At 42.5% G+C, this 144,179-nt stretch overlaps 2 protein-coding genes across 8 annotated transcripts; both read right to left on the bottom strand.

Annotated features, from left to right (window-relative positions):
- Window positions 1-42,579: 42,579 nt before the first annotated feature.
- On the bottom strand, window positions 42,580-49,670 carry gata6 (GATA binding protein 6). Of its 4 annotated transcripts, none has more exons than XM_049598515.1 (7): window positions 49,534-49,670; window positions 48,002-48,907; window positions 47,295-47,467; window positions 46,297-46,422; window positions 46,083-46,170; window positions 45,881-45,978; window positions 42,580-44,765 (listed from the first exon to the last, which is right to left on the bottom strand). In XM_049598515.1, exons 2-7 carry the CDS (start codon window positions 48,846-48,848, stop codon window positions 44,604-44,606), a joined length of 1,494 nt encoding a protein of 497 aa, XP_049454472.1. In that variant the 5' UTR covers window positions 48,849-48,907; window positions 49,534-49,670; the 3' UTR covers window positions 42,580-44,603. The 4 variants fall into 4 exon arrangements, with proteins under 4 accessions (XP_049454472.1, XP_049454471.1, XP_049454470.1 ...); XM_049598514.1 differs by having other exon boundaries at window positions 45,881-45,921; window positions 48,002-48,868; window positions 49,534-49,616; XM_049598513.1 differs by having other exon boundaries at window positions 48,002-48,868; window positions 49,534-49,612.
- A 32,200-nt stretch (window positions 49,671-81,870) lies between these two features.
- mib1 (MIB E3 ubiquitin protein ligase 1) lies at window positions 81,871-143,919 on the bottom strand. 4 transcript variants are annotated; one of them, XM_049598477.1, is made up of 22 exons: window positions 142,996-143,919; window positions 141,983-142,154; window positions 137,072-137,201; window positions 131,634-131,738; window positions 130,520-130,586; window positions 129,879-130,083; window positions 128,718-128,901; window positions 127,295-127,439; window positions 127,038-127,171; window positions 126,082-126,189; window positions 125,722-125,919; window positions 125,435-125,586; window positions 96,809-96,941; window positions 95,657-95,743; window positions 95,002-95,160; window positions 92,064-92,245; window positions 89,945-90,134; window positions 89,765-89,843; window positions 89,506-89,652; window positions 86,315-86,386; window positions 85,463-85,563; window positions 81,871-84,175 (listed from the first exon to the last, which is right to left on the bottom strand). In XM_049598477.1, the coding sequence occupies exons 1-22, from the start codon at window positions 143,222-143,224 to the stop codon at window positions 84,035-84,037; spliced, it is 3,120 nt and encodes a 1,039-aa protein (XP_049454434.1). In that variant the 5' UTR covers window positions 143,225-143,919; the 3' UTR covers window positions 81,871-84,034. The 4 variants fall into 4 exon arrangements, with proteins under 4 accessions (XP_049454434.1, XP_049454435.1, XP_049454436.1 ...); XM_049598478.1 differs by having other exon boundaries at window positions 86,315-86,383; XM_049598479.1 differs by having other exon boundaries at window positions 89,566-89,652.
- Window positions 143,920-144,179: the final 260 nt, after the last annotated feature.

The following is a 144,179-nucleotide window of genomic DNA, read 5'->3' as shown; positions in this document are numbered from 1 at the left end:
ATTAACTGTTCTGACAAAATCATGGAATATAGCTCTCACTTGGAGAAACTCCCTGTCAGTGACGTACGATTAGCGTCTCTGGTTATCGTGCGCCTGGGAAAGGTTTCACCTCTTTGTTTTTTTGCACCAATAACATTTTGAGCCATTGCAGGGTAAAGCAATTAAAATGCCTGCCAGGCTATTTCAGGGGTGCTAATGTCGCTGCTTGCCTTAGTTGGTCTTGCTGGGACACACTCTTTACATGCATGACACATCACAGGGCCAGGAAAGCGTGACAGCATCACCTATAGAGTGCCTTAGCTCCTACTGCACCCAAGAAACAGAGCTATACCACACAAATGCACTGCACAGCACACTACAGTATCCTCCCTGCAGCGTAGTAATGAAATGGTTTGCTATTGTTTGATTTCTGACACTGAATTCTCCCATATTCCCCAAGGGAGAATCAAATCTATCAGCATTAGCAGCCGTGGTTAGATTAGGTGTGTGTTGATGAAGGATTTAGATAAGAGCGAGTGTGTGAGGCCAGCGCTGAGCTCTCACACAGGGACGGCTCGTCTTAATGGGACCAGGGTCTTATCAGAGGAATCAGAGGAGCTCCCTGAAGTTCACCTCAGTTTAATCACAGGCTTTCGGATGACACTTATACAGCCCTGTGATGTACTGGAAAGTGGAAAGGACCATTCACTTTCATAGGAGGGGAGATTGTGGGTAATGAATCCAGTGACAAACAGATGAAGAAAAACGTGTTTCTATTCTGTCCAGGGAGCGCTGATGAGTCAGTCTCTGAGGCGGCCCAATCGCCAGAATAAATGTTGACACTGTATGTTTCTGCAAGCTACGCGTGTGTAACATTTGTACACATTATTTAGTGGATATGTTGACATTTTACGCTTCTTTGTGTTTCAACTGTGCTGCAGTTAACATGTGGTTATATTTAGGCACGAAACCATTTGGTTATGGTTAGGGAAATGACCATGTTTTGGCTTGAAATACTCTGTTGTGGTGGCCCAATTACAGCTGGAGATGCCGCTGATGTCTTCCTACGAAACAGACAGCTCTGTTTTTCGTCTTCGTCACGTTATCCAGCATTAATTCGACATGTTGATATGATACATATGAAATGTACAAATGTATTGGTTTGCAGAAACCTTTGGGACACGTAGTTGCTCCTTTGTCGGGAGTCACATGAGAAGATTGACACAGGTTAGCTTAGCTTAGCACAGAAGCAGGAAACGGGAAAACAGCGAGCCTGGCTCTGTCAAAAGGTAACACAATCAACCTCCTCTAAAGCTCACTTATTTACACATTATATCTCATTTTATTTGAAAGGTCTTAAACAACACATTGTGGTTTTACAGGAGGTTATGTGACGGACTGTTTCTTGGTTGGGAACAATGACTTTCTGGAGTGTTATCATCAGTGAAGTTGCCAGGTAACTAACTCTCTAATGTCCATACACACAAGCATTTTGGCACAGTTTCAGAATTAATCACCATCTATGCTAACATGCCTGAAAATACACATCACATGACCATTCACATACACACGGCATGCTGGTGTAAATAGGAAGCAGAGTGTTGACTCTGTGATCGGTTGCTCAGTTACAGGGAACACTACAGAGGAAAACTAAGACCAAAGATTTCAATTCGACAATGAGGTGGAACTGGTACTGAAAGTAACACATGAGCATGAGGTGGTCACGGCGGTGGAAAATATAGATTGTGAGTTGCTGCAAAACAAATATGGTGACGTATCAGAGCGGTGCCAGGAGCATTATCCAGTTCCAGAGAAAGACATGGCAACAGTATCCACACAAGAAGGATGAACTCACAAAAGGTATGTAGCCGTATTGTTTCGGCTTGACTAATGAGACCCAGTTCCTGCACATTCAGACTAAAACGCAAATCCTGTTTTCAAACTAAAATGGGATCAGCAGCTTTTTCAAACGTCTCTGTTTTAGGGGTTTTAATATGCCGAGATAGTGAGGATGCTAGGCATTAACATAGCAATAGTTTTAAACCAAAAAACATATCAGTGTGGATGTGGCCGCTCTGCAAAAAGGTGAATGACCTCATGTCCAAAACTGTTGAACTATTCCTTTAAAAGTGGCGCTTACATTGAACAAGGATGTGTCTGCGTATCAGACGCTTGCCAGCCCAGACTCTGCCTGTTTGTGCCTGACTCACACAGATACGCTTATCCTGGTTGAGTGTTCGTGCTCTGTGGTCAAGAGGGCAGGGCTGGGTTTGGTGGGGTCCACAGTTAGAGGGGGAGGAGGAGGAGGAGGGGACAGGAGGCGTGGAGAGGTGGTGGGGTCTGCAGTTGTGGCCTGGGATTGATGACTCTGTTACAGGTCGTGGAGAAGGAGCCCACCCGCGTGCCACAGCCCCCCAACATCAAACATGCCGTATTATGTTGATCTATGGAGATGGCTGGGCAGCACTTTCAACTGAGTCAGGCCAGGTCCATCAGAGGATTTATCTCTTCACAAGATTAAAGGGGGCCAAGGCGTCTGCCAAACAAAGGCTAACTCAGAGGGTCAGCTCAGGTCCTGAACTGAGAGATTTACACAGAGACAACCTTCAGATCGCAGAGAGATCCTGAAGAAGACTGTGACATCTGCCTTAAATCTGACAACTTGTAAATTAAGTTAGCAGTTAGCTCGCTGATACTCACATCATGATTGTCCAACATGACTGAATGCAAAATAATCCACAGATATGATCTAGTCATACACATCTCCGCATGTATGAATTGTAAATGCTCAGCAGTATCGTCCGACGCTATAAACACATTAGCACATACTTTCTGTCAGACCGTGGGGCAGGCAGAGTTTAAGTTATTCAAAACCTCCTTTATATTTCTGACATGTTCCTGGCATCTTTCAGGATTCCAAAGTAATGACAAAATCACTTTTTGGGAACATTAGGTCAGTTATTTTTTCATATTTCCTTTTAAAATAGTAAGACGGGATCTATTGTTAATGTTGTGCGTGGAAATCCGAACCACTTTTGTACAAATCCATGTCACATCCAGTGACTTGTTCCTGTTGCTTTGACCTTTGCGCTCGTTCCTATTAGTCACTGTGTAATGTTTTTGGTCTAGGAATGTAGGCCTGTTTCACTGTGCACTCACTGTAAGATGCTCTGTGTAATTTAACAGCCAAATACCAGAAACAAAATTCATAGGATTTCATGCGGAGTACAATGTGAACATTAATTATTAACCATGTGTCTCATTTGACTCTTAATGCTCTTCCTCATCTGTCTTTGGTCCTTCGGCAGTTTGCACACCAAATGCAGACATGAAAAACAGTTTGGCCACAACCTTTTTTTTTTTTTTTTCTTGCAAGAATTTCCTACTTTTGTTTTCTTTTAGACGATTTTCCTCCTTTTAAGAGTATTGGCCAGTGTTTTTGGTAACATACTTTGCTGTTTTCGTTGTGTCTCACAATGAAAACACTCATTTATATTCATTTGGAATCGAGTGGGTGAGAGACATAAAGAGGACTGGTGGCAAGATACGATCGGATGACGCAGGCTCACACACATGAACACAGGGGTTTGAGACAAGGCTTGAACTTGGGCAAGAAAGTCTTAAATCAGGGTAAAACATTTGCAGGAATGCAACTTCACATACCTTGCGATTCATTTCACATGGGAATATTTGTCTCACTTATAAAATCTGCAGTGGAGAGTGTTGGGTGATGTTAATGGAGGAGTGAGATGAAGGGAAGAAATGACTTTTATTTGAATTCTTTTCGTCTTCTAAAGCAGTCAATCCATAATAACTATAAAGCAGAGGTGAAATGTGACCTGTGCTGACTTTTTTTACACCTTGTTATTAATAAAGCTACTACGCTGTTTTGACTGGCAGCCAGCTAGCTATTGTCTAGTTCCTGAATAGCAGTATGTATGCTGACAGAGTGCAGCTGAGCTTCTTGCTACAGTATTGGAGAAATAAACATTACAAAGCGGAATTCATTTCTGCAGATTCTGAACCTTGAATGTTTTTATGCAATGAGCAAATACTGCAGTCATTATTCTTTCAGTGTGTGTAGGTGTGTGTGTCTGTCTGTTGGCCTATCTTTGTATGCACATATCAGTATTAGCACAGTGTTGCTACGTGCTTCACCACCAAGCCTCGCCCATAGTAGGAGGAGAGTACAGGGCAGGGTCAACACTGTGTGAGCCAGAAGAAACGCTGTGCCTGGCACCACCACACACTCACACACAAACACACACACACACACACACACACACACACACACACACACACACACACACACACACACACAAACACACACACACACACACACACACACACTAGACAGGCAACCTTGGGAATCACAGCCAAAGCAGAACAGAATGTACATTAAGGAGGTCGTCTCTCCTTTGCACTTCTTCTTATTTCTCTCCCTGCACCCTCCATCCTAAATACATGGTGAGGCTAAAAAAAGTTCTCTGAAGTGAGGTGCAAATTGGAGGGTTGACTCAGCTCTTGTTCATTTATGTTACATCCTATTTGCTTCCCAGTTGTGTAAGTGAAATCAGAGACATTTCGCCACCCAAAAGTACGGCTCAAAGAGCACTGGCTCTGTTTTACTGTGGTGTTTGTGTCTTAACATCAAGAGCGTTTAAAGGTTGAAGAGCAGTACGCCATAATCTGGCCCTCACCCTGCTGCTCCCTTCCTCCTTAAGTCACTGTCAAGCAGTTTTAGCCTTGGAGGTCACATGGCTAAACTTTGCCTTGTAAACACCCATCGTATGGTTTTACCTGTGTGTTAAATGTCCTGCTATAACAGTGCACCCAATGAGTAGCAGATGAGGGGAGTTGTGCGTGTACGGTTTATAGGTGTGCATGTGTCTGTGTCGGGTGTGCTGTCATCTAGGACTTGGAGGATCTATTGCATGTTGGGAATTTAGAATTAGTATAGGGGGGAATAGTTCGCCGTTTTACAGGCTAAATGTGAAACGTTACCCTTAAAGGTAAGTGACCCACAGACCATAGAGGAATCAAAGGAATCAGGAAGCTAAAAAAAAAAGAAATTCAGTTTTGAGGGTTGTTTTTTTTTTTTTGTATGAGGCAATACGGACGATTTAAACTATAAAATACACACACACACACACACACACACACACAATTCTGAGATGATAATTAAAGTTTTTTTTTCTTTGCTGATTTAAATGTTCATTTTAGCCCAACTTGGATCTTCTTTCTGTAGTGTTGTCCATCATTCCTATTGGTAATAATAATTTTAACTTAAAATAATCCTGAGATCTGAAAACACAGTGACATTGTTAAAGCTGTAGTTGGTAGCCTTTATAAAAAATACATTTTCGATGTATTTAATGAAACCATCACCATATCCTGACAGTAGTGCACAAGGCAGAATGTTCATCCTCCATCTACTGCTCCTAATGGCATTTGCAAGAATCTATCGCAGCTGAATGAAAACAACCAATCAGAGGGGAGGAGTCTCTAATGCAGCTATAAATTGTGTCTTGGAAGTAGGAAGTAGGCAGCATTACTGCCTTGCCTATTTTCTGCCTCGAATGTTTCCAGAAACATATTTTAGCGTGGTATTAATCTGTAAAATGAGAATATGTGACCTGGCTATCTTGCTGAAAACAGTAGAGCCTAAACCAAGCAAAAGGCCACAGCAAACATACTCATATTAAAGCTAAACACTACACTAAAATGTTGCTGAAAACATTTCAAACAATAAATAGACAATGCAGTAACAGAGTCTTGATTTAAAGCCTCAGTGTGTAAAAAAGGCGAGTAACAGTGACATCAGCAGTCAGATTCTAGATTGCAGGGCTCACTCGAGCTCACTCGCTCACCCCTCCCGTCAGGTAAGTGACGGTGGCCTCATAGGACAAAAAGCCTTGCGCCAACAGAGATGACATCATCCACGAGTTTTTCAAGTTTTTCAGGAGCAGGCCTATCTAGTGATGAGGTGAATATTTATTTAGGAATCTAAACCATGTTACGATATTGTAGCGACCCTGCTGTAAATGTTCTGTTATAATGTCAGTGTTCTGTGAGTTAATGGCATGTTTGGGATTGAGTGAGTATAGGTAGGGGGGCGGGGTGCGAGTGTGACGGGGATGAGAGCTGTGTGAGTGCGCATGCTGGTGTGTGTATGAGCGAGCTGGAGGAGAGAGCAGGAGTGCACAGTTGGAGTTACAGCTAAGTTCTTGTTTGTTGGTTGTTTTGGCGTAGTTACGGCCAACAGCACACAACAGCAACCTGTACTGTTCAGTAATAAACAGTGGTTTGCCGTTTTGGTAACACGAGCAAACATTAGCACAGTGATGCTAAAATAACACATTTTATGTGATAGTCACGGCGCAGTGCGGCAAATATAGGTTGGTACGATTATAATATATGCGTCTCCAGAGTGTTCTTCCACAGGAGTTCTTTCCACCTGGAATAAGCAACGCCGATATTCACTTGCGTTTTGTTCCGTCCTCGCTTATCTGATCTTTTTCTTTTATTTGGTGGCGTGGTTTCCCTCTTACGGGGCAAAACATATGTGTGGTCCTCCATTTAAAGTGCGACAGAATCATAAAACTACAAAACAGGTTCACACAGAAGCGCCCTGGATTGAGCTTCACCTTCTCCAGTGACGGCAAGTTCTAGGTAAATGCGAAAGGCGAAGCGCGTGTATCTCTTTCGGCCACTGTATTCAAACATGGCGACGCAAGAGTGCAGCCTCCAGCAGACCGCACCCTGTCTGTGTATATATAGAGAAATCATTCTAAGCCTATGAGAAAGCTTTCATTTGTATGTGAATTGTATTACACTTTAGTATATATATATTTATGAAAGCAATAGTTGATATTTGCTCATAAACAACCACATAAATTACACATTGTAACTTTAAATTTGATCAGCGCTGCCTTGATTAACAGTCAGCCCGTAGTTCACGAGCAGAGAGTGACATGATTTACAGCTGTGTGAGAAACTCCTCGGCTCTGATTGGCTGTTCTCCTTAAGGCGTGGTGGATTCTTGCAAATGCCATTAGGAGCACTAGGAGGAAGCAGAGGAATATGATTTTTTTTTCACAGACTATCTGTTTCATGCACTACTATCAGTTTCAGCAAAGATAACTTTTATTAAGGTTTCCAACTGTAGCTTGACAAGAAGCCGGACTGGGTAAGGAACAAAATCATCATCAATTTACATCCAAAGTTCAGTTCACTTGAGTGTGCATCACATAACTTAACCACCAACTTTCCGTAATCCTAACTTTACCTTAACTATAGTTTATTTGCAATATTCACAAGCGTTTCTTTGCTTTATCTTTACAGTAATTTCCGTGCACAGATATTTGAGAAAGCAAGAATTTTTGAATGTTTTCATTGAACATAATGCTGTATTTGTCAGCCTTGTTCAATGCCTATGTTCTTGTCACGGGATGTGATTGGGAATTAAACAAAAAACACTAGTTTAGCAAAATTATTTGGGCAAGAAAACCAAGGTTAAATTCTTATACTATATTATACCATTGTAAACGCCCATTGCAGTTTACAGACTGACTCCCTGGTTCACCGGTGACCTATGCCTTATTGTACTTGCCCTAGTCTTGCAAGCACATAGTTTGCAATGACTGATAACATTAGGAGTGTGCTCACTTTCTACTTAGCTCTAACAAAAGTTTAGATCACCTCCCTAAACTGCTGTTTTGTGTAATGCCTGTCTGATCTGTTGTTTCTTTCCCCAACAGACTTTGCTGTGGCGATGTCACCTTGTTCCCTGATCGCAGCATTTCAGTCAATACCAGCAGATTTAAACGTTCCAAAAAGTGTAATAAAGTTATTTTCAACCTTTTAAAATGTAAGTGATGGTGTGTCCTAGTAGCCTAGTAGTTGAGACATGTACCATATAAGTGATTGATTCTGCCTTTTGCATGTCACACCCCTCTCTTTCACTTTGTTCCCCCTCTGCATCTACACTGTAAACTATCATGTAAAGACAAAAGAGCTAAAAAAAAAAAAAAAGATTAAAAAAAAATGCAAATGATGTGTTACTGATGTTATTAAAGGGTTTCAAAGTGCACACATTTCAGTTCTGTCTTGACTGCAAGCTCACCACCTCGTCCCAACAGCTTCCTGTTATAGATCCCTGTTGCTGTTGATGAGAAAGGGTTGAGGGAGAGAAGAGAAAACACAAGCAGCAGATTTCAGGCATTCTACAACGCATTAGGTCATGAGAATTGGATCTCGCGCTGTTTAAATGATGAAATGGCTCACCAAAGGGACCTCGATTGAGGTCCACACAATTGGTCACCAAGAGGTCATCTCCATCCGACAGAGGAGAAGGAATGATAAATACGCTCGGCTCCACACAATTATTAAATTTCTGTGTTCCTTTTTCCCCCCTTCTCAACAGTAAATGAAGTCGTTTTGGAGGGCTGTTTAGGTTCGAACATGAGCTTTGTCTTTGTGTGGGAATTTGCATGTGACAGACACGCAGAGAGCGACGAGGGCCAGAGAACAGAGGGTCGTAGCCAGACATTGGAGCTATTTTTGTTTGTAGAAATTCAGAAGTGGTCCTGTTACCCTGGAGGCAGCTCGTGTTTTCCATATAGCTCAGCGACTTGGCAGGCCTCTGAAGGGGCAGTTTCACATTGAGCCCCCTCCCGTTCCTCCCTGCCTCAAGCTCCTCTCTCCCCCCTGCATCTCCCCCACCCTTCTCCCTTCCTCCCTCTATCCTCCCACCATCCTCCTCTCACCCCCAGCAGGAAAACGCTCGTGGCCCGCAATGGAGACAGCCTGACTGCGCAGGCGGCCCGGCAGATGCACTGGAGATAAGTTTGTGTGCGTAAGCTGGGCCGCGACCCTTGGCGGCAGGACATTGACCAGATCCTGTCAGTGAGAGGGCAAGAGCCGGCCTAGCACCTCTTCTGCTCATTTGCTTCTACACTGGCCTCCCCCTCCCCATCCTACTGTCTCCATGCCTGGCTTCCCCAGCAGCCCAGCAAGGGCCAGAGGGGCGGACAGGCCCCCTGGAGCCAAGACTTTCCTCTGGGATCCCAGACTCCAGCCCCGGTCTCCCGACACCTCCTGTATGCACAGTAGAGGTGCCACAAACACACAGTCACAACTCCACCAAGCATACAATAGGTCCCCAAGATAACTTCCCCTGTCCCACGAAAAGATAATGGATAGTGGTGTGTGGCAGGTTTTGTGACAGAGACGCCGAACCACTTATGAAAACACCATCCTTCATGCTACATCAGCACTTTTTGGTTTCTTTTGTCCGTGAAATGGTTTCGGAGGAAACGCCGAGGCTGGAAATGTGAATGATTTGTCATGTGAAAGCGTAGCTGGTGGCACCAAGTGGTGACTATAAGAGAAAGCTGCTTAGGTTTTTGTATAGTCAGGGTTTTCCCCCAGCAGCAGCAGTATACAACAGGATTTCTTCTTGCCCTGAGTCATTAATTCAGAGAGTCAGTGAAGCTGAGAGCAGAGTTACCTCTGATAAAAAGACCCTGTTAGATCATAAAGTACAGAAACAAGGTCTAGCTGAGTAAATGCTCCAACAAAGATGATTGTCTCTATATACTATACAGTGTTTTGCCTCCGACATCACAGTATGCCAAGCAGTGCCAATAACTTCCTGACTCCATCTAAGTGCCTGGCCCTGAAGGACCATGGGCAGAGATGAAAGAACTGGCACAACTTGAAATGTCATGGGGAAGTATTGACGATTTGGCTGCTTTGAAGTAGAGATAATTGAGCTTTCACTAGTTTTTATCTCCTCCTGAGACTATATTTAGACCAGTGTGCACTGCTCAGCGTCATTTAGATCTTGCCAGAAAACTACTGGCCAGAGCTCAGTAGACACAGATCATGTATAGCACACTTTAAAGGGCCATATCAGAGGTTCTGCATGTGTCAGAGCAATACAAATCCAGCTAATTATCTTGCAAACAATCCTGCTTTTAGGGATTTCAACCTATTTTTTCTTCAGTTACAGATTACCAGAACAGTGATTCAATGCGGAGGTCCCAAAACAATTTGCACTTAAACTGCTCTACCATGCAGCGATAATATAATCTTGACAAAAGACTGCGATACCTCAACATAACCAAGCTTCAAGAGTCTGTTAATTGATAGCATTATAATAAAATACACACTCACACACACACACACACAAAACCCAAACTCTACCATGCATTTGATAAGAGTAAACATAATTGTAAATAAAAAGTAAATTGCGATTAGTGTTTAGTGCTAATTAGCAAATGCATGCTGGCACACAGCCCAGTTGACAGAAGAATATGTTGGACACATTTGCTCGTTTCATATCAACATTTTTAAAGTGATGTATTATATGAGCAGACTTTGTCATGTGCCAAGATGCAGATGATTGTAGTGAATCGTTCAAGACCAATAAACAACAAAATCGGTTGTTTTTTCGTGAGTCATTGCTGCGTTTCCAGCGGCTTTGTAGGCACCTAACATGGATTATTTTTTAGCGATCCATCACTGTGGTTTGTGGGATAGTGCCATGAAAAGTGGTTGTTTTTGGCACCTAGACTCACAAGATGGACCTGATCTAAAGTTATCAAAAGAATTTTGCCCGGTCAAAAAATGTACGAATTATTGACGAACAAATTTTTGTAGCTAGCTATGAAAATGCAAACTGTAACATATCTTTGCCACATTAACAGTTATCAAACCCAAACCTAAGATCCTTAGTAAGTATGTGACTGTGAGGGTGTGAACCGAAGTTGGTGAACATTGGCCATGAGGGGGCGCTATAAACATGGGAAGTTTATATCTCCTAGCACCACTTTACGGCCTCGCAGAGCGGCTAGCAAGAGTGATATCCATCCAAATTAAATAAAAAAAAAGACCTCTCAGCTGCCGCTAAATCCTAAAACTCTGTTTTTAAGCATCACAATAGCCTTAGCGTTATGTTACCTCTCTCGATGACAACTTAACACACTGGCTTATTAACGTTAATTTTTAGCTTGGCTTGTTATTAGCTGGTAACTAGCTTCTAGCGGAGGGAAGGATGGCGAGGCGTTAAGGTGCCGTTTACTAACAATGACCTTATTGTAGTCTTCACCACAAAACACCGAGCACGGCCTTCTCATGAGGTTTAACAGCAGCCCTGAGCTCATCTAGACACTTCATTCTGCTGACTATCATCACTCTTTGCCACCTGCCGTCTTCACAGCGACACCCAGAGAGAGCTGTTCTCTCCATACACTTCTGAAGCACACGTCACACCCTCACAGGTTACCCACAAGGCCACAGCACAACTATAGCCACTTTCATCGACCTCACAGAGCTGCTAGTAAGAGTGTTGTTATATTAACTATGGACGAAATCACAGTGTAATATGAAAGAGAGTTACAGATAGTCATCATCAACTTTGCAGTTCTCTTTAGTTTTACGCAGTGTTTTCAGAGGAAAAAAGCGCCGATAAACCGACTGTACGCCGACTGTTGAGCACCAAATGTCAGATAGACACAGTTAGCAACTAGCTGGCGAACAAAATAGAGAATTTAAGCTAAGGGGTAATTTCCCTTAGGAGTTAGTCCGAAGCTAATAGGACAGTGAATATTGGACTCACATTTATCAGGTGACCAGAAATCTGATTCAAAATAAAAGCTAATGTTGCTCTACATCTACTGGATGTGTAACACATTCAGCAAATCATCTTTATAAACTGAGAATATGTCAGTGATGTGTTTACAGATTAATGCACTGCCCACAAGTGGCCAAAAATGACCCAAGCAAGTTTAAATTTAAAAGAATGGAGAAGCTCTCAATGCTTTTCCTTGAACTCAAGGTTTGCAACTTTTGCTTTCAAGTAGTTATAGTGCAGAAAACAAGAAATCACAGTTTTTGTTTCTCAATCTGTTCACATTTTAATTTGCAGAGTCATTCATATGTCCTTGTCTGTTACAGTGAGCTTGAGACTCATATCACATTATGCTGGAAGGAACCTAAATCCATACCTCCTTCTGCCCTGAATCATGACTCATTACTAGAATTCATCTCCCACCAGACGAGCGACTCCTCCACACGGAGCAATAAGAAGCTGAACCCAGCTACTCATAGCTGGGAGGTTAAACCTAGTTTGTCATCAGATTCCAGTGGGAGGGAGAGATGAACACATAGAGCAAAGAGCAACCAGGCCCGTTCACAGGCAGGATCTGACTCTTACCGACACCTTTTCTAGGAAATCTCATCAGAAATTCCCTTTGAGACCAGAAGCTTCGTGTCTTTCGACACTCTTGTTGCTTAGTTTTCCTGGGAAGATTGACTGTGTGGCAACTCGAACGCATCATCTGTCTCTACCGACAACGTAGAATAAGCTGATTCTTTGAATCATCTATTTTTAAGCACATTTTACATGACAGCATCTTATTACTTAGAAAGAACGGAGTGATTCTCAGTGATGACAAAAAGACAACTGTAAACACACCCTTCACACACATCGCAATTTGAAAACTTCATCATTTCCAGACATTAATACGAATTGTCCCAGCCAGCTGCAGGTATAGGTGTATTTTTTTTATACTCAAGCCCTTTTTAGACAGGAATGTTGCAAATTTGCAGGAAAGCCCAATCAGTCTTTTTTCAGCATTGGCAGTATAAAAACAGCATCGTGGAGTACGCCAAAATGCTGCCTACCTACTTTTGTTTATACAGAATGCACCTTTTTCAGGGCAATGGGGGGCGTGAGCAAGTAACAAAATGTGTAGCTCAGCGTGTGACGTAAACAGTGACGTGGGAGGGAAGCCGCGGCTGGTCAGTCCTTCAGCGATTCTCTCATAAGTCGGCCCATTCTTCACCATCCCCGTCATCTGACGGTTAATGGCCTCTTCGTTTGCGAGGACGAGGAGGGCGTGCAATTCCTTGTCTCCCCAGTTGCTCATCTTTACAGTGTCTGTCAGGTTTGTGTTTCCCTCTTGCTACTAGCTGCTCGCTAATTCCTGCTATCAGATGTTTCCTGTTTATCCACCGCCAGTGGGTCGCACGTGCAGCGTCATCAACAGCTCCTCCCACAAGTCTTCAACAGCCCCTCCCGTTGCCCCTCCCGATCAGACGATGTGGAGCCAGACGTCACAGTTGCTTGTGTCATCCCATGAAGTGGGTTTTACAGTCTACATAAAACAGTTGCTTCAAATCAAAGTGACAATGCGCATGACTAAATTTTGCAAAAGTTGTATATTTGGCGAGTCACTACTTTAACAAACACCGTCATCATCACACCCACTGCATGTCAACGAGAAAGAGTTGTTGTAGTTCCTGGAGGCACATTAAGAAGACCGTGTGGGACTGCCAGAGTCAGTGACGTTGCTCTTCAGGGGCTGTGGTCTAAAAGAATAATGTAATGACAGACAAAACGTTGCATGCAGCCACACTCCCTGCTGTCCCCCAGTGAATTTCCTGTTGCATTGCACAACATGTGAAGGCTGCGGTCCAAGGTAAACATTGTCATAACATGATTCACCCTCACATTATTAAGTGCACTGGCGGTATTTTGACTAAAAAGGATGGCTTCATCATCAGCGTGCCGCTGTCACAGTAACACCGTGTAAATATTCTGGGTTTCTTCCTTAAAGGTGAACACCACCTAAATTAAGAATTGCAATATGTTATTTGCCTGGCCGAGGAAAGTTTAATCAGTTCTTCTAAAAGCCAGAAACCAGAGAAGTAAGTCTCGAACTTGTCATGTCATCAAGGATAAAGTCTGGAGCTGCTCCATAGATAATGAATGAGAGACCGATTTTGTACACCTACAAAATTTTGGTTTCTTTGTCAGTGCCCAGATTAATTTGGTAATCTACCCACATACTCAGAACATTCCCCTGAGTATTCTCAGTGTAATCTATAACAGTGGCTCTTTTGTGATGCACACATTATTACTGAAATATTCAACAGGGCCTATACAAAAAGTTATGAATGATTTTTTAATTGACTGTATCAGTATGTTGTGTGCACCCATTTCATAATAAAGATGCAAACTCTAAACTCTAAACACTCTAAAGATGTCATTTAATTTAATCTAATTGAATCTAAAAAACCTTCATGGGGAACCTATTTGTCGGCATTCACGTGTGGGAATTATTAGTGTGTGCGCTGAGCGTGTATGGATCGATTTATTGTGCGGCGCAAATTACAACAAAGCACCAGTGAAGACGACCTACCACTGAAAGAAAAGACAAAAAAAATGTTAGTAGAAATGTCAGGTGTCGTTATGACAGCACATGTTATAGAAGCTATTGTGCACAGATATAAATACAGGTGTGCCTTGAGATTTTGGCACTTTGATGCAGCCTTGGGCACAAAAGTTTGAAAACCACTGATCTATAACATATTTCCAGATTCACTGTCAGTGGAGCAGCTCCAGACTTTATACTTGATGACATCACAAATCTGAGTTTTAGCACCTTAGTTTTTGGATTTTGGGAGAGTTGTTAATGTTTACTAATATTTCTGGACTGTCTTAAACAAAAGGAATGACATGTATGACTTCTGAAAATAGGCGTAGATCCCTTTTAATGTCACTATAGGAGTACATGTCTTGTCAGGGTCAAGACTTGTATTGTACTTCAGTTCAGTTTATTTTAGGACCAGACGATACAATTCCTGATATATAATTCTGTACTTGAGTATTTCCATTTTATTTCTATCATTACTTGATACATTGCTGTACCCCTCAGAGGAAAATATAGGATAGTTATAGTTATTGACTCCGGACTTTTGAAAGTAACTTAAATTGTATAATCCATCAGTGTACATGGTAATATAGTTTAAATGCAGATTGATTTGTGCAATAATAATATACCAAAGTAAAATCGATGCAGACTTGGTGTGCATTGTGATGGATGGCATAACTCAGGTAGTGAATGTCAAGAGTCTGCTGATAGATTTTTATTCTGTACAGAAATTAATAGAACACAGTGCCTGTAACAGCAGCAAAAAAATATATATTCCACATTTTAACAAAAAAAAGTGTTTTGCTCATGGTATGTCTTGTAACATATTAAAAAACATGTTACCATGGTTAAAAGATTTTAAAATAAATCCGAATTAGCTCCACTTCAACCTGCTTTGACATTAAATGTATTTAAGTACAGTTCTAAATGCAGGGCTTTACTTGTAATGGATTACTTTTACATTTTGTTGTTGCTCTACTCAAGTAAAGGAACTGAGTCCTTCACTGTTGGTGGTCTGCCGCAAGAAAAGCACTGATTAGATCTGAATCTTCTTTAATCAGTCCCTTTGGGGGATGTGCATTCATTGTCCATTCACTGTGAGCAGCAGATTTCTTCCTGAGAGACGTTTAAGTTTGGTGTGTTTTCTGTTGTCACAAAAATTAATGGTGTTTTTTATGAGACATTTTTACGCCATAACTCATGTACTTCAGTTTCAATTAGCGTGTGAATGACCATGTTCTTAAGGGAGTGTCTTGTTACAATTAACATTTAAACAGCACCATTCCTGAGCACGGTGCTCAGCGATCGAGGGAATATGTTTTCTGTTCTTAAGAACTCATCTTTCAGCACGAGCAAGTTTTTGTAACAAAGCTAAAAGGTTGAACGAATATTACAAACATGTTGGGTTACTTCCCAGATCAGAAGATCAATGATGTTGAATTTGTTTTTCCCAAACTCTTCCCGAGACCAAGACAGGAACGTTCATGTGGTGGTTATGGCTGAGTTATGGTAGGTTTAAATGAAATACTAATGTGGATAAAAGGTACCATCAATGGTTGCCTCGAAACATATGAAACCAGAAGGCACAACAACTTTGCAGCTTCAACACAAACCACACCTCATGTGTGTTTGGATGATACTGAATAAAATATTATTGAGGCTGTGAGTTTATGATGACTATCAGTGTGTTGGCTGGGTGAGCTGTGGTCAAGCACTTTCTTTTTGTGTGTGTGATTAAAATATTTTATTGCATTTTATTTCTGAATTCATTTTCAGTTACTTGAATAAAACATCAGATAATCAATGCAAAATATTATTATTAATAAAAATAATAATAATAATAATGACTTTATTAAGGACACAGAGAAAGGTCCATAGCATGCCACATAAAAACAACAATTGTCAATCAGTCTATACACAAAATACAATATAATAGATACAATATATATGCAACCATATTAAACCATTATCTTGGTTATATAAATCAATATGTGCTTTCAATTTTATGGCTCAGGTCTATTTAAAAGAGAAAATATTATAGGCAGAAAATCATAAGAACCACAAACCCAAAAAATATACACATGCAATTCCCCTTGAATGCACCATATTAAAGGAATACTTCACCCATAAAATGACAATTTGTGTATCAATAACTCACCTTGTGTTACATTGAATCTGTGAAGAAAATGTTGTTTTTCTCACATTCCTTCATGATGAACAAAGAATCCAAAAACGGAGAAACCTCTTGATGAACTGGAGTAAATGGGGGCCGCGTTTAACAGCAGCAAAACTATATCAAAACATCCATTTACGAACTCTCACACAGCTCATTCAGTATAATCCAAGTCTCTCTTATCTAGTCTAATGCTCATGGGCCAGCATGAGCATGCACAAGCAGAGTTTAAATTAATTCAATTCAGTTCAATAGAAGTTTGTTTAACCCGAAGGAAATTGTTGTGCCAGAGAATGCAGATTCACAACCAGTAACAACCAGACAACAAGTGGGTTCCCGGGTCAAGGTCACTCATTGGGCCCAGTTTTAGAACAATAGAGTAAAAAATATTTGTCAAAATATACAAATATACAAGATAAGAAGTGTTTTCAAGGAGCAAAAGCAAAAACCAGTGCCTATTAGAGTAACAATGGGACTACAATAAGTACAAGAGTTACTAAAAATGAACTAAAATGGTCAAAAAAACACCTGATAATCAATGTTACATTGAAAAGCATGTGCCCAGGAGTACTTCTTATTTGTGCCTTTTTGTGGAAGTTTTTTCAATAGTAAGGTTTTAGTTAAAAATGAAGGTGTTTTCAAAGTACTGAGCACACGATGGATAAATGAGACTGGGATTATACTGCCCGAGTTGTGTGAGATTTTGTAAGGGGATTCTTTGATAGAGTTTTGCTGCAGTCCCCTTTCACCCCAGTTCATCAAGAATTTTGGGATTCTTCATTCACCGTGGAGGGATGCAAGAAAAACAAAATTTTCTACACACGCTCAATACAACACAGGGTGAATAATTTATACACAAATTTTAATTCAATGGGTGACATATTCCTTTAATAATATTAAAGAAATTGTGACAGATGTCAAAGTTACTACCATTAACCACTGACTATAAATTTATATGAGGCAATTCTTGCAGCTGTAACGTTGCCAACCATCATTAAAGACAGTAACATATGCAACATGTATTCCTATACTTAAAAATATCCTTCATCTTGCCACTTATTTTACGTCAAACAATAAGAAATCCATGTGACAAGTGAAAACAAGGAAAGAATACACAGTCTTGGCAGCCACCAGCCTTTCAGTCAAACATCAAGTAGAAAGAAAGTCGACTGACATCAACATCCGCTGACTAAACGTGGAGTGGGTAAAATATTGTTCTCTGCTGTTTACCTCACACACTGGCTGCCCTTTAATCTCTAATCCCTCTCTTAGCCCTCAGACAACACAGGCCAGCGGACCCATTGTATGGAATTCCACGTCGCTCACTCAAGGTGTGTGATTAACCCCTACTGTACATAGGAGCAAACACCACATCAAAGGCAGCCGCAGAGGGTGTCTGCAGGTGACGGGTCAGCGGGAGGTGAAGGGTCAGTCGCAGGCTGGCAGAGCAGCCAGTCTGAGCAGGGATGGAGAAATCAATCAAGGAAAAGACCAGGGTGAGAGTTTCTTTTCTTATTGAACCCCGCAACTCCTCCACCTCAGCTGAAATCAAACCGCTGCCCTTTAAAACCAAATAGTCCCAAAGTGCCTGATGAAAAATGAGCCAACACACACTGCCGCTGCTCATAATGCGATAAAGTAGACACGACATATTCATCAAAGGATTGGCTGAGGAATCTGTGAGTCCGAATTAGGCAGCGATGTTGATGTTGTTCTTGTATCTTATTTGTCTAGCTTTCAGACGAAAAAAAAAATATATAATACATGTACCCATTATATGTAAAGTATGTAAACCATATCCAGTATCAATATAAATTGCCTGTTATGTTGAAATCACAAGAATGCACAGGAAAACATGATGTAGCTGTAACATGTGTTTCTGTTTCCATAACTCTCCAGGAATGGTTTTACTTTTTAATCTTTGCTTGTTGTGGTGCGCCCCTATTTTATTTCTGTCTTCATGCCCTAATTTAGGCTTACATGCATCTCTGGTGAAAAGGTAAAAATCTACTTTACTTAAATAGTTTAATTGCGGCTTATTACAGCTTGGGTCTTTTGTGGTGAACAAGAGAGTTAAAACTTAATTTCCCACTGGTTTTGCGCGTTCACGTGAGGGGAAGTGGTGTCCCAGTTCTCCATCAGGTAAAGAGCTAACCTGACCAATGGGAAGGGCCAAGACAAGGGCTAAGGGGAAGAAATGGAATTGGTCCTAGGTCTGTAAGGGCTTAGGGCTTGAGTCAACGAGTCTGTAAGGGATCCATTTGGGATTGGGGGAGTATGATGTTTTTTGGTGGGTGGGGCTTAGCTGGAGGCAAAACAATCCTCCACAGACATTAGCTCGCAAGTTCTGTTTGTTTTAGACAGCGGAGGAAGATGATGCAAGTGATGCATTCAGAAATACTCATTCTGAGTGTCGGAGCGCACTCTGACACAAACTGGACCACTCTCAGCACTCTGTCTGTGGAGACGGAGCAGCAGAGTAAATGTATGATTGACTTAAATGTTAATTAATTCATGTAGAAATATAACGCTCTGTTTCTTCCACCAACAGGGCTCTCATTTTAGTGTAGAGCGTCAGACTGAATTTACCAACGCACCATGTCAGGTCACTCACTCTCCGGGACCGCCAGTGTTACTTGAATAAGTAAACACTGACCAACGGGACCAGACTGGCCGACCCGTATGCTCTCACTCAGTGGATGGATGATGTCACAGGAAGCCAATCTTACAAAGGAGGACCACACTTGTTTGTTTTGCTGTGGAAGCTAATGTTAGCTAATGTGCTAAAAAGTTAGCGTTGCAGAGAAATCCAATCTTCCTCTTAATCCCTCCCCAGTTTCTGATGAGGTGGACATGATAACCCTTAATACACATGACCTTATTCATCCCTACAACAGGAAATACTTTTTCCCTAACCTGATATGAAGTGTGCGCTGCACATGTGAGCATTTTTGATGATGGCCTCCGTCCAGTCCTTTGGTCTTATCACATTTAACCATCTTTGTTTTTGTTGACGGGCAGTGGCGGCTGGTTTTGAGCCATGACTCCTTCTATTCTGGCTCCCAATAACACAACAAGACAAACACATTTTAAGACTCCTAAGTAGCCTACAGCCCTGTGGGGGAGAGGCAGGTTTTGCCTTCAGCTAACAAACTGACTTCACTGTGACGTCAGCTCTAAAAGGCTCTATAGTACAATAGCTTGCAGTGTGCAAGCAGTGTAAGGAGGAGGAGGCAAGTATTAATGTTGTGTTTACAAACAGTAACTGAGAATTCCTATATTGCACACCGTTAACCTCTTCCCATTCTTGTAAAGTTTGCCTGAAAAACCAAACCAAGGCATACTCAAAGTAAATTAAAAGGGTGCATGCACATACATTGTCTCATTTGAAAGGTAATGTTTAAGTTTTTTCTCAAAAGTCACCACAGAATTCCACAGTTCGTTGACTGGCACAATTGATAACATCTCAGTCTCCAAGTTAAAGATATAAAAATAAAAGTATTAAAATAGAACAGAACAGAATTAACCTTGAATCCTCTGAAATAGCTGCAACAGCTGATTTGGATGCCCTGTTAGTAATGACAGTACAGCATTAAAGCACTCACTGCACTCCATGATAACTAAGCATACCCGATCCACTGATGAAGACAGTGAAATGTGTTTGAAAGCCCTGGAAAAAGCTTGTTAAATAACCTTAAATTAAGATGATTTTGTCAAACACACTGAAACTTTAAAGCGTTTTTGTACACTCAGCCAAACCTGTGTTATTCAGTGCATCATTATTATAGTTAAACTGCACATAGTGGACATTACATGCAATGGTATGTTAATGATATGTAATACAGCTCTTTAGAAAATGGCTAATGTTTATATAGTATCTGGAGCAGAGGGTAAAGTACATATTTTCCCAAGTGTATCCCTAACAAGCACATTCAGACACACGTATGGTTGAATTCATAGTAGGTTGACCTATCTTTTTAGCAGGTGTTGGCACCCATGTGGCGTCAGGTTGTGAAGTGTTACCCTCTATAAACACAGGCAGCACAAACACACACAAACACACTCACACCTCTTCCCACCTACCGAGAATTCACCACAAGACCACACAAACTGTATTTACACCTTGCATTTTCTTTGCATAAACACCGCTGCTATTAATTGTGCTCACGCTGTTTGTGCACCACTCTGGTTTTGGAGAACAAAGATATTTCAGACCCCTCCTCCCCTCCTCTTCCCCCTCCTCCTCCTCCTCCTCCTGCTGCACTAATTGAGTGATTCAGAACAGGGCTCAGACACGCCGCCCCTGTGACTCTATCTGACTGGGATATTATCGGAGTGGCTGTCAGACGAGGGTCCAGAGCGGCTTGAGAGGAATGCAGCCTACGACTGTGGGCCAGCAACAAACCCTCTACTGCACACTGCAGACCCTCAATTCTCCCCCTCCTTATTCCCCCAACCACCTCAGGCCAATCAGTCAACAGGACCCCAGGGGCCATTTTCAAAAACAATCACTCTCTCTAAGTAGTCAAGAGGTGCCAAGGCTAATTATAAACAAACTATTGATGTTCTAGCAAAGGATTGTGCTAGACCGTGCCAGCGCAGTAAATGTTTGTGTGTGCGTGCAAGCACGTGCATGTGAGAGCGTGTGTGTTAGGGTCACAGGAAGGTTCTGCTTGACAGAGCATCCAATTGGCCATTTAACAGACCTCACCCGAAGTGAACGCACCATGAAGACGGCCACGGACTCCTAATCAAAGTGCCTGGGTTCTTTTAAAACAAATAGGAAGAAAGTGTAGATAGAAAAAAAAAAATAAATGTCCTGATCTTGATACATTTTTGTCAAAGATCAGTAAACTCAGAGCTAAATTATAAATTTAAATGCACAGTTATAGAATAAGCATACAATTGTCAGTCTAGATGCTACTGACCACTTTACAAAATAAGAAAAAATAAACATGACAGAGATGGGTGTGAAAGGGCATGTATAGCAAATGGCATGTTTTTTAATTCAACTTAGAGTTCTTCTTTAAACACAGGCATATTTTCAAGGTGGCAATCACTCATAAACGTCTGTTCTCCACACATTGTTGGAGGGCCCACTTTCTCTATATTGGCCCCCACCTGATGGGCCCTAGTGCACCACACTGCCTGCACTGTCTATATTTATAATTATGATAACCAAGTAATTAAGAAAACACAGTATTCAGTATGTAAAATAAACGTTTCTAAACGCTAGGGACGACTATCCCTAAAAATGCAAATATTCCAATTATTTTTTACTAAAATTGAAGCTTGAAATTGTAAATATATGCAGTAACCAAGAAAAATGGTGCATCATATGGATAGTTGCCCTCTAATAAGACTGAAATTAAATATTTTGAATTAAAACTGTAAATACGAACAGCGATGTGAATTTGTGACCATTGCAATAGGTCCACCTTTGTCGTGACATTTTGATGTGGCATCCGCTCTGCACAACGTGGATGGCTGATGCATTTATGTGCGCTGCGAAAACTCAAAAAAATCTGAGGCTAGCATTGCAGCATGCTCGCAAAGACGATGCTAACGTGCTGATTCACCAGAAAACATGCTGAGGTTTAGCAGGTATAACGACCCTTTCATCAGAAAAATGTTGGGATCGTAAGTTTTGACAAAGCACGGTTATGTTACAGTTTCATATTATCATGCAGCGGAGACGTTGAAACTTCACTTTGTGACAATTACAACAGGTCCACCTTTGTCGTGACATTGTGACATGACATCCACTCCGCACAACGTGGATGCTTGATGCATTTATTCGCAGTGTGAAAACTCAAAAAAATCTGAGGCTAGCATAGCAACATGCTCACAAAGACGATGCTAACGTGCTCGACCGTTTCTGCAAACCACGGCTATGTTACAGTTTAACATCAATATGTAGCGGAAGCATTGAAACTTGCTGTCATCAGTGCTTGGTCAACACTGGTTAGGAGAAGATCAGGTTTTGGGCTCAGGAGCACAATCCCGAATGTCTACCAGATTGCATGGTAATCTATCAAATAGTAATGTAGACATCTCACTAAAAGGCACATATATCATCCTCATGGTGGTGATAGAGGAAAAGTCAGAGGATCACCAAGTCATTAGGATTCATCTTCTGGGTATCATCAATGTTTATGCAAATTTTCATGGCAATCCATCCAATAGTTTTTCAGATGTGTGAGTCTGGAACAAAGTGGTGCACCGAGCAACTTTGCCTTCTGCAGAACTTTGCTCTGGTGAGGCTAAAAAGTTGTGTAAAGAATATAAAAGTGACTGCTTAAACCAAAAGCTCAGTCTCAGGTCATTAACTTCAGAGTGACACCCAGTGAATCTGGTTTCACCGCTGAGTGTTACCCACTTTAAAATAATGTATTTAGGTCTAAATCATGCGATAAGAGTGCACGTTGCTGGTCTGTGCTGTGTGACGGAGACAGAGAGCAGAGTGACAGACGCTCTGCAGAGCCAGAGAGTTCCATCCTCCTCCGGTTAAAACAACAGCCTTTTCCTAGGAGCTATCGCACTATGACACATGGTCTGATCCAAGAGAGCCGTATTTATTTTCATATGGGCTACATTTCTTTCCTTTAAGTAATGAATTAAGAAAACACAGAGCCTGGCGCTGGGATGTGGAGATGTGTGGGAGAGAGCTGTGTGCACTGTCTCACTGCAAACGGGGAAGGAATGGAGTTGGGGTGTAAGGTATCTGAGGATGGGAGCATTCTCTTCATCCTTTCATCCTCTCATCCTTTCATTTCTTGACCCCGCAACCTTTCTTTCTCTGCTGAAGTCATGTTTTCAGTTCTCTGTCTCACAGACGCCGCCAAACTTGGGAGGACTGGATGGAGTGGGAGACGGAGAGCAGTGGAGTTCAAGGGAGTGGGGGGGTGTCTTGCGAGCAGTCAAAAACACTTTATGGCAGAGAGAAGACAGCAACTGGGTGTCTCTACACAATAGTGTATGAATCTGCATGGCCTTGTGTGTTTAGGATATCGGTTAAGGTTGGCAACAGGTCAGCCAAAGAGAGTTGGGAACAGCTCCCTCCCTTGCACACTCTCTACTGAACACCTTCTGCAGAAGGGTTAAATAAATGTTAGTGATGTGATAACCAGCCTGTTTATTGAGGGGCCTCAGGCAGGAGAGCTCGTAGGCCTGCTTGGGTTTCCTCTTTGATGATGTCATACCGCCAGTCCACCAAATCAGGCACCCGTCTTTCTATCTGTCTGTTTTTGTATGTTGCTTCAGAATGTGAAAGAATCGACTGAAAGGACACAGTTTAAGGGTTTTACTTGTATAGTGTTGTATCAATGGTGATGCAAGACGTTAAAACCACAAGTATTATTTAGGTGTCAGCTATTGCGACTGAGACCTGCAAAGTGTCCAGTTTTGCAGAAACACATTGTGACAATCGTGGTAGAATGACTGAAATTCAACACTTGACTTACTCTGGATCCAAGGCCAGGATCCTCTTAATGTGCCAAATAAGTCATAAGTCAGTAGGCCACTTTCCCCTGTGCTTAAATTCACAGATTACAAGTATGTTTTCATTTTCCTCAGACACTGAAGAATGACAGGAATTCAGCCACTTGAGGAACAATGTGAAACCAACATGTTTTAGCTGCGATATCTTTTGTCCGTGTTGCATTGCACAGCAAATGCCATCTCTGAAGTCAGTAAAATAATCAAACCGCAGGAATAAAAACAAACAAAACCAGACAACCTGGGGCTGAATACGATATGCAGGTTTAGTGACAGCTATGAGTTTGCCACCTTGGAAATAGCAAACAGACAACAATGATGCTGATGAGCAACATGTTTATATATAAAAGAAAGGAATAATTAAAATCCAAGACATCTTTTATTTCATACAAGTAGAGCTTAAATATAACTATCATTATGTGCGATTTTGCGAATACTTTATAGTAATATAGAGGAGGAGGTCAAATTCAATACATTTTATATTAAAGCACACACAAAAACCAAAACCAAATTATGTTAATAGTGATAGTAACTCTTTTGATATCAGAAATATTCTACTTCGGGGTGTCGACAGGTATCAGACACTTAAATTCAATGCCTTTAAAGACTGTTTCAAGATACATTTTTTAAATTTATGACTGATTTCTGGACAAACCTTTTTTTTTTTTAATTCAAGCATTGCAAGTATAATGTTAAGTAACATATATATGAAGTCCTGTGCAGAAGAAGGTTTTATGTTGGAATATGTTCATTAGAGTGAGTTAGATTAATCTATATTTTGCCAACAGGTAAGTAAAATGATAGAGTAGAAAGACAGTATTAGGTCATGTTGTTGGTTTAAATTTAATACCATCAGAAATGAGGAAGAAGAGACTGACTCATTCTGATAAAAAATAAATAAATAAATAAATAAAATAATATAAATATAAAATAAATCAAATAAAAATAAATTTAATGAATGAATGAATGAATGAATTAAAAGTTGGATAAATTAGATAAAATGTGTGTGGCAATTAAAACCTCACAGTTTTAATGACTTTTACATCCTAATATTTATAAAATTGAATTTAAGACATCTTAAGACTTTAGATTTTAAGGTCCCAGTTTTAGAAAATGAAACAGAAAGTAAATATCAGCAATTATGTCCATTTTATCAACTTCCATTTTAGTGTTGTATTTTTTTAGATTGTCATTAAAAATGTAAAAATTATAAGTTATGAGTTTATTTGTATGTGTACAAAGGTTACACACGCAACACCAGTACATCATAATACTTAAAAAATGAAATAATAAAAAGCTTAAAATGAGATTCACCTTCTCTGTCATTCACCTCTTGTACATGAATCAGTGTCTATATTTTAAACATATATACATGAATACATTAAAACTGATATACTACTAATATACTGTTAATGTTGTGAATCTGCAGTGTTGGGGTAAAACTGGTTTATTAATGATATATTCTACTCTTTGATGATACAAATCCACAGTAGATTCACCTCACTGATGTGTCACAAAGATACCACAGCAGAGAACAATAGATGGTATTCACCTGATATGGCTAATAAAATAATCTGTCACTTCCCACTCTGCTCTGTTCTTAAATGAGGGCACAACTCCAGATTTTTTTAAAGAAAAACTCCACGCAAATTCCCCCTTTTAAAATGTTCCAGCTCTGGGTTTTTTTTGTTTTTGTTTTTTTTCATTTTCATCCACGTACTACGTCTTCACTTTCTCCTCCTTTTTCCTGTTTCCCAGTGAAAAACACGGAGGGTGAGGCCTGGAGGTGAGTTTCAGTTCAAAGTTGAAAAGGGCACCTCTGAAAAACACTGGCAGGTGTTCAACAACACTCAAGTTGACTTGGTGCCTTGAACACTGGCTGTAGATTTAGTGTAACTGGGAAAAAAAAGGCAGAGAGAGATATGAAGTGTGTCTGCTGTCAAGGTCAGTGTGTAAGTTTGTGTTCAGGCTCCTTCACTCAGCTTACGTGGCAATAACGAGGCCGTACAGCGAAGCTGCAGCAAACAACACAATATCTGTGCGTGGACTGTGGCCGGCCAGTTGAATTGTGCAGTGTAAGTGAAAGTTTGACCTCATAACTGCTTAGTGTTAATACTACAGGAATTCACTGGAATTTTGTTTTCATAAATGAGGACAGGAAAGGGTAACAGTGGAGGCATAAATCAGGGATTTTTTTTCTCTCTCCTCAGAATAAGTGACTGCATGAGTGTAATAATAAACATCTCGGGCAGAGACTGATGTTAGATGGGCCTGACTGAGGGCACGTAGTTAGTAATCTGTGCACGGGCTGTGCCCATGTTGGGCACCAACTCTCCTCACAATTCCCACATTATTTGGAGGCGAAGCAGGAAGAAATGACAGACATAATTTCCCTGTGATCAAACATTGTTGTACGTACATTAACACGACCGATGCAATCTGTCCTGGGCACAGAATAATTGAATGTGCTGAAATTGGGAACTATTTTGAGGTATTTCCTCTCTTTAGAACAGCGGGGCAGATTGGCTTAATTAAGGAGGGAAAAACAGGAAGTTTTAAAGTCACGTCTATAATTAATTGGTTGCCTCAGCCAAAGGGTCTGCCTGGTCAGGGGAGCATGAGGAAGCAGCTCTGTTGTTGTGCTCAGTCACTGGGTTCACAAAAGACTTGATACAGTCAGTGCTACTGGGGAGGATTCAAAAAGGGAAAACTATATTGTTTGTTTCAGCCTAGTTTTATTTTTGTAGGTCCGGTCATCAGTGAAAAGTATTTGCTGTCATCTTGGAATGCAGCAGCATAGCTAAAGTAGGTCCAAAGGGGCGACAAACACGAGCAGTCAGACGGTCACACCGGGTGAAAACAAGATTGTAGGACGTAAAACTAAGAAACTGGTAAACGCACACTTGCTTATCATTCTTTATTGCACAGGAAAACCATAAGTGTGCACAAGTGTAACCTGTAACCTGTGTGTCTGCCCAGGGGCGTAACACCAAATTCTGAGCCCTACACCTAAGCAGTTTCTGTGGGGCCCCCCTCGTCCTTCTTCTCTGCATTCACATCTCATTCTTGCACCTTCAAGTTCTTTTACAAAGTCGAATTGCTTTCGCGCTCCAGCAGCATTAGCTCACTCACTCGGCTCTGGGTGCATTTAGAGATGAATCCTAAAAACCATTTTGTGCCTCAGAGAGCTTCCACTGTATTTTGATTCAAAGGTCAGTCTTTGGAAACAAAAGCTAACTTTTCATTTCAGGCTCTTCTCGCCCCCGCCCTCCCAATGGGCCCTGGGTAATCAGTTCCACTTTCCCCGCACTACAACTCCCCTGTGTCTGATGACAGATGAAAACATTCAGAAGCGCTAGTGGGATAGTTTTCAGTAGCCTTGCTAGCTTGTGTACACGCACTGTAAGAAGATAACCACTGGAGAAACACATGACACAACTCTTCTTGGAAAATCAATCTGCTGCGATTCTTTATTCTTTTGCCTCTAATTATTTTTTGGCGCAACAGTGTCAATGCAATCAGTACAAACATGTTAAGTGTAAAATCAGTCATGAGAGAGACAAACTTAAGACTTGTAAAAGGTTAATATCCCTCCAAAATACTTTACCCAAATATTCAAGCAAACATAACTTATAGTTAATTAGATTTTGAGGACTCCTCTGTATCACAGCTCTACACTGAATTGTCCCTCAAATTCTTTAAAGTGTAGAATATTATAGATATAATATGTAGGTATGTAAATATCAGAATATTCCGAAAGCATGTTATAATGAAGAGGAAGCGGCTCAGTGCTATCAGACTGATAAAAAACTGTGTTTAAAATATCGAGTTCAAAGACAAGTTAAAGATAATTGTTAAATATAGATTGCAGGTGTATGGTGGCGAACTGTCCAGGGTGTACCCCGCCTCTCAGCCAATGACAGCTGGGATAGGCTCTTCTTTGCGGTGCTAAGTTTGTTACAATCTAAGGTTTAATAATGACCAACCATTAATGAACCGGTTTAGAACACCTTTAAAGCAGAGTGATATAATGAAAAGTCCCAGTGATGTTACACTCTACATCAGCGCTAATGGAATTCCCCTGGTCCAATCAGATGACTTGGTCGGAGCTAACTGTCGTATAATGTTTATTACTTCTGATTTGATGGAGACCATAGTAAACATTACCTGCTAAACACCTGCATTGTCATTGTGAGTGTGTTTGCATGCTGCCATTAGCTCAAAACACAACTGCCTTAGGGGCCATTGTTTTCATGCTCAAACACGAGAGTGATTCAATCGTGGCGTATACCTATAGCACCTATTTTTCAGAGCGCAACGGCTTCTCTCTGAGATAAACAAAGTTCAACTTTTGGAACACATGCAGCACACGCTTGTCTGTCTTGTGTCTCAGTATAGTTGTACACACAGTACTGTTCGTACGGACGTGTTGCTACAGTGTTCGTACGCGCAAAATACAGTAACAATGGCTAACCTGGCTGCAACTGGTATTGTCAACATCTTAGTTTTCCAGCTTGTTGTACTGGAACACAGTCAACTCGGGTGTGACATCATTCCCCAGCTCCGTCCTCCAACTTCTGACTTAAATGAAACGCAGCATAAATATGCTAGCTTACTAATGGGAGTGCTAGCACGGCTACATGAAATTTGCTAAGCAGTTCATAGCGGCCCCTCTTTCTGGGTTGTGAGTCTATGGTTTGCCTACGTCTTCTTTCCAAATACATTTGAGTAGCTTCAGAGTTTGCTTAAAGGCCCTGACACACCAAGCCGATGGTCGGCCGTCGACCAAAGTCGGGCCATCGGTGAGCGTCTGTCGGCCTAGTTTTTGTGGTGTGTCCCGCACCGTCGGCACTTTGGCGGCAGCGGCGGTGGCTTTTTCGGCCGGGGCTAACCGGTGCTTCCTCCTCAGGCTCCACTTCACTCAGCTGCCTGACAGATCCGCTGCTTCTTCCCACTTTAACCTGAATAACAAACCCGGGCTAGCTGGGAGCAGCTAGCAGAGTGTTAGCCGCAGCATGATAGGAGGGAAGCACAGCCAGTTAGCCTCTGCTAGCCTCCCAGCTAGCCCTGGCTCTCCGTTTGGATCCAACCGGAGCACCGAGCCCTGGTTTGTTATTCAGGTTAAAGTGGGAAGAGGCAGCGGGTTTATCGGGCAGCTGAGTGAAGTGGAGCCTGCGGAGGAAACACCGGGACCGTCTGGATGTAATAGTCCGTGGAGGTGCTGCGGTGCTCGGCTGCACAGATAGGAAACCCCTCAGCTGACAGGATGTACCACTCTCTCACTCCGCTACTTTGTTTATCTCATGCATTTCTCGGACTTCCGGTTTCCCTTTTTGCGTTATTTCCTTTCACGCAGGCGCAGAACGTACGTGCTACTTGGCCGTTGGATGTAGTCCGTGTAGTGTGTTCAAATGCAACTGACACAGGGCGACATGGGGCGACGTAGACGATGCAACAGTTGGCTTTCATCGCCGCTGGTTCTTTGATCTTGGAGTGGTGTGTCCGCACCTTAAGCTTGTTGCTCTAGTTTTACCCTCTTCTTTTCCAGTGTCTACTACTGTACTACTATGGTAAGTACAGTGTCATCATAAAGGACAGCTGAAGCTTTATGATAACACTTGTGATAGTTTTTGTTGGCTTTGTGTATTCACTACACAATTAATAGAAAATATTCATGTATTTTTGTAGATATTAAAAAGAGGTTAAAAGAATCTGACCTCAGTGGCTGTTGAGATTTTAATGAGCAGCTGTATCTTCTGTTTGGGAGCCTGCCATGCGTCAGCCTGTTATTTATTTTAGATGCTCATTTGGTTATCAGGAGTGTTCGCAAGCGGTCTCCGTGGAGGGATGCCCAATCAGCAGGCAAGAGAGGAGCCTCACTGGGCTCTTCTGTCAAGCTGCTGCATCCTGCAATTCATCCCCCGTCTTCACTGTGTGGCTGCGCTGCTATCTTGAGCCCTAGATGAAAATTTATTACGTTTCAAGTCTTCAGTGAGCCAAATGGTGTTTACACAAGCATACCTCGTTCTGAAGTCCTAAAGTCTGAGACGCTGCGTTGCATTCTGGGTAGGAGGGGCCAGTGAAATCCCACCAAACTTTACAGCCCTCGGTTGACCCAAATGACTAAAGCTATGACTCCATGCAGATTCTAGAGAAGCTTGGAGACTCTGAGCTAAATAACTGATACCAGTCAGGAAGGCACCATTTCCCCCCACCTCCTCATCCAAGTCAAACAAAGACGCACAAACACAAACATACAACGTACATCATGGAGCATGGAAAAAAGAAATCCCCTAACTTTATTGTTTTGTCTGTTTCACACCAGATCTGAACAATGCAGCCAGTGACAAAGTGAAAGAAAGATTTTTACCACCTAGTTACAAAAAAACAATAAAATGAACACATTACTTTTTTTTTCATCCTTTTAAAACCAAACCTAGTTTTGTCTGTGAGTCCTCTCAAAATCATGATTGACTTCTGATCATACATCACCAGGGGAGAATTTGCTCTCCCCGTCGACATAATGATTAGCATATTGCTTGTTGACATATGCTTAATTGATTAAAACAGGCCTGCTGTGATTTCACTGTGTTTTGTTTTTAAAGGCTGGGGTTCTGACAGAAATACTCCGGGAAGTATTGCATTTGGCGGCGAGCTCGGGTTCCCATACACAAGAGCGCTGAACTTAATTCAAAACGCCTTGGACACAAGGCTGACTGTTGGGCTAGTAGGAGAGGAGAGATAGCTGTAACCTTGCATTGAACTCCCAAGAATCTCAGCGTACTCCTTGGATCGCTGCGGCAGAAAATACTTACACGAGTTACATGATTTAGTGGCTGAGTTTCAAAGCTCAGACCCCTTTAGGCACAGGGCTCGGTAATTAAATAACTTTTCCGTTGGAGAGTCACAGAGCTCTGACCTGACAAAACTGGCGTGGCATTTTCCAAAAATAGGGGATCATTTGGTAGGCAAATTGTGCTGGGCCTGTCACAACCACACTGTACACTTTGTTTCTGCAAATATACACAGCATGAAAAGAAACATTTCTGCCATTAAAGAGTTGACTGGTGAGGAGACCAGAGGAGAGGTAGCAACAAGGTTTCATGGCAACATCTGCTCCTTTCTAGCTATAATGTTAAATATCCATGTGTTATTATTTTTAGGGTGTCATTTTGTGTTTTAAACGTCCCATAATAAATCATGTTTTAATCCACATGTCACTGAATCTACAGTAAGTGGTTCATTGAAATGAGTGAGTGGACTGAAATGAAGTTTCGTGCACATATTCATGGTCTCCAGAGGATGAATTCAACTTACTTTCACTTTGGTGACCTTCTCACTTTTCCTCTTATGCCACAATGAGATTGTAAATGGACTTGTCTGGCGCCTTTCTAACCTTCCGACCACTCAAAATGTTTTTACACTACAGAGCCACGTTCACCCATTCACATACATTTATACACCACCATACAGGGTGCCACCTGCTACTCTGTTAAACATTCAGACGCTCTCAAACACTGATGACACAGCCATCTGGAGCAATTTGGAGGTCAGTATCTCACCTGAGCACACATCAACATGATTCTCCTATTAAGGCCCATTTATGCTCAACGTTAAATACGGATCTGGATACGGACGGAACCTTCTGTCCGTGCTCCGCGTTCATTTCATCCGTATTTCTGCACGTTTCCATAAAGCTTACGGATACGGGCCAAACGGAGCAGTACCACCGGAAACCGTGGGGGCAATGTTGCTGTCACTACCCGATACGTAGCTCTAGTGAGACACGAAGAAGAAATAACAATGGCGGTTATCGAATGCCCGGCAGACATCCTAAAGTACTGGAAATGACGCTCGTCGTCAATTTCTCCCATCGGCAGTACTACAAACTTTGTCTTTTATGCAAGAGGTACATTATCAATATCTCCTCCACAGTCGCCATGTTTGTTTTGGAGTTTGTTGTTGTCATAAACTTTTGACTCTAGGCTGCCTCCTGGTGGATATATTGGTTAACATCCATGCCAACATAAAGGACGCATGGAAGTATGTGGGCAGTGACGGTAACATGGTTTAAAACGGACGTATACATTTTTGTACGTAAAGGGAGCATAAATGGGCCTTTAGTAGAGGACGCACTCTACCTCCCGATGCTCTTTCTTTTCCTGTGGCGCAATGATCATGTCAGTGTTTACATTTTTCCAACATAGCTCCACTTTGGTCTAATGCTAATTAGCAAATGTTAGCATGATTAAAAAATAACACCAAACAAAGATGGAGACTGTGGTAAACATTACCTGCTAAACACCTACATCATCACTGTGAATGTGTTAGCATGTTGGTGTTTGCTCAAAAACACAACATGCCGCATTTTTTTACGTCCTCAAATTTGTTGTTCTCATTGTAGACGCATGTCTAGAGTGATGCCATCGTGGTGCAGACCCGTTGCCGAGCGGCTATTTTTCAGGGCGCGATTGCTTCACCCTGAGATAAACACAGCTCAACTTTTGGAACGCAGCAGCACACACCGCATTTCATGTGATGAAGAACAACCAATTGCACCCAACAGACATCTTTCCCTTCTTCTGAAAATATCAGTCAGACCTTTACATCTGTCTCACAGACAATATTTTTGGCCCAATACACACTTACAGAACAGCGCCTGGAAGAGGATCAGCTCTGCACTCAGGATTTGGTTATGGTGGCTTAGCAACCTCAGACGCAATCTGCCTCCGCGCCCTTGAAAGTTGGCACAGAATGGGCACAAGCGTAGTGCTCAGCGCTGGACCTCGTGTTTTCCAGGTGGTTGAAGACATCACATGTGTTCGGCTCCATAGAGAGCCGTTGTCAAGAAATTGAAAAAGAACTGGTTGGTTAGCATGAGCAGGTTTAACACAGTGAGCACACAAACACAGGGCAATGATCAGGGCTTCAAAGTTCAACCAACGGTCCTCGGACAACTTGTACACTGACACTGGAAGCAGCAACCAGCTCACTGGGTACTCTGTGCAGTTGCCATCTGGAAGCCAAAACCACGCAGACAAGAAATCAAAGGACAAGAGATGTCTGGGAACAACAGTGCAGGCAGAAGTGTCTTCCATAGATAATACAGTCTTACCTTACCTACCTTGTGCCATTAGAAGCATTTGTTCCACTTCCATTGTCTCTTTAGGTTTTGTGAAAATCCAGTCTGGTTCAAGCTGAAAGTCCTATCAAAGAGAAATGATTCAACGCTGCCCTAATTTAAAAATAAATTCTCTATAACTCTGCTTTACAGTGTTTCCTGTTTGTCTGTTTGTTAGTGGCAGTTTGGCACAGTATTCACAGCAGAAAGTTCCCAGCAGTCTGCACCTTTAAGAGGAACAACAGATTGAACAAACACGAAACGTGACCAGCTTTTTCACTGGCAGGTCATGGCATTTAATTCCAACAACCTTATGTTTGTTTTGAATGTTTGCATATCAGAGTAGAGCTTTATTTACTGTGTGCGCAGTCCCAGACACTGAAATACTCAAGTAGAGAAATATTTTTCCCACTATACACGTAAGTAACAACAAAATTGTTTGATGTAAGGCCACAGAGTTTCTATCAACCAAAGGACAAATGTGTGGGTCTGCCTTTCATGAATGGCTACCACAGTTAAAACACGGACCTTGAGTCATACACAGTCTACATCAGGTGAACAAGCTGGAGTAAAATGTCACCCGTTCACAAAAAAATGTGAAACCCAAGGCCAAACATTCAGCCACCTCCTCAACTTGTCGTCACTGTGGGATTGTTTTTCTTGGGTGACTGGGTGCAGTGAGGTCTTTGACATGGAAAAAACAGCCTGAACATCAGTCTCTCCTATAATATCCCAACTACATATACAGTTATAAGGCCCAGTGTCACATTTAAAGGGATAGTGCACCCAAAAATGAAAATTCAGCCATTATCTACTCACCCATATGCCGAGGGAGGCTCAGGTGAAGTTTTAGAGTCCTCACATCACTTGCAGAGATCCAAGGGGAGAGGAGGTAGCAACACAACTCCACCTAATGGAGGCTGACAGCGCTCCAGATTCTAACGTCCAAAAACACATAATTGAAACCACAAAATATCTCCATACTGCTCGTCTGTAGTGATCCAAGTGTCCTGAAGCCCCGACATTAAAAGTTGTTTGGAAAAATGTCATTTGAACTCTGTTTTTAGCCTCATTGTAGCCTGTAGCTCTGACTGCCTCTCTGGGCACCACGCTCACGTGTCCAAAAAAACTTTCTATGTCGGGGCTTCAGGACACTTGGATCACTACAGATGAGCAGTATGGAGATATTTTGTGGTTTCAATTATGTGTTTTTGGACGTTAGAATCTGGAGCGCTGTCAGCCTCCATTAGGTGGAGTTGTGTTGCTACCTCCTCTCCCCTTGGATCTCTGCAAGTGATGTGAGGAATCTGAAACTTCACCTGAGCCTCCCTCGGCATATGGGTGAGTAGATAATGGCTCAATTTTCATTTTGTGGAGCACTATCCCTTTAAGGTTGTATTGTTTCTTCATGTAGCTTTACAGTAAAGAAGGCAACAGGTGCTGTTGAAGTGGGAGATACATAGATATGTTATTTTATATGGCAAAATTTTATGTCATGGTGTAGAAACCCTGAGAAACTGTTTATGAAGGAATGTTTGTTTAAAGCAATATTAGGAAATAAAACCTTAAAAATCAAGATCCGACATTGCATTGATGCCAAAATCATATAAAAATCGAACATCTCTGCAAAGGAAAAGGCTTTTTTTCCTAGGCCACCCCAGAAGTTAGCATGTTTGTGATAACTTTTAAGGCATAGATACAATTGCCAGAGGTAAAAAGCATAGTCACGTGACTTCATTGTCGCCACCACCAAGCAGAGGCAGGACCATATCATTGTTTTGAAAGACATGAGCAAGAGCCAATTCATAGTGTCCGTGTCTGTGTGCCTGCGAGGGTCTGCTTTGGTCTGTGTGACGCAAATCTTGTCATCCACCCAAGTCGACGAGGATCCTCACTGATCCCTATCCGGACATCCGTGTGCAGCCTCTTATTTGTGACCTTACAGAATGTGGGCACAACAAGCACACCGACTGTGCATACTCCAATCTCTTGCTCTATATGCCAGTCCAATCCAAAACACTGCTGTCAAACCAGCTGAAGCTGCCTCGACACAGTGGAGTTAGTTTTAAGTTGGATATTCCACAGGCATTCATTCGGGACCCAGCAGCACCTTCTTGGTTTAAGTTTTACTCTACGCAGAAGGAGGTCGTATAGCTCACCTCCTAGCCCTCCCGTTTACTGCTGGGGGCTATAGCAGACTGTACCATGAATAGTACCACATGCATGTTCGTGTAACCGCAGCTCTTCATTGCAGAAAGTACGTCCGAGTCCATATCTTTTTTGATGTCCTCGAGTCTGAAGTCATTAAGTTTGTGACCTGAGTCTGGCTCAAGTCCAAATCATGTGACTCGTGTCCACACCTCTGGCACCAAGTTTTCAGATTTGCGGGATTTTATGAGAGCTTTATTGATAGTTTAATGAATGTCTTGTAGATGTGGGTGTGGTTTAGGCACATGGTAGGTGACAGGTCAGCATTGACATCTTACTTAGACTCATTAGCCGCTCTTAGCTGCACCTGAATAGAGAGCTGGAGAGGCCTTTAAGTTGGACGGGCATGCTACGAGGAAGATGTCGGAGGCAAGACATTCTGAAGACAAAAAGAGACTGAGAAATTATCCATGTAAATACACATTTACTCTGAACGACCACAAAGAATAGCAAAGTGGCCGACTGGTCCAATGGAACTGCACTCACAGGGTGTCCAGCGGAGTCGCCCGGTCTGAGTGAGCTGGTCACGACGAGCAAAAGCGGCAGCCCGGCGGTGAGTCAACCCCTCCACCCCCATTGTTATCAGTTGCCTTCTGAAGACATGTTAAAGCTTCAGAATTCACGATTGGGGTATTTACTGACGTGTCATATAACAAAAGCTTTGGTAAACAGCAGACCTTATTTCAGGCATCGAACCAAAAACCACATTGACTTCAAGATGAGGAAACTGGATGTAGAAAAACATGAACTCATTGCTGGATTTTAGGACTCATTAATGGAGATCTAGCGAAAGTTCAGTCAGGAGGACAATACATGCTCAGGCTGTAAGTTTATCACTGTCTCGAGGTGTCATTGTCTGGGTAGGTCAACTGAGTCATCAGCTGATTCACAATCAACCAATAGCACAGCGACACACCTTCTCTGTCAGCCTATCATCTTAGTGCTCCTCATTTTAAATATGGTTCTTTTTCTGCCATAGTTGTTTTTTGCTGCAGTCGTGCGCCACCTAGTCTGTACAGATTCATCAGCCTCAGCAGCGTCAGAGTCATCAGCCACCATCACCAGTGTCTGGACTCCATGGGGGGATTTATCCTGCTGCCGCTCAGATGTCCCTCAATCACAAAATTGTTTTGGGCATAGACGTATCAGGTGTGTATTCAGTATCAGCGTTGAGGTGTCAGAGTCAATATTCGGAGAGAAAGGGTTGGTGAGTTAACAAATTTAAATGATATATCCATTAACAGTTTAATCAATAATTTGATTAATAAACTGTCATCTCCAGATGTTTCTTTAATTTTGACAAAGTTTTAAAAAATAGAATTTCTTGGCGGTGATGTCATTCATGGTGACTGTCTGTTCCACCATCAGTGGTGGAGCTTTTCTCTCTCAGGTTAAAGTTTTGTAGGTTGTCAAGGAACTTTTCCTTTTTCATCATAACAAAACGTTTCCTTTCGTCTTTTCCTCCACTTTCAACCGTCACTCACATCTCCTCCCATTAGGCCCTGGTCCTATTACAACTTCCTGGAATTCCTAACAACACACCTCACATGTAATACACTTCACTCTTCCTCAACAGAAGTGTCATTCGTTCCAACACCCAACATTCCCTGAACACACTCCCACTGTTTCTGTAATAAGTAACACTGACTATACACACAGTGATGTAATCGCCACACTGTGTGGAGCAAAACACTTCACTGTCATTTAGTTTTTAACTTCTGTTTTATTATTAGAGAGAGAGAGGAGTTGAATTTCTCATCATTACTTATTACTTTACACTGGACCTTCCCCTTGCGTGTGACAAACTTCCTGTGAGTAAGTCTGTGTGAGGTCATGACACGCAGGGGAGGAAGTGCCTTTCTTCTGTCCTATACAGTTGTGGATATGTTTGCTAACTGAGAAGGCAAAATGCTGTGTGGACATAGTTTTGAAAACAAAGTTTGGCTTTCTATGAACCTGACAAGGCGAATAAATCACTGAATAATAGCTTGCTTGCAATCATGTGACTATTATGATGGGTGTAATTCAGATCAAGGACAGGATGTGAAAAATTCATATACTGCGCAAAGCGGAAATAGAGGAAAGTGACTATATAAAATGTTTGGATGAACCTGCACGCAGCAGGTATCATCACACGACTGAAACTCATGCTGGATGTGAAACATACAAAACGAAGAAAAGCAACTCAACACATCGCACAGTGTGAATGTGACCATCGTTCCAAATGACCTCATCCTTCAGGAGAATGTGAAGTTGACATCATGCTGTATTGATTTTTTTGGATGGGGACACCACTGTGTGGGGACCGTGCAGTGTTGCCTTTACCTGTTCAAGTTGTAAATCAACATTTTTGGACAAACTAATCACGATAAACAACAAAAGCAGGTTTCCACCAAGCACTTTTGGTATAGTACCCTTAGATCCTGCATGTAACCTGTAGGACATGTACCTAAACCCTAGATCTGTTTTGGGTTTCCACCACAGACAGTGCTCTTAACAGTAGGTGGGGTTGTTACGGGATAGTAGTGGCCATGCCATTGCTTCATCCAGCTCTTGATGTATTTGTCTTCATTTGACTCAGAACATCTGCACCTCATTGATCGTCCACAGAACAGGATTGCACACTGATATTTTCTGGACAAAAAAGAGCAGACTGGATTGTTTAGAGTCTCTGTTGCAATCAATTAGATATATAGAAATAGTGTGTTTGTGCATTGAGTCCTTGTCGAGCAAGAGCAATGAATTTCTCTTGACCAATCAGCAGACTGCAGAGTTTCTAGCTCCACGTTTTGGTGTCGGATCAGTGTGCAAGGCACCCTAGACACCTCATCTCAACATTCTATTGGTACCATCACCATCTTTTGACAACTGACATGTAAAAATAACAATTCAAATGTGTAACACACTGAAGTGAAGTGAAGTGAAGTGAAGTGAACTGACGCCGCCGCCGCCGCCGCCGCCGCCCAAGGCTGGATTACATACCCAAATGCACTACCTCCTCTCACATACCCAGACAAACTATCTCCTTTTAGGACATATTGTATGAACTTCACTAATAGAGATAACAGAGTGGTACCTTCACAAGATGGCGTCCCTGTCCTACATGGAAAAGCGTACCTTCTCATTCACTGTAAGCGGCGGACCAGATGAAAAAGCAAAAGAGCTGAGTGGACTATAATTATTTTGTGAACGGTTTGGTCCACAACTTGGGAACCAAAGTAGTGTTGAACAACTGCCATCTTGTTTTTGACCAGGTGAGTAAATGTGCCCGAGAAGTACTGTTGTTTTATATTTCAACTCTGTACATGGATACACTGCTGATGTCAGCTACCAGCTAGCTATCTGAAGCTAGCTCCTTTCTACCTGCATGGCAACCTTTCTCAAAAAAACCTGGGTCGTGTGCTAAAAAAAACACAGAGAAGTTGTCACAACAAATTGTATGTTAAGTTCCAGTTTTGTTTGGACCCCAAAGCAGATACTGATGCAGTTAAGTAACAAAAAAAAGGTTTATTAATAACAAGAAAAAAAAACAAAAGAGCAGGCAGTGGAGGCAGGGAGCTGGCTGGCTCGTAGAATATTCACCGAAGGACGGATTGAAAAAACCCAGGCACACGGTGAGGCACAAAGGATGACCTGAGCACAACAGGAAAAAAACACAGGTAAGTACAAAAGAACTCTAGCAACACTAGAAGAATAGGCAGCAAAAATCCGGCTATGCAACAAGTTGATCACAAGATACAAAATGCAAGAACACAGAGCTCTGCCGAACATGACGGAATTATCTGGCAGCATAGTGGAGTGAAGACCAGGCTTTTGTAGACAGGAAGATGAGGTGAGTGAAGACAGGTGTGCCTCATCTGCTGCTGCTGCAGGAGAAGCCAGCCACACCCCCTGGCACACACATGCACTGCAGAACAGAAAAGAGGGGAGGGAGAGAGAGCAAACACAAAAACATACCACAGGAACCAAAATCATCACACTGTGGTTGTATGGCAATGCCAACACAAGACATGTTAAAGGGATAGTGCACCCAAAAATGAAAATTCAGCCATTATCTACTCACCCATATGCCGACGGAGGCTCTGGTGAAGTTTTAGAGTCCTCACATCACTTGCAGAGATCGGCGGGGGGAGCGGCTAGCACACCTAATGACAGACGGCGCCCCAGACTAACCAAAAGAACACAAAATTGAATCCACAAAGTATCTCCATACTGCTCATCCATAGTGATCCAAGTGTGCTGCAGCCGCAACATAAAAAGTTGTTTGGAAAAACGTCATATGAACTCTGTTTTTAGCCTCATTGTAGCCTGCAGCTCTGACTGCTTCTCTGTGCTCCGCGTTCACGTGTGTGCACCTGCACGAGACCAGCGAAAGCATGAGCTTTGCTCACCCGTGTTTACATCACGTGACACGTGCACCGCAGGGGGAGACAACAGTAACCACAGAGCTAAAAGATAATTTGCACTACGGTCTTTTAGCAAAGGACAGCCCAACATGGCTGAAGACTTTAAAATTGAGGAGGAACAGCATTTCTTTGTTGAGCCGTATTTCTTTGTGTCCGAGTATACGCACGGAACTCAGGCTACTGGACGAAGCAGCCGCCGCAGCTCATGAGCCTAACCTTCAGCCAGCCGCAGAATACCGGAGTCGAGCACTGGAAACCTGGTGGTGTAGTTGTTTCAAATGCAAAGCAATGCCAACGGATGAGGAAAGCCTTTGCTGCTCAGATTGGGAATTGGCGATGCCTGCACTTGAGAATCTGGACATCAGTACTGACGAGACCGCAGCTCTTCAGAGACCGTGCATCACCGATCACCCTGAGCGCGCACACGTGAACACGGAGCACAGAGAAGCAGTCAGAGCTACAGGCTACAGTGAGGCTAAAAACAGAGTTCATATGACTTTTTTCGAAACAACTTTTTATGTCGCGGCTGCAGCACACTTGGATCACTACGGACGAGCAGTATGGAGATACTTTGTAGTTTCAATTTTGTGTTCTTGGACATTAGTCTGGGGCGCCGTCTGCCAATAGGTGTGCTGCCCGTTCCCCCCGTCGATCTCCGCAAGTAATGTGAGGACTCTAAAACTTCACCAGAGCCTCCGTCGGCATATGGGTGAGTAGATAATGGCTGAATTTTCATTTTTGGGTGCACTATCCCTTTAACGTAACACTTTTAACATTAACGTTTATGTTTGACGTTAGTTGACTTTGCTTCTCCAGACTTAAGATGAAGGTTTTTGAGCCATGTCTGCCACTGCAGGTTTATTTCTCACCTTTACATGCTACTATTTTCAGTACCCAACAGAAGGTCTTGTTTTTTCTTGATTTGATTGATAGGAACAGCTGTAAACAGCACAAATTGAAGGCATTTGTGCAGAGTTGATTGTCACTGTCTCAAGTTGCCTGCAGTGTTGTAGTACTCGAGATCAGGCTTGGTCTTGAGTCTTGAGATCGGCTTCAAGGCCACTTTTTGAAGGTCTCATCTTGGAATCAACTACATTTTTACTCCGTCTTGTTTCAGCCTCAGACAAAGAGGACTCAGGATTTTATTTCAAGACTGGTCACTAAATTACCTGTGCCAAACAGGAACATTGGCCTGTTTGTTTGCTCAGAAAACAGAAAAATTCCCACACATAAAATTCACCTTTTCTTTACCTTATGAGACATTTCTCATGATATGCCTATATGGTATGGCAATAAAAGAGGGGGATGAAGAGGAATCTTCATTTGTTTTCTCTGGATGTTTTCATGGGAATGTGGATTTTTCAGATCAATTTGAGGAGTGCCTATTTGCATGTTCCACATTTTATCGTAGGTGTGTCACGCAGTGTGGGACTCACACTGGTCTGGTCTTGGTCTTGACTTGGTCTAAACCACTCAAACTCTTGGTCTGGTCTTGGTCTCCATACACTCTGGTGTTGGTCACGACTTGGTCTCAGGTTATGTGGTCTTAGCTATGGTTGCCTGCCCTCCATCTGGACAGCACACTGATGTATGACATCATATGCAAAGGAGCTGTAAATGATTTATACACACAAACTCACTTTCCATTAGGGATCTTTTGATGGTACTCCAAAACTGAAAAGACTCCACAAGCAGGATAGCTATCATGTTTTTAAGTGTTGTTTCTCCCAGAATGTGCCCCCCGTGTCTGTCGAGGAAACCCAAAAGGGCTGAGTCAGAGATCCCATCTCTTCCGGAGGCAGGGCCAGCGGTGCTCCCCTTTGAAAAGCAACATGGAAAGATCAACGGGCATCTCCTGAGGGAGCCACTGGGCCATACTGTGCTGCTGCCCAATGGCCAAACAGCCCTGCGGCCTGTAGTCTGCTGCTGCGGCTGCTGCTGGGTTGGTGTTGTTTACTTTGGGAGGACTTTCAACCCTGTGCAGCCATCTAGGTCTCTGCATTCTCTCTCTGTATGTCTACCTCCGCCTCTCTTTTCCTCTCATTGCAGCTGCTGATCACTTACTATTCCCACTCTGTCCCAAAGCTGGAACTCTGTGACAAACATCAATTACTTTCCATCACGTTACAGATCATAACTGTAAGCTTGCCGTTTGCATCACTCTGTGTGAACGTGGTGGTTGATGTGACCCTCAGCTCTGTGAACATCCATCCAGATGAGAATGCAGGGAGGATTTCTGCGCTGTTGTGTTTATGTTCCCTCCCTCACAGCACCATGGATACCAGTCAGACAGTGCCAAGGTAGGACCACCTCATAAATTCAGAAACCTATAAATATTTGCTCGTGTTTTGAGTTCAGCACTAGTTTGCATTTACATATCTGAAGGTGGTTTGGTAATTTATCTGCGTTGAAGCTCAAGGACTTAACGCCTGGTGGTCTCAGTGTAGGAATTGTGTTTTATATAACACCCAGCAGCCAATGAACACATGCCAAACATTTCCATTTGCCATTTACAGCCAAACTCGACACTAGTTACACTAACACTGAAAAAATAAAACTTATGATGGATGATCTTTGGCTAAATCAAATGGCACTGGCTGTATCAGTCTAACAAAAAGTCAGAAAGTTTGATCTCTTGCAAAAGAAAAGAAAAATAAGTGCAATTACAATGTTCATCTCCCAACTGTGGATGTGGCCGCTGCGTTGTGCAGCACATTCCTCCACACTCAATAAACTCAGCTAAATCAATATGTCAAAGAGCAGACAGATAACGCTAAGCCCAGACATAAATCTTAACCATCTCTAAAAATCTTTTCATGTGGTATTACTCACAGGCCATATTCGCTTAAGTACAGTAAACATTGTGACAGGTACTTTGAGCTGCTGGTTCAAGAGGACACAGGAAAGTGGATTGTGCTTTGAGCCTTCAGGGGCCGGGAGAAAAGAAAAACTCTTAAGTAAAAAAGCTGTCAGGAAGAATAAAGGCTTGCTTTAATGAAACATAAGCAAAATGTGGGAGCAAACCACCCAGAGAAAGCTGGAAATCAAAATCTGCAAGAATCTTTTTTTGGTTTGAGATGCAATTTTTGAAAAACAATTAGGTAAATTTCTGAAAATGAAGCACAAATTTTCAGTTTTTCTCCCCAGGAAATACTTGGCTTATGTGCTTTCCTCCCAGTCATGAAAACATCTGAGAAAATAGCCAGTTTTTATTCCACCAGGGAGAAATAGGGAGTTAAAGCATGGCTACGATTGCCTCATACAAAAGTATGCCTGAGTAATATTAATATTATGCAAGAACACAGTTCTTTCCACAAGTCTTTTTCCTTTAAAACACAGGGTCACTGTCGATTCATTTGCATCACCAGAACAATTTATTGGACTGAAATTTAAATAAAATAATTTCTTATGAAAAAGAAAAACAACAGCAAAAAAATGATGCTAAATAAACATGATATTTAGAAAAATAAATAAGTCCAGAAGAATGAATGACATGCCCTTTTTGGATGAAGCAAGTTGTGAGAAAAAAAAAGAAAATAAGAAATAACCGTCTTTACGCCAAGTTTCACGTGTAACTCATCAGATTGCCTTCAGGTTTAAATCACCTCATGATTGTGTCATGGCCTGAAACACTCCGACCACACCACTGCTGCAGGACGTGGAGACAAACAGTGTGAAAAATCAAACATGGAATTTTAATGTTGCATGCCACTCATGCAGCTGGATTTTAAAAAAAAAATCTTGCCACAACATTTTGAAAACATTGCATTGCTATATTTGCTTCTTTTATTCCCTCTCTCAATTGTCCACTTTAACACCTCATTCTGTTCAACTCCTGGACCCATTACACTCCCTTTAATCCTCACAGGGATTAGTCAAAGTCGTCAAAGTAACATGAATTTGTTCAGAGGTGACCTCACTCTCCTCTTTGGTCTAATTTTGGTATAAAAATGATGCAATAGTACATGCTTGCATTGTGAAAGGTACACAGTTTATAGTGAGTCGCAGTGCAGCCAACAGTCTTCTTTTGCAGTTTATGTCTTGTAACATAAAGGTCAGTAGGCCCACAGCTATTCTGGGTGTGCTTTGTTCAAACAAGCCAACCAACTGCTTTACATGTAAAAGAGTTTTTGTAGCTCTGCTTTGAGAATAGTACCTTAATGCTGCCACTTCAACAACATTTCAATGTCAGAAATTAGTCTGGAAAAAGTTGATTACTTGCATTTTTTTTTCAGTAAATAATTAAACAAAACCACCAGATGACATTTATACCCTGTTTAAACCAAACTAGTTTCAGTCAAATACAGTAAGAGCTTTCAGTGGAACATGTGCAGATTCAACACTACTATACTACAAACAACCACTTATAAAGGAAAAACAATAGAAAAGAAGACGTCAGAATGGCTTAACTTCTACTCTGTATTGATATCTTTATTAACAATCATAGCCATGTTTTCAACAATGGAAGATTTATAAATATTTTTTTTTCTTTTGATTCATAAAAGTTGTCTTGGCACTTGTGGCTTGATTCCAGTTGTGGAAAGAAAACAAAAAAATCTAAATGTCCTTAAAGAATATAACGCTTTATGAAGCAGTGGTATCCAATCAACAGCTTTTTCGTCGGAGAGGAAATCCGTTATGTACACGATGGCTTTATTTTAAGAGATCTGGGTCTGTGCCATGGTGGATGGGAGAGATATCGAGTGCATGGAGGGGTCCAGAAACCATCCAAAGCAGGCCACCTGATTGATCATCTGGCCTGGAGAGTCCCTTTGTTTTCTTTAAGGCAACAAGATCCCCCACACCAATCTGGAAACCAATCCCAGCTATTCCGTGCAGTGTGACTGAAGGTCGCCTCACCCTTCTTTTCCCCCTGTCCGACTCTTCTTGCATCAGCTGCAAGGAAGGAAACAAACATTGCCCCTTGAATACTTCCACACTACATAGCATCCAGACAGAGGGGCCAGGGATTGCTGTCCTCCCAGAGATTTAGATGTTCAAGCTAAAGCCAAGGGGCACCAGGGTTCACCCCTCACTGAAGCTACATCTGATGGCTGGGACAGACCCACGCTGGTGTACAGGCCATCCTGTCCCGGGTACTTCACCGCTGAGCTGGAGCCGGTTCCCTCCCCTGAGCTGGTCAGCACGGACGAACTGACCTACGACAGAGCAAAGGAAAAATATGCATTGTTGCATTAACTGTATTTTCAAAGCAGACACAACTTGTATGAATTAAGCATCTTGTCTCTCCACATGCTGTAAACATTCAGGGCTCATCCAACCGTGGTTTAGTTCATGCTCCCCGGGGGAGTTTTTCCATTTATGGCAATGACAAGCACTGTTTTTCAAGCCAAATGAGATAATAAATGCTTAAAAATCTGTACAATATTAGGAAAAACATGATAGTTGCCAGGGGGAAAAACCTCCTCTAGAGCCTTAATCTAATTGTGTGGAATTGTGCACCAGCTGTCTTCATCATTCTGAAACCATAACACAACAAATATTGAGGATGACTAACTTTCACTGCTGCCACCTAAAAAGAGGCAAAACTGACTATTATTGTTGCTATTTTGAAGTCACATAAAAAAGGAAGGTTCGAGGTTTGGTGAAACCTATGTTTGTTATATGATGCTGGAGTAGAGTTCCCAGAACAAGCCTTTAGCTGACAGATCTGCTGCATTTCATATTAATAATAATAATAATAATAATAATAATAATGTGATTTCAAAGCAAGGTTCTACAACAATTGCCAAGTAAATATGGTCTCCAATACTAAGCCAACAGAATAATAAATATGAGATTTCTTTAGTGAATAGTCTAATAGTACAAACATCATGGGCATATTCCTATCTGGATGACACAAAGTTTAAGGTATTTTAAAAACCCGAAAGTTTCGGGGCATGTGAGAAAATATTCAGGGCCCCAACACCCCCACTGAAATGCCAAAAAACACCAGATCCTGAGTAATGTGAAGCTCATCTCACTGTAATGTCACCGTGACACAGCAGTCATCACCACAGACCATCAGTCAGCCTGCATGTGATCTGTTTTTTAACAAAACACCTGTTGTAGCAAAATGCTTTCAGGGTTGTTCATCAGAAAATTTTCAGTTCTGAGGACAAAGTTTGACATTCAGTGTTTTAATATCAACTCTATTTCAGGTTTTAAATCAGCATCATGTCTCCAATTATAACTGACTGAATTTAAATGGAGCAGACGGCATTGTAATTTTATTCAAATAAAAAATATTAAAGAATTAAAAAGTCTTTCTTACCCCTGACACCTGTGCGGAGGGAGAGCTGGTTTTCGAGCAATCTTCGGAATTAGATGAAGATGTGGATGTGGGAGTCATAGAGACAGAGTTGTTATTTCCTAAAAATATATATATCTTGTTTTAGATCATATTGTAAAAAACAACAACATATTGATTTTAATTATCCACAAGAATATATAAGCAATAATCATCAGTGACTCACCAGAGGATCCCTTCGTTTTATTCAAGGTCTTTGGTTTTCTTTTTCTCGTCTGGATTCCCTCTTTCTTCATGGCGAGCGGCCGAGGTACCTGCGCATTGGATCCGTTTTTGGAGGCCAGTTATTATTATTATTTATTTATGTTGCGTTGGTTTATCAAAGTGATTGTTGCGGTTTAAAGAAATAAATATCTCGATATAATAAAATCTCCACTCACCCCGTGTAATTTTGTGTAGAGACCACACGCGTTACACACCGGCTCTCCCTCCGCGTTCCTGCGCCACAAAGTGGTCGTGCTGGTTTGACAGTTGGCGCAGGACAGGCCGATTCTTCTAGACGTTGACTGGTGACACAAACGCAACATTAGATTAATCATCCTAATCGATACAAATCTGGAGCATTCGCAGTGGGAGGTGGTGTTAATAAGCCTGTCAGGAAGTGGAGTCTTTGTCTGTCACTTAAAATTAAGGAAAATGTTTTTAAAGTAAAAACCACACTCTGCTAATTTCATTACAATTCGACCATTCACACCCTATTTCCTAACAATAATACCGGCCCTATTGTGATCTCCATTTAACTGCCATTTACGCACAGCTTTTTTTTTCCCAGGATTTCAGGGAGTCACTCGTGTCATTAGACTTCTTGTAACAACTGTGCGTAATGCGCGTAATGGCTCCAGGAAAAGATTTGTCCTTACTGTCTGCCATTAAGATAGAATAACCAAAGGGAAGCACTGACAGATTAAGTGCCTGATCAATTACGTTAACAAATAGCTGCAGTTATGGGTGATTTAAATTTAATGAAATCACTGCCTTCTGTTCGGTTCAAATAAATGATGGGAAAATTACTAACAGATCTGTGCGCGAGCAAATCTTCCAATCCTGCGTAATTTCTGTGATTGTTGGCAAATAAATTAATATTAATGCTATAATGTGAGTATGAATGTCATCACTTTGCACAAAAAGCACAAACAATAATGTCAAATGTATTTGTTGTGGTGTGTTTTACAAATATATTTCCGCCCATTTTACTTCATCAGTCACATAAAGAGACAAAAATATTGTTTTAAAAAATCAGCTCTAAAGTAAAGGTTCATATGTCTCATAAAAGTCTCCTTCTCCCACCGGACACTGCGTATAACATCAACCATAACCTCCAGCCATTGTTTAAAACGATTAGGCAGGAAATTGAGCGGTTAAGTGGTCCCATGCTTACCGTCCGTTTCTGTGGTTTAATTAATGGCCGGCTGAGCCCATTCATTTTGCTGTAAAGGCCGCAGGCGTTGCAGAGAAAGTGGCCCGTGCCGTCGCGCCTCCAGAGCGGCGTGGAGATGGAGCCGCAGTTGACGCACTCTCTGCTCTCCCCCATGTCGTCGAGAATATCTGAAACTGAGAAGAAAGACTGAAATGAGCAGAACGCACAGCTTTAAAACATAAAGATCTGCCCGCAGGTTGTAAGTTTCATAAAGGAATGTGTTTCATCAAAGCAAATCAAATCAGATCCACTGATTTCATTTGATAAACCTGAAACACTTTCAATATATTTATACTTTTTTTAAGTTTTACTTTAAAAAACATTTTATGGTTACACATATGTTGCTCAGTTTCAGGCCTGCGCACAAAAATACGCACATTTTTCTTGCAGGATTGACACACACGCGCCATTTCAGACCAAATCTGGACTCATTTTAAACATTGTAATATTTTTGTGGTAATTTATTAAACATTGTTTGGCTGGTTTAATTATTTTTCGAGCTTTTAACTCCCCCACAGAGAGATCAAGTTGTGTTACAGAAGCGCACTGCGGTTGAGCACTTAGCGTAAAGACACATCACAAGGAATTTTATTATTATTATTTTTAAAAACAGTGAGAATGAAAATGATTCCATCTAAACGCCCATCTCTACTTTGCTTTTTTCTTACCTCCGTTTGGTCCTCGAATCAAGGGCGCGCCTCTGCTCTGCAAGGTGTGCAGCATCGTGTTATCAAAAGGTCCCCCGGTCCACGGCGAGGGCAGCTGGGAGAGCTGCGGTGCGACATAAGGAGAGTATGGACTCGCGTAGGTCCCACTGATGGGCCGAGAGAGGCCGTACTGGTCTCTGCTGCTCACATTCAGCGTGTTACTGTAGCCGGTGTCCCTGGGCGTCCCGTTATTCATGGGCGGGCTTGGAGGGTAGTGGAACCGAGTGGAGGTGTGAGGGCTGCCGGTGCTGTATGAGGGGCTCTCCGGGGCGGACTGCGACCAGACCGAGTGGCTGGAGACGGCGTGGCTGGGCTGCGCAGAGCCGCTGGCCTGCAGATACGAGAGGCTGGGTATCATGGGGCCCACTCTGGAGCTGGGGACATACACTGGGGAGTTGGGGTTGGAGTGCATATAACCAGAGGAGGAATCATATCCAGTCTGGCTCTGGGCTGCGGCGATGGCCAGTGTTTGGTACATGTCGGTCGGGTCCACCAGCAAGCTCGCCTTGTGCGCTCCGCTGGAGAGGACGAGTTTGCTGCCTTGGTCTAAATCCGTAAACAGCGGGATGTCCTCGGCGGTGGGCAGGGTGTTGTTATGGTGTCCGAAGTGAACGTAGGAGTGTAGTGATCTGCTGTCGGAGCGACGGTGTCCCAGTGCGTCAAGGTCGCTCGGAGGTGTCCTCAGCTCATCCGAGGTGGGACCGTCCCTCCTGCTGTCACCGTGCAGGTAGGTCTGCTCAGCCGGTGACCCTGGGCTGCTGGATACTTCTCGCTTGACCATGGACCAGCTGTTTTCGCCCAGGTCCATCCAGGAGCACTTTCCATACACTGTAGGGGTTAATAAAAATAGTCAGGGAGTAGTCCACCCTGTAACGACAAAAAAAAAAAAGTTGCGTTAGAAAATCAGAAAACAAGCTTTACGCATGTGGGCGCAAAGTTACGGCCAACTGGATTTAAAATTCGTCCCATAAACATCTGGAAAGAAACTCGCCAAGTTCCCGGAGAAACGCAAATCCACCTCTGATGCGCAGCTTGTTTTCATCTTTAAAAGAGCAGCCTACATTCCCACAATAACAAACACTTAAGCGAAGTATCTGACTGCTCATTTCACGGCATGTTCATGTGTCATCTACAGCTCCAGTAAAACACATCCAAACCGCAGTGGCTGCCATACTACCATCAAGCGCTCTTAAGAGGCACTGGATCCGTCCATGTCAAATCTCTGTCCTCCCACACACGCGCGCACAAGTACACACACACATAACAGATAGGAAACAAAACGCAATATGTCTTCACAGCAAAAGAGATAACCGTTTGATAAGACCCAAAACAGATAAGGGCCGAGAGGCAGGCCGGAGCGATAAAACAATACCCCGAAATGATGGTCTGGGTTCAGCTGCGCTCACAGCCAGATGTTCCAAACAGCTGCGCGAGGGAGAAAAGACACCAAGAAAGGGGTAAAGAGGAGACATTAGTCGCTTTCCAACACATACCTGCTAGTTGTGTGCCATAGGTCGCACGCAAAGTTCCTAATAGTGAGCCGCTGCTTCTCCTGGAAGTAATGGGAAACGTTAGTGCGGTCTGACGAGGTTTATGAGAGGAGGCGCTTCTGGTGGCTGCGGCTGCAGGAGGCGGACCAATCATGAGGAGCGTGAGCGGCAGGAGACACGATGGGGGTGCCAGCCTATAAACTCCTCCAATCAATCACACGGAGCAACAGAGCACAGAGAGAGAAAGAGAAACGACTTGATCATGTTTGAAAGTTAGAAGAATAATTTGAAAATGCAATCAGGTTGCAGAGAGCTTCGGGCTGACACGGAGCTCCACCCCTTCTCATCTGTTTTGCTTTTTAATTTTATCAAATGCAATTCCCAATCAATAACTAATACCTGTCCGAAGTTTAACCCTGTAAAATGCGCACTTTTAAGTCAAAAATATTTTTATCTTCAGTGTTGCAATGCTGCTTTATGCTCTATCACATATTTAAACCCTTCTTCCTTTTACAGTGTAGCCAGATACATTTACTCACATTAATTTTACTCTACTTGAATACTTTAATTTCATTTTTACTTCTACCTAAATTTCTGAGGGAATTATTGTAAAAAAGAAAACCGCACTTTATTCTTCATACATCATTATGATTATACATAACAATCACACGGTTGATTAATAAAATACAACAAATTATTTCGCAGTTAATCTAACAAACTGTGTAAAATGTCACCAAAAGTATCTCAAGCTCGACCAACTGCAACAGGAAAATGCTACTTACACTTATTACTAATAACCCAATAATATAATATATAACAATAAGAAATCACAGAGTTTGTTTGCATAATAAATACTTATAATATCAGCCTATGTTTGTATAATATTCTCTCTTTTATGTGTAATATTATTGCAAAGAAAAGTCTAATTATTGCCTCGTTTAGTTGGGTTAAAGATAATTTAAATGCAATTTATACGACTAATATAATGCTGATTTTTACATTCATGTTCGGATGTTCTCACACAAATATTATTTAATATGGCTTCGATTGATAATCGATGACGAAATCCACAGTTGCCGCCATCTTTAAAGTGCTACATGAATATGGATGACACCTTTATGAATATTCATCAGCTAATACAGTTTATTTTATGAGGGGATAATGTGAGAATTTTAATTCAGGCCTGTGTTATTTATGCGTATTTTTCATTCCCGCCTCAGTCTGATTTTTATTCCAGCTAAAAGTCTTGATTGAAGCTGACGTCCTCCGCTTTGTTTATTCTCCGTGTCCACCGCAGTGATCAATAAGCTCCCTCCTAATTAGTTTATTTAAGTCAGACGCTTTCATTGAGGATTAAACGCCCCTGAGCTGCGGAGGAGCACAAACTCTCCGCACGTCTCTCCGCTGCCGCTTTGAACCGCGATGATTCGCTCAGGCTGAATATACATGACTGTGAGTGAGGTGATCAAAAGTAGCGCGAGGTGTCAATTGAATCATTCACTCATTTGCAGGCGGTCCTCGTGCGTGTTCACAGAGGTTAACAAACAGTTGATCACACTCGCGACCATTCAGCAGGTATTTGTGTGTGTTTACATTCAGTCTGGATGGGAGATAGCTCTGGAGCATGAAGACTGAGAGATCTGACGACTCCAACATTTCATTCATAATAATACTGCTAATACCACCACACAGCAGACTCAACTGCAGGCTGCAGGAGGTCTCCTACATTTATATTTTCTAATATTATTTCTGCTCCTAATGGGTCACTGCAACACAGAGGAGATCTGAGTCTCCAAATAGTAACAGCATAATTACTGCTACTGCCATAGCAATCTGCACTGGAAGCTATAAAGACAACACTTACCAATGGATTGCTAATGTACTAATAATACTGCAGATATATTGCTAATATATATAACATCACAATGCAGACTGGGCCTGTGGATCCCTGCTACTGCTGCTGCTACTATTCTGCACTGGTAGCTGCAGGACTGGACTCACACTTTACTTCTAATATATTGTTTACATGTTATTAATCATGTAATATTCCAAAATGATTTCTACTAAATAAGAAATATCTAATAATGTGCCAGCTATTATTATAACAGCTATGTTCACTGATAGCAATAGGGTTACTGTTAGCTACAACTTCTACTATTTGACATACTGCTACAAATATTATGATTATTATCCTGCTGCTACTTTTTAAAGTACTGCTATTGTTATTGCTTATTCTATTGTTACTAATGTCCTTAACATTTCATTATTACTACTAGTGCTACCACAACTACCACACAGCAGACTGAGCTGCAGGACGTCTGCAGTACTCCTACATTTATTTTTCTAATATTAGTACGACTGCTGCTGGGTCACTACGATACAGGCTGAGCTGCAGGGGAGGATCTACTGTTACTAATACTACTAAAAATAGTAATATTATTACCATGATTACTGCTACTACTACAGTAATCTGCACTGGAAGCTATAAAGACAACGCTTTGACTACTTATATTGCAGATATGTTGCTGATATATGTTAATAGTCTGTGTTATTAATAATGTTAAGGTACAGGACTGGACTCACACTTTAATTCTAATATATTGCTTATATTTTATTAATAATACAAGCTTCTGAAATAATACTAAATTATAAATATCTCCACCAATGCTTCAGCTATTATTATGACAGCTATGGTCACTGCTATCAGTACAGTTCCTGTTTCTATAGCAATTATAAAGGTGACGATTTGCATGCATCTTTTTAAGTAGTAGGGGTAGTAACCTGACAAACTCATTTAGTTTAGTACAACCAACATGATTTGCTTTAACCTCGAACAACTAAATTAAGTTGAACCAACTTAATTTTTATCCAAAAAGTATTTTATTAAAGATAGTCCAATTTATTTATTTATTTAAATGTCTAAGAAATGTATTTGATTTTGACCAGGTCCTTAAAATAAGTTGTGGACTGACTGAAATGCATTCATGTAACAAATATGATTTTTTTATACTGAAAAACTTATTTATTTTCAGCGTTATAGCATTTCACTGTTGCTACAACTTTTCTACTACTAATATTGCTACAAACATTATAATAATTAGCCTTGTGCTACTTTTAAACTATTGCTATTATTTCTTTTGTTGCCACTAAAGCTACAACTGTTATTAAATTTAATTGTGCTGCTTTGCTGCTGTGATGCTACACTATTAGCCTATTAACATGTGCTTTATTTTTCTGTTTGGCAAATGTGTAAATGAATGTAGCAAAACACAGAATTATTTATAAGATCTGAATGACTGTGCTGCAGCAGCTGATAACAGTGCACTGCAGGCCCACTCACACTTTACATGACTCCAGTATTATAGCAGTGTATTTCTGCAGCTCTGGATGTCTGCATTGATAACACTATTTGTAGGCTGCAGTTGCAAGTTCCCACCAAACTCACATGGTTTCATTTTACGGGCATATTATTATATTTACGCACGCGCACACACTGTGCTGTCCTGTAGGTCTCCGTTGTGGATCAAACTGGTAACAACGTGTGACAGCCGGAGAGGATTTTGGAGATGTGATTTCATCAGAGGGAGTAACCAAACCATGCGCTACTGTCTCCCATCCCATGGTCTCAGGGAGCAAGTTGTCAGGGAAGTGCGAGAATACAAAACCATGTTGTTTTTTTCTCCTCTTTCTCCCCCTCTTCCTCCTCCGCCTCTGACTTGCTCCTCACTGCCTGCATGGCTGCGGAGCCTCGACTTGTTGATGAATGAGGTGTTTTCGCAGTGATGTCAAAGTGTGCTGCTCTGACACACGGAGCCTGTGAGGAGAAGTGGCAGGACGCCGCCCTGTCTCCACATTTATCCACTGACGGTCAAACACTGTGGGCCTGTGTGGATGTCAGCCACGGTAAAGAGACACAGACCCGTAATCTAATTATCTTTATCGTAAATTAACTGGGGAACCAAGTGTGGCCTATATATCCTCAACTATATATCTTGTAGGCTAATAATACAGTGAAGTATTACATTAAATCGCGTTTACGCACGAGATTTTAACGCCATTAATAATAATTCGACAGCACTGAAACAACCTCATAATAATAATAATAATTTAAGAGTAAATTCTAACCAATCATTATATTAATATGTATTTAAAAGCTTCTTTTTCCGAGTTTGCATTTTTATAGATTTTCTTTTAACCTGAGATACCATGGCCACACTTTTATCTGAATAATGTTTGTTTCTTTCAGGAGGTGTGCAGCTAATGGCCGACCCTCTTCAGGTGTCAGTGCCTTATGTACCGACTTGATAATGATTATCTCCAACACTCCAGCACTTGTTGTAGCCTGCTCCTGATTAGCCAATACTGCTGCTATATGCATGATGTTATGGAGATAACAAGGAGCAGGGGGGGCGCTGAGTGTGGAGATTATTCACCAACACAAGGGTTAATATCACATTATTACCCACTGTTAATTATTACTGATTATGATGTGGGGTTTTTGTATTTTAATTTATTTAAAATGTCCTGTGGCTCAGTGAAAAAGTCTCTGAAGCGCAGTTTTGATTTCTCATCTCTGCTACACGGGGCAATAAAAGGCATTGTGGGTATTTAACACGCCCTGCACACACGGACGTCTCTGATGTTTCGATTATGATTAATGATGAGAGACTGTGGCTACATGTGAAACATGCAGGAAACAGACTCAATTCATCATCTTAATCACCACTCAGCTGTTTCTTTTATCCCTCAGACAATAAGTGGTTGTATGTGGAGCCATGCATATTATAATAGGCTCTTAGTTATTTTAATTTGGGGAGATATTTTTAAATGGAATGGGGGAAGTTTGCACCTTTTTGCTGACATCAAAAATAAAATTTGTGTTTATTTCCTGACAAAATGTCACTCAAAAATAAAAAGTTTGCTCCACTGACAACAGGCCTGCAAAAATATTAAAACACAGTCTGCTTCTTTAAATGATACTCTGCGTGTATTTCAGAAATTGAAATGTATTTGTTACATGCTGATGAAATAACAGACAATAAGAGGAGTCTGATGGCATGATATGCACCAACCAAATTTTTGTTTCAGTATTTAAAAAGCACAATTATAAAATGGGTATTAAATACTTTAAAAATAAATAATTGATTCCAGCATGTACTGTACACTAATATACGTATTTTAAAATTATAGTGGGTGGCACAAGTCCTTAGTACAGTGGTGACTCAGCAAATTCTACAGATATTAAATGGTTTGTTTTATGGTAATTGTTATTATTATTATTTTTTAAAGACACTGACACATACAAGAAATGAATAAAAAATACTACTTTTTTTGGAAACTCCATTATTTCTTGATATAAATTTCTCACAATAAATTATGAACTCATGAATCACGTTATTGTGAATAAGCACATATACTATGTAATTTGAAGCATTGCCTTAAAAAGATCAGATCTGAACTTTCAGATTTGATGTTTTCTCAAACAATGAAGTTCATCCCTCATACTGAAACTGGAACAAGAAAGGGCAACACATGAAGCATCAGGCTCACACTGATTTCTCCTCTTTAAAATCACACAGGATGCATTAATCATCTTATAAGGGAACTTCTCCTCGTGTTAAACTGGCACCTGTGAAAACCATTTTCTGTATTTATCACCTCCTCCTCACGTCTTGCTGCTGCTGCTGCTGCTGCTGCTGCAGCCTTTAAAACATTGACCTATTTGCTCTTATTTTATGGAAGACACAGTTAAGTTTTATACCTGCACAGGTTTGTTTCTCCTTGGCCCTTCTACTGAATGGCAGCTTGTCCAGGGAGGCTGGAGCAAAGGCTGCTGGGAGGCTGCGAACGTCAGACTCTCCTGTTTGAAGTGGTAGATGATTAAACGGGCCGTGACAGGTGTAAAAGCAACCTTTGTCATCTCGGACATGTACCGTCCTTGCTTCCTCGGCTCGCCCACAACGGAACGCCCTGCTCACCTGCCAGAGTACACTGAGTGTGTGTGTATGTGTGACTGTGTTTGTGTGTGGAAGTCAGTGTTGGCCATGGATTTCCTGGTGGAGACTGGAGGCTGCTAACAATCCTGGGCTGTCACACTCACAGCCAGTGTGCACGGGCGGATTGTGACACTATGGGCCCCTGAGCAGGCATGTAGAGGGCCCCTCCACCTCTCCTCCATGTAACTGCAAACACACATAGACATGTTGTGTCTCTTTGTAGTTATTTTGTGTCTCCTTTTAGTTGTTTTGTGTCTTTTTGTCGTTATTTTGTTTCTCTGTGCACTTCTGTTGTGTCTCTCTGAGGTCATTTATGTGTCTTTTCTGGTCATTTTGTGTCTCTTTGTAGACATTTTGTGACATTTTGTATTTTTTGTAAGGTAATTTTGGGGTTTCTTTGTAAGGTAATGTGTCAGTTTTGGTTATTTTGCCCCTTTGGTTGATATTTTGTGTCTACTTGAGGTCATTTTTGTGTCTTTTCTGGTCGTTTTGTGTCTCTTTGTAGACAATTTTTTGACTTTTTGTGTTTGTTTTGCTCCTATTTGTAGTTATTTTGTGTCTCTTTAAGGCAATTTATGTGTCTTCTCTGGTCATGTTGTGTCTTTTCTGGTCGTTTTGTGTCTTTTCTGGTCATTTTGTGTCTTTTTTGTTTTTTTGCTCCTATTGTAGTTATTTTGTGTCTCTGAGGTAATGTTTGTGTCTTTTCTAATCATTCTGTCTTGTATGGTCGTTTTGTGTCTCTCTGTAGACATTTTGTGTCTTCTAGTGTTTGTTTTGCCCCATGTATAGTTTTTTTGTGTCTCTTTGAGGTAATTTTTGTGACTTTTCTGGTCATTTTGTGTCTCTTTGTAGACATCTAGTGACTTTTTGTGTTTGTTTTACCACTTGTATAGTTATTTTGTGTCTCTTTGTGGTAATTTTTGGGTCTTCTCTGGTAATTTTGTGTCTCTTTGTAGACATCTAGTGACTTTTTGTGTTTGTTTTGCTCCTTTTCTGGACATTTTGTGTCTTTTCTGGTCGTTTTGTGTCTCTTTGTAGACATTTTGTGTCTTCTAGAGTTTTTTTTCCCTTGTATAGTTTTTTTGTGTCTCTTTGAGGTCATTTTTGGGTCTTTTCTGGTCATTTTGTGTCTCTCCGTAGACATCTAGTGACTTTTTGTGTTTGTTTTGCCACTTGTATAGTTATTTTGTGTCTCTTTGTGGTAATTGTTGGGACTTTTCTGGTCATTTTGTGTCTCTTTGTAGACATCTAGTGACTTTTTGTGTTTGTTTTGCTCCTCTTGTTGTTATTTTGTCTCTATGATGCATCTTTTGTGTCTTTTCTGGTCATTTTGTGTCTCTTTGTGTTTGTTTTGCTCCTTTTGTTGTTATTATGTGTCTCTTTGAGGTAATTCTTATGCCTTCTCTGGTCATTTTGTGGTTTTTCTGGTTGTTTTGTGTCTCTTTGTAGAGATTGTGTGACTTTTTGTGTTTGTTTTGCCCCTTGTATAGTTACTTTGTGTCTCTTTGAGATAATTTTTGTGTCTTTTATGGTTGTTTTGTGTCTCTTTGCAGTTCCTTTGCATCTCTTTTTGATTCTTTTTGTGTCTGTTCCTGGCTAGTACATGTTAACTGAAATGACATTTTGCAGGTGAAGGCCAGGGGCGCCCCTGACACTCTGGGCCCCTGGGTCTGTGCCCCGTAGGCCCTCTCAGTAATCCATCCAAGCTGGCGTCATGTGATGCATGAAAAATATCCTCCTCATTCGAGAGGTGGAAGTTTGCTGCCTGTGTGTTAAGCGGCTGTGTGCTGCTTTGCATAAATAACAGTGCAACAAATGACAGTACACACTCCCTGAACAGATGCAAGCATGTGTGTGTGACTTGAGAACGATGGAGGCACATTTATCTGTTGTTATCATCCGTGTCTCCAGCAGCTCCAGTTTATCACTTCTGTGTCATGATGTCACATCAGCCTGACACCAGGCCCCAGGGTTCATTTGACCTATTCTCATAACTTCGGCTCCAATCATGCATCAACTAAAACACATGTTATTGTATCATGAACTGCTCCTATCACTAGCTCTGCTTTTGTCTTCTTCCCTGGAAAACGAGCCCTGATATCAGTGGGAATACTCCAGTTAAATGAGCGATAAGACTGAAACTTCTGCTGGAGCGCAGATATTTCACTTTTAAGATTTGATATAAGATGCAGGGCTCAATCTGTTATTCTATGGAGTTCAAACAAAGCTCTGATAGGACAAGCTGAGCCTAAGCACATTGCTCTGTAATATGAGGGATTAAGTGGATTAGTAGAGCAAAGTCTTGCTGCATGTAATTATAATATTAATTTGCACACTCTTCAGGTTATGCTTAGTCATATTGGATGTGGGATTAAGCGGATAAAGGGAAGGAGCTCCTGCCGCATAGGATTATGAAATTAGTTTTTTCAAGCTGTGCTTCATTTTCAATGTGGACTCTACGATCAGCAGCAAGTTGTCTGCAAGAGACCAAAGTCCATAGACTATTTTTAGATATCCTATAAAGTGGATGGATGACAGAGAGCTCCACTGATGCTTTTATTGTTGTTTATAGAAAAGTGAATGCTTATAAAGACACACAGGAAACAGAGTTTGCTGTGTTTCTGAATGAAAGTAGAACAGAACACCTCACTCTTAATATCTTAGTTCTTTTTCATTTCCATGAAAGCCAGAAGCTGACTCACACTTTTCTTGTTTAACAAGAAGTCCACTCATAGCAGGTGTGTACCTTTGTTTCGGGGAATTCAGGGAGCCGTGATAATTTCTTCCACTTTTGGTCCCACGTCAAAAGCAACCTCGCCTGGAAAGAGCCGTAGTCAGATAAGACCCCCATCCATCACCTATAAAACTTAAGTGTTTAAAAAGCCATTAAAGCAAGATAAGGCAGTGGCTTACAATTCAACACACTTACCCACTAATTGCATTTACAATGTGATTCACTGCACTGAACTGTATTACATGTTGAAGGAAAAATGACCACAAGAGTGACATTTCCAGACCACAGCTGGACTGAAACTGCAAGAAATTATTAATCCACACTGTGTCAAGATGACTAAAGATCAGAGTTTATTTTTGACAGGATGTGGATCTGTTTAAAAGGTGTAAAAGGTGCTTTTGCTTTAATTCAGTTCACATTTATTGGTGTTTGAGATTCAGTTGATTTTATAGAAAAATTATTGGTTCAAACCTGGGGGTCAGGACCCTTCCAGAGGCCACAAGATAAATCTAAGCAGTCATAAGATGATTTAAAGACAGTGTGACATTTTGAGAAACACTTATTTGCTCTCTTGACGAAAATTAGAGGAGAAGAAAATCAATGTCATTCTTTACAGCTACAGCTAAATTAGCTTAGCTTAGCACAAAGACTGGAAAGAGGGGAAACAACTGGCCTGGCTCTGTATAGGTTAAACAAACAAGATATATCATGCTAATCGGTGAGCTTTGCAGGTGCTGATTTTGTTACCTTTGAACAGGGCCAAGCTAGCTGTTTACCCCTGATTACAGTTTTTGTGCTAACTCATGTAGCATTGTATTTAGCATCTGTATTTGGCAAGAAAGTGAATGAATGTATTCTCCAAAAACAATTCCTTAGTTTATGTTTTTATGACTCGTTGTAAATTTTTGATTCAGGCCTTTAAAAATGAATCAAATCCAATCAATTAAAAAGGGAAATTCTGTCTGCAATCGGACTGCTGATAACTCGTGAACGAATGCAACTTCTCAAGCTGGGAAGTTTGAAATCCACCCCACAATTAATGATCTGAGATCAAAGATGGATCAAGCGTGGACGCCGAGTTTCATCTACCCAGAGACGCCCGTCTTCCTGTCTCTGGAAAACCGAGCCTCATCTCTTGTGTAGATTCAGAGGCCGTGTTATTGTTTCCACGCTCCATCCTGTGGAGCCAGCCCCTCTCTATGTGTTTTGTCTCAGGAGAGAAGGTCAGGTCTCCAGTACACTTTGTGACTTTCCCTGAATCAGCTGTTTGGAGCCTAAAGCTCGAGAGAAAACAGCCTTGGGCAGAGGTGACGTCACTGATAGCAAAACACAGACAATTTGGAGGTGAGTGGGTGGTATCGGTGGCAGTGGTGGGGATACAGAGGGTTGGATACATGGGCCTGCCACTGTAGTGGATTAGTACAGAGCAGCTGGCAGACCTTGCAGGCCCACTCATGTTTTCAAGGTCTAAGGAGTCTCAGCTGCTTGTTAGGAAGATATGAGAGGAGTGTGTGGTGCAACTGAAACAATCACCGATTGTTAGAATATGGAGAACAGATAAAGTCAGATATAGGAGCCAGTTTTGAATGTTGATGTGGAATAGAGCTTTTTCACATTTTGGCATGTCACAGTAGGAAGTGCACAGGTAGAAATAACCATGTTAAGGCTTCAGTTTCAGGGTCCTGGTGTTGTACAAGCTGTCTTATTGTCACATTATAATGGCACAGGTCTGTTGGGACACTTGAATAAAAACGTTTTGCCAACACCTGTTATTCTTCTACAATGACAAGTCAAAATGTCTTCTGTGCAAAAAGGCCTATTAATTTTATTATTTTTCCTTCTCAGATGACACTGGAATGACAAAAAGCACATTTCTCACTTTCCTCTGGTGGTATCTCATCGCAAAGATTGTTTTGGTTTCCTATGTTCAGGTCGAGTTATATCTGTCTCTAAGATTACTACTTCCACCTCAATAAAATGGCAGTGAATGGACTTTTTCCCTGCTCCCAAATGAAATTATTTCAACAATTTTATAATATAATAATCTGTGTCCTTCTGTAGTTATCTCCTTTCTAATCCTTCTTAATTTCCTGTCTCCTCTCAAAGAAGCGCCTTTGCACGTTGCCACTGTAGCAGATGTACCTGTCACTGTCAGAAGTCTCAATAATCTAGCAAGTTCTATTTAGCAATAACCATCCCATTATCACTCAAATGCTGCCTTCAAACAGAGCTCCTGAGCTTTAGGTTACAACATGCGAAGATGTATACACGATCCGCTTGGCGTTCAAGGGATAAAGTCGTGAGAACACTGCTGTTTCGCAATGGCAACATGGATTTATTTCTTTCTTTTTTTTTTTGGTATACTTTATTAAATTAAATTTTTTCACTCTTGCTGTCAATTACACACAGGTCTGAAAACACACATGCACAAACAGGACCTATACGTGCACAAAGTGGAGAGATGTCAGAGTGAGGGGGCTGCCTTGGTCAGGCGCCCCGAGCGGTTGGGGCAGTTCGGTGCCTTGCTCAAGGGCACCTCGGCAGTGCCCAGGAGGTGAACTGACACCTCTCTAGCCACCAGTCCATGCTCCATATTTGGTCCGGACGGGGACTTGAATAGGCAACCCTCCGGTTCCCAACCCAAGTCCCTTTGGACGCCCCCAAACATTTATTTGTGGAGGTAGAGTCGAGAGCTGAATGACTTCGCCTTTCTTGATGTAAAAAAACAGCAACGAAGACTAAATTTAGCAAGCGAAGATGCAAAGATGTAATGAGAAAGCAATATTTTCCTCAGACATGTAATACAATTCCAAAGATAAACTCTTTTTCTAATATATTAACTTACAGTCCACTGAAAAATTAACTTCCATGGCCTCTGCTATTTCTGAAAACATCAGTAAACAAGTCACACAACTCGAGAACTTGGAGATATCAGAAAATCTCATCATATCATATGGACTCTTCTCGTGAACACGGTAAACACAACCCCATTTGAGGGCAGCAAAAAATCACAAAGAAAGGAGGAGTGGGCGAGTGCACCAATATCTGTATCTTTTCAACCCAATAAATTATCTGTATCCGTATTCGTACTTGGAATGGGCGGGGGTTTATACTGACAGACAGAGTGGTATAATCTGGACGGGCATGGGGCCTAACCAGAAATTGTTAAAGCCTGAAATAGATATGAGTTATAAAAATTTTGCTATATAAAGCCTCAGAGTTAAGATCCAGATCCTTTGTGATCACAAGAGTAAGAAATTGAACACAGCTACCCTAATGAGGATCTTCCTTCATCACAAGTTCTGACACTTTTTTATAAAGGATGACACTCATAAAAAGTACATTATCTGTACCTGATACTCGTTTCATTCGAGTATTTAGCTCAATCCTACAAAAAAAGGTGAAACAATCACTGTGGGTTATGTAATTAAAGCAAGGTACAGCCCGATCATGTGCAGTACATCTACTGTTTTGTTAGTGCTATCAACAGTTAAAATTTGATATGAAATAAAACCTATGCTGTAAATTTATCTATAGCATGTAAATCAAACTTTAATATGATTCATTTCAAGAGATCACCATCAGCGATTGAAGGTGTAGGTTATATAAAAACTATTCACAGTGGTGGAGGCAGAAATCTGTGGGACAAAGATCTGCAAACATGGGTAGCTGAAACCAAATCTACATATTTGACTATGGCTAGATACCAACAGAGAAGTGAGACGACATGTTTTGGGTGACCAGGTCTGATAAATACAGGCACAAATAGCAGCAAGATACTAACAATGTTTCAAACAAACTGTAGCTCCAAGTAGGAAGTGCTGAAGTTTGGCCTTGACCTTCTGTAAATACAGTTAAACTTTCTTTCCAGGCGAAAATGTGCTCAAATGTGTCTGTAGCTTTTCAGTCAGAAGAACAAACAAGCTCTCTGAGATCTGATAAGATTTGAGCTTCACTCAAAGGGGTCTGGAGCTCCACCAGACATGGCCGACTTTGCACTGCACTTGTCCTTCCATGACCGTACAACCTGGCCTCTCACACTTAACACACACGCAGACAAACACACACTCACACAGCTCCCCTTCCGCACACATTAAATACGCTCTCAGACTGACTCGGAGGTTTCTGTCGCCCTCTCCTTCACTTGAGTCAGTTGCCAGACAATGAAAACATTGAGAGGCAGTTTCTATGGCGTGACCAGGGCTTTTGTTTGACTGAAAAACATATGCATTCTACATGCTCCAATTATGGTTTTATCAGATCGCTGTCAAACACACCAATCATGCGCCTTCCTTTGTGCCCTCTCCAACGGTGTGTACTGTACCAAGCGGAGCAGTGGCTCGCTGTGTTTGCATGTTTGCCCATGGTGGGAGTACAATATCTCAGACTGGTTTGTGTCCCCATTGGCAGAAAACACGCGGCTTAGTCAAAAAACAATGTGTCACAATCCCTTCCACTTCGCGGTAACAGATTGGTTTCGAATGCAGAACTTCCTTGTGTGAATATTTTGGCAAAATTAAACAGGAGCGGTGTTGCCACTCTTCAGTATCTAACAAACACATCCAGTTTCGCCTCTGACCGCCATCGCTGGGTCTCCTGTTTAAGAAAAAAAAGGAGGTCATATCAGGGTGATCTGCAGCACGTACAGTTAAATCCCTCATTGTGGCTTGCACTGTACGCCTCAACAAAAGAAGCCAAGAAAGACATGGCTGATGTGACTTACTGTTGGCTCAGCTCTCCATTGGCCTGACTTCCATTCAGTGTCAAAGTCACGTCCACATTGCCAGTTATTTCACAAGAATGCTGTTATCATAACTGAAGTTGTATAACCATAATCTTAATATATAAAGACTGTACGTGCACCTGCAGCTGGAAAATTGTTTTATGAACATATAAACTGTCTTAAAAAATCTAATTTACCTCTGCAGCAAGACACAGACAAAAATAAATCTTATTCTGGACTTCAAAAGGAGAAGTCCTCTAGTTTGACCCCAGCCCTTTGACGCAAAGACAAACCCTGGCTAGTGTGTGCGGTTTGTTTTGATAGATGCCGTTCAGCAGCCTAGGTGCTTAGGCTCCACTAAGCCCAGTGTTTACAGATCTGCTGGGACGCAGCCTTATAGCCTCAATATGCTGCATCCAGGCGGGCAGACATCGCTGCGGTCTGGACTGGCTGATATTATCCATGAAACACGATTAACATGACATGATAATGCTGGTGAGTCAAGGCGAGGATGGAGCGGTTGTCACAGTCGGTATCATCAGTGTGACTCTGTGAAACAGAGTGAATGGGAAAACAAAATTTGCAGAACAATAGTAAAGTTGATATCATGATATCCAGCTTTTGTTCTCTATGATTTATTGCTTCATACAGTCGTCAGCTGCAAGATGAAAAACTTGCAGTCCAGATTTCAAGTAGCCCATCTTTGAGATTTCTGCCTGATTGTGGTGCTCATGCTATTGGAAAACGACACTTTAAAAAATTGTAATAATAATAACAGTGACATCTCTTTCTAGAATCAGTCAGTCAGTACTTCTTTGGTAGAAAATAGTAACTGTATTTTTTAAATTTTGGTAAACTGACCCCTTAAATGACATATTTCAGTTTTGCCAGAGCACATTTCATGATCTGGAAAACACAAAAAAAGAGAGGTGAAGTTTCACCTGTTTCTGCACAGCTGACTGCAGCTGCAAATAATTTATAAACACCTTGAATTATTTTTGATGTGTCGACTTTATTGACACATTACAAGAGTAGTTTTTTTCATGTTTTCTTGCTGAGAATTAAATAAGAACGTTGATACTACACTCATGTCTGTGCATTAAGTATGGACCTGGAACCAGTTGCCGATTAGTTGAACTAAGCACACAGATAGAAAACATTAGAAACAACGAGGCTGGGTCACTCCACTTGCCTAGGTTCAGACTTTTGAATCCGCCCACTCCACGAGGTTCAATTTAACTGATATGTCTGGGTCAATGTTGGGCCGCTGGAGAGCATCAGTTGCCCCAGTTTTTGCAGTATGTCCTGCACCGTTGGCCCTTGATCGCTTTATTCCAGCTGATTCAGCATGTTGAATTGATGTCTGAGATGGTGTAGCCCGTCGTTGAGTGAAATCACTCTGATTGGCAATTTAGCTCAGTGCACGAGAAGAGAAATGGAAGTGAGGAAAGTAAACAAATGACAGAAGGCAAGTGGGCGTAAGATTAAAACAAACTTGTTATATTGGGTAAGATTATGTTTTAAGTCACTGAGCTCCTTTGGAGAAATGGTTCGCAATCGGTTTGTGTACCTGTTTAATAGTGAACAGTAAATATTCTTTGTTCTTTCAGCATCAGGTTGTGTTGTTAATGTGCTAACTGGTTAGCCAGTGTCTTGAATCCGTCCTGTCGGTCTTTCAGTGTCCTCTTTTAAATGATGAATCTGACCTCCCATGCAGGTAAAAAACGTACATGCTAGTTTGCCGTTTGGCTGTAGTCTTTGCGGTGCAATCAGGTGCAACTCTTGGCCGAGACACAGGTGATGTGAGGGGACGCAACAGTTGGCTTTCTTCGCCACTAGTTCTTTGATGACAGTTTGGTTTGTCAAGGCCAGGGCTTGAGAGCTTGTGTGGCTTTTTAGCCCCTCTCCAGTGGCTCCCTGTGACTTTGGCTGAAAAATTATATTGAAATGACTAACGGTTATTATCTTAACATTTTAATTTTCATTTATTAATGTTGTAGGCCTGAAGAAATTCTTACATTCTACTGCCTGGCACCTCTTCCTTGAAATTTTGCTAAACCTCGATAGCAGTGGCTAGCTGGTTAGATATGGATGCCAAATCCAAAAAAAATAAGTGTTGGAATAAAATGGAGGATTTGGTAGCTCATGTTTGCTTTCACTGCCAGCTCTGCAAAGTTAAAGTACCAAATAATCATAAATAGTGCCCTGCACAGTGGCCACCTTGTGGGAATACATATGCTCATTTAGACCACTAGTATCAGCTAATTTAGATCTAATAGACTTCGTTACCTTCAAGGTTCAAATATGTTTTGTGGCTATATATTATTTTTTATTAATTTTGGTCAAAAATTGGTATTTTGATAGTAAAGACTGTCGACCCCTGCCCTAGGCCTTAAGTCCAGAAAAGAATTAGAATTAGTGTATTTCACAAAATGTTGAACTACACACATTTTTTCATCATCTCAAAGACTTGATAATATTTCATTTGACTAGTAATCATTTACGAATTGCCAGAGAGAGTCTTGATCTTCCTGCGCCATGTTGGAAACATTACAAAGTAATGCAGCAGCTCTTATCACAAAGTTTGTTCGCATTGCAATAACAACACCTTGACATTTCCTCAGAAACATGCCTCGGTGTACATGTGCCGTGAGTCATTCATCAGTGTCCTCTACACCTTAGACTTTTGCCCCACAGTAAAGTACCTGGGGCACTACATGTCAAACATGGCTCCGCTTAACTTTGTACAAGACATCTTTACGTCTCGGCTTTTTATGGCAGAAAGGATAAAGGTCGTCATGAAGGTCGTCGAAAAAGATCCAGCGAGGGAGTCAACTGAACTGTGTGAATACGTCTGTGTGGGAGAGAAGGAAGCAAAGAGGGGTGAATAGAGGGAGGGAGAGGAAGAAGAAGAAAGAAAGAATTATGGCTCCAGGGGAGGCTGCTTTCCAACACCACGCATGGCGAAGGCCGGTGTGTAAAAGCCACGCTGTACGAACGTGCACACACGCAAACACACACCTAGAGGGTTTCCTACCTGTGACTCAGGTCAGTGGGAGTCTCAAGAGCGAGAGGTGGTAATCAGTAACAGTGTTATATGGCTGTGTTAATAGTTAACGTGGCCCCTACACACTGTGCCCCTGGCCCAAGCACCTGCAGCCCCTTTTACAGGCATCATCCATGGAAAGAACAAATAGTCTGAATGCTTGTTGGGCACATCAGCTTCACATGAAGCCTCTCATCGAACATGCCAACAGGTGTTTGGTGAAAAAAGCTTTGGTTAGCATGACAGGGTCAGTTATTGAATTATTGGAGGTTAAACTTTATTATTAGCTCCATAAAGCGTTGGCATGCTCTGTATCTGTGCTGCTTTATTGCTTCGTTTTTCTCTTCTCTTCTCTTCTCTTCTCTTCTCTTCTCTTCTCTTCTCTTCGAAAAGTTTGAGCATCAAACTCTTAATTTCCTGCATCCTGGTGAATCTTCATGCATCAGTTTTTGCCTTTCTGCATTATTTTACAGTGGAAATGTCTTTATTTCCATCAAAATAAATGTCCTCCACCACTTTCATGTTTTCATTGCAGGGGACAGGAGGATGTGTGCCCTCCCCCCGAAATCTACACCTATGCTTCCTGCCGTCCCTCCAGGGTCATAGATACAGGGGTGGGTGCTATCTGTCTGCTCACAAATGAACATTTGACAAACATCTTTATCAAAATCTCAGTAGCTGCTTCGAAGTTGCCCCCTGCTCTCCATCATCTCTTTCTCTCTGCACACATAGAGACACACGTACACAAGCAAGCATTGGCAGGCACACATCTGTACAAAAACACAACAGGGAGAAACACATGCCTCCCTGGGTTCTTGATAAATAGAGGCAGCATAAAGTCAAGCTCAGGTCAGGATAACCTCATGGTGACCCACCGGCTCCATCTCCTGTAGTGACCTCTCTCACCAGCTGCTGAGTGTGGCCTGGTCAGCCACACACATCCAACACTTGTGGATAGATTTACGTGCACACCAGTTCTTATGCCTCCTCTCTCTGTTTCAACAACTGGTTTCTGATACCTTTTTTTTTTTTAGTGTTCCATGACAGAGCAGAATTGATCAAGTCTCAAAGTCCAAGAGCTTGATGCGAACGTAATGGCAGTGACATCAAGAGAGCACTAAGGCAATGTTAATGCTTTTCTATCCGGGCGGATGGAGGTGTGTGTGCACAGTGCAAACAGACCCTTGTACCGAGGAGGCTGAGCTGGAGCACTCGGGCAGTGTAAAAAAATCTGGGCTAATGTCTGTTTCTGCCACTAAATTGTTTTTTGATAAGGGAATATCTGGAGATAAGTGTTGTCACTATCCTATCTGAGGACCGGAAGCCAGTTCGATAAATGTCCTGTGTAATCTAATAGGAATCATGGACAGCAGCTGCCATCGAGGGAATACTGTCTGCCGCACTTTGGTTTGAAGTGAAGACTTTTACTCTGATTAAAGAACAAGGGAGAAGTTAGCCAACGCTGCCAGCTTGTAAAAATTGATAACATCTTTACATTAAACAAATGACTATCGCTACTCATTCAGGATTACTTTGGATTTGTTGACATATTAAAGCAATACTGATAGCCTTTGTCAGTTGCCTAGTGACAGTGTATCTGTGTTACAGTGCACACAGCCAGAAAAGTGAAACAAAGTGGACAAATGTGCCGTATATATTACAGTCTGTGTACCCGAGGCAGAGCCGACATGGTGAGCTCTTTTAAAGGTGTGGAGGATTTAGGGGGATATATTGGCAGAAATGTTCCTGAAGTGTTTTCATTGGTTTATAATCACCTGAAACTAAGATTTGTTGTGTTTTCACTACATGAATGAGCCGTTTATACAGAGTGGTTCTTCTCATGCTGAAGGCCGAAACACACCGTACGTCAAAAATATGCCTCTACTACTATTTTTAGTGTACAACCCCACACCGGTGGCAGCAAGACGCGTGTCGGCACTCATGGACTCGCCACCCCACGGCACTTTACGCCACTGTCCTATTTCCAGCCTCATCACCCCCTGAATTAACTGCATTTTCCCCCACTCGCTCTCTGCTTGCACATACCAGCTCTCGTAGCAGCTCTTTTTCTCTGCTCCTATGGCAGCTCGACTCCTCTCCTCACCACTGATGCACAAAGAGAACTCTGTTGCTGTTGCTGTATATCGTGTGTGACAAAAAATGGATGAGAAGAGACTCATTGCTGGGGTTAAGAAATATCCCGAGCTAAACGACCTATCATCCCGTCATTATAAAGACAATGGCAAAAAAGATATTGCCTGGCGAGTCATGGCTCAGGAGATCGGCTCTTCAAGTGAGAAATCAACTTTAATTAGTGGTTCTCCACTCATGATTTTAATCTAATGCATAGTTGTTGGTATAACTGTTGTTGGCATAGTATAGATCTTTCAGTAAAAGTAGTAATAATTTTGCGTGGTCATCTGATGACAAACTGCAGCGTGTGCATGCTGGGTGTGTTCTAGGGGCGACACTTGACGTGTGTGTTGGCAGCGACGCCGGTGTGTTTTCAGCTTGAGGCTACCAAGTTGCTCAACAGCAGCCCAGGGTGGACAAATCAAACACTGGCTCTAGACAGGGCCATTTCCGTTTTTGCATTCTCACATCGGCCATCGTAACTCTAGTACACGCTTGGCACGTAGGAGAAATTTCAGCTGGTTGCAATCTACAACCTCACAGCTAGATGCCACTAAATCCTGCACACTGGACCTTTAAAGATGGAACTGTCAAATGAAAATGCCATCATTATTATTATTATTATTATTTTTGGATATCAGAATTTATTTAGTGCTTTGCTTTTAGTCCCACAATTAGACACATTCAAACCTGTGTTGCACATCGTGTATATGACTCTTCATTATCACGAATGCACTGTGGTATATTTGGAGTCAGTTCTGCTACACTGTCTGGCTGCTGTGTGTGTATTAATCCGCAGCTGAAAGTAGTCCACATTGCTCGCTCCTGTTTGAGGAACATTTGCTGAAAACTACAGTGCCCAGGTATTTACAGAAATGTTGTAAGGCTTTTAGGTTTTTAAGGTCAGGCTGAGCAGACATCCCTCTCCTCAGTGATGCTTTCCAGCTCCTCCTGGGTCCCAGACTGTACAGAAATCCTGTATAAAATCTTGCAGAGAGAGACAGCTAATCCATCACAGCAAACATTTCACCTTTTCTGTTTTGTTTTGTTTTGTATTACCACAATGAGGTTAATACTGTGAGAGGCTTGGCAGTTTTTGAAAACACTTCCTTGCTGGTGGATTGTGGGAAACTCCAACATCTGGGATTTGAAAGTTTGCTGAGATACGTTGTCAAGAAATCAAACCTGGATGTCACACAGTATGTTGAATTAGATGCTGTGAGAATGACCAAATAAAGTACCACAGAGGCGCTCAACCATTCCACCTCCTCACTGTCCTCCAGATCTTTTTCTGTAGAGGCGAAAAAGGTCTCCGCCCCCCGGTGACCCGAGCTCCCAGGGGTTGGTGTTAAGTAAACTTTGTCAGCCTTGCAACGATCTCCAGCAGAGGACTGTCTCTTTGCTCATCAGGAGACCTTCTCCGTAACCCCCACCTCTCTGCCTTGGCATTCCTCTGCCACACCACCTCCCTGACCCACCTTGTCTTCATCTCTCCTGCCCTCCCCCATCAGCCCCGCCATCCGTCCGTCGCCTTGGGTCCTGCTCTCTGTCCCAGCAGCCCGTGCGGCCGGCTGGTGTCTCCTCTGCTGGAGACAGCCTATCAGGGGCCTCACGTCATCTGTCTCCAGGACCTGACTGACATGTCGACCTTAGAGATTACCAGCTACTATCAGGGAAGGAGGGGGGGGGGGGGGGGGTTGTCTGTGCTTCCTAAGTGGATGCTCCTTTCTCTCACCATAACACTGGTTGGGACCTGGAACCTGCTTTAGGCCTCTGAAACTCTGATGTGGCATTTTATCTGTCTGGGAGCTGCTCTGTTGATTCGCTGCAAGGTCTGCAGGGACGGAGTGCCAGACAGTGACAGATATCAACTATCTTGGCCGGCGTAGACGCAGAGAGGAGAGAAAACTTCAAGCTTGTTGGTCTTTGCTGTAAACATGTAGCGAGTTTCGGCTGTCCATCCATCCGAAGGGGGTTTGTAATAACAGCATGGAAAATGTGCCGGTCTGCTATCAAGGTCCAGATGTTGCATTCCCAGGCTGCATGCTGAGACCTTCAACACTAATATTAACAGGGTGTTTTTTCATGTCTGTGAAAATTCTCCCAGTGCAGGTTGAAAATACTCCATGAAAATCAATATTAGTGTCTTCATGATTCAGGCACAATAGTGCATAGCACAGTTTGAACTTTGAGGTTGGCAGATTATTAAATGAACAACAGAGGCTTCTTTTACACAAAAATTAAAAACCGGGATACCAGAAGAAGCATTTTTATATCTCAAACAATATGGCCAATGATTGATAGAATATTGCGCAAATTACCATAGAAACCAAACTCACACTAACGGCAACATCACACAGTAAATGCCTGCCCAGGGTAGGTAAATTGTGTTCATGCAAGATGGAGAATTCATGTAGTTGTCCAATAGGGCAAGTGAAAAATAAATGTGATGTTCGACTTGTCTGAAAATAAACTGCGTACTGTCTCCAGCTGAGCTGCGTGCGTCTGTCTCATCACTGAGCCTTGATTTGCACTGATGAGGAAAATCTGATATACTGGACACCATAGAAATGAACTCTGTGGTTGACAGTGTCATTTATGACAACACATCACTAATGTTAAATATGTCTGGAACGCTTTTTTTTAGTTTGTTGTTGTTGCCCAGAAGCTAATGTTAGCTGTCATGCCACTTCAATGAGGGCTCCGGTGCAGTCGTATCCCTTACAGAAGCTTTGTAATCCAGGCTTAAACTGCAGTGTCTTCTGGGAGACTTTGTGGAGTAAATCCATAAAGATAAATACAACACTGAATGTCTTCTGTGATTATTTATCTTTTTTTGTGCTAAAAACTGTTATTATTGTTATTAGCTGTCGACTAGCTGTCCATGATGCCTTGGCTTGAGTCTGTCAACCAATCAGAGGTTGCGTTTCCGACTGTGTGGGCACTGATAAAGCTTGATCTTTAAATCTCACCTTTTAACTGTATGTGTGTTTGTTGATAAATCATAATAACTGTCCACATCCCTGCAAGGAACGCCTATAAATTATTATTTCAGTGTTATAGATGATTTTTAAGGTGCGGACACACCAAACCGACATCAAAGAACTAGCAGCGATGAAAGCCAACTGTTGCGTCGTCTACGTTGCCCTTGTCGCCCTGTGTCAGTTGCATTTGAACACACTACATGGACTACATCCGACGGCCAAGTGGCACATACGTTCTGCGCCTGCATGAGAGAGAGCGGAGTGAGAGAGTGGTACATCCTGTCAGCCGAGGGGTTTCCTATCTGTGGAGCCGAGCACCGCAGCACCTCCACAGACTATTACATCCAGACGGTCCCGGTGTTTCCTCCGCAGGCTCCACTTCACTCAGCTGCCCGATAAACCCGCTGCTTCTTCCCACTTTAATCTGAATAACAAACCAGGGCTCGGTGCTCCGGTTGGATCCAAACGGAGAGCCGGGGCTAGCTGGGAGGCTAGCGGAGGCTAACTGGCTGTGCTTCCTTCCGGTCATGCTGCGGCTAACGCTCTGCTAGCCGCTCCCAGCTAGCTCCGGTTTGTTATTGAGGTTAAAGTGGGAAGAAGCAGCGGATCTGTGGGGCAGCTGAGTGAAGTGGAGCCTGAGGAGGGAAGGAGGAGGAAGGGACGAGGGAATAAAACCTGAACAGCCAATCAGAGTGATCTCTCTCACCAACAAGCTCCACCACCGATTCAGCATGCTCAGTCGGCCAAAAGGCCGCCGACGGGGCAGGACACGCCACAAAAACTAGGGCGACAGACGCTCACCATCGGCCCGCCTTTGGTCGAAGGCCGACTGTCGTCTTGGTGTGTCAGGGCCTTTAGATCCCTACATGCACTTCTGGCTATAGCCACCAGGGGGCTCGGTGAGCTAACTAACCTGTGCACAAAGCAAAAAGTCACAAATCATAGAAAATAAAACTGCCTACCAGAACATCTAAAGCTAACTCATTAACACATTATATGTTTTTAATTTTACAAAAACCAAAGTGATATTTTGGATTATTTCTTAGCTGCCATCTCCAGTCTTTACGACTATGCTACGCTAACCCGCTACCTATACATTCGCCGTACAAATATTAGAGTTGTATTGATCTTCTTGTTTAAGTCGCAGCAAGAAAGTGAATATGCATCAAAAAATGTAAAAGAGTGCTTTTAACACTAACATTTTTCAAACATTAGCTGAGTACAAGTTTCAAATTGTCAAAACATGACTTGAAAGTGTTGATAAAGTTTTGCCCTTTGTTTTCCACAGGAGCCCTGGTATACAATCTCGCCTCCCTGACTCCACCACAAGCTCCTGGCCTTTTAGAAAAAGACCTTTCCCTCTGCCAGGTGCTGTGAAGCTGGCTAACTCTCAAGCTCTCGTCATTGCTCTCTGTCTAGAACATGGAGCCCTGGGATATTTGTGTATCATGTATTGATTTGGAGGTACAACCCTTGGCTGTAAAACAAAGATAAAGAAGTTAGGCATTAACTATTTTTTTTCCAGGGGTCACTCTGAGCTTGTTTCACATAGCTGGAACCCACCTGGAAAAAAAAAAAGCCTGCCCGTGTGATGGACTCTGGAATATTGATTTTTCTCTCAGAACAAAAAAAAAAGACTTTGCAGTCAGTATTTCCCTCTGAGCTCAGATAGGGCTGTTACATTCCTGTCTACTCCCTCCAAGGTTACTGCCTGCTCGGCGGAGGCGAGCACCTGCCAGATGTACGCTTGTTTTGTTATACAACGTGTCTTTGTAGCATTTGCTGTCTCCATAGAACCCCCTTTGCTTTTCCAGTAACGGAGAGAAATTGTAAGAAACAGAAAGGACTGCTCAGGGGAATTCAGTAAACTCTGGCTCGGGGAGTTTCCTTGTTGTCTCTCTATCTGAGTTCACAAGGATTACAAACTGCTGAACTCTCTGCTCGCATGTGGCTTAAATGCTGATCCCAAAGCTAACGTTGTGTAGAAAGCCTCACTTGGCACCATGCTGGAGAACAGTGTCATCAACACCACCTTGTTTGCTTAGCTGAGAGTTAAATGTGATGAGGTTTGCACTTGTTGATTAAGTATGTCTCCCCCATTGTTCTACATACTGAAGGGGTGTGAAATTAAGCACATCGGAGGAGAGCTCTGTAGCCACTATCGGTTAATTATTTGAAGAATGTACTTGTTGCTCTGATGCAGTTATTAAAAAGGAGCTACGCCTGTTTTAAAAATGTATACATGTTATTTCTATGATCTAAGACAGTCCAGAAATGTAGCTAGATGAAAGCTAGAGTGCTAAAACTCAAATTTGTGATGTCGTCAAGTATTAAATCTGAAACTGCTCCACTGACAACAGATGGGGAAAGATGTCCCAGGGGAATGTTTTGGTACATTTTCTGTTTCACAACTGTGTTTCACACTACAATAAAATAAATCTCATTCAGGTATGAAAAATAAAACAAACATTCTGTGGGTCCTCAAAGAGCCTGTTCATATCTGACATTAACATGTGTCTTGGGTGATCCAATCACAAGTGGACATGACCATCAAGACATAGTAGAGCCTTCTCTGTTGCCGCCCCCACCCTCTGGAATTCACTCCCCAAATCCATCAGAGACCGTACAGACCCCCACACCTTCAAATCTCTCCTAAAAACCCACCTTTTTAAATTGGCTTTTAATCTGTAAACTAAATATGTCTAATTTTCTGTTCTATCCTATCCCATCATATTCTATCTCTCCCTGATCTTTTACATTGTTTCTGTATTTTAACTGTGTTATTATTCTATATTGTTTTGTATTTTAAACTGTTATTATTTTTATGTAAGCGTCTTTGAGCACTTGTAAAAGCGCGTTATAAATAAAATGTATTATTATTATTATTATTATTATTATTATATCGCGATCTGATCCCTCAGACCACTTCCTGAGGTGGACTGGGACGCATTTGACCACATATCTGTTGAAGTGTAAATGCTAATGCGCCCTGATGTGTCAGTGACAGAGATTACATCATCAACGCGGGACATGGTGGTTGTTTGGGCAACACATTCTCACTCCGACCTGAAAGGTACCCTGGGTGCTTTGCTTGTTGACGTTCTGGAACACCGTGTCAAGTTCTGCCTGTTGCATGCATCGTCTTCTTTCAAAGTACACTTCCGTTTACACAGGAAATTTTTTTTTCCTCGAACAACTAAGGCTTGTGGTCAGGTTTAGGGGAATAAAACAGGCTTTGGCTTTGTAATCTTAAGCGACGCGAACACCGTCCAGGTGAAAGTCAGTTGGACCCATCCACCCTGCTTCGACTTTTGCCACTTTAACTTTCGTTTGTGTCCCGTGCGTTTACCCTGACACCACCGGGCACTGTTTAACTGTCCCAGTGACTGGCCGCGTATCATGCCAGCATTAAAGAACAAATTTTTTCACCACATTTTCATTTTGAAAAAAGTTCTGCATTTAGACCACAACGTTTTGATAACAATCGCCGTGCACACGGATCCGCAAAAATGACCAAAAACGCTGCAGTATACATGCCAGGCCAGTAGTTGGCGGTGTGACGCTTACACTTCCCTCTACAGAGCGGTGATGTATAAACAAACAAAATGGCAACCGCACAAACGCTTGTCTGGACGGACGACGAGGTGGAGTTGCTACAGTAAATCTACACTATGATGGGGAAGCGTTGATAAATTCAACAGGGTGAGCAGCACAAACAGAGCTCAGGAGTCCGTGATGGTCGACCTTCTCGTGCATGCCTAGTGACTGGAAGCGTAATGCGCGTGTGCGAAAAGTCTCTGTTTTCAGAGGAACTGCATATTGCAAGTTTACATGACAACAGAGACGCTGCTGTTTCCAAAAAATTGCACTCTGGATCCCGTTTTCAAAACGTTGTGTTTTCAGGCACCCAAAACGCACTGTCATGTAAACGATTGGCCAAAACGCAACTTAAGTTTATTGTTTTCAGTTGAAATCGTTGTCGTATAAATGGGACCTGATGCCGCAAGCCACAGCCTAAGCTCTGGATTTCAACAACTGCAGAGTGAGCCCAGTTTGGTTTTGGTGACTGAGCGCTAAGGCTTTGGACTGGGATGTACTGGACCACATATCTGTTGTGGTGTAAACACTAATGCGTACATCATCTATACAGGACATGGAGGTTGTTTTGGTGACTGTGAGTTAATGCTCTATAACGTGCCATTTTACCACAAGTTGGACAAAGTGTTGCATGACCCTCTATCGCTCAGCCCAGACGTGTCTAAAGTCCGAATCCCCAATTTTAGTCCAAATCCCCAATTTTAAATGGCCTGCGGCTTGCCTTTTAAAATATGATATATGTGGCCTGCCACACATTAGTTTAACAAAAAAATTATTTTGCATTTTTTCTGTTCACCTCATAATGGCAGGATTATAATACAGTGTGCAGACATGCACCAAGGAGGAACTGCAACAGACGGTAAACAAGCTAACACATAGTTCCCTTACAGCAGACATGGCCATAGCGTGTACCAGGGACAGTGGGAAGTTGGCTTTTTTTTTTTTTTTTTTAGTGAAGGATGAAACAATTGCATTTGTCTAATTTATATGTGATTTTTTTGACCCATATGATGCAAGGAGCAGCTGGCCCCCAGGTATTCTCACATTATCTAATCTGGCACCATTGAAAAACGTTTGGACACCCATGGCTTCGCCATACGGAAGGAGAAATGTTGAATTCTGCCGACAGCGATACCTCCACCTGCACAGAAATATAATGCTAAGGTGAGTAGCTAGTGAAAGTGCGAACATAATAACCGTGCAGGGGACCTTTGACCTTGTAGGCAGCAGGGGCGTCATAGCAGGGGGAAAGTGGAGGTGATTACCCAGATGGGAGGGAGGCCTCAAAATGCCTGGAATGAAGTTTGGTTTTATTTGCAAATTTTTTTGTAAATAATAAGAGCCATAACTAAATTAAAACTGACTGAGAAATCAGTTGAAAGACTGATTTTTGTATTAAAAAATAGTGAAAGCTCTCTGAGGCCACTGAAACATATGGTACCGGGTATAAGCAGGCTTAAAATCAGTCTGCCATTTATTGTCTATGGAGCAGCTGCAGACTTTAGATGACATCACAAGTTTGAAACTTACCTCTGGTTTCTGGCTTTGAGAGAGAGTAGCTCATGTTCACAGATATCGGTTAAACCTTTCAAGGCCACGAAAATAACATATTGGGAATCCTAATTTAAGTGGTATTACCCTTTAATGTCTTAAATAAATCTTAAAAATGAGCACCCTAATTTAGTTCTGTCCCAGTTGTGCTTTCTGTGTCAGTCTTCTCAGTCACTATAATGTGGTTGGAAGTGACTGCTGTGTTCGTGTCTGTAATCTGCCCTGTGAAATTAATAAGTTGCAGCATTTCTTACCCCGTCAGGAATCTTTTCAATCTCAGCATCAAAAGCACTTGACAGTTTACTGCCCAGGCAAAGGTTGCACCTCCACCGTTTTATAGAATTATTAAGTAAGCAATTATGATAACCCACTGTTTTAAAGATAATAGGATGATAAGGTTCTGCCAAACTCACACTGTAGTTTGCCCTCACGCTGCTCTTCCTGAGGAGGCGATCAATATCTTTTGCACTTAGGCCACTTCGTCCTCTTGACACGCCGAGTGTTTATTTTACCTGTCGAGCATTAAAAAATTCAGCAGAAAATAATAATTAGAGCGCACCGTAGCTGCGCCATCGTAATGACCCTGCATGGCTGGTGGCATTTTATCAAAGCTCATAAACCTTGAATGACTATATATTGATAAAGGCTGTTTAAAGTGTCATTGGAATGATAACATTTGCACTGTAAATGTGGCTCGCAGCAGGCTCAGGCCTCCAATCGTGCTGGGATGATAAGGACGGCACCAACCAGGGCTGCGAGCAGAAGGTCAAAAGCTACAGAATATTTGGTTTGGGGATGTCAAAAGCTGAATTTTACTTAAATAAAGATAATAAATCAACTCAGGATAAAAGCCGTGGCCCCCTAAATGAGAAAACTAGCTGTGATAATGCCGAGCAAAGCATTTGCAAGTGATGCAATGTGTCCTGAAACACTGAATTGGAAATAATGTGTGTTGTGTAAGGAATACTGGATGTGACCCAGTGTACACCACCCTTCTGTTATTACACCACATGCACATTAATGTTTAATGATAATAAAAACTATTTTAAAAATATTAAATCACAAAAAAGTAGATGAAATACAAAAATACACGAGTTAATTCTTGCTCGTTTTACTTGTAGGAATTTATTACACATCCAGGACTTCACTGGGTGTTGTTTGTGTGAACCGTCTCCCTCCACATGCATAAATAACAATAACCCACCAATGAGAGAGAGATGGACGAGTGGTTTGACACTTTGCCCTGATCAATATCAATAAAGCAATCAGTGTGTCAGGGGCCTATATGTTTTGAGGAGCGAGCTGTGGGAGAGTTTATGGCTTTACTGTGGAGGTGGAGCTGCTGCTTTCAGGTACACCAACCCACCCATACAAACACACAAACACATGTGATTATATCACATTCGGGGACAATGAGTGACTGTATTCCCTGCAGGTTTGTGAAAACTGCAAGCACAGCTAAATATATATGCCAAACTTTACCCTAAATGAAAATTACGACAGTTTAGCTTCTGCTGAATGCACCAGCAGTTCAAACTAAAACAGTTTGTGTCCTCAGGTTTGACAAATGTCCCCAATTATCTGGCTCAGAGTCCAGAAACTGGTCCCAAAACGGGACAAACACAAATCCTCGGGCCCTTCCCTTCTTCTCTGGTCCTCGAAGAGTCTAGACAGCCAGATTGCACTTTGCTCAGCCCGACCATAAACTGAGACAATAAATTCAAGCAGACTTCTGAACTGGATGACATGAGGGAGAAAAGAGAGGGAGAGGACCTTCAGACAGCCAGCGATCAATTTCTTCCAACATGGAAGGAAAGCCCAAGTGGCCAAAATAGATGGAAAGAAGTATTTCTCCCCTTTTCTTTATCTGTGTGGTCTGACTAAATCCAGGGAAGAATTGATTTCTTTAGGTATAGGTTAACGAAAATACTGACAATTGGAAGTCTGGAAATTTCAAATAACGTTGTGTAATTAGAAATATGTTGCAGACAGCAATGATTCAAAGTCTAATACACTAACTTGGCCCTCTTTTCTGTTGGTTGAACGCATGCCAGCCCGGAAAACTCAAGTTCCACTGAAGCCTCATAAATATATACAGTGCAAAAAGCATTTAATGAACATTTAGTAAACTTTTTGTTTCCACAATTTGCTGCTTTGCTTCTTGTTCAGGGCTTCAGTCTGGAGCACATCTTGCATCATGACATGTAAAGTTAAAGCTCTATATCAAGATGTGGTGCTAAATGTAAGTTGTATTTCCTGCTGCCAGCCAAGGTGAGGATAAACAACTGTTCCAAAGTGAGTCCACTGCTCTGAAACAACCACCTCTAGATGAATGATGGCGTCTGTCGGACAAAAATAGAACGTGTCTAGAGTGACTTACTGTAAATTTGGTTGATTTGTCCTCTACACTTTTTATATAAGTACATGTACGACAGGAGAGACCTACAGCGTTGAGTCATTGGATGTACTGCCACCTTGTGATGTGCTCTGAAACCTGCATGTCAAACACCCCTGCTGTCAGAGCTTCATTTCACAGTAAATGTGGAGAGAATATATTCATTTCTGTCAGGTCATAACTTCACAACCAGCCCCAAGGGCAGAGCCTGAGGGGGGGACGCACAACTTCCTCCCCCGCGGCATGCTGACTCCACCGGCAGATGGATGTCACTGACCCTTCTCAGTGATCACAGCAGAGACTTGAAGCAGGGTCACAGTCATTTTCCTCATCGTGGTTGCCCGCTCTCCTCTCCAGGGGTCCAATTCATCTCTATCTGCTGCTCGGTGAAGCCTGCAGTGCCGAGCCACCATCACTCACACTCCGCAGGGCAGCCGGTGGATTAGCTGACCCCCCCCCCCTCGCCCCCCCTGGTGTGGGAGTAACAACCCCTGCAGTCCAGTCAGCAAACACTGCAGCCTTGGAGCAGCTGAGAGCGGCAGGCGTGGCGGTCAGGGATCCTCCCCAGGATCAGGCTGCAGCCAGGGGAGAGATAGCGGCGTCTCCGGCACCCTGACAGTCAGTCAGCATGGCAGGGCGGGTCTGCAGGCAGTCAGGGTGATGGACAAGCTGCCTGGTCCTGACATTCACACCCTGGATGTCTCTATTCAGCTTGCAGATTTCTAATGGTCTAATTTGATGGTTTCTATGATTCGAATATAAACCAGACGGTTAAAATGTACATGCAAACCCCTGGGTAAAATATTCTGCTTACCAGCCTCTACAACATTTTGAAACTTGGCTTCATGGATTTCTTCCCATTCAGCCACAAGAGCATCGTGACATCGGCTACTCATGGTCGGCTATGAAGGGCCTTCCCCAAAATGTTGCTTCAAAGTTGGAATCATCTATTTTTTAATCAATTATCTAATTTATTAAGCAAAATCTGCAAAAATTATCTGGCTATCCAGCTTCATCCAGTGTCAGTGTCTAAGTATTCTGCACCATCGGCCAAGTACTAGAGACATTTATAGATGTCCCCCAGAGTTCAGGGAAAATGTGATGACTATTTTCCCCTAATTTGTGACATTATTGATTAATCAAGAAAGTAATACGCAGATTAATCAATAATGAAAATGAGCCTTAGATGCTGCCATACTTTTGGGTCATGGATGAAGCAAGAGCACGGGGACAGCTTCTGCAGGGTTACTCATACATCACTTCACTGTGTTATGGTGACAAGCCAAAAAAACTACTGACACTACAGGCAATGTCAAAGCATCATGTGGGTCCCAAAGCAAATTTTGGACAGTAAAAGATAAATGATTACCATTAATTAAAGTATGCAAACTATTCGTTTATACAAAGCAGGGATCACACATTCTTAAACATCGAATTTAAGGCCTTTTCCAGGGTTTTCCAGGCCCAATTCCCTAAAACTCAAGGAACTAACAAGGTAAAACTTTAGACATGGATCAAGGTTAATAAGTGTTACAACACTAGCAGGCTTTAGAGAGGCTCTCAGACAAAAAGAGGCTTGAATGTGAACACTTCTCAACTGTGCTGGTACAGCGTTCGCAGACGATGTGGCCTATTGCCTTCTTTAACACAGCAACACAAAATATTGGGTAAGTTGAGCGAGTAGAAACATAAGACTTTCTTTTTTTTTTGCAACAAAATATGTATATTCAAGCACTACCAATTAGCTTTGAAAAACTTGATTTTTTTCCTCATTTTCACAAACTTTACTTTTGTTTTTTAAGATATTTTTTTGGAGGCTTTTTGCCTTTATTTGATAGGACAGATACAGCGTGAAAGGGGGAGAAAGATCCTCCCAATTTGATAATGTATACCTTTGTTACACATCCATTTTTCACAATGTAAAATAGTTAAGGAAAACTTAAAAGGGTACACACTGTTTAAAAAAGAATGATGATGACAGAAGGTCTGAAGTCGTGCTGTTTAAACTGCTGTAAACCCACAATATTTTTTGTATCTGCAAGTATTCTTGTGGTCATTTGTTGTCTGCTTGCAACTGACTCTTTAGTAAAAAATAAAAAAGACAGAAAGGGTGAGAGAGATGGAGGAAGGCATGCAGCAAAGGGCCATGAGTTGCAATCCAACCTGCGGCTGCTGCAGCAAGGACACAGCTTTTGCTCACAGGACGCCTGCTCCACCAGGTGGGCCTGTCAGCGCCCAAGTTTCCAGAGGATTTCCAGAACCCAAAAGTGGCAAAAGGAGGTAATCTGCAAAACAAGAACTCCACAAAAATATTTCTCATTTGTATGCTGCAGCATTCATAATTCCCTAGACATGAAACAGCTGCAGAAGAAAACACTGGGGTGTCCACATACTTATGGCCACCTACTGTATATTCTCCATGTAGGGAAATGGTGACAGCCTGGCCAGCAGCAGCTGCCATTCACCTCACTGTCTAACAGTGTAACAGGTAAACCATTGTGTTAAAGACAGGTACTCGAGTATAAAATGACAAAGCAGACATGACACCAGCCTACACAGCGAGTGCTTCGGCCTCGTGCCAAGTCCCAGAGATCTGAGAGGGTATAAAAAGGTGTCAGAGTCTCCCCTACAGCCAGCGTGCGTTGACGGAGTGAGAGGGTGACAGCATGATGAATGTCTTGTTATGAGCGGCTGCATACTGCTGCTGCATGTGAGCCGAGCCCAAAGATGTCCAGGTTATGAATGGACTAGTCAATGAGCTAGAACATAAATGGCCTCTGGTCATAATTTCTTAGTGCTAGGGAGACGCCTTGTGAGATGTCCCGCTGTCACAGCACTCACCCGAGAAGATGCATCACTCTATTTGGGGCTCTCTCATCTCCCCTGAGTGGTTTTCTTTACTTTTTTCTCCTCTCCATCTCTGATTAGCATAGCTGACCTATCACACGCTGGTGCTGAGTCATTATTAGGTGTTAGCATTTTCAATTACCTCACACCTCCCATCTCTGCCACCCTGTCTCCTCTGTGTGGCAGACGCTGCACAGCAGGAGAAAAGCAACAAAATGCTAATTCTCCACTTATAAGGATCTAACTACATCTGAGCTCAACTTGAGAAAACAAAACAAAAACAAGCTAATGAACAATGCAGGAGAAGTTAGAACAACAAGCAGCACTCCTGGTGTCCCGTGGTTCATGTCGAACTTTATTTCAGCTATATGGTTGTTTTAAAAGCACTTATTAGCAATACAGACTGAACGGTTTCAATGATACATGTCGTACTGCATATGTCAAACATTCATGCCAAAGAAAATACTACTGATACATTTCCAACAGGACAGGTACAGGTATTGAAAATAAAGTACAAAATAGGCTTTTTCAGAACAACCATAACAAGACAACACTACCATAAAGCGTATTAGTGCTTCTAGCTTCAAGTGTTATCATGAACAATGAAAAGAATCAAAACTGTACTCAAAAAAAGTTGCTTTCAGTCGTAAAAGGAAAGAGGAAAATGCTTGTTTGCGGCTGCGAATTCCCACATAGCGGAGCGAGCTCGCCACCGTGCCGAGTCTCCACATGGGCAACTGCCTTTTAAAAGAGGTAAGGCAAGTTCTGTCTTTAAAAAAAACCATTAGCTTTCCTCCCAAATAAAACACTGGTGAAAAGATACTCGACACTTTTGCCAACAAAATGTCTTCTTTTTTTTGTTTCACAAATGAAGTTAGGCTTACAGAGACCTACTGAAGAGAGAAATGCTTCTACTGATGATCGCTAGGAAGCTTTTGCCAACAAAAAGCAAAAACGGAAAAACATCACAAACGTATCTCGACATTAATATCAAAGCAGAATGTTTGAGAGATTTTTGAGGCTACATATAAGAAAGGCAGTGATACCTATAAATCCTATTTTTTGGGCAGCAATACAAAATAATTTATTCTACATTTCCATCTTAGTGTTCTAATAGATTGTACTCTCTAGCTCAATAAATGTCGATTTTCGAGAAAAGGAAATACATTTAAATTAAAAAAAAAAAAAAGTAATACAAGATAAAGAGCACCTTATCCCCATACAAGTTATTTAACAAGTAGATTTTTGGAAGCAAATGGCACAGAGTCATCAATGGTAAATTAGCAATGCTCATTGAATTGTACATTTTTTTTGTCAGACAATACCACCAAGTCTCCACAGTTTCACATCAAATTGTGACAAGATACTCTTGTTACGGAAACGTTTGCATCGTGTGGGTTTGTGTGTACAACAGACAGGTACAACAGAGGCTGAGCACTGGACAGAAGCTGAATGTGTCTTGAATTCTTGAATCGCTACACGGCGGCTCTGGAACTCGCAGCCAAAAGGGTGTTGCGCCACCGCCACCGCCGCTGTCGTTCTTGGTGCAGCTTGGTAAACAAAGTTTGGGTGTGGTGCACTACCTGGCAGTTACTACAACTTTATCTGTGTTTTATCACTGAGCTGAAGTGGAAAGTCAGTGCAGGAGAGAGAGATTTTTACCCTGACTCGGCTTTTCTAGTGCAAAACTGCAAACATCTGGTCTTCAACTGCGAGGACAGTCGGCATACAGTGTGTCACAACGGCCAAACTGAACACAGACATGAAGCTAAAACACTCTGCAAAAAGTAATGTGTCACAAACTTGCCATACTGTCGTGAAAAATTAAGTACTTAAAATCCACATCTGGAGCTTCCGATACCAATACACGTGCATAAAGATTTACAAATACAATAAAACTCGACTGCAGCTGGCACTGACTGCAACAGATGCATGAGAACTTTACATCAAAAGGTAACAGGCCGACCTCTAAATCACCTCCTCTACACTTGTGAATCTGCTCAGAGCTGTGCTGGGATGAAATCCAGAAGTGGGCCCTTAAAGACCACGAGGCGAAAGAGGCTGCTGTGGACTTGATGAGAAAAAATAACCTTTACATGTCAAGTAAAAACTGAGAAAATGACACAGGAAGGAGACTGGGAAGAGGATACTGGGTAAAGAAAGGCAGAGAGAGAAAAATGAGACGCCTGTGATGCAAGCATCTTTCTGGCTGCAGTTAGAACATGACAGAACAGCAAAACTGATGAAAGTCAATTCAGATTTCTTTCTTCCTTGTTTTGTAACGGAAAATCCATCTGAACACGATCAAGCCATTAAGAGAGCATTGGTCGTGTCCAATAAGACATTTGAGAACGCCCTTGGCTGGCTGACTCGGGTGCTGTGTGGATGGTCGAGCAGCGGCAGCAGCTGGTGTGATTGTGGCTTTGCGGGCATGGTCGGTGTGGGCTTTAAGAGAAGAGAAAGAGTCTGTGGGGGGGGGTGGGGTGAGCTGGGGGGGTCTAGTAGAGGAGGATGCGGCGCTCAATGGCCTTGCGGCAGATGGGGCATTCGCTCATTCGGTCCCCACACAGCTGGCAGGTGCCGTGGCCGCACATGAAGATCATGTTCTTCAGCCGATCCAGACACACCGGACACATCGTCTGCAATCACAGTTCAGCTTTTGTTGTGATAAAAGTCAACTCAACTTTCAGTGAACACACACAGGGAATCACTAACTAAGCCAAGTCCTATGCAATGACTTTATGACGCAGACATCCGTTTGATCACTGATTTTATTCTTCTTTGGTAGCTCATGAGCCACTCCTGCTTTGTGACTACATAAAAAACAGGGTGTGTCACGCTTATACAAATTACTGCAAAACACTGCCTGATAGAAATGGCGGTGCCCTGAATGTCCTGCAAAACCTTGGTGCTAGTTAAGTGGGATTAATACGTCTGTGTTGAATCAAGGCCATAGCTATGTCGTATAATGTTTGCTAATTATACAGAGTTTTGATACTGTACATCATCGACAAGTGACAAGACAAGTAGCCTATGCTGTAGCCTGATGTGCAACTCCCCAAAAATGTAACCACAGACACAGACCTCTTTATTTTTGTCAGCTAAAAACTATTTCCCTCGGTGGAAACAAAGCTTTTACTTTATTTCATTCCATTTATTTTATTTTAATTTATTTTACAGATAAGCAACAATAAATTGTGAAGACAACAAAGCCCCCACAAAATAGCATTTTAAGTCTCATGTGTCATTTATCCTGTCTTCAAACAAGGGGAGGAAACCAATGCAATATAAAATGTCATAGGCTTATGCTAATCACGTTAGCATGTTCTATTTTTGGGGAAAACATGTCTAGCAAAAGACAACTGTTCTGTGTGTGAACCTTGTGAGTTATAATGAAGCCAAATTCTGGAGTTTTGTTCAATACTGTTGGTAGTAAGTAATGTCATATGTGTTTTAGCTGCATTTTGAATCGATCAAACTTAGCAACACGTCGCAGACATTGAACACAGTGACAGAGAAACCCCACTGCCGACTAGCTTTTTGAGGGTGCAAGTGCAGAGTGACCCAGACACACCACTGCACAAGTATACATGCTCACAAAGGCATGGGCCACGTGCAAAGACTACGGTGTAGAGCCTATGCACAGCTATAAATCAGCTTCTTTAACAGCTTATTTACGTCTGTGTGTTGCCTTTAAAATAATTCTTAGTAGAGCTGAAATACTTAGCTGACAGACAAATAGGCCAATCAACCAAAACATAATCAGTTTTTACAATTTATTAACCATTTAAATTAGTTATCACGAATAAATGATGTAGATTTGATGGTTTGAGCTTCTCAAATGTGAGGACTAGCTGAATTTGAATTTGCAGACAAGAGAGTGCCACACTTGCTGGCCCCTGTTGTACAGCACAGTTTGGACGTACCTGTTCTTTGATGTCCTGGAGCTGTTGCTGTAGCTTCTGTACATCAGCGTTGACGTTAGTGTTGTCTTTGTCTCTCTGCAGGGCCGGGATGTTTCCGCTGGCTGTTTGTTTGCAACAGCACATACACATGTCAAGGGAAAAAAGAGAATTCAGTCACCAGCCGGGAGACTAAACAAATTAAGAGGCTGCGTCATCGGCCACATGAAATTTCACCTCCTCATAATGATAAACTATATTGCCAATAAAACTGAAATGCAGCCACACCGGCGGTGCAGTTCTGAAACAAGCTGGGAGCTAGATTCCCTTTAAAACATGTGTTTTGTAAACAAGCATGGATCGTAAACACATGCACTCTGAATTTTAATATGTTTGGCAGATCAAACTTGGGCTCTCGCAGTCTGTGTTGGCACTGCTGCCACTTTTAAATGACTTGAATTCAGAAATGCACACTTTGTAATCATCTGAAATATAAACTGGCACAGGACGAAACATCATACAGCGCTACTGGCATTGTAAAAGCCACAGGATGCATGATGGGTATAATGACACCAGTGTGAAACTGCCTGGATATATTATCTGAGCACTCAACAAGAATTAGCTGGGCTGAGGCCCTGTTGTGGACTTCATTCCAGACTGGCAAACATCTGCCACAAATAGTGAGCACCTATGTGATTCTTGGCCATCACATATACACTGTATCGGCATACACTGCTTAGAGTGTGTGTGTATCACTGAAAGAGAAAGGGAAGGGGATTAAGGGGAAGGGGGGGGGGACAGGGGCCAGGGCAGCACTTGGGGAGCTCTTATTATAAAAGGATCTGATAAGGGAGGGGATCATAGAGGTATACTTACACCAACTTAGTGCCAGATTGTTGGGCTGGAGAAGATCCTGCGATCCCCCTGCCATAGTGTTAGAGCTCCCTGCTGGGAATAACCAGTCACATTGTTATAGCGGGAGCCGTCCTCACCAGCTCAACAGCTGGCCTGGGGACCAAAACTACTAACTACAGCCTCTAAGGGAGGTTCAGAGAAAGAATCTGAAGAGAAAGCTAGCAAGTTGGAAACAGTGATCAGGGAAAGAAAGGGAAGTAGAGCCTCTGCTATATAGAATTAATAGTTAAAATGCATAGCGGCAAGATTCTTTCTCTTTTTGCCATCAGCCAATGCTAAAGCATGAGTCTAATGCCTGCGTATACTCAGTTAGAAGTACATTATGTCAGAGAAGTAGGGAGTCAAAGTAACCAAAGTGACAGATGAATTTCGTGCACTGGATTTGCTTTTGTAACGGACATCGACAGTCAGTGTTACTGGGATGAAGGGAAAGGAGATAAACAATCGATGCTGCCCCTTGCATGAGTGTATGTGTGTCTGGGTCTGCATTCACTTTCTGCACGTCTGGTAACGACTGCAAGTGAGCTTTGCATGCCGACAAGCTGACACGTGGAGAGATGTAAAATAATCGAGACAGGAGGGGTAAACATGAAGTTAGTGAACTTACAACAGTTTCCCTTTTAACTCAACAGAAAACATGACGGTAGGAAGAACCACTGGTGAGATGCACCATTAAAAGAAGGATGTGGGATATAAAACGCTGTGTTCAACTTGGAGACAAGAGGATGGATTGTGAATGCAACCAAAAATAAATATAATTACACACTACATTACATCACTATTCACTGGACAGTTAATGGTAAGACTGATAACTGAAAACAACATGCTCGTTAAGACATTCCCAAAGTAAAAATCTCCACGAGGAAGGTATTATAATTCAGCTGTTCTTCACATTCATGTGGGTATTAATATGCATATACATCACTATGACTACAGGGCATTCAGCATATGCTTACAAATAAGTTCATCCATTTTATGCGACTGTGATTAGTCAAACTTTTAGAGGCCACAGAACCATGAATAAGATAATCAAGTTGTCTGTATATTATGACGTTATTCTATTATTCAGTGCGGGGCGGCATTAATTTAGAGATGGCTTCTGAGATCCTACTTTTAAAAGATTATGATCTAATACCAAAATCCTCTCTCTGTGGAGGGTCTTTCAGACGAGGCAGCCAAGCATTTGTGAAGCCACTGTCCAATTTCCGCCAGTATCCAAATTAAACCCATTTTACACTTCCTGTTAAAGGCGGGAACGTCATGCTAAGTTAAATTACAGTGTTCTGCTGAGTTAAATTACTGTTATTGTCAAGGGAGTTTGGTGGCTTTGATACAATGGCTTTAATTCCCCGCCTGAAAAGGATGTCAGACAGCAATGTAAGACAGTGACAATATTCTAAATATAGAATGTACTCTAAATATAGCGTACACCTGATCTTGATTTTTTTTCTGGTGGGCCTTTTTTAGGTAGCTAAAAACTGAGGCAGCATTTTGGTCAGCACGTTTTGATTTTAAGTATGTGATGCAAGAATTTTCTACCCAGAAGTTAAATAAACAGTGTGATTTGGTCTATAAAAGTGCGATCGTTGAATGGACGGACAGAGCTGTTTCGCATTCAAGTTGAAAGAGAAGAGTGTCAAATTGATGTCTGCGTAGAAGCTACAAGTAGGAGGACGTGACTATGGATGGGACGAGTGTGATGTTTTGACAACGTGTCGTGTGCAGCCGACTGCCAGCAGATTTAAATAGGAGCTAGCAGCAGTTAGCAGCTAACTCAAAGATGAAGAACAGCAACTGAAAATATCCGCAAATTAGAGCTCTTTACCCTCCGAGCAGAGGATGAGATCAACCACCATCTAACAGGGATGGTGAATTGTTGTTACTGCCATGTTGTGACATTAGCCCTTTTTAAACAGGAATTGTGCAAATTTGCAGGAAAGCCCAATCAGTCTTTTTTTCAGCATTGGCAGTATAAAAACAAAATCGGGGAGTGCAGCAAAATGCCGCCTGCCTACTTTTGTTTATACAGAATGCGTCTTTTTCGGGGCAATGGGGGGCGTGAGCAAGTAACAAAACGTGTAGCTCAGCGTGTGACGTAAACAGTGACGTGGGAGGGAAGCCGCGGCTGGTCAGTCCTTCGGCGATTCTCTCGTAAGTCAGCCCGTTCTTCACCGTCCCCGTCATCTGACGGTTAATGGCCTCTTCGTTTGCGAGGACAAGGAGGGCGCGCAATTCCTTGTCTCCCCAGTTGCTCATCTTTACAGTGTCTGTCAGGTTTGTGTTTCCCTCTTGCTACTAGCTGCTCGCTAATTCCTGCTATCAGCTGTTTCCTGTTTATCCACCGCCAGTGGGTCCTACATGCGGCGTCATCAACAGCTCCTCCCACAAGTCATCAACAGCCCCTCCCGTTGCAGAAGGCCGCCTCGGTCTGTTTAAACTAAAAGGATTCCGCCAATATGTCTACCCTACCTCGGATCAACTCGCCAATCTGGCGCAGTGTGTATAAACGTTCGCAGCTTGCCGGCAAAACGGCCCAACATTCGCGGAAAATCTGGCAGTGTAAGGGACTATTGTTACTGTTAAGAAAGCTCTGCTGACGCATATGTTATATAGGACATTAGATGCCATCACTGTCGTGTTACATATCACACCCGTTAACTCCTCTTTTGTTTCCGGGACGCCAGCATGCTATCTAAAGTCACACACTGGGGTGCATGATGTCGCCATTGTTTGATTCTGTGTAAAAAAGCAAAAGATGTGGATTGAAGGGACTTTGTAGCGGCCTTTCGCGCCATCTCTGCGTAAAAAGGGCTTTAATAGAAGCTAGAAGACATGACAGGATCAACATAGAGAAATGGTTAAAACATGCCAGAACTTGTCATGGAAAAGAGTTTGGAAAGTTGGATTAATTGATTCAAAAGTCTAAAATGACTAAATCTGTATATTTCTAATGTGTCTACTAGGATGGAAAAAGCAAAACAATGTATCAGTGATGCAAACAAAGGAGTAAAATGCATAAGCAAGGCAGCGACAAAGCAAAAGATAAAAGAGCTAAAGCAGGAATTTAGAAAAAAAGTGGAAACTAGAAAAGAAAGAAGGGCAAAAGGAAAATAAAGGGGAATTAAAAGGGAACGTGTGGAAGATTCACTCACTAAGGTCATCATCATCATCATCATCATCATCATCATCATCAGCGGCATCATCCTCCATACCTTTCCCTCCACAGCAAAGAACGAAGGGGGTGCGGCGTTCCACCACAGCCCGGCACTGTACGCACTTCTTCATGAGGCTGGCACAGTCTGGTGAGAACAAAACACAAACTGGTCAGACCTGAATTTTAAGTCAATTTTATATACAGTGTTTTTGGTTTTAATCAGCAGCTGGTGAAAAAGAGGCCAAGGTGTAACTTACTCTCACAAGCGCACATGTGACCACAGGGCTGGAACAACACGGCTGCCTTTTTGTCAGAGCAGACTACACACTCCTCAATCTGTGGAGGGACAAATGACACAACAAAAGCAAATAAAAGTGTCCACTCCAAGTCATGTACCTGTTCCTGGGTAGGACAGATGGTAGTGGCACTTCTGATACCTTAGTTCTTGACTGGACCTGATCCTTGCAGATGAGACACTTCTTGACACGAGGCGAGCAGAGGGAGCAGGTGGCAATGTGTCCGCAGGGCCCGAACAGAGTGTCTCTCTTCATGTCTGAACACACCATACACTCCTCCAGTGACTCGATGTTGCTGTTCAGGGAGGGGCTGCGGGTGCCGACCTGGCCGCTGGAACATTGAGAATAAAACCACAGTGTGTGAGAGTGGAAAAATTACAAGCAAGAGAGGCTGACAGAGAACAAAGAAAATAGGGGGAGACAGATGGAGACTAAAAAAGGAACAGAAGCAGGAAAGGGCAAGAAAAGGCAACTACGTCCTACATGAAACATTCTTAGCAAAGAAAGGAAATCAATGAGGTCGTCTGATCATTCTTCTGAGATGGTGCTTCTTCCTTTTTTCTCTGTCAGGTGTTACAGTCGCTGTGGGTGCATGAATACACTTTAACCACCAAACACTTGCCTGTAAATTTATCCTTTTCATCCCATCGCGCAACAGAGTTTTTGTGAGGGTTTCAAGACTTTTCAGATGCATCGTAATGTCAGTTTGATGAACACTTAAGTGCTACTTGGCCACATAAATGTCAAAAGCGGACTAAATACTTAAAACAGATCTAAAGATACTAAATCTAGGTCGGCATTAAGCGGGATTTATACTTCTGCGTCGAATCAACGCTGTTCCTACGGCACAGGCTCTGCTCTCTTGACAAAGAGCCTACACTGTGCCCTACCCCGCAGCCTGACGTGCACCTCCCCAGAAATCTAACTACGCGTCGGTGTGACGCAGACCTCCTGTCTGTTTCTGTAAGTTGAAACCATTTCCCTCAGTGGAAACAAAGCTTTGATTTACTTTTTTCCACTTTTCGTTAAGCTAATTTATACAATGTAAAATACCATAGGCTTGTGCTAATAATGTTAGCATGTTATATTTGATTGGAAAATGTGTTTAGTAGAAGACAGTTGTTTTGTCAGTGAACCTTGTGAGTTGTAATGGAGCCGAATTCTGAAACGTTACCTTTGTTAAATGTTGCTGATGTCCCTGGCTTCATCTGAGCAGGGGAAATCTCCGCTTTTTGCTAGGCTAATTTATACAATGTAAAATGCCATAGACTTGTGCTAATAAAATTAGCATGTTGTATTTGTGGGGAAAATGTGTCCAGATGAAGACAAGTGTTTGTCTGTGAATGCTGCAAGTTATAGTGAAGCTGATTTGTGTACTTGTGTTTGAAACTGTCTCTATTAAGCCATGTTTACTGTGTGTTTAATGTGTGTTTTGAATCAACTAAACTTTACAGCACTTCACGGAAACACAGACGGCAACTAGTGTTTTGGAGGTGTAACTGCAGAGTGACACAGACACACCAGTATAAATGCTCCCAACGTGCGTAGGCTCTGCATAGAGCTGACACACAAGTATAAATCCTGCTTTAGTGTTTTCACAATACTAGAATTTCTAACTTCAACATAATACCTTGAAAAATATCAATAATCAATACCATTTTAGCACCATGGGGAAAAACTGACACTGTGGGCCTTAAAATTCAAAATGTTTTCTTTACGATAAATATAACAAGACTATAACATGACAAGAACGACTACTCTTTGATTTTGGTTAGCAGCAGAGGACGGCAGAATGACTGTAGGAAACATTAATAAGAAGAGAGAGTGAGAAACTGCAGCTGGTACCAGTGAATTGATACTGCGGAAAATGGGCACTGAAACTGTTTTAAAATTTTTCAGGATCGATATGTAAGGAAAAATTGATATTTCATTATTTTCACCTGTTGTTGTATAAAAAAGAGATATTATGTCTTAACTTCTGAGCTTTAGACACCCTAAAATGTGGCTTCATTTTTTACCGACAGTACAGGCATTACATTACATTCATACAGTTTTGTCCAAAACATCTTACAACAGGAGACTGCACAAGCTGTTTCCACTCTTTACACTGAGCTAAGCCGAGCCAACTGTCTCCTGGCTCCAGCTTCATATTTAACAGACAGACATGAGAGTGGTATTGATCTTCCCATCTAACTCCTGGCGAGAAAGCAAATAGGTATATTTCCTAAAATGTCAAACTATTTCTTTAAGGGATGTTTACCTGCTCTTCTCTTTGTGGCATTTGGCCAGAGCCTTGCAGAGGCTGGGGTCTGGACACAGGTCTAGAGGGGACTGGCCCTTCTTGTTACGAATGGTCAAGTCCGCTCCGTTAGCTGCCAGGAAGCAGGCGATGGATGCTGCACTCTTCTTTTCTGCCCCTTGGGTGCCCAAGCCCATGATTAACTGCAGGGAGGCAGACAGACACACAAAAACAGATAAATCAGAGGCACATCAGGCACTTTTCACTTTTGACACAAAAGATTGTTTGCAAGTTGAATCTGGTGGGACCGGTGTTGTGTTTCTACCTTACACACCGGCCCTCAAACCATTAATGCACAGAGTAAAGAGCATGTAGAGTATGGAGTCCTGATTTTAATATTATTCAGATGGCTTCAGAGGTAAATTCAGATGGACCAGATCAGATCACCACTAATTAGCCAATCAAAGACATGCCTTAAGATGGCTGTCAGGCAGCGTAACCCCCTCACTCCCACCCAAAATCCCATTAACTGTCCCATCTCTCTCTCCCTCCTCCAGCTCATCGCCTCTCTCAGTCTACCCCAACTCAAAGCATCTCTCTCTCTCTCTCTCTCTAGCAATTTGGGCCTTCCATGTCTGATTGTCTTCAACCAGTAGCTTTTACATCTCTGCTGATGGAGCCATCGGGCCGGCTAATTCAATTCTCATCTTGAAGAGGGGGAGGGGGGGAGAGCTATGGGAGAGTGACCCAACTGCACATATCTCAATTAGGCCCGCTGTCTGTCTGTTCCGCTCCTCCGCGGGGAACCAGTGAGGGCAGGAAGGGGGATAGAAGAGAGGAGGCAGAGGAGGAGGAGAAGAGAAAGAAGTGGGAAGGAGACAGGAGGTGACAGGTAAGGTAAGTCTGTAGCTGCAGCTCGGTGCTGTAGCCTTAAACTCATCCCTGTAGGGATTAGTGATGTGGTGTTAACATGAAGAGGGTTCAGGTCTGACATGCCCCTGTTGGCCTCTACAGAGGGACAACTCGTTCAGGCTGGTCAAGAGGCTGCAGCGAGCTGGTTGGCTGCTCTGTGCTGGTGTGGGGCTGCTGTCTGAATGATGGGCCAGCGCAGACTGGGCTGTCCAGTGATGCAGATGACAGCAGGGTCTAAGGAGCACTGAGTTTCCTGTCTAATTGCGATCTGTCATATTTTCTTCACAAGTTGGGCTCACTTGCTGATCTTCATACAGGTGTGTGTGTACAGGTCTTGCTGCCAAGACAACTCTAAATACAGTAACCAAAGATGCTAAACACTATGACATGATTATTCTCTCGTATCGCTGGTGGTGTTGTCACAAATATTGAATCCTTGAAAGAGCAAACGTGCCACAAATTTATCAAGGTGAATGCTCAGTCTGCTTGATGCTTCATTTAAAAAAAGTGTGGTTTGTGTGTCTTTAAACAGGTTTCCCCTGCAGTCTTTGGTATCTTTTTACAGCCCAAAGACATATAGCACATATGAATTGTATGCCTTGCACGTCTAATAAGTTAAATTAGTCACATCAAGTGATGTTCAATGTTTGCTGTTAATCAGAACGGGTTCATGTGAGTTAGTCGACCAGAATTAAAACTTTGCTCTCAACTAAAGTGACATCAAAGAACTAGTGGAGACAAAGGCCGATTGTTGCGTCAGCTCACTTCTCCTGTGTCCCAGCAAAAAAGTTGCACATGAAGACGCTGCAAAAACTACAGCCAACAAGCAACTAGCATGCACGTTCTGCCCCTGCATAAAAGAAGGGACACCAGGAGACCGACAGGACAGCTTCAAGAGGCTTGTTAGCCAGTTACCACATTAACAACTAACCTAGTGTTGACAGAACAAGGGATATTTACCATGTGAAAGCGAAATATGACAAAAACATTTCAAACTGTTTCTGTTACAGAGCTTAATGGCTTAAAACAATATAATAATAAAACAAGTTTGTTACGATCTAACCTCCTCTGAACTTCAGTCATTTCTTTGCTCTCTTTACTTCCGTTTCTTTTCTTGTAAACTGAGTTGAACTGCCAGTCAGAGTGATTCAGCCGCCTTTGAAGCTGATTCAATATACTGAATCAGCTGACAAACAGCTGAAAAGGGCTGACAACCGCCAATGGTGTGGGACTTACTGCAAAAACTAGCGCAACAGACGGCCCATCGTTGACCGACGGCTGACAATCAGCTTGGTGAGTCAGGGGCCTGAAGCTGTGGTATCAAAAGACACCCATGGGTTTCTATTAGTATGTGTTTACTATAGAGTTATCATAGGATAACTAGAACCACAGTAGCTACAGTAGCTACTGGTAGTTACTTGTTGCCCTCTCAACCCTGAATACCGCTCTTCCATTTCAGATACCTCTCCAGCACGCTGCAGAAGGTGCTTCATTCTGTCTCACACACAGGGCTGGTGTGGAAAGAGATATAAAGTCTCCCAAGGTGTGAATACGTGGCTCAGCCCTACAGTATACTGGTGACTTGTCCAGGGTCTTTCCCAGTATTCTGCCCAAATTTATACGGGGTAACACCCTCAATAGGGAAAAGCTGATATAAAATATAAATGGAATGGGTTTTTATAACTTTAAACTGAGCCATATGTGGAAGTAGAGCAATGGCAGGTGCTATTAAGTTCTTAGTACTTGCTACATTAGTGTGTGTGTGTGCCTTTTGTAGGCAAATTCATTTGAGAATATTTAACTGAATAACATCAGCCGATTGGATAACTAAGTGCCACATTTTCCTGATTTCTACAACCGTCCTCCAGTGTTTTCAGTTTGACGTTTTCTTGTTGATAACTTCATCTCTTGGCTGTTAAACTACACACACGGCTGTTTCGTTTCACCTAAATTGCGTGATGCCTTATGATATCTTAAGGAACCTTGACCCAAGTAATTTACTGTGATCTAGGAGGAACACTGAGGTTAATAATAGATGTGTACGCACTGTGTTCTTGGAGGGTTCCCAGGGCTCCACTTTGCTGACGTCCTGCATATCTTGGAGTTGTCGCAGTTGGGACAGTGTGTGGTGACGCAGTGCCTCGTGAAGTGGTGTGTCCCCGTCCTTGTCCTGCACGTCAAGCTTGGCCTCTGCCCGCACCAGCAGCTGCGAAGAAAAACACATAAATAGTCGCACAAACAAGCAGTCAAAAAGAAACTCCGGCAATAACCGTAAAACAACTTTAATTTTATGCTACAATGCAAATGCCAGAGAGCTGATTTATAAGGTAGCTGCTTACAATGGACTGCTTCAGTGGTGTACTCCCCAATTATGGACTGCATTTTTTCTTGAGTCCACAAGATGGCAACGTGGCAATCTCAATTCAATACTACACCAAATGACTGTAACCAAGACACTGCCTCAGAGAGCTTTTTTCCCTACACAACATCAATCTGAAGCAGGACCTCATTCAGCTGCAGGACATCCACCAGTGTAAATTAAATGTGGGGCTGCACTGACATTGTTCTACTCCCTTTTGTGTATAGTCAAGAATGAGGGACTGATAAAGAGATAACTAGAGACAGGATCTTCACTTTGTGGTGGTGAAAGGAGGATAAAGAAAATGATAGAGGGATAAAAAAAAAAAAGAGGGCTCACTAACCCGGACTATCTGGGTGTGTTGACGCTCCACTGCCAGGTGTAATGCCGTCTGCTGGTTGACGTTCTGGATGTCTAAGCTGGCATTGCCCTTGGAGGTGGGAACAGGAGAGGAGGAAACACACAGAATAAACATATGGGCATTTATGCATACATTAACAGCCGACCATAATGAGTCACATATACATATGTGCACATAAATATGACAGAAAAGTGATAAATGTAGAGAAACAGAAAAAAAAATTGCTTAAAATGTGAAATAATTGTTCAGCTGATGAAAGATTGTAAAAACCATTCTGGCTTTATGTGCCATGACAGAAACCTCCCTTCCTTCAACCCCGCCGACCAACAAAGTGTCACCTAGGGGGTTGGAAAAAAAACGCATCCTGCAATAACGCTGCATGTGATTGTCATTTCCAATTGCGAACACCTCAGCTGAGGAGATGTGGAGGGAAGATAAGCATTGTGATCAGGCAGTGTGTGAAATCCCCAAGTAATAAGACTGACTGACTGGCTGGTTGGCAGGGAATCTGCAGTGCACCTTGTAGTGTGGTGCAATTTCTGAATAGAAAGCTGAGCCATCACTGCGAACCAGCCCATTGCAGGGACTTGGGAAAAAAGGCCGTCCCTGCTGAAAGGTAACTTGCACAGCGAGCGTTCATGCGTTGGAATGTTGCAGCAACATTGCTGCCTTGCACCATATCCTAATTAACCCAGTTCCCGCTTGGTCAGGTGACTTTTGCTGTAAACTCCTGTATGTGTTAGTCTTCAGAGAGTTTAAACCTGCAATCTCTGAAGGGAAAAGAGCACGAACCTATGATTGCAGGAGAAGGAGGATGTGATGGCCCAACAGCACTAAAGAATACCCCTGGAGGCCCTGTGAACCGTATGGATTCAATAAAAAAAAAAATAGCACTTATAGCAGCTTCAACTGGTCTACAGCTTGCTGGCTGCAGGGAGTGCAGTAGAAGCTGCTCTTAATGGTCTGCAGTCAGGGAAAGCCAGGAGTGCAGGCTGAGCTGCTACAGCTATGCCTTGGGCTAATAACTGTAAACGAAAAGGGCCTCTTATAGAGTCTAAACTGCATTTGTTGTCAGTGTTAAGCATGCATTAAAATCAGCTATTTATATTTCTGGGAGTGCACGCGTGTTGTTACCTGGTGCACCAACAGCTCAGCCACCTCCACATGGTTGTTGAGGGCAGCCAGGTGCAGTGCGGTGTAACCGTCGTCCTTCTTCTCGTCCACGATCCAAGGCCGCGGCAGTTTGGATAGCAGCACACGCATGGCACTGCATAGACATGGAGAAAAGCGAGTGTGTGAATGGGCTGAGCTGGGAAGCATGACGGGGGAAAAAAATCCATGAAGGCACAGAAAGTACAGTCATTTTGATAGTTTAGGGTGTAAACTGCCAAAATGAATCTATCTGTGACTGAATGTCTCATGCGCTGTATGATAGCTGGGGGGGCAGACACAAGCTGCTGTAAGCAAACACATCACAGTGTCTGTACTGCTGATACACAGCATATTCCAACACATTTTTTTTTTTTTTTTTTTACAGCAGAGCATATCCCATTTTCACACATGGGGACAAGAATACTAAATCAACTTAGGGAGGAGTTGCTTTCCCAAGCAGAGTGTTATTTACATCAAGCTTTGAGCGGTACAAGAGCTGTGTGTTATTTTAGAGTACCCGGCCCCCTACCATCTCTTCAGTTAAAAAGGGAAGCCACTTTTCCCTTGATGATGCGCAAAAGCGCCTATCATTGGGAGGCAAAATGGTAATTACACAAGATTTAGCTGCATTCACTCAGGTCTCCTCCTGGGGAAGAAACAGACAGGGTGGGAAGGGAAAAAAATCTATTGTTTAAACAGTGCTGTTAAACAGAAGTAGCCTGGTGTGGTGAAAAGAGCCAGTCAGTTTTATGCCATTGAAGGTCATTTAAAGGATATGGGCCACAGGGAGAAGTGGCTGCAAAGACAACTGTACAAGAGGAAGGCTGAAAAGGAGTCACAGTGTCACAGTGGGGATAAAGAGGGAGGCTGACTGTAACTCCCAACAGTGCCATTGGAAAAAAAGACTTGTCTGTTTTACTGCTCAAAGAAAGCCACACATGTTTCCATTCCTTATTAAAACAAAAGATCACAAAAAAGACAGCAGGGAAAGAAACTCCATGTGATTCCACTTAAGCTCTAATACTGATGTAATGAAAAATAAATAGATGTGAGTTAACACCCGTCTTCCTACTAGCTTTGTTTTACCGATTGAAGTAAACCATTATCTATTTGCCCCCAACCCCTACCTCTCTTCCTGCTCTTCTTGCTTTAGCCCCTGGGCACACGTCCAGGCATACGGTACATGAGAAAACTAAAATGAGACGCACCCGTAATTTAGTGTATGGCCAGCACATCAGTCGAAGATGAGAAACAAAGGCTGCAAACACAACCCTTAAATTTGTGCAAAGGCTATGGAATATAAAACAAGACACTTTAAAGCCATATCCCTGAACGGTTCTTGCATCTTGTCTGTAGTTAGGTACACAATGTACCTTCAATAAGCATTAATGCAGCAATGCTGGAGGGAACACTTGTGACCTTGATTAACCCTGAATAATCATGCAGGGCATATCTTTGAACTGCGACAAAGGAGGCAGCCGATTTTACTCTGACTTTGATATGGCTGAACAGCCCCCATGCGAGCGCTGGAGTGTTTACATACACAACAGTAAGGTAAATAGGGTCTGAAACAGTGCAGGGAGGAAATGGGCTCCAGCACAGAGCAAGAAGGCCACAGCCTGCACAATCAATGAAAACTGTTAACTATTAAGACAGAGAAAAGAATGAAATGCAAACCAACATGCTGGCAGGCTTTCAGACTGAAGGTAATCAGGATGGCTGGTTCCCTGCGGGTTTTTGCTAAACCTACAGCTTGTCTCCCTCCTTCTGGAGTAATGAAAGAGAGCATCATCAGCACACCCTCTTGAGGAAAGCAGAGAAAGAGGGGCAGAGAGGCAGGGGGGCAGGCAGTCAGCACCTCTGTATGGACAGAGATCCAGGGCTGGTGTACTGCTGCAGTGATGAACAGTGCAGCACACTGATCCCAGGCTCCCTCGCTCGCTCTCTCTCTACCTCTCATTGCACAGAGGCTTACGCACACACACACACCTGCATTGCTTGCAGCCATCTTCAACCACTTAATGCAGAGGAGCACTGCTTAAATGTGATAGCAACCGCACCCATTCTGCCTAATCTCACATTCATAATGTGTTGCCTTTGTTACAAAGAATTATTTGCTTGCGTACTGTAGATTTACCATCTCAGGGGGGACTTTTGAGTAATTTCATCCGTGGCGCTCCCACTGGGTAGGAGTTGAGACTTAAACAAGCAAATTATTCAAGAAAAGACCTTGCCACATCAGATTCTTGCCTGAAGCTATAACATAAAACTTATTCCCAGTGGTTAAACACAGCACCCTTTTAGCTTTCTTTCAAGTAAGACTGATAGACAACACAGGAATGCAGTTTTTTTTTTTTTTTTTACTACAACACTTTCCATCAGAATCAAGGGCAATTGTCCCACAAAAAGCCTTTGTTCTTTTTGTGCCCATTTTCCTCCTCCTATTGGTGCAATGTATAACATTTGTGTGATCTGGATTGGCTGGAAATACCTCCTATATGTAGAACAACTGGCCAATAAATGCATGCCTGCAACACTATAGGGGCAGACTGGCGCCTTCTAGTGTTAGAAGCAGGCACTTGAGTGCTGGGCAGGTGTAGGGAGCCCCTCCAATAGAAGTCTAGATTGACAGGCTCCCTGCCACGCTGGGCGAAATGGGCGGACATTAATATTAATGCCCCATACTGGCACTGCTGCATTGCAGTTAAGGTATTTGCTGTAAAGGCAGAAAAAAGAGAGTGAATTAAGAACCAAGAAATAAATCCCGGTTGTTTTTTTTATCTCTTGGGTAAGTGATGTTAGCAGTGACCGAGGGGAGTATGCGAGAAACTGCGTGTTGGCCCTTAAGGGTAGGTTGCAGAGTGGGAGACAGAAAAAGAGAGTGAGTCTAGCCAGCTCAGGCTACAGACCGTTTACTGAGCAGAAGACACTGACTTGACCTGGGAGTTAACATTTAGACAACTCAGGTTATCTGCTACGAGGAACCGATACTCAGAGTGAAGCGAGGATCCGCTTATTACAACTGAACTTTAAAACCAATGCTATGCTCTGCATGAATGCGGGAGGATGTGCAGCTGAGGAAAGGGAATGGTGGAGGAGAGAGGTAGAGAAGGGGAGACATGATGGAACTGGGTCACCCTGTGAGAGATCTCAAGAGTCCCTCAGGAGAGCTACACCGGGGCCTGTTGTCTTGGGCTGCAATTTGTCATTGACCAGGACGCTCTCTGACGCCCTCAGTTCTGTGTGTGTTGGCGTTTGTCATTGTATGTAAGACGGTAGAAGTGTGCGTATGCGCGCAATTGTGTGTGTGAGTGTAGGGGTCGACAGGTCCCTTCTGCTGCCCTCGCCTGGCTGACAGCCATCTGTGTGGTGGTCAGTAGCCGTTATTACAACAGGAAGTGAGAGTCGAGGGACAATAACTTGGGTAGGACAGGGCAAAACGGGAACAGTCAACATCCAGCCTGAGATTAATGGCTGCGCACAAACATATGGTTACTCTGATGTAGGAGACGTGTTTGGCATACCGTCATCCATTAACTAAGGCTTCAAGCTCAAGAAAGGAGATTCTGCATCAGAAATTAGTCGCCAAAAGGTGCCACCTGCCCTGGGAAAATAAAATGCTTTATAAAACTGATAATGAAAATGATCAGTCTCTCAACTGTGAGAGTGCTTATATGGTCAGACATACAGATCAGATCTATACCGGTGGATGCAAACACTCCATATGTTAACCAAAATGTTTCTTACAATCAAAGTTAATTCTTGACCTTGAAAACAACCCCATCTATAGGCCCATTTACTAACTTGTACCAGAGCTTTGAGCTTTATCACATGGTCTTCATCAGCAGACGTATATTATCTGTACCTCAAACTTTAGCAAAAAGGTTACATTTATGAGCAAACCCAGACACACAGTCCTAAAAGTGCAATGGATTAAATTGTAAGAGATACTCTCTGTGACAACTGAGCAAACGCTTCACTAATACACACTATTTGATCCACCATACCACAGTATGTATGGGTTTAGCTGCTACGGTCGTTGGCAAATCACATGCCGCATGGAACTGAAGAATGCTTGAGGTGATTAGCTTCAAGCAAAACCATACAAATACTCATTTTTTCCTTGATCTGGGTACAAGAAGGATCAAATGCAGGTATCGTTCTGATACGACTTGTTACTGGTTTATTTCAGTTGACACCCTAAAGGTATTAAGGCCCTAAAGCGTTTAGAAAAAAGCTGCTAAGTGTGCCTTTTTAAAACTGTTTTGTCAAAAAATGGTTTAAGCTGCCAAACCTTATCCATACTGCCTTCAATAAACTCCGCTGGTCACAATGTTCCATGAGGTTTGTCTATATATTCCTCCCCAATACCGCTAGGATTTTCTTTTCTTCCTTATTGGAACAGCCTTTCAAGATGAGACGACTTCAGACGATACATGAGGTGTCAGCTCATAGGGGACAGGATCAATACTTTCAGGTCCTTTGAAATAGTGAACCCTGTTCCCAACAAATCATTCACAAATGCAACACACCAACTCCAAATGGAACCCTCCTTCCCCCCTTTCCACCCTGGGCAGGGAGGCACTCTTCATCATGTGTGAGAGGTTTGGAAGGCACAGAGTCCTTAAGTCAGTGGCAGCTGGGAGGGTTAGAGCCATAAAACTGTTCAGGATTTCACTGATCTTAAAACATGCTGCTTTGAATGAGGACGTTGGTTTACACATTGCTTCCTACTGAAAATGTGTGTGAAGATGAAATAGGCATAACTTCAAACACAAAAAAGTGGAAACATAACTGTCAGTTCCACTTCAGTCACCAAATAACACAACAGATGTTGGCTATGACAAATCATTTAAGTAGCCCTAAATCCCCATGCAAATATAACTGGTTGATTTTCAGATCCCTTAAAGTTTATCCTGGCCATCACTCCACTCCTACAAGCAATTAGTTACCAGTTCACTTTGTCAGGGCTGTCCCACAGCTACTAGCCGCCCTGCTCTGGACGGAGTAAATAAACACAGATAGCGCCTGGGCCAGCAGTGCAGCAGAGAGCTGAGGACAAGAACCTAGCTGGCTCCGCTCAATAAAAAAAAGGCTTTCATTACCATGCCGTGAAGAGAATAATTTTCCCTACAATGTGACCTTCCCCTGCCTGCCTGTACCTGAGGCCCCTGAGTGAGCATGCTTTTATTAAGGACTATTTGCATAAACCGGGAAGGGGGAAGACGGGAAAGGGGTGCATTTCTATGATGTTTTGGTTATCACTATAGCTATTGCCTCTGCCTTGAAGGTTGTTTAGGAGACGCCAGGTGCATTTTCAAACATCTCAGGTACAGTTGTCTGTCCATTTGGGAAGTAGGTGGGGGCCTATAAAGGCTTAGCTTTAATTAGCCTTAAATCACCGGGTATTATGGGGCGTCCTGATTCATAGCAATTTATGAAGAAGGAGGCAGCAAGACAGTCAGAGAAGCCCAATGGCGCGTTAATGTCCCATTGGTTCGAGATGACCCAATTATTTTCCCGTGCTACTCTTCCTTTGCACTTTATACTCCTCAGCACCTTGAAAAGCCTCATTCTCATTTCTGTACCAGCCATAACAGTCTAATATACATCCTTTCAACCAAAAAGTGAAGACTGACATAAAAGGTAAAGCAAGGACACGCAGATTATATTAGAAGGAAGAGACACATCTAAATCATGCAAACTATATCGATCAATCGCTTAATAGCATCATTACCAGTGAAACAACTGTGCAATTATTAAACATCACTTTTCACACAGGCTTGGAAGACCTGGAACATCACGTTATAGGCTGTGTATTCATCTTCAGTCTGGGGACAGCTGAACAAATATTTAAAAAAACTGCATTGAAATAAACCTGCTCTATGAAAATGACACAAGTAGTTGACCCTCGGACTGACATAAAGGAGTGAACACACTTGTGCAAACAACAAATCTGAAAGATGGCAGAACCACGCAGCAGAATTTTGTAATAGCATTTTAAACGGCTGACTTGACATAGGACAAAGTATACAAACCGAGGCACAGAAAATGAAAGTTATAACTCAAATGACTTATCGGCCAGAGATACAAACAGACTTGAGTATGCTGTCACCAGAGCATCCACGCTCACTGGCCTCTCTTTCCTGTCGTTTCAGTCACTGCACCTCAAACAAGCTGCCAACAGAGCAAAGAAACCATCTCTAACCCCTTCACCCTGAGCACTCCCTTTTCTAAACTCTTCCATACATTTATCTGACTGTAACACAGATATTGAATTCATGAAAGCAAAACTTTATGTACTTTGACATAGCAATATATCTCTGATCATGTTCGTCACCAGAAAAGTTGTTAGGCAAGGTGGCAAGTATGTTTTGAAGGGGGCCAGTGTCCTCTTCGATGGGGCTAGCGACAGACTTTTGTTTTTTTAACAATGCAGCTAAGTTAAATTAAAATAATTTTTTTGTATGTCAAAAGTGGAATGTGGTGGTCTGGTGTGTCTACTGGACAAGATGCATACGTCATGGGGGAGAGATGCAGCATGTTGCCAGAGACAAGATGCGATGGAGAGATCTCAGTGCAGCCTTATATCCCATAGGGGATGAAGATGTTCATAACACGATTTGAGCTGTTGCAGAGTTTTGACTCCTCTGTTAATGTAACGTTAATGTTATCATCAGCTCACTCATTGCAAATGCAAACATCAGCTATTGAAGAGCTGTTGTTAACTGGAACGTCAAACAGTCTCACATTAGCTCATTGGTAACATTAACATTATATGAGTGAGCTTACCTCATTGACTTGGGTTAAATTCCCTGTTGCAGCTGCGGCTGTCTTGGTATCAGAAGCGTGCGGTTCAGGGTCAGCCACTGAGCTGTGTGTGTGTGTGCTTGTGTGTGCAGTCAGTTTCATTTTCATTGCTGTTTGAAGTGATGTTAGCAGGGTGTTTTACGTCACTCTGTAAGCTACTGTAGTTTAAAAATCATCTTAAGAATACATGTCCTTAATGCTTAGTCCAGGCAGGCTGCAGGGCTTGCAATACTGGCAGAAACCCTGCTGATGCTGTGTGACTGATTATATGTATATTTAATGTTTTTTTATTGATGGGTGTGACATATTTGCACTCATCCACTGTGTCTGTTGTGAGACACTGAACTCATTAATATGTGGTACTAAAAGCTTTGGCTGCTGCGTCTGCCAATATTGAGATTTTATGGCCCCTGCGACTGTGTTAAGATGATGGGGAGAACCCAAACCAAGGCTTCAAAACAGGCTTTCCAAAAGCTAAGGGTAAAGCAACACATGCTCCATCTGTGTTTTTCTACAGTCTAAAGTGCAGAGACGTTATTGATTGACACTTTGAGCAGCTCAGTTTATGCTGGCTAGATTCCAACCAAAGCCAAATTTATCTTTGGACATTTTTTGAAGGTTGTTGTCAATGGTTGCTCATTTTTTACACAAGTGGACTTCAGCAAAACTCTCTTGCCCCCATCTCCACTTTGTTAGGTGCACCCTTGGCCTCGGGGTGAGCGACAGAAAACCCTGAATTTAGTCTTTAATGTGTACGTGTTTTTCAAACTTGCTACGTCACTAGCGGTCTTAGCGTTGAGCCATGTCATCTGAATCATTTTCAGGTGTTAAGGCCTACGCTCACCCACCCAACGACATCCAAATGACTTCTTATCTGCGAAGCCAATGTTTCATTTCTCACTGACAATGACTCTTTAATTGCGACAGAGATAATGGCCATTTTGTGATTATAAAGTTCCTTTCAGTTTCCATGAAACAAAATCAGACTGACTCCTGCCTGGTGAAATTAACTGCAAGTGCTTCCACACTGAGGTACAAAGCAGTAAATAGAACAGAGGGATTGACTGGGTTTTGCAGAGCGGTGGAGAATTCAGCCGCGCTGAAGGTCCTTCGATCGACAGCCACTCAGCAGCATGCCACACTGTCACCGTATGGGCAGACGGTCTGAGAGGCTCCCATGATCTACAGTCTCACTGCAAATCTACCACTTTAAATCACCCCTCACTCCCTGGCCTGCCTCCCACCTATCTGCACCCCCCAAACACATTACACTCACCTTCTCCCTGAAAGGCTCATTTCTGTGTTGTAACCTGCGAGGGTCCCTTAACACACAGCTACCCAGCAGTAACAGTATTGGCCCTTAAATGCAACAGAAAAACGAGGATCGCACCATCAAATTCTCTTCCGCAGTAATTGGCAGAACAGATCCAAAGTGACACAAACAAGCTGCCATATTGCAGCTGATGAATCTGACTTTTTCAGCAGTTACACTTCTAGGCAGACATGCAGAGAAAGAAGCTGTGGCTGAAAGAGCGGTTTGGTAATTAAAATCTATTGTTTGCAGAGTGAAATAATAGGGATCAAAGGGCCTTGTATCAGCTACTGCCTCCCCTAAGCACTGAGACAACAGGCCATATGCCCCAGAGCAGCACAGAAAATGTCTAACAGCCAACTTGTTAAATGGCAGGGGAATGGAGCTTGTATGAATGCACTATACATTACAGAGATAAGGCTCCACAGAAACTTCCATGTATTCCACACAGATTTGTGATTCCACAGATAGCGCAATGAAGGTTTTCTTCAACAATTTTTGCATGTAAGCTATTCAGCCTAATCCCGATAATGTAATGCTTTTTTTTATTTTCTTAACAAAGGAAGTGCTGTGCCGTTGTCAATTTCCTTCAGTATTCTTTGCATGTTCGGACACAAGGATCCACACACGCACATGCACACCAAACGACACAAACAAACACAAATCCTTATCCTCTCTGACCTGTCATACTGCATTTACATGGGAGCCACTGACTTCAGTGTCCGTACGGGGTTACCAAGGTAACATGGTCTGCATTATTCAACAGCTAAGCTTGGTTTAGCTGTGAGCATCGGCCTGAATGTGTCCCTCAGAGTACATTAGGGTTACTAATACTCCATCCACTGACAAAAATTGCCTACGTCTGGACATGGGATACTGTTTTGACCGTCACACAGGTGAACACCATTTCAAAGGTGTTCACACAAGAGAGATTTGGCTCCCTACACATCTGATATCGGTAAAACAGGTTGATGGATTTTGAAATTGAAAATTCAAATTGGTTTAGGAGAATCTTGTGTATGGCCAGACATTGCTTAGAAGTATTTTGTCACTTGATTTCAGCAACTTGATAGATAAAGCCTGAGCCATGTCTGACCCTTTATTAGCTTGATCAAAAATATATATATTTTTAATTTGTATTACAAAAAAATTTAATCTTAAACTCTTTTTTGATTATCAAAAACAAAACGACTTAGGATGGAATCATAAAAGCATGATCTAGATATCCTCAATTAAAATCCAGGGTGATACCAACACTTATATAATGAGTGTGTACATTATCAATATAATATTGACATAAAGCCACACTTTATGATGTACAAAACTGGAATAAATAAAAATAAATAACACTATTAAATCACACTATGTGAACAGCTAGTAAAAATGTACTCAGTGACATGTTTTCCTGAGTTTTGTGTTGTGCGAAACCATATTTACAACAGTGCGAGCTTTATACTGATGTTTTACATGCGTTCACTCAGCTAAGAAATATGCAGCACATTTCTCAGTGTTTCATAAAAAACACACACCAAAGTGCCATCGCTGATGTTAAAGTACCATCAAATGCAAAAAATAAATTCTATTACTTATTCCACTACATCAAGTAAATAGATAAACTACATTTGTTTTTAAATGGGGGGAGGAAATATTGAAGATGCCTGACAGCTGTGCTGTGGAAGTATATCACCTTGCTCTGTCATATTTATTACCCGCATTGCCGAGGCACTTAAAGTGCCACAAATAAATCCTGCTCTTTCTAGGTTTGGCAAGTGGGCAAAAACCACACCATCAGTGCTTATAGTGCCTTCACAATGCAAGCTTTTCTCTTTGCATGCTATAGTCACTTTCCCAAAAGCTCTTTATGTCCTTGAGTCCCTTCACTAAGAGATGTACCCCTCCCTATCCCTCCCTCCGTCCATCCCTTGATCCCTTGTTTCCTCTCTTTCCCCTCTATCCATCCATCCTTCCCTCCCTCTGCTACCCCCACCCCTCCCTCTCCCAACATGTGCTATAGCAACATAGCAGCCAGGACTCAATGTTTCAGCATGCCACAGGACAGACAGAGCATTACAGCATGGCTGAGCTTATCTATTGGCTCAGAGCCACTGCTGGCCCAGCCCTAGGAGGAAGTGTAGGCGTTCTGATTGGTCACAGGGGGATTGGGGCTTGTATCAGCTTGTCCTCTGGCTGATCTGTTGGACTGGTCCCAGCTCATACAGAGGTGGACACTGGGAGGGCATCTAGGATTGGGCGACTTTTCAATTAAGTCACAGTGCATGCTGCGGTAAACTGGTACCCAGGCTCTATGAATGGACAAGTAACTGCACTACATCTTTAATGGGTACACTCTTCCGTTGGTAATTTAACTAGAATGAGTCGCAGCAATATAATACAGAGTCTAATTGAACAACTGAAGAACAGATAATACTAAGGAGACATATGTTATTGCAAATCATAAATCAGCAGTCTCTCTTGACTACGCAGAATATGTTATGACAATTGCCCAACATACAGATATTACCAACCATCGAGGGCTACAAGAACTCTTTAGGTGCAGTTCATCTGGATTCCAAAGGTTACTTTGACTTATCTCTGCCATCAGTTATCTTTTAATGAATTACAGCCGGGCACCTGAGTATACCCTTTCCCCTGACCAGCGTTATCACCTCCACCATCCTGCCATCAGGAATTATCACATATTACTCTGGAAAAATGGCAAGATCATACACATGGCAGATAAACACACACATACTAATAGCTGAATCACTATGCCTGAGTGACATCCCACCTCCATTTTACCCTGTAGAACCCTAATATTCTGCCCTCATATTGCGCTAATGTGTGTGTAACTGCATATGAGCATACGATGACAAGGAGAAACTCAGCAGCAACACTTTTCCTGTCAACTCTCTTTATTTCAAAGATTAGGGCTGCTGGTGCATCGAGCTGGCCTCACCTGTAATAACTTCTACAATCGTATGCACAATCATAAAGGCTACTTCAGGCTCAGAATAACAATATAAACTCCGCAGGACTGTGCACACATCTACTCAAGTGGCCAACTGCCAAATAAACATGGATCATAAGCAGTGTACTGTGGGTGTGTGAGTGAGTGTGTGTGCGCGCATCTGAGGTAATGGTCTTGCACACATATGCACCCCTGCAGTTCATAAGTATTTGTGCAGTTTGTGAGTCACTTAACGGTTACATGCAGCGCCAGTAAGGCACGGCGAAAGATCAGAGGCAGGAGAGGCAGAGGAGCTTCCCCTGCAGTGAGGCTGGAGGGAACAATGGGCTGCTGGATCAGAGAGCCTGACTGCCACTGGCTTCCCCCTCCAGCACCCAGGTAGGTTGGCCCATTCATAAATCACTTTTATTCCTCCAAGCGCTCAACAGCCTCACCTCTTCAAATGATGCACTGTGTAAAGGGATGAGGAGGGAGGGGCAGGATGGGGGTGGACAGAGGAGAGGGGGGTTGTGGGGGAGGGAGAGGAGAGGAACTGACGAGATATATAAAGTCAGCACGAGGAAGAGCCGGGCTGATGGAAGAGGAGCATGGAGATTTACTCAAAAAGCACAAACTGGACTCATTAGAAATAGCTCTAATCCCTCTATGATGTTGACTGGTGGGCAGGCACACAGAAAGGAGGAATTAAGACAAGCTGAAAGACCGGCCGAGACTTCAACAGCAGCCTTGAAGCTAAAAAAAAAAAAAAACCTCAAACAGCCTCATCACCACCTGAAGTTTACCAGAACAAAACTTTTCAATCTGAGAGGGGACCATCATTTGAAAGAACCCAAAAAACATTTTATAGTTTAACTCTGAATCACAGTGGAAGCAATCAGGCTTTCTGAATTTGATAAAAAAAAATTATCTTAATTAAGTAGAAATAAAAAAAACAAAATAATTGATCGCATTCATCCCTGCGAGTCAATATTTAGTCGAGGCACCTCTGGCAGCAATTACAGCCTTGACTCGACGTGTGAACACTGCCCAAGCTCTGTTATGTTGCACAAGATCCGCGAAAAAACAAGCCACTTTAAAGCCCTGCCACAAATTCTTGATCAGAAAGAAGCCTGCTGCAGAGAATCATCCTCACAGCATGACGCTGCCACCGCCACTCTTCACGGTGGGCACTGTGTGTTTCTGCCAGTGTGCAGTGTTTGACTTGCACCAAACACAGGCTTTGCTGGCTGACTATCCAGCAGCGGGCCTTCCAGATAGATGTGTTTAACCCGAAATTATTTGTCAAACACTGATCAAAAGTTTGGTGATCTCAGAACACCAAGGGTGATTTAGAAACGCAATCAAAGATCGATAAATATAACAAAAGGCAACAAACAGCTTCAAATATTAAAACGTCTACAAGAAACGTGTAACAGCTATAATTAATATCTCATTTTTTTTCGACCATAAATAAAGAAAAGTAATGCCTGCACACTTGCTCCAGGCCACACAAAAGTTTTACAAAGACAATATATGCGTATAATTACTCTCTTTCAACACATTTTTCCACCCACAATGCATCTTCTGAACAATATAAAGCATCATTAAAACATGCAAATTGCTTATCTGACACCAATCTGTTTTATTATTATTTTTAATTTAAATGGAGATATGCCTTAAGCAGTACTTGCAGGGGAGAACAACACGTCTCACCCCTTCATCCAGTGAAAGAAAGCACATCCATTAGTCGACCCTTTTCTTATTGATCGATTAACTGCTCAGCTAAACATTCAGCCCTGCGCTATTCATCATGGAGGGAAGGTGTAAGCCATGCTGCTGAGTTTCAGGGGCAGATGGGATGTCGGGATGTAATTGAGATTAAACTGGTGGGTTGGGTGGCTGAAACAGGCAGGGTGGAGACCCACTGAGGGGATACACAAAAACACACAAGGGCATCCTCGGTTGGGGTGGTTATAAACCCTAACCTGCTGAGTCGGGGATTAATGTACACCATCAAGTTCAAATGCACATGTAAAATTTACAAGTGCAAATGCACATGACAAATTTACAAGTAGTACGCGTAAAGTTCCATTATGAGGAAATCATAGCTGGCTGTACCATTCAAAAGTGGTGTGTAAATGTAGAGACTGCAGGGCAATAACAGGTGGACAGTCCCAGTTGCCATTTATCTAGCTGCAATTGTGCATTTTGATTGGCCATGTAAGGTCAGGTTTTGAGCAGACACATTAGCTTGGAATCCATTTTGCCTCGCAAATGGTCAATTCTTGTAACAGCCGTAAAGATAATGTAATCGAAAAGCTATAAATTGCAGTGACAATACATTAATTAAATTGCACACTTAAATCTATGCAGAATTATCTCCACCATGAAAGAGGCCTGAGATATAACTGAAAGTGGGGGCAGAATGTCTGGGAGCTTGTTAAAAGGCTTATCAAATCAAGGGACAGAGAATTGCGTGACATTTTTCTGGCTCATGAAAATACACTTTGACAAATGTTCACGCTGTATTGAGGGTGTTTGTGAGTTTTCGCAATCTCATTCATTACAACTCAAATGCCACAGTCTGGTTTCCATATGATTGCCTTAAACAGCGCGCTGGTGTGAGAAAGCATTGGCTTACACCTCCTGGGGCGTTCTGCAGTTAAAATGCAGGTGGGGGAAGTAAGACCTGCGCGCTGTCATTTAGGTTTAAGAGGAGAGAAGACGAAAGAGTGGAAAAAGATAGGAGGGCACAGAGGACATTGCTTCCGTACAGTATAGATGTGCCCCGTGATGAGACCAACTAATTAAACAGATTCTTCAGTGGCCGCGCCTCGGGAAAGCTTGAAAAAGACACTTGAAAATTAATGAGAGCTCAAAAAGGAGAGAAAGCAGCCCAAACTTTTCAGTGCCTCAGAGGTGAGGCTGCCAGTTGTCTCCCTGCACTGCCAACAGCAGTAAAAATAAATAAATAAATAAATGGGAAAACACAATAATATTTCCTGCTGTCTAACACCCTCCATGCTTCTTTGCGCAACACGTTCACCCTTTCCCTCTCCCCCATTTCTGGGATATGCAGTTATTCTAAGTATAGAGGTGAGCAGACGGAAGCTCTACCATAAGCAGCGTGTTCCAGCTCTATTTAAAAAGAAGAATGATAGAGACTTGGGCTGGGTCAAAGGACAGAGAGAGTGAGGGGGTGGTATCAGAGGAGGCAGTGGAGTTGGTGGTGAAGGATGTAAAGCAGGGGAGGGGGAGAAAGAATCAAGAATATACAAGTGGAAGCACGAGAGACCACTTTATTTGGAGCTACTAAAAATAGCGCAGCAAATGGTAGCAAGGGCTAGCTGGCCTAACGCTCCTCTCTCCTTCCAGGCCGGTGGAATCGATAGGCAGGGAGCCGTAGGGGAGGCTTCCCGGAGCCTGTGGCCAACAGTTGCTGAGGGGGGGATATGGAAGAGAGGGAGAGAGAGGGGGGTGAGGCAAGGAGAGGAGCAGAGTGGAGTGGAGCGGAGCGGGAACTATTTTTTGCACTGCTTGACTAAATATGGTCAGGGAGGTGGTGAGACAAGACACAGGAGCAGCCCGGCAACAGGGGCCGAGGCATGCTTCAAATGCTTGGCTTCCCACAAAGTGCTAACCGTTCAGCTTAGCCCTCCGCACTGTGGGGTAGGAAGCCGTTGGCTGGCTGACCTCGTGTCCCTAATTTGCTGCCACTGTGTTCTTCCTGTGCTCTCTGCCCTCCACACTGCAGCAGCATCTCTACTTGATCTTTTCCTGGTAAAAAGGTGACCCTGGAGATGCACTATCAAGAATGCATGAGCTGCATATTGAAAATCCACAAGCGCAAAACAAAAAAATGCAAACTCCAAAAATACCAAAAAGATATTGCAATATCCTCCGTCTCTAGTCCCTGACAATGGTAATCAAATTTGCATGGATCGCGAGGGACTATTAAAAGTACAGCTGTCTTCTACTGCAGAGGCACAGCCACCTCTTTTTTTAAATACCTCCATCACAATTCTGCTCTCAAACATTCAGTAAACTCCCTCTTCTAAGCTGCTGTATAAAGTTCCACTGAATAATAAAAGCGCATTTTAGGAGCAGAATAAAGCTCTGGGGCTATGTGTGTGTCGATGGAATAAGAAAAAAGGCAGGGTGGGAGGACGGTTGGTACACTTTCTGCCTCCTCCACCGACCAGGGCATCCTCCCAGCTCTCTCCCTCAGAATGCACATGATGGAGAGGAGAGTGCTGCAGATTTTTTTTTCACCCCTCCTTCTCCCCCTCTTCTCTCTCTGCCTCCCCTTTTTTTTTCAAATGGCAGCTCTTCATGTCAGCTCTACGTCTTCCTCTTCTAAAGGTATGACTTGTGTTTGTATGGGAATGTGTGTGCATGTGTGTGTGTGTGTGTGTGTGTGTGTGTGTGTGTGTATGCCCGCTTTCTCTCCTTTCCCCCTCCTCCCCTCCCTGACTCTGGCACTCAACCCGCCCGCCACCACCCCTCCTCCCCCCAATCATAGAAGCTGATTCAGCGAGTCAGGCGTGCACCCGGCACACACGATGGCTGCAGCAGCTGGAGCGCTCTCTAGGTCATTATGGCTCTCTTCACTACGGGAAGAGGAGGAGAGGAGGGGAAGAGAGGAGGAGCAGCTCAGATAAGAAACTGATCTGACAGGTAATATATGCTCTTCCTTCGCTTTCGGACGGAGTTTACCCCTGACAGGCCTTGACGTCTCCTGTCCTGTCTCTTCCCTCTCTCTTGTTCGGATGCGATCAGTTATTAACCGCATGGTTTGCCTGTGAGTCGCGTAGTCGAAAGGGGGAGTGGAATGCACTGTTCTGCAGCAGAAGCAGCACTGGGACAGAACTTAACCAGAGACCACCTTTGGGCTTTTTTTTCCTCCTCTCTTCTTTCTCTTGTCTCAAAAGATGGGAAGAAATAAAGGCTTTATAAAAAGAAAAAAGTATGAAGAGGAAGAGGATGCAGGAGGAGATGGAGCAGGGAAAAGGGAGGCTGGGGAGTTGCTATGGTCCACATGGATTTTAGCCCTGTTTTTTGCACTCTCCACTCTATCTCTCTCATCTTGTTCTTTCTCCCTCCCTCCCTCTCTTGTCTTGCACTCTCTCTCTCTCCCTCTCTCTCTTGTGTTCCTGGCACTGGCCGGACATGCTGCAGCAGCAGAGCTCTTTGGCTCATTAGGCTTCATGGTTGCAGCCCTGCCGCTATCTAATGACGGACTCGTTAACTCAGACCTGCACCGGTGTGGAGAGACATTCCCTTATGCACAATTTGCCCTCTGCGTCCGACACCTTCCAAGATGTTTTTGTCACCATGACTAAGGATACTATAATTACTGGGACTTTTAATGTTTTGTCTTTTTTTTTTTTTTTTTAAATGTTATCTTTTTGGTTCTGTTTTTGGTGGTCTTACCAGACCACTTTTCACTTTAACTGAGGGGCGGGGGAGGTCACTGCCACTCTTAATTGATGGGAGGTAAGTTTGAGGACACGTCACACTTTTAAGTCCAAGGTTGGCTGATTGGGGCGGAAGGATGGAATGTGGCGACCAGAGGGATGACGAAGCATCAGAATAATGAACAGCGGGCAGGTCGGGAGTGCTGAACGGGGGGAAAAGCGGATTGACGGCACACAGCTGTGAGAAGTGTATTAACACAGATGTGGGGGGGGGGAAGGTGAGGATGGGCGGGAGGGGATATTGGGCAGCAATGGTTGGCTGAGTAGATGTGTGTCACCGGCTGAACCCACAGCACTTAGGGTAGTAACCCAGTTTCTTCTCTCTCTCTCTCTCTCTCTCTCTCAAACGGATTGCTATAGGCTAGGCAGGGCATGCAGGGCACACAGTACTGCAGTGCTATCGCCCAAACCAGAACAGACACAACAACCACCAGGCTAATTCGCTGGTTCACGTTCCAAACCTCCATCCCGCTCTGTGTAGGAAGGAATTTCACCCCCTCTCTCTCCTATTTGTTCACCCTCTCGGGTGGCTGTGACATTTCCTAAACAGGACGTCACACCTTTAGGACCAGGCTCATCCACCAACTGTCACCTACAGTTCAACCTCCCCTCATTGCTATTCCAAACCCTTCCACTGCAAAAACATTGCACCAATTTTCCCATTTATTCACTTCTCTGCGCCCAAGTATACAAACTCAAACCTAGGCTAGACTTCCCTAATCCATATTTCGTTTTACACCCATTGCCTCAGCACCCAGCCTGCTGGCTAGCTAAGCGTAGTTGGAGGCAGTGTCGACTTGTGGAATGTGTTGGTCTGGGGCAAAGATTCATTAGAGACTTGCTGAACAATTCTCGCCACCATGCAAATGGTTATTGATCTGTTCCACCCCCTCTGCAACAGAACAGCAGGTTTCTCTGTAAACACAGACAGGTGAGGTTTGATCACAGGAAAAAGGAAGTGAGAAAAGATGACCCTAAAAACAGGGATCTACGTGTGGGAAGAAAGGGAACAAGGTACAGAGAGAGAGAGTGGGGTAGTGGTGATGGTGGGGGTGGGTGGGGGTATAGCCAGGACCAATCCACAAGTGCTGAGTGGGCATTAGCGCCTTCATGTGACCTATGGCCTGCCTCTGCGCCTAAAGCCCAAATCCTGCTCACAATAGCTTCCTGTTCCACTTGGATCACCCTCGTTTTCAAACATCAGCAAGCGCTCTGGCTAGCCACTGGGGACGTTGCTGACACAAGAGGGACGGGGGACAGGCAAGCGAGGGCTACATACTGGTTAAAGTGAGAGGTAGGAAAGGACTAAGGATATAGAAGGGGGGGTGAAATAGGAGAATGAGATGGCGGTGAGGGAGGCAGACTGAAAGAGAAGTGGGAGGAGAGAAGTGAAAATGTTTAGTATGTCAGCGGGGCCAATCAGCTTATAGGTGCACCCCTGCTCCCAGGACACACGGTCCACAGCAGATGATCATCATACAAGACAAGGTGCACACAGAGGCGCCTTACTCCATGGACTTTCTATCAAGGAGAAAACTCATCCCACCCTTGCTGCCTTTTTTTCCCCAGCCCCTTTATCTACCTCCTCAACATTTTTTCCTGGAAAGAGAACAAGACCACCGTCTAACTGCAGTAAAAAAAAAAGGAAGCTGTTTTCCTCCCCCTGATCCTCCTGGTTTCTCCCAGTTGTCTGGAGGACAGCGGGGGTCACCGGGACAGTCGACTATGGTATGGACTGCAAAACTTCTGTTATGTTCAGGGGCGGGGGGACTGACTGTTCAGCCTTACATGGCAACCAAAGGAAAGCCTTGAGTGTTGAACTGAATTTACACTCAAAGTCACCTTACGGTGCAGACTACCATACTTGGGAGAGGGAACGGTGTGGAAAAATGTTCTGCTCATAACTTCCTGACCTTGGCGAAAGGTGAGAATATTTAATACCTAAGATTACCTCCCTAGTGTACATACTTCTTTATGTACCCATATGAACATATGATAGCTATGGAATGTAAAGAAGTATGTATTCTTGGTGAGGTGCAAGTCCTCGTTCAGGGAAAATGATGTTGGACAGCAGTGTCTGAGGATATGTGTGTGCTTTGCAGATTGTTAATATGACTGTGATCATGGTGTGAGAGAAAATAGCAGGCAAACTACAGAGAAAGAGAGAGAAAGGGGGAGAGAGAGAGAGAGGGGGGGGGAAGAGAGAGTATGAATGTGAGTGGTAAGGCTCATACATTAGCTATACTGTCTCTGGGCAGTCTCACTGCAGCAATATTCGCTGTAGGGAACTTACTGCTTTCTAAAACTGGCTGACTTGGCCAATAAAAACCTCTCATCCAAGATATGCCAACAATTCATTGGACAATTACGTAAGTTAGCATAAAATGATAGCAATCATGTTTTGATCTGTCAGCAGAGCGAGTTCAGCGCACCACTTTAGCCACCTACACCAACTATGGGCAAACGGTCACCTTGTGACATCGCCATATGAACAGGGCCTCCTTTCATTATTGGGTGATTTTACTGCATTACAGCCCTTGAAATTCAGCCAGCTGCAACTTAGAACCAACTTCAGCGAGCAGTGAGTGGTATGCTGGAGCTGCTCCTGACCATTAATACCATAATCTTTTCCAGTGCTCCCACATGGCTCAAGGGGGGGAAGGAAAGCAAGGTGAATTGGACCAAAACTCTGTCATTGTTGCTGGCTTTTTTTTTTAACATGCAACTGAAAGAGCAGGAAATAGTTGCTGAGGAGGCAAAATGAAGAGGGACTGAGGTTGCTGCTGCTGCTGCTGCTGCCACAAGCTGCCTCTATCCTACTGCTGTATCATATGGCTTCCGTGTTAACAATCTTGTGTGTTTAACTATGACTGCCCTCCCTTTATGCCGCTGCCCTTATCCGCACCCCCACCCCACATCAACCCGGCTGCCCCGTGCTCCCCTCCCTTCCCCTGATTCCTGCTCTCATTGTTCACGTTTGCTATGCTTGCCAAATGCTTTGCTGGGCTGCATGGCAGTCAGATTAGACCATCAAAAAGTGACAATGCAGGATCAGAGTCAACTCTGGCCTGTCAGCTGATTCCAATTGTTGACTGCTTCAAACAAATAAAGGCAACAGAATATGGACAGAGGCACAGAGAGAGATGAAGCGAGGGGGGAGGTGGGGAGTAGTTTGCATGGCTAGCTATTCATATCTAGCACTTTCACCTATTCTGACCCCCTCTCTGGCCTGTGCTTGGATCATAGACAATCCCTGTACCAGTTTTAGCTCAGGTTTACGTCTCTTTAAACCCCTTTAATATAGACACACTGCATATACTGTATTTTTTCCCCTTGCATTTTGGCTCTCACTTAAAAAAGACACATTAAAAAAATAATTAAAATAAACGTGGAGCAAATTAGACTATTATCACAAGCCAGTAAACCATCTCTGCATTATCATAACTATTTGATTTCTGATGAACAAATTATAAACTTCCAAACCTACACTGCTAACAGCCATCCTAGGATGAAACCGCACAACTAAACAGATACACTACCTGCATTATTAAATTGCTTCTTAATAAAATTAGATTTTATTCCCCTTAATTACAATGCTGTTAGATGCGTCAGCCTGGGATGTATCAGTGCCTACAAAATTTCTCCCGCAGTGGAGCAATGACAAAGTGTACGTATGCCACTGTAGTACGACAGCTCTATTGTAATGAAATACAAGACACTTCATTCTGAACTGATTAATATGCTTAGTGTGGGGCTGACTAACTCTATTCCCCTTCAATGAAAGAAATATTTAAGATGAGGTGACGCGACTGTCTGATACCAGCACTGACAATCTCCATTCTTTTTACCCGAGTTTATCGACATTGCTTGAAACATACTCAAGTCATACACAAATAATAGTTTGTATGCTATAAATATTTCTCCTTGTTTCACTCTGATAACATTGGACTTGATGTATCGAAAATAAAACAAAAGTGAGACTTAAATTTCCTGAACAGAAAGCTACACCTTAGTACAGATCCAAAATACAAAAATCTTTTTTTTTAATGTTTTTGGAGGAGAGAATCACAATGGAAGCTGCATTTCTAGGCTCCAGTTTTCAGTTTTTGCCACCACTCAGAGCCATCTGCATGATATTCTGTCTAGCTCTCTTTTCTGTCAAGACATCAGAGGCGTGTAGGAGTGCATGGCTTGCACTGCATGTTTCTCCCAGGCCCTCAATAGAAACGACCTGCTGTCTGAGTGACAAACACAGCAGATGCTGACATTATCAAATGCTCAGTGCCTGTCGCCCCCCCTGCTTTTTGCCCTGTTATGGCCCTCAGACGAGGTGAGCAGCCTGGCCACCTGACTCTGAGTGACTGAGTGTGTGTAAGTGAGCAAGCATGAATGTGCATGTGTATGTTACAAATAGACCTGCCTCTGGTGTGCCATATCAAGCTGGCCCTATATTGACCTCCATCCTGTCTACAAGCAGTGCCGTGTATCACTCAGCTGTCGTTGGCCACTCTGAGAAGCTCATTTGTGCCTTGGCAGAAAAGTCAATAATTAGAACAGCTGACCTATGTTTCATATTCCCCTTACAAAATGGTGTCAAAGGAACATTTATTACGATTAATGACAATGATAGCTGAAAAAAGGCCACATAAATGTCACTTAACTGTATCTTCATGCAAAGATTGAGTGGAAATTATCACAGAACAAAGTAAAGAAAGACAGCTACACTACACTTGGCTAAAATGTGGTAAAATAGTGGTTAACTGAGCTTATGATTGATTACAACTACCATCAGCTTTAGGCACACATACATACAAATACAATCAAAGTTCTTCATGTGTGCTACTGTGATCATTTTTGGTAAAAGCACAAGGATCAATTTTTGCTGAAAATGTTACAATACTGTACTTCTGTAGAGCCCCGAAAGAGACATAAAATAATCTGCCCTCAGTCACTGTTCAAACAGTACCCTCTACACTACAAATCAGTCTCTAGGACTTAAATGACTGGTTTAAATTAATGTTGTGACTTGACACCCCAGAGTGCTGCTGTAGGAGCATGAGCGAGAGAGCTTGTGTATGTGGTTATGCCTCTGCATTTGTCTGTTGGCCGTCTCGGTGACCGCAGCGGCAGCGTGCTTGCAGCAGGTCCCATCTGTCAGAGCCTGTAATTGCTTCATGACTCCAGGACATTTGACTCAAGTGCACTGCCACAGATTATTATTATCCTTTTCTCAGGGAACAATTTTTCTCACTCTCTGGGAGGGGGCAAGCATAAAACTTAAAAAGATAGCGAGCAGGATAAATAGACTGCCTGGGAGGCAGCAAAGGAGAAAGTTAGGTAAGGTTGATCAACTGTACCTATGTGTTATTGGTGTGGTGGTAAATGGGGTGCAGTGTGCTAAATGTAATGTGTGTCACACGGAGTGGGTGAAGGTGAACAGGCACGAGAAAAAGCAGGGGAGAGGAGGAGACAGCATTGTCCATTTCAACTAGTGGACATGGTGTGATGAGCCACATCTCAGGTGTTAATAAGGTGTTTAAATGCAACATGGCCTTTCTCTGCTTAATGTTTCTCTGGCTCTTTCTGGATAAAACCTGACTGCAGCAGGGCCTCTGAGACACTTCACTTCACTTCACAGCAGTTTACATGTCTGTCTCTGAAACGGTGACTCCACAATGCTTTGCTAAAGCTGGTAAAATGGAACCAAATCACCTCTTGAATGGATTTGGTCCCCTTCAACCAGCTGTAGCTATGCTTTGATGACTACAGGAGCTCCTTTTGCTGTGATGCCTTCAACACAATCACTGTCATGGCGGCGGACCACCTCTTAACGATGACTGGCTTGTGGCTTTCCTCTACCGACAACATCTGAAGAGTTCAGTAACTGTCATGTTCAATGCTACACCTGTCTCATTTTTGACCAATAAAGAAACCGATCCCAGCTTCAAAACTTTGGTATGGTCCACTTTCCTGACTGAGTGTTACCTCTCTGCCTCCAACGGGATTGATATTCTGAACACACTATCAATGGCTGTTTCAAAAATAGCAGGAGGGCGGACGTGCAGCGCGCGCTATTTCAGAAACACAGCACTCACATGTCTGTGTGAAAATGTACGGCTGTCTCGCAAAGACACCTTCTAAACTGGACGCTAATAGTCAATTACACTGTGGGTGGGATTAAGCAAAAGAAAAAAAAATACAGGAGCTCAGCACGGGCACAACAGCACTGTTAAAAGATCTAAAGAATGAGAGGGCAAGAAATTAAAAGGGGGCAATATATAGCTGTTTAGAGGCTGTACAACACACACAAACACACACACAAACTCTTTTTGGCTTCTTTCCCCTGTAGCCTCCTGCAGTGATGTTGGACAAGCTGGGGTAGATGAGAGCCAGATGCTCTAGAGAGGACAGGAGCTGAACGCACAAATCACAGACTGCTCGCAAACAGTTACAGTCTCACACATTCACTTTCTGTTACTGCAGAACAGGCAGATCGAACCAAACTCCCTTCATGCTGTGTCTCCTGACCACCTTCCTTTCCTAGTCTCTTTATTTCCTTTGCCTTCCTAATTTGGTGCTTAACGCTATGTCAAACTGACCTTTTGTAAAGCTCAGAAAATAGAAAAAAAAACAATCCTGAATTATCTGTTCCGAAATGGATCTAAAAGCTGTAATTTATCAATTTTTTTCTCATTACTCAAACTGATTTGAGCTGTGGGTATTCAAATCATTTATTAAATTAATTGTAAATAGCACTGCATTCTGCATTTCTTTTGAATTTAAAGTGTTTTCCATTGGACCAATAACCATGAAATCTATTTGGGTAATGTAAGAGGCACTAGCTTACTCAATTACGGTAGTCTGACTTGATTAGCCTAGTCTGAAATGAGCAAGAGAGAGGGTGAAACACCTAATTCAATCATTGGCAGCCATGAAGAACAGCAGCAGCAAGCCCCTAGACATGCAAACATTTGACCCATTTCGCAGATTTGTCTCTGTGGGCCCACAACACTATTTTCTATCTAATTGTAATCTCTGTTACAATACCACCATTATGGTGCTGCCTATTAGTACTGACATTATATTGGGAATACAGTATTTTGCAGCTCAGTGTGAATGATTGCAAAGCCCTTGATTACCATATGGGGTTTGCCTGTATGTTGCCGTATTAAAAGAAAGCTGAGCACTATATGAGAGAGAGAGGAGGGCAAATATTACAAGGAGGTGACACGTAAAAGGGTACAGACCGCCGCTGCAGGGCTTGTTTGGAGCCCGTTTATGAGTCATGGGCTATTAATCGTATTGTTTACAGTATTGTAGCAGCTACTGGCTTCGAGCAGCCCGAGGGAAAGACACAGAGACGAGCCAGGCTCCCCTTGCAGGCTCGGGCTGCGGTAAACACACGCAGGGAGAAAACACAACGTGGATGTCCGAGAAAAACCCTTTCCTGGACACGTTACTACTGGTTAACAGCACTTTCGATTTAGTGGCAACTGTAAAACTTAACAACTAGGTCTAATTTATGAGGAAACGCCTTTACACTGTGTAGTGGTGTGCGTGTGAGTAATGAACGAGGTGAAATATAGTAAAACTCCCCGGTTCCTGCCGCACCCCTGTTGGTAGAGTTGATTTGTCTCTGTATTTGGGACTCCAAGTTGAAAGATTCATCTGTCACCCACAGGGTTCTTCCTATGTGTCTTCCTCAATCTTCTTTCCACCGCTGGAAGACCCACGCGCGCTCTTAAAACATCCAGACACATAACACACTTACACACACACACCGGGGACTCTGACGCACTCTCTACTTGATGCCCAAAAGCTAGCATTTGATGTTGATAACTTACATCACTTACAAGGAAAAGCCTAACAGAAGCTGAGGTTTTTTTTCTTATTTAACATGAGTGGTATTGTAATTGTGCTGATGAGGAATTATAGATTAGACTTGTTTAAGCGACGTACGCCAGGACATTCTGTGCTGGTGCTCAATCTAAACATGAGGAGGGAGAGCGGACCTACTATCAGGAAACAATAATAACATCAATCATTAACTAGAGGGGCTACATATCACATCCTTCATCCGAGGGGCTTCCGATCAACTTCCAACTCCAAGCACTTCTTCATGACAGTCGTCCAAGGCACTTTTTTGAAATATGATTCTATGGTAGGAATTCCTCTAAGCACTCAATCGAAACAACTGCCTCTCCACTAAAAACACACCAGACAAGGTACTTTCATTTCAACCTAGGGAGAGATTTTCGAGGGCTTTAGGACTTGTGGACTGTCTCCCCGATATTGCAGGAGCTCGAGCGTGAAATAAAAGTAAATGGGCAGACTGGAGAAGGCGACATATATCTTCGTTTCTCTGAAGGCAAGGGGACAGAGCGTGGACTGAAGCAAGCAACGCACACACAACACAACAAGAGCCCTGATATAGAAAATACTGTACTCCAGCACTTTTCACCGCTAAATCAATGAGTCCTGCAGCGGACCACCTTTCTGCTCTTTACATTCTGACACTGGTTTACATGTACGCTTCGCACACCCATCGCATTTTAATATTTATAATGCAAACAATTTTGTTTACGCTGTGCCAGTCAGTGACCTTGCCTAAATAAGTTTACCATTATTCATGAAAATTTAAAAGCTGTGCAATAAAAGACAACACAGTAGCCTCGTAAGATTTCTTCCCTCACCGACTACAAAGTCTGCTGCTGACCATATGGCCAATTTTGTGTGTTGTGTGTGTTTGATTTTTATATTTTTCTGTCACTTATTGGGTATAATTTGAAAAGATTTAAAACGTGGATTTATCAGATAGACCCTTATCTATATAGTTACATTTAATTATAGACTTTCAGGGATCATCAACTCTGGAATGACCTGCTGAAGGAGATCGGGCGAGCTAGTTCTGTATCTTTTTAAATGAAAAATCAATAAATAAAAAGAGGAAAACACATAATTGTAGACTTCCTTTAATTATTTTAAACTCTTTATGTCTATCTGCACATTTGTTTCTGTTCATATATACAGACGTTATTATTTGTTCATTTTTATTTCCACATAATTTGATATTTTTATAAAGCGATGCAATTTAAGTGCTATGTTCTTGAAAAATCCTTAATAATCATTGAATAATAACTTAATAATTGTTATTATATTTAAAGAAAATAAATCCTTTACCCACAATCTGAATTTTATTTAACTATTTGCCCATACAATTGAAACAACTAATTTTAGCCTTGATAAGCAATAATTTCTGTTTTTATGTAATTATTCTTTATGTCGAAGTCAATCTACAAATCAGTTGGTGACTGTACAACACAGGAAACAGGCCCTGGCTTTAAACAATCTATTCTGCAGTGTGCCAGAGGTGGAGGGCTGGGTCTGGCCAGGCTTGTGGCAGGTGGCAGGTGTTCCACAGTCCTCTGACCTCAATTCCATTTGTCCTCATGCCAAATGAATGAATGCCAGTGAAGGGGAATGACATTTAGCCTGGGATAACCACGCTTATGCGCAACCATACAAGTACACACCGAAAGCGCTCGGCACGGGAGGCAGCTGTTAACTTCTCTAGAAATCGCTTCAGACTATAACACTGACCCTGTACCGTCAATGTCCATCAATTTAAGAGACCCCGGATGATCAACTTGATACAGACAGCCGTCTCACTGAGCCATCTTTAATACGCTCATGGTTGAGAGACAGGAATAAAGAAGCCAAGAGTGGAGCAGTAACCTCCTACAGCCAGAAATAGCTATGGCCAAGGACAAGGCGAACTGCTGCTGCTGCTGCACAGGCCAGCCGCTTTAGGCCAGCCTCTGCTCACAACACACGGTGACGGACCAGCGTAACACTAAAAAGAAACAACAAATGAACTTCAAGGGCTATTAACTACACTAATAAAAAAAAGTCAACGTAAGACAGATGCTTTCAAGGCCTCAAAGGTAGTCTAATGTCAATTTGAGACCATACCATCTGCTGGGGAGATGGATGAAGCCTATAGGCCCGCTTCAAACTTCAATCAATGTCAAACTAAATTGAAAAATCCCAAAGTAAATTTTATAGCAGGATAAAATGTGATCAGTGATCTGCTGGAATTAAACTTCATTTAGGTTTCATGGTTTTAAACTAATTTTAAATTGAAGTGGAATCTGTGGAAGAATTTCTAAATATCCACACAGAGTGGCTGATTTATTCTAGATTTAGAACCGCTTTCAACTTTTGGAGAATTTTAAGGGGAAACATCCCAAAAGACTGCAGTAGTGTATTACATAACATGTTTGGGAGACACTGCAAAAAGATGATTAATCTGTGACTTTGATTTATACGTTTTGCATATTTTCCTTGGAACACATTCAACTACACGATAAAATAAATCATGACTGGAAATTGATATTTACATCACATACACCAATTTGTGAGATAAATAAAGATTCTGAAGTGCCGTGCTTTTATAGACTCCTGATGCCAGGACAGGAAGCTCTGCCAGTTAATCAAAGTTTATATTTGTTCATGTTTGTGACGGAACATAATCCATCTCCTGGTTTAGGCCTGTGGGTGATGAGTGGAGCTGTAAAGGTTTGCGTCAAGGTCTGGTGGTAACAGTCCAGTGCACGCAGCCGCACAAAGAATGCACAGTGTGTATACTGATGCACACAATGCAAAACCAAAATTCATAGGTGCAAGTGCTGCCCAGAAACTTTTAGCCATACGCTGTTAGCAACATATGCTGACAGTAGCACAAGCGAATTAGCATGTGAATCAGTTACACTATGGCAAGCAGAAATCAAAAACCAGAGCTGCAGGTTTCTGTTCATCTACAACACTGGAGAAAGAGTTGTGTATAAGACGAGGGAAATGTGTTGACGTTGCTCCACCGTTGTAGGGTATGTGAATGTAAATACATCCAACATACTAACGCACATTTGACATCATCACCTAGAAGTGCCAGGGTGATAAATGTTTGGGCGCTTTAAGTGTTTAAATTCAGTCATGGTGGAACGAAGCTTTAATTTCTAATATTCTATCTATTTTGTTTTTTTTACATTTCACAATGTGACCGATGCTTTTCAGTTGTATAGCCTATTGTGACCTGTTGTTCCCTTTTGAAAAAGCATTCAGTGTTTGTACAGTGTAATTAAAAAATATTAATGTTCCTTATTTTTATCATGAAAATAGTTATCATAGAAACCAAAGTTGTCAGTGGGTAAAACCAGCAGGAGGATTCTGTCTGTCTTTAACACTTGCACTACTGTCTGTTCATAATAAATGAAAAGAAACATATCCTTGGCCATCGTTTTTTTCTCCTGTACCTAACTTGCACCAAACTGTGACCCCTAAACCGAGGTATGAACCGAACCGTGACTTCTGTGTACTGTTACACCACTTGTGATGAGCACACATCTTTCATTCCAATGGCGGATGATTAAGTAACGGATTAGTAGTAACAGATTAGTGATTCTGCCACCGGCCTCTGTCCTCTGGCTGCTACGAAGCAAAGCATGAAGTCTAGTGGTTTTAGTTTTGATTAATATTTTCAAAGGTTTGACGTGGCTTGATCATAGCAACGCTCTGAAATGTTCTTTCCCCTGAGTTAAAGCAGTTTAAATTGAACTGAAATGGATATTCAGAACCAAATTCTGCATCAGCTGAGTTATTATTTAATACTCAAGTCTAACTAATCCAAACATGGCTAGTCTAGTCTGGTACAATCTCTAGGTGCCACTAATCTGATTTCTGAAGATATGATTTCCACAGTTTTTACTGCACTGTGTGAGCCCTCTCTTTTACAATGACGGAGTTTTGTGCATAAATGCTGAATCATTCAGGAAGGAATCAGAATGCGCCAAATGAATAATAATTCTTTCTCACCTTTGTCATTATCTATGAATTCGCTGTGTTGACAGTATGGGGATTCAGCATGTCTGTATCTCATCTACTGAATGACATTTATTGAGATCTTACGGACACTGTTTCACAGATTCCACTTCAACATGCCCTGGTCCCTTGTAGACACCAAGCAGGTGTGACATCTAACAGGAGAACAGGACAGTGTCTCATACCTGGGGTTTCCTCGCAGGGCAGCATGATGCAAGGCATTGAAGCCGTTATTGTTGGTGATAGTGACATCAGCGCCGGCTTCCAGCAGCACTGACAGCATGTCATCTCTCTTCTTGCTGATGGCATCGTGCAGGGGTGTGTCCCCCTCTGAATCCTAAAAGGGAAACCTTGTGTTAGTCACTACTCTCGTACTAATCTGGGATTCAAACCCTGCCTGAGACGACCTCTCTACTCTCAAGTGTGTCACAAAGCATTTCTCAATACGTAAATAAATCGTAGTGATAGATACCTGGAGGCTGGGGTGGCAGCCAAAGTCCAGCAGGGTTTTGACCACCTGCAGGTGGCCTTTGTTGACAGCTATGTGTAATGGAGTCTGCCTTCGCTTGTTCCTGGCATTCAAGTCAGCACCGCCCCTCTGCAGCACCTCAATGACAGAGCCCTCATCACCAAAGGCTGCGTGGTGCACTGCCCGGTCTCCATCTTTGTCCTGAATATAATGACACACCCGCATAATGACTCAGTGTTATGTCTGTGAGTGCATTTTCTTTTCCTACATAGTGAAATGCACTTACATAGGCTAAGATGCCTTTGTGTTAAGTAAGAGTATAGGTGAGAGAGGAGAAATGTAGCAGTATTTAATTATACAAACCTCAGCTTCCAGGTCCACGTTATGTTTAAGCAGCAGCTTTAGGACATCTACGTGACCATTCTGACTGGCTGCCTGCATAGCGGTGTGTCCAGCACACTGCCCGTTCACCTGTCAACACATCAAGAGTGACAATACGGGTGCATGTCAGTTTCATGTTTCATGTTTAAATGTTCATCTACTGAATTAGCTCTTCACCTGAGGGGCTCAGAGATTGGTGAGGGTGTGTTTAAGCGTTTGTATGTGTGCGTGTGCATGTACGGCTGTGTGTGCATGTTTCATCACCAACTGCAGCACTGCAAAAACTCAGAGCATAAATATTAATGTGGACTCCTTTGGGAGTCTCGAGACGTCTCTTGTCCTGGCAGGCGGATCACTTGGCCAAGCTCAGTGTGCTCAGCTTTAAGCAAATAATTCCACTGAAAGGCAGTAGGGCATCTGGCCAGCCTTCACCGCTGACACACACACTCATTCACTCTCTCTTGCTCTCTGAGTGAGGACAGTATTGCAGACTTGACGTAACCAGCTCTCATAACCTAAACAGGGCGCAGTCTGCTGTCTTGTGGCAAACAGGTGTTTTCCTTGGCCTTTAGCCTGTGTCAGAACGCAATCTGCAGCCACACTGGGTTTGTAGATCTCGGCTTGATTTTAAGAGTGAATCTGGTCTGTGCTGCAGTGCACACCAATGCTCCTTGGTCTCTCCTCTGGGCCCAGCCTTAATGCTTTTCAGATTGAGAGAGGTGCAGGAGTGGGAGGATCTCAAAGCCCTTTCCTAGGAGACTCTCAGCTTCCTCAATATACTGAGAGCAGAGCCAAGCACAGCCAGGGATATTTCAGCTCCAATTATCAATGCACTCAGATCTTTCGTAAAGATAGAATGGCAAAATGAATTGATGCTCATCAAAAACCCATCTAGGAACTAGCAGCTCATATCAAAATGTTGTATGTTCAGCACTTACGTCCACATCAGGTCTCTTGAGAATGTCTTCTACCTTGGCCAGGTCTCCATTGGCTGCTGCCTTTACCAGCTCCTCGTTGATGTCTCCAGACTCCTGAGTCTCAAATAGTTTCTTCAGCAACTGAGACAGACGCTCTGGCCAAACAAGAAGATAACATCAGTAAGTGACTGCATGTAGGTGTCAGAGAACAGGGAGAAGTGAGGACAAAAAGCTAAGATGACACTCTCTCTATGTCAGTAGTGCTTGTTCATACACACCTCCGGAGGCGTTGCTGACAGCCGAGCCAGAGGGCGCAATCTTGGTGACAGCGGCAGGATTGTACGTCCAAGAAGTTCCACAAACCTCGACCTTCAGGTCACTGTCAGAGTAGATCTGCTGCACACGGCCCACCTTGCCAAGGGTCTGTTGGTAAATGTTGCGACAAATTCATTAGAGTATGGAGGGCTGGTGTCTTTGGGCTACACTCTGTGTAACAGAGCCTGTAAGTGGCAGGAGAAAGATGGAGAGAGATTGTTAGAAAGAGCAAAAAATGAGAGAGGAGGGAGGAAAGGATAAAGAGGAGAAAACACCAGCTCAACACAGCAATTGTCCTGCTCACAGCAGAAACAGGGCCTGCTGCAAAATAAAAACAGACAGAAAAAACTAAATATTACAGATTTAAGCCGTGTTCTTGTTATTCAAGGACATTTACGCGTACGAGAAAAAAGATGAGAATAAGAGGAGACCCTTCTACTGGCTAGACTATTCTTCATCTATACAGGCAATACAGAGAGGACAGAGCAAAATGCTTTCCAATTTTGAATCATATCATCTCCATCTTGGCTATATGAGAAAGAGGCACTTTGAGTCTGTCGAGCCGGGTCTGGGGCTGTCCTGGAGGATGCCATCAATAACGGGGACTGCTGCAGTAGAAGCGGCAGCGAGCGACAAACAGCCGTGGTTAGTGATCAAAGCTACAACCCATCTCAGGGTTTTAAGGCTCATTAGCTGCTGAGGGGGGCCAGTTTGGCAGGGACAAGTGGCCATATTGGAGTAGACTGGCGTTACATAACCTAAGGCGTGCTGGGCACCAATGAACAAACTTCATAATAAGGGAAGAATAAAGTCGTGTCCAGACCAAACAAAGATAAATACGAAAAAATTGGCAGCAACACAGCCACAGGGTGATTTGAGGGGAGGAATCGTGTCTCTGCATGTTAGTAATCCTGCAACATTTCTTTCAAGAGGATGAGGGACTGGCACAGCTGAGTGTGAGGGGAACAGCAGAAAATTGCACACAGCTAGATGAATTGAGTCTAATTTATAGAAGGCTCTTGCATACAAATTGTGTACTTATGATGAGGTCCAAGTCAAATTCAGATAAAGAAAACACACATACACACATGCCTGGTGCCAATATCAACTACAAAGATTTTCTCACATTTTCTAGAACCAAAAATACCACCGGTTTTTCTTGGTCAGGTTTATATGAAATGATCCACTGGAGCTTGGTTTAGATGTGAAGACTGTTTGTCTCCGCACAACTCTACAGCTACAGTCCGGTGGGTAGTTTAATTTGACATTGTGCTACCCAGATAAATGAAATAAATCTATACAGATGCATTTCTAAAATTATTCTACATATTTCTGGAAATCATTCATGCGCAGTTTATGAGTGTGAACATCTTTCGAGACTCTTACAGGTAGCATCGCCTCAGCCCACTCTCCGTGGCCTCTTTGTAGCAGCTTGATGCGGTCGATGTCGTAGCAAATCTGGACCAGGTCTCCCACTAGGAACTGGGAACTGCCTCCCTCTGCACCGGCTGCTACTTCACCACTGCGTACTACATTGGCCTTTGTCAGCACTGCTGGGTTGAATGTCCATCTGAGGATACAGAAATTAATGCATTCAAGCAACTCTAATTCACCCAAAATTCATAAAACATGACATCGGACCAAGAATATACACATGGAATATTTGGGGATTTGAAAGCTACAATTAAGTAAACCAAACACATTTAAATGATCAGAGAGAGATTACATTTTTATGTTACTATTGTGATACTAGAAGCAGACTGAAAATTAGCACTTAAGGTGGAAATTAGGGCTGGGTCACTGGAAACAGACACGTTGTTTTGCTTTAACCTGTCATTATGATGTCAGTGTTGATTGCTATAGAATAAAGACAACATAGGCAATCAAATTGGTTCTCTGTTAGCCTCGCTTTCACTATGCAATTTTGTCTGCCACTAGGTACAATCTCACAGGAAAATGAAGGCTCAATTTATGGCGCAAAAGAAGTGCGTCAACCAAAAAAAAAACAGGAAGAGAATAGTGCTTTTATTTTACCATTAGCCACCGGTAGCCATTTCTAGATACCAAAGAGCATCAAGTTCTTTCGAGTTACTATACCCAGTAATGGAAATGGTGGACGGCGTAACAGCCGAAGTAACTGGGGAAAGTGTGGTACTTGTTCGGCTTTGAGGAAAACGAAAAGCAATCCAGTTGTCTATGCGACAGCGGCACTAACATGAATTCCACTTGAAAACACCAGGATGGGAAAAAGTTATTCTGTTTCCCCTTTGAGATGCAAAGAAGACCCACTTTTTAAATTACACAGTATTTAACTACTAATTGACCACAAATTTTTAAAGAGTCTCTTCTCTCAAGTGTTACAAGCCATCATTTCATCTCGTAGTGAAGATGTATATAAGTGTTCAGTGGCTTTTGACTGAGCTGAGGTGAAAGGGGTTATATAAAATTCAAATCATGGGAAACGACGGTAATGAGACGCAGAGATTTCATTAGTTCCACTTATTGGCAGCCAATAAAAAGATCCGAGCCAGTCCATTAGAGGCTCACCTGTTCCCACTGGGGTACTGGACGACAATATCGTGATCTTCATCGATGCCACATACTGTGCCGGTGGTAGTAAGCGTCTCGAACATGCCGTCAGTCCACCCGCCATGGCCATGTTGGAGGGACTGAACAATCTCTAGGTCTAAGTCGATGTTGACGAGGTCTCCAATCTGGAGACCGCCAGGATTTCTGTTCCCGTTCTGCTCACCTGGGAGATGAAGGTAAGGTTAAATACAGTCATAATAATATTTGCATTACTAAAAATGTTTTGAAAAATGGCGCTAGTTTTGCTCATCAAAAACAATCTGACTTTAATTCTGATAAAGCTGTAAAAATAGTCCTACAAAACACAAGTGCTGCAATCTATGAATAATGACACTATCAAACCAAATGAGGGATTTCTGCTGCAGAGTTGAATCCAGAGCAACGATTCGTTCCTGAAATTCTTGGAATACTGTAACTGCATGACCTGGGCCTGTTCTTGGCTTTGCAGCCAAGTGATTGTGCAGTGCTGCCATCTAGTGGCCAAACCCCATTAACTACAAGTAAAACTCCCCTAATGCCCTTGAATTCACTGCACCAGAACGACAGGTGAGAGAATTGGTGCAATAATGACGGTGGACACAGATTACGGGCTTACTTACCTAAAACCGGACAGTGGTCTCTGTAAAAAGAGCCTCCTTTTGCATCCTGGACACATTTCAGATCCGACTGAGAAGGAAAAGAGGAAAGGGGGTTAGATAATTACCCAGGGTACTTCCATTAGAGGAGGGGCATGATGATCATGAATAATGAAACAAAGAATTTACACACTTCAAGCTGTAGCGTCAGTGTAGTCGCCTGGAATACAAACAAAATCAGTGCCCTAAGGGTAAGGCAGGACAATGAAACACTACACTGCTACAAAGAGAAGGCTTCGTATCATTTGTGATGACTCAGATGCGCAGCCACTGTGGCAGAGTTAGAGGGCAGAGATGAGCATGAGGCAGAGCAAACATTCCTCTGAACTGATGGAACACTAAAGTCCTGAGTACAAGTCTCAACAAATTAATAACTCATGTCTATCCTACTGTATCCAGCCACTAAAGCACCTCTGATCTTATGAACAGATACATTACTGAACAGGCAAAGGTGTTGGCCTCGCATGCTGCATTTGGAACGTACCCTAACGTACAGCAGCTTTGCAGGATTTGATCACTGTCTTAAATAAGAAACAAAGTCACAATAAATCAGTCAAGATGGGGGGTCAAATCCGTGGTTTACTTAATCCAGAGGCAGATGCCATCCACTTTCCTATCAGCCTATTAAAATAACAAAGGACAAATCTGTTATACAACCGAGAAACCCGATTGGCCTCTTTCGTAAAAAGGCAAGGGAAGTCTCCACCAATCAGGGCGGTGCTTTTCATTTGAGACGCGTGTGTAGCTGTGCCTGCAACAACCCCTAGAGAATGCCCCCCTCCTCTAAAGTTGACCTCCATGTTCACTCTCTCCCCCTAAAAAGCAGAGGGAACAGCTTGCCTTTCTCATGCAGATACCTTCCCCTTCCAGCTGCCTCTACAATGGTCCCTTACTCATGCTTGCTGCGTGGCTCTCACAAAGGCCTGGCAGCGAAAGAAAGAGCCTCAGCCCTGCGGTCAAACACAAAAGCCACCTGACAGCTGATCTTTTGTGAGACTCTGTGTGTGTGTGTGTGTGTGTGTGTGTGTGTGTGTGTCTGACTGACTGAGCATGGGGGCCAGGATGGAAGTTTGCTCACCATTCCCTCAAAGCCAACTCTGTACAGGTTCTTGGCCCCATTGTCCCACAGTACGTAGGCAGCGCTGTGAGGGCTGGCTGCGCTCCAGTCCTGGATCTCTGTCACCTGTGGAGGAAGAGGAGGGATAGGATGAGAAAGATAGATAATGAGATATTGAAAGCAGATTATTTTGGGTGTTTAATCGTAATTTCATAAAAATTTTAGAGTGAAAAGGGTATCGACTGGCTGTTAATGAACATGAAGAGTTGGGCAAACTGTATGTGAAAATATATTATTGACCAGAAGGGGATCATTTTCATAGTGGGAGCTTTCAAGCAGGTAGTTTTCATCTTAAAACCTTATAATGATAGTGAATATGATACTTTATTGATCCCTGCAGGGAAATTATCTTTTCAAATTGAAGGTCAGGGTGAAGGTTGAACTACTGAACAGAAACCCTGGAGAGAAGTCAGTATTCCTTGCCTCACTCAAAGACAAGGAGATGTCAGCTAACACAAGTTAAACTTGGGTTGCAATAGTTACACGCGTTTAAATTCTTCTGCCCATAAACTCGCTACCAATTTGCACCCTCACACTGAGAGGTTTGTGTACCACTGTTTTCTAACACGGTGATAGAGGAGAACAAAAGTCACTGGCATGCTGATGTAGTAAATCTATACATAGCAGTGTCAGACGCTCTGTATGCTGCACTGTCACTGTGTTTTGACTTCAAGTTTTATTCCCTCACTACTGAGAAATATTAGGAGTGGGATTCATCAAGAACAAATTTGATTAGGTTCTGATTCTTGGGGTCGCAATTAGATTTGGTTTTAATTCTCCCTGCACTGCAATCATACAGTCAATGTTAAACCTTTTATTGTCTTATTTTTTTCCTCCAGTTGGGAATAGTTGTGAAATCTCCAAGAATGTTTTAATTAAACTTTTGCAACCATCGCTGAGTTTGTTTCCAAAGACAAACAAGACACAAGACAAAGGCGAGCCTCACTGAGTCAGGCCACAGCCAGGAACTGTAGAAAAACACTGTTTATCAGGACAAGGAACTTTTGACACGCTATTTTCGAACAAAATATGGTGCCACAGCTTTCAGAAGACTCCACTGATAAAAAATTAACAAAAATCAGTGTACACTTATCCAAATGCGATGAGCTGCTTCATCTTCAACTGAGTAAAGTCCTAAACATCACTAACTGTTATGTTTCCATCAGTCAGCATTCTGAGAAGGGCTCATCCATACTGGGATTATAGTATGCTTCAGTCAGCATGCAAAGCTCCAAAACATTTTGGAATATACAGTCAGTCAGTCCAAAGTTTTGATACAACAATTCTCGGCTCGCATTTTTTTCTTCCAGAATTTGGAAACAATGGTGTGGGAAATGCTCTTCACATAAACTCCTAGCACTTAAAATATTTTAGAAAGCACTTAATATGATTAAATAACCACATTCACCTTCTTCCTACAAAGATACAAAAACAAAGCTTTCATGTATAAATAAACCAGAAAAGTGCACTCAGTAGAGTGCACCTCAGCCAGGCGGTCATGTTCTGATGCAATGCAGCTGACAGAGCTTTTCGCGACCTCTCACAACAATAACAAAAATGGGGAATAATTAATTTTGTATCATGCCAAACTTTAGTGGATCATACCATATCAGGTATGAAATTAATCTGCAAATGCTCCAGGTCAAATTGAGACCAAACCCTTCTATGGATGTCAGTTTTTCAAGCCACGACAAAGGCCAAAATTTAGCCTGCAACAGACTAGGGAAGGCTTGTTGCTTTTAGCTGAGCCACTTACTGGAAATACGTTAAGTTCTATGCTTTTGTTGATCACTTGTGGCCCCTACCGGCCGGTAAAGCGGACTAAGGAGCCAGCGGTCACTGACAGTATAATACAGTTATTAAAACAGGCTTTTCAACCATTGTGAATCACTGCAAACATGAGAGGTCCTTGAGCATTCAGTCGTAAATCTACACACAAAATATTAGGCTGATTGGTCCAGTAATATGCAAGATTAGCTGCGGACAGACAGATACACACACACACACACACACACACACACACACACACACACACACACACACACACACACACACACACACACAATCCTTCCCTGGCCTCTGCCTAGTAAAGGTAATAAGACAAGCACGACTCCTTCATAGAGGAGGAAAGGGCTAAAAAAGGAAAAGGGCTTCTTATGTTCCTCAGTCTATTTATGGTCGACTGGACCATTAATGAGTTAATAAATCTACAGTTCTAACCTTTGCTCCACTGAACCCCAGAACTTGTGCCTGCACATTAAGAAAATTAAGAATCAGTGAGAGCCAGTGTGAGTCTCTTTTGACTCTCTCACCTGCTGTTCCAGCATAAAGAGTTAATAAAAACCACCAAAAGCATCCCAACAAACACATGTGCCACTACTTTCCTTACACAGGGTTTTCTTGAGTTAGTACTTGCAATATTAGATTATGACTAACGCTGTACCTGACGTCTGTAGTGAGAACGAGCTCACAGCTTTTGGCTAAAAAAATTCAGGGCACTGTAAGCCAAGGCAAATGATGTGTTACAGGCATAAATAAGCAATGAGCTATGAATGGGGAACTGCAAAATCAATTCAAATCTGGAAGATAGGGTTGGGATTTTCACAAGACAATTCTCTCTCCATCACAAGCAGTGCAGCGCTTTCATCACACATTGAGAAAGTGTCAAGAGCGGAGCTGTACTGGAGTAAATTAATTCTTTAATTAAAAGCTGTGCCTTAAGTAAATACAGAAATCAAATCGTTAAATTATTTTCAGGCCCCTTACAGAGGTAATTGATTAATGGGCCTCGGGAGGTAATATTCATGCTAAACTAACGGAACATCTAAGCTGCAGGACATGCAATAGCAGTTTTCTGGAGAGCATATTGCTTACAGCATCATAAAACAGTAATGAGATATGCCATTAAATAACACAGCAAAATGAAGTCTTAAATTGCCTGGAGGGACTCTTAAATTGAATACTCTGGGGTCCGGACCAGAGTCAAAATACAAGCACTTTACAGCACATTTACAGTATAAATCTAAATAGACTGTGCTAAACAAATGCAACCTCATCAGACATTGTATTACCTTCTAATGATGTATTTAAGCCTGGAACAACCTGCAGCAAAGACGTCTGTTTATAGCCTCAGTAAAGATAAATTAGAATCTGTGGAATTAAACCAAGGAGGGAAGTTTTTCAGTGGCGCTACCAGTTCCTAGTTCTCATTTCTACACAAATTTACTTTAACATTTTGATAGTTTCCCAACACGCTGTGCATAAGTCAACCTCTCGTCAGCATGAGTTTAAAAGGATCCAACACATCAGCCTATATTTTCAATGACCCTTGATTAACTGGCTTTGACTGCTAAAGTTTATCAACTTATTTATTATTCTTCACTCAAAGGTATACTATGCAGAAACTGTCGGTTACTGCTTTTCAACAGTATCGCCAGCGAAAGTGAAACCCAAGATTTACTCTCATTTGCGTGATGTTTACCGTCTGGCATTTGGTCTTGCTGTTGTAGGCGCTCTTTCCAGTGTTACACAGTGTTCATACACCAATTATATCCCTTGCCCACCGCCCCCACCTTCTTCCTTTTTTTTTTTTTTTTTTTAAATCAATTAGTCGGGCGATGGAGGCTACAATTATAAACTGAAAGTGTCTGCTCTGTGCAGCAGCAGCAGCAGTCACAGCATAGAATAGAAGGATCTCACTTTTAAAGACAGTTTCCTAACAAGATGATGGCGCAGGATTTGGTGTCAAAGCAAAAAAATTAAAGTGCCTATTTTGCAACATTTTGGATTCAACCAAATAGGGAACCTAAGGAGTTGATGACAATGCTGAGAAACTGAAAGTGTGCAGCCTGTCGCCTGCCGCTCTTTATCTAACAATGACTACAGCTGCTACCTCTTGTTCCATTACTCCCTGAATACTTCAGGGATGACTGTTGTCTTGTTTTGTAGACGCGATTTCGATGAATGATATCACTAGTGCTAACCACACTGACAAACACTGCATTTCCTGTTATGACTCCATGTTTAAGAAATATGCTTTAAATGTGAAGCTACAACAGTAAGAAATGTGCATGTACATGTACAACGCTGGACAGATATTGAGATCTTTTGTTGTAAATTATCTGGTGTAATCAGTAACACAACAGTCTCAATGAGCTTATTAACCACTGGGAAAGTTTCCTCACCCTGGCACCCCCTCTAGCACTTGGTCGCTACCTTTGTATAAAGTCCCGACTTCACCTGTGCACTGTGCCCAGGCACATCCAGGCAGAGTCTCTACAGATAAATACACTGCCACACACCTCTACTGGGTCATAAGTGATTACTGAGAGGGATTACTTTTGTACAAGTCTTTCCATTGTTTTTTTAGGAAAATCCTGCATAGTATACCTTCAAGGAAAATTATGCTAATTATTTACTTTTCACTAAAATTTCTCACATTTCGACTCCTGCTACAAGTGGCTGATATCAACATATAACTGACAAAGTGATACGAGACGATACACTGATTTTAGTTATTGTTATATTCATTAAAGCTGATTGCAGATAAGTGATATATTTTGTATGAATGCTGCAGAACAATCTTACACTTTAGCTAGGACATAGTGCTGCGCACCCAGCTGGGCATCATACAACTTAACTGTGCCCTCCCGTGTCTGTAATATCCTTGCTACAAACACGTTGAGTCAGGCAGTACCCTTCCTGTTTTGGTTGAGGCTCCTGCGCATTTCAAATCAGATCATATCCTGGGATGCAAGTTTATTTTTTCCTCTCCAAGACTGTTCAGGGCAAGGGACCCTTGTTTTTGTCTTATATGCAGCCCTAAAGGGCGGTCACGCTCCATTCAGAAGCACACAAGTGGTGGTGGTGGGCTCTGTCAGGCTCACCAAGCCAGCCCTACCTCCAGGGATTTATTATGCACTTAACTGTGCAGCTCTCAACTGAGAACAAAAGGCTGAGTCTGCCTGCATTTTTGGAACTGAATCATCGAGTCATGTTCATTCAGCAAAAACTGGAGAGATGCCTCTACAATCATGATTTATTGGAGACAACCTTCTAGTTTGGTGCCTTGTCCACTGCGGAAAACTCTAAATGGCTGGAACTCAGAGAAGCTCTCAGGTGATGTGGAAATGTATTTGTAAAAAGAGAAAAGTGGACAGAGTGGCAAAGAGCACATGCTTTTCGCTATATGAGAAATAGTAAAGCCAAAAACCTTCTGGAGCCCTGGCTCAAGTGGGTGACTGGCTGCCAGACTTACTTTAGCCCGCACCTCACTGGCCTTAGTACTTACTTATCTCAACTCTGTATCGTACGTATTCACAGATCCAAACAGTTGGCTTAGGGAGCCAAAAAGGGGCAGAGTACATTTACAAGATTTGCTTTTGTGGCTGGCCACCTACCTTTCCTCTCCTCCCGTTGCCTCCATCTTGGTCTTCCCACTGCCAGTCCACTCCTCTCACCACCCGGCCACCAGTGAAGATCCCTCTGGCTGTGATTTTTTTTGACTTGCGACGTGACTCCAAAAGCACTCTGTTAAGGTAAAAACAGAGACAGTTATTTTTATCTGGGTTAAGCTCTCATCACTCATGCTGTGAAACTGTCAGAGTGTTCAACAGCAGGTGTTTACAGGGGCTCTGTTTACATGGATCATTTCACAGTTTTTTCAATTATTAGCAAATATGCACTGCAAAGGGGATGCCAGGGCCTCCCTCCTGCTACCTTGTGTCCTCAGCTGCCCTTCGCTGTGTGCCTACTGCTCTGGAGACGTGGTGTAAATTACTCTCAGGAAATGGGACATGGCTACAGATGAAAAATCTTACTGTGAGCACTTGGCCTTAACAGCACCTAATCTGCTCGATCAACCACACAGTCCCAGGCAATCTTCAACTGTCTCAATATTGAGCAACTAATGTTTGATGATAGCACAACAAATCAAACCAGGCACATTTGTCAGAGTTGTAAGCAACAAATCAACCCTTGACTTATCTTTTCTGTTCTTTGAAATCACAAAACACCATTTTGCAGTGGCCAGTGCTTTGGGGTGAGTTTTCTAAAGTTCAAAACGAATTGGGACTTTCTACTAGGGATGGGCACTTTAAGTACAACTTTCCAAGTATTTGAGTTCTCTATAATGATTTAATGCAAGTACTTAAATTAAGTACTTGCATTAAATCATTATAGAGAACTCAAATACTTGCAAAAAACTAATGTAAGAATAGGAATGAAAACTGACACAAGGTGAAAACATTGTGCAATTTGAAATCCATTTTTTTTAACAAACAGGCACCAATTAGCCTTAAACAATAGATTCAAAGTTGGCATGAAAAAAAAATAAAAATAAAAAAATCAGCAAACGTTCTACACAGGTTAGATGCAGCACTGAAGGACGGTCTCCATATTCTCCAGTCAGTTCATCATCTGCCCGGTTCCACCAACTAACACAGCTGCAACAGCTAACATCCAAGAACGATATGTTAAATGTTCCCAACAAACTCACACCAACACTTAAACAGCTGGACGCTGTCGTTAAACCAAAAAAAGTTAGCCATGTGATGCTAACAGTTAGCCCTGTTACTGTGTGTGTCTGTGTGTGCGTTCGTGAGTACAGGCGGACTCCTGGCAACTGTTCCCCGGTCCAAAGCTCACACTCCCACGGCAAGATAGTTTCATCATGAAATGAGAGAGCGACAGCAGGGCAGAGAGGGACTGAGCGAAGGAATACACTGCACACAGCTCTACAATAAAATGAGATCTCACCCATTTTAAACAGTAGGGCTGTGCGGTATACTGGTTTGTACTGAAAACCAGTATTTATTTTCGTTATGATATGAATTTTTCATATACCGCAATATCAGTGAATAGCCCAAACAACGTCCGGAACGTGTGGCGCGAAAGTGTTTCAGCGGGGATCCATTTCACCGCTGCACACCACAGGCGTGCTAGAGCCGGCGAGAGTGAGAGCATAGAGAAAAGTTCATAGGCAAGAATGGCTGCTGGAGAGAGTCCTAAAAGCGAAGCAACTGTACACGATGACCCAGAAGAACTCATACCAAAAAGAGCAGTGTTTCCCCTATATGCAACTAGCAGCGGCACACCGCCACTACTGAAATATGACCGCCACTGCTGATTTTTTCCCCCCATCTTAGCTCTTTAGAAACTACCGTAATATTATTTGGCGCTATGGACACTTCATATCCAGGCCTATAGAACAGGTCTACACCTTGTCCTTTTATTAAACAAACTAAATAGCCTTATGTTATTGATCTTATTTACATGACGACATGTCATTTCTGTCTCTACATGGTCACACGTTTACAATTCTCCTCTGCTCTCTGTAGTTTCGCCCCGATGCATGCGTGCACGCACACACACACACACACACACACACACACACACAGAGACAGGTGAGCACACTAGAGCGTGGCTTGGGCCGGATTTTCCTGACCGAAACCGACCCGAGTCCGAGACAATTACAACTGAGGGGCACTAATGGAGTGGAGCCAGTGTTGCATTCAGGCGTTGTCACGTAAATAACAAATTCCAGCACTTGAACAGGCCATAGCACAACACAGCAGTATGTCAAGTGGGCCAAACGCGAGCAAAATACCATCAAATAACGTGAAACCGATATGATTTTTTTTAAAAAATGTGATATGAAAATTTTGTCATACCGCCCAGCTCTATTAAATAGTAAGACATTTTTTATAAACGTCATGTTCACATGTGGGAGGTTGGGCTGAGATAACAATACGCTGACCGGGTACTGATGCTGAAATTGAGTACTTGAGTACTCATGTCCATCCCTACTTTCTACTGCCTCTAGGAATGGTATGTAATTAAATTAGAGGAACACATTGTGTGTCATTGAGAAGCAGGTGTCATGCCGTAACATTACGAATAACAATCACTTTTATAATAGCACAGCATTCACACCTCACTGACAGTTCCTTCCCTTTCCATCCATACCCAATCACAAATGCAAATGAAAAGCCAGAGGTTTAGCCGACAAATGCAATTGTTTGACATTTTGCTGTCACTTTAATGCTGTGAGCTGCAGTCTTAGCTCCCACTTAGCTACAAGCCAAACCAATGAAAAGGTAATAGCAATTAATAGCCGAGCTCTAACCATCAAACAAGTGTGAGCCATGATGGTAAACACGACAGCTGGATAGTGTAGATCTAACCAATGCAAACAGCTTGTGGCCTCTAACCACTCCCTCTTCGGCAGTTAGTGACAGAATCTAATGTGGTGTAACAAAACACTCCACTACGCTGTCGGAGCAGTTTGAGCTGGGGAGACCTCCAGCACCCATTGTGCATTATGCAATGTCTGTCTCGGGGGGGATGCAGTCGTATTCAGTTGAAAAGGCTGCCAGCTGTTGGGCCATGTGTTCACTTACTAAACTATGGCGTTTTGCTGAAATAGGCCTGAAATGGATGAAGCATCATCACAATACTGACAGTCCCTGCGATAACACAATCAAATGCAAGTTGTGGAATTTAGTGAGTGTGAAAACTCACTAACAGGTTCAAATAATGCATTTAAAGTCTTCAAATCAAATCAGTGGCTGGTTTTGATTTTTTGCAACAACACATGAGCTACATTAATCTATCCCTGTCTATGTAGAGCATCTTTGAACGCACTGAGTAAAACGGCATACAAAAATCTGACTTGATCTTGTCTGTACATGAATTAATTGGTAACAATCTTTCCACTTTCCACACACCACACCTAAAACATTGTTTCCACTAAAAACTTTCTGTATTTTTTTTTTATCACGAGACCTGAGGGTAGATGCACGTCACTACGAAGTACACACACAGTACCACACGTAGGATTAATGGTATTGTGCACAGATCTCTTGCCACTGATCACACCCTGGTTTTAAGTCTGCCCAAACTGTAAAAGCTTCTGTTACAACTTCCAACATCCTGACTAGAAAACTTAAACTAATCATATTTTTAGGCAGACTTTGAGTTAGTCAGCTTCTAGTAATGCTGGCTAATCTTGCTGACAGTGTCAACACTTCCTAACAAGGCTTTACGGCAAAACACCTTCACTCTAAAATGCAGTTATGCCAGATACATGCAGGAAGGAGTTCATATAAATGGCACTTTTATGCATCATTGAGACAAAGAGAAAACAAAGCGGCTCCCGCTGTGACAATGCCATTTGAGTGACAGAATGACTGGTAAAAGGGCAAACAGTGAAAAATAAAGCACTATTAAGCACAAGGGATTGCTGTAGCACCCTGCTGTGACTGAATGAAGGGAAACACTGGGCTGTACATGTCTAATGTTATTCATCACATTATTTTGATTTGTAACTTCAGAGACAGTTATTACACACATATAAGTCCTTTGTATTTAACAGTAAGCTGTCTGGCACAGTAATGTAATGACAAGGTTCCATCATCTCTGTTTTCTGCAGAGTCAAAACTTTAATTTCTTAAATTACAAAGTCAGCTGCAAAACAGACTTTTTAATCAATCTGCTCTTTATGTGTCATGCACCCTTTTGAAGACATAAATACGAAAACCAAAAAAAAAAAAAAAAAGTGGGAAATCTGCTCAGATAAATTCTATAAATGGGAAGCGCTGCATTAATATAATTTTAAAAAGGTACGACTGGATCTTAAAACGAAGCTGAGTTGTTGCCTGGCAACTGAGGGCTGGGAGCATGGAGATAGATTCTGTATGCCTGAGAGGCAGGGTGCACAAAAGACTTCTCAAATGTCACAAATGTCTTTCTCCTATCTGTGTGAATGATGTGCTCTAGTCTCGGTTCTTGTGTGTTTGTGTAGCCTGTCCTGATACCAGGTTCGGTGATGGAGAGGAGAGCATCGTGTGGCTCAGGCTCTGGCTGTTTGGCAACATCTAGAAGCTGCTTTACATCCTCCTCGATCCATCTTTTTCATGCACATTCAAGTCTATGTATCGTTTCTTCTAATAGATTGTCTATGTTTTAATTTTATTGTGTCGGTCTGTTCTGTACACACAACATCTACTGCATCCTGAGAGAGGGGATGGATTTTTGGGGAGTTATTTTTAATCCGAAGAAAGGATCGAAAAGTGCAGAGGATGTCGTATGCTATACAGACTGTAAAGCCCCTGAGGCAAATTTGTGATAATGGGCTACATAAATAAAACTGACTTGACTTGACACGCTCACATGCACAAAGCCTAACTAATGGAATAGGCCAGCCAATCACAATAAAGTGCAGAGGTTACCTGGACAATCTTGTGTCCATTTTATCATTGGCGGGTCTGAAGTGGGAGAAAATACTGGCAAATATGAGTGAGTTAACTAACCTCTCGCTGCCTGGGGTGGTGATCCTGTAAAACCGGTGTCTCAGGTGATGCTTGTCTCCATGGTAACAGGTTGTGCAAAGGTCGTAATTGGTGCACTCAGCACATTTCCAGCGAATACCAATGATGGGCTGTTGACGGCAGGTGTCACACATGGTTCCATCGTGCTTGATACCTGAGGAACAGCAGTACTGGTCAACATCAACAAACTTGGATATATATTAGTATATATTATGCAAAAAGAAAACACAAAACATGTTCTGTATGCAATCTGGACTCTATGTATTTGACAGACTTTTACATAATTGTGTGTACCATACCATATGTTACTTGTCTATATTCCCCATAACTTTTGGGAGTGCTATATTCACGCTCACACCATCTGACACTTGTTAATGTGAGAAGAGCTGAACACATTTTGGCGTTAATGGCTTTAATCAGTTACTTTTCAATGCTGATACTTAAGAATCATGAAAAGCACTCCTGAAAACACTCAACTGCTCCTCATCCCATGGCTGCATCACCAGGTGGATATGTAAGGAAGTGTTACCATGTTGGCATGTAATACTTTTCACAAATACAGAGAGATAAAGCTAGACAGTGTTGAAGTGGTCCTTTAAACATTTGTGTCTGTGGTTCTTCAGAGTACATCCTACTGATGCTCCTTTATATAATAAGAAAAGTGGGTTGTTTTTTTCTCTCGCTCTCTTAATGTGCAATTTGAAATCAAAGGCTATGTTGACGTATATTTGAAGCTGAGCATTGTATATCTTGTAGATCTCTAAGTGCTGTCTGTGACATCAATCTGTTCAGACAGGATGTATTCAAATACCAATGTTGCTTTGATGCAAATAGTCTGCGCTCAACACACATAATAGACCAGCAACACCTAGTTTGCTGCTTCCAACTATTATAAACACAGACTTTCTTCAACAGCCTGTTTTGAATAGCAGACACTTAGCGTCACTACTTAGTCTTAAAGTGCTGGTAAACAAAATCAACTGATGGAAAGTTACCTGTTGGGGCACTGTCTAGTATCCGCACGTCGTAAGCTCCAGAACAACGGTAATTAGCAGCCGTCCCATTATCCCAGACAACAACCACCTCCTCTGGACTTTCAAAACTCCTGACGGTGCCAACATGTCCCTCTCCACCATCCTGCTTCCCCCACTTCCAGTCAGGTCCGCGGACCACTCTCGCGCCGACTCCTTCCATCATCGCTCGGTTATTCCTGCCGGTAGTCATTTAAGAAAAACGACTCGCACTGCTGAAACAATTCCGTCAAGTTCGCAAGCTAGCAGCCTTTGCTAGCAGCCAATCGGTGCGCTGGTGGACAATTTCCCAATGCAAGTGCGAGCAAGTCCAAACAGGAAAGAGGCTGGAACAATCCACAAAGCTAGCCTGCTAGCTAAGTAGCTAAGTTAGCTACCTAAGGAGGCTGTTAGACCCTCTTGCTGAAACTATTCCCACAAGCTAACGTTAACTGCAAGCCCGTGCTTTCTCAGTGTTGCATCTGAGAATGAGAAACTAATTACCCTAAAAGCCTATTAAGTAGCCATGTTGCTAGCTTAGCCAGATTTGAGTACACAGCAAGCTGGCTGTCTCTCTCCTCCACTCCACACACAAGAATGCCACCTCTTCAACTTAGCAAGCTAGCGAGCCGAGTTGCTAGCTATCGCAATGCTAGCAAGATAAACCTCTCCTGGCTAGCAAGTCCCTTCCGTTGAGGTAAATGTAGTCCTTTTGGATGCTGCTTATCCTTTTTGATGTTGTCCGTTGCGCCGATAATCCATCCAAGATGTTTCCTTTGTCAGCCAGAGATGGTTCCCTGGAGTCAACTCAGAATAAACGCGTCGCCATTATTGTCAATCATCGTTCAGACCTCAGACGAGCAACAACTAGCTACGGAGGTAAACGACAAAGCCCGAAGATGCGTGGCTTGGAAAACAAGCACGAGTCTGGGCCCACGGCGCGCGTGCGCATCTGCCGAGTGTAAGCCCAGTCCAGCTGTGTTGGAAGAAAAACACAATATCAGTATTTTAGATACTAATTAATGATGTAGATACACACAGATATATTTTTAAATTCTCTAATAAACTGGTTCCTAATCATAACAATAATTTAAACTTACCCACCTTTTATAAATGTCTTAATTTGCACTGTTAAACACAATTAAACAATCAGTTTATTTTGTGGAACA

This window comes from Epinephelus fuscoguttatus, linkage group LG15 (genome assembly GCF_011397635.1).
Source record: "Epinephelus fuscoguttatus linkage group LG15, E.fuscoguttatus.final_Chr_v1".
In the NCBI taxonomy this organism is placed as follows: domain Eukaryota; kingdom Metazoa; phylum Chordata; class Actinopteri; order Perciformes; family Serranidae; genus Epinephelus; species Epinephelus fuscoguttatus.
Note: the sequence above shows the minus strand (reverse complement) of the source record. Positions and strands in the feature narration are given on the sequence as shown.

What these genes read in the sequence shown, in the direction of transcription:
- mib1 (XM_049598477.1), bottom strand. Translation starts at nt 143,224, where the DNA reads ATGACTACCGGCAGGAATAACCGAGCGATGATGGAAGGAGTCGGCGCG. An exon ending in ACCACCCCAGGCAGCGAGAG is followed by an intron (nt 137,202 to 141,982) that starts GTTAGTTAACTC and finishes TTACCTTAACAG; the next exon opens with AGTGCTTTTGGAGTCACGTC. An exon ending in GGGAACCCTCCAAGAACACA is followed by an intron (nt 92,246 to 95,001) that starts GTGCGTACACAT and finishes GCCTCCCTGCAG; the next exon opens with TTAATCATGGGCTTGGGCAC.
- gata6 (XM_049598515.1), bottom strand. Translation starts at nt 48,848, where the DNA reads ATGGACCTGGGCGAAAACAGCTGGTCCATGGTCAAGCGAGAAGTATCC. An exon ending in GATTCGAGGACCAAACGGAG is followed by an intron (nt 47,468 to 48,001) that starts GTAAGAAAAAAG and finishes CTTTCTTCTCAG; the next exon opens with TTTCAGATATTCTCGACGAC. An exon ending in TTAAACCACAGAAACGGACG is followed by an intron (nt 46,423 to 47,294) that starts GTAAGCATGGGA and finishes TTGTGTCACCAG; the next exon opens with TCAACGTCTAGAAGAATCGG.